General features: G+C 37.7%; 1 protein-coding gene across 1 annotated transcript; it reads left to right on the plus strand.

Annotated features, from left to right (window-relative positions):
• The first annotated feature begins 13376 nt into the window (after nucleotides 1-13376).
• Ammecr1 (AMMECR nuclear protein 1) lies at nucleotides 13377-121266 on the plus strand. The gene is made up of 6 exons (XM_021153402.3): nucleotides 13377-13890; nucleotides 66214-66324; nucleotides 100529-100643; nucleotides 113437-113527; nucleotides 114837-114933; nucleotides 116774-121266. Exons 1-6 carry the CDS (start codon nucleotides 13391-13393, stop codon nucleotides 116886-116888), a joined length of 1029 nt encoding a protein of 342 aa, XP_021009061.1. The 5' UTR covers nucleotides 13377-13390; the 3' UTR covers nucleotides 116889-121266.
• The last annotated feature ends 630 nt before the right edge of the window (nucleotides 121267-121896 follow it).

The raw sequence follows: 121896 nt of genomic DNA on the forward strand, positions 1-121896 counted from the left end.
CAGTAAACACGAATAAATTTTAAAAAGTGAGAAAAGAGAGGATGGGCTTTATCTCTAATAAAGGGTCAGTATATTAAGATTTGCAATCTGTTGTACATTTGTACTTTTGTAAAATACAATACAAATCAATTACTAGGAATTATGCCCTGCAAAAGCAAAGATATTCAGACTATCAGCTCTTATTTTTCACTACAAGATCCAGTAAAAACAAAGTTATCAGATTACTGTAAATGTCTCTAAATTGTTGCACTCAGTTTCAGGGCTTATGCTGATGTGGATCCATATATAACAGGATGAGTATGGGAAGGGATCTGATGTCCCACACTGAGGAGTGCTATTTTAGAACCCTTAGTAGAGGGCTCTGGAAAGCAGAAAGATAGAATACTCTAAGAAATGGAGCAAGCCAGGGTAAAGAGGAAGAACCTTGTGATAGAATGACAGAGAGTTGAGGGGATTCTAAAATGGGAGGCACTGTTAGTACTGAAGTAGGGAGCTTTCTTGTTTGAACTGAATAAGGAGGAAGGAGCTGCAGCAGGAGCATGGGAGGAGTAGTTACTGGCGACAACAGCTGTTGTCGGAAATGAGCTGTGGGGCAGAGGCAAGGGAAATCAAAGAGTTGTAAAACAAGTCATCCTGTAGAAGGTGCAGCTTAGACTGCAAATAGTAAACTTGTTATGGAGGTAATTGTTTCAACGTTGTGACTCTGCAGTCACTGGGCAGGAGTGGAGAAAACAGATAGTGATGTTCCAGTGACACAGTGTGTGGACTTACACTCCCACAGAAAACAACCAAAGATGCTAGATGAAGGGAAACAAGCATCTTCTTCAACATGTCCAAAAGCCAGAAAGATAGCAAATAATTCTAAACCCAGGCCTAGGGGAAGCCATAGGCAGTACATTCCTTCACAGCACGTTCACTGATGCTAATTTCTAGCTTTAGGGACTGAACTAGAACTCATTCCCTAATTATATGACTTGAAAACAAAGATGAAGCATATTCAAGGTGAGAAATGTAATACGATTCCTTTCCAGATAAAACTGAACAGGAATTGAAATGTCCAGAATATTGGTGACCTAGAAGACACTCATACATACATGGGGACTTTGGAGAAGGAAGTGGTATTAAGTGGAAGAGAGGAGTTATCTACTTCAGAGTTTATATAATCTCATCTAATAAAGACATACAACACACATTTATATTTCTTATGTACTCCCAAGTCCCTCAAGTCCTGAATTAAGGTTAAAAACTAGCTCAGACTATGGTATCATCAGGCATCTGCCAGAATGCAAATTTTCTAACTTAACTTTTATCCTAGAATTCTAAATATCCTCACAAGTCAGTGCCCAAAGAAATGAGATCTTATTTATTTAAAACTCACTAAGCATACAATGGAAAATGATATTCTAACTAAGACAAATAGTTGCTTCAAAATCCTATTCATTTGAATAAATATCTTTGAATACAAGTAAGAGATGATGTTTAAATACAAGTAGACAAATGCTCCTGTTAAAAGGTTGCCATCTAAGCACCAATGCTCATCGCAGTACCATTCACAGTCATGAAGAAACTGGAAGAATTTACTGATCTGTGTTACTTCGTAGTTGATGTTCTGGTGGCATTCTCTCTGCATGAGAGAATGACTACTACAGATATTTGCACGTGTGTGTATGTATGTATACATATACATACATATGTATAAGCATATACATAAATAGATAGATACCATGAGCTAAAATGATTGTGACTATTTTTCAATGAAAATGATAATTTTGAGATAGATCTATGTTACCTGATTCTGCAGCATATATAAGTATTAAAAAAGATCACATGATAGTCCATTAATTAGTACAATTTTATGGGCTGTTTATTTGAGATTGAGTTTCACTGTGTTGTCTGGACTAGCCTTAAATTCACTATGCCGCTCACCTTACTGTTGATATTAAAGGTACATATCATTACATTCAACTTATTTTTTGTGCTTTTAGTGCACCAATTAAAAATAATTTTGATTTCTTTTTTTTAAAAAAACGAGATTATTACACTAACTTTTAAGAATCCAACCATATAAGTAGAGCATAGTAGTACCCATCTGTAATCCCAGCAGTCAGGAATTTGAGGTAGGAAGATTGAATATTGAAGTCCCACTTGCTTTGCATATAAAATACCCTGTCTCCCCAGAAATCTGAATATAAGCTATTTATAATAAAGACATCATAATATAGATAGATTTGACAGGTAGAAGTTGACAAAAAAGGCATCACATAAATACTAACCATAACAAAGATGGTACTGTTATTAGAATTCAGATGAAATAGATTTTGAATTAAAAAGTCATTTTTAAAGATAAAGAAATTCATTTCATTTCTGTTTTCAAAACAAAAATCCAATCAAATAGGAAGATATAATGTTGTTAAATTTGCATTAGTATAATATTTACTTCAAAATAAAATGAGATTAACAAAACTAGAAGGAGAAATAGACAAGTTCATAATCATGAGAGATTTTAACATCCTGCTCAGTAATTTCCAGAAGAAATAGACCAAAAAAAAAAAAAAAACCAATACGTGTATAGAAGATTTTAATAACACCATTATTGACATTGATCTAACATCATATGAAACTCTTCAAATACACAGACAATTTTCACCCAAATTAGCCACACACTGGTTCATAAAACAAAGGACTCAATTAGGAAAAAATGACACTATATGATCACAGTGTAATGAAGCCAGAAGTCAACACAAAATTATAAATAGAAAAGACATATCTGACAGTTTAAAAACATACTTTTAAATAAACCACAGTTTAAGGAAGAAATCACATTAGAGTCTAACTTGCTCACAACTGTATAGAGCCGGTTTTGCCTGTTCTGCCAAAGATGTTCCAATTATTTTCAATAGTATCCTCATAGAATCAGTTTCTCTTTTAATGAGTCTGCTTCTCTTATGACCTTCCTAAACCAGAAGATACTTGCAAGTATCTTAGAGTGAGGAGCTGTAAGTGGTTCCATCCTCCTAACAAATCTAGATGATGCCCACAGCTTTCCCTTTGGAGAGCTCTAGATGGTGTACTATGAAGTTATGCCACATTGCATGCTCGGTTCCCCCTCCCCCAACTGTGACTGAACACTGGAGAGAAATGATTCAAAGAAGGATATACTTTGACTCACAGCTTCAGAGGTTTCCATCCATATTCCCTAGATCCGATGATTCTACACCCATCGAAAAGCAGAATAGCATGGGGGCAAGAAACATGCAGAAGGAGCTACTCAATTCATTGAAGGCAAAAAGTAAAGGAGGAGAATACAGGAAGAGTCCATGGAGAAATGCACTTCCAGAAAACATGACCCCAGCAATCTATTTCCTGCAACAAAAGTCCACTCTCAACTTTGAATTATCTTTCAATAAAGTCACCTCATTGTGAATGTACCAGGAGATTAGTCCATTGATTCAGCCAGATCTATAAGGATCCAATCATTTCCTACAAGACCATCAGTTAGCAACCAAGCTCTCAATATAGTCTTGAGTGAGTTAGATTATTTAAGCCTTGGTTTTTCTTATCTGTAGAACTATAATGATGACAACAACCCCAATATCAAAGAATTCTCATGAAGCCTAAATGATAGACTCTCCAAAAGTCCAGCACGGTACTTTCTGACATGTAGCAAACCCTCAAATAATAGTTAGATTTTCATTTTAAATGCTACATCATTAAGGTTCCATTTTGAGGGGGAGTTTGTCCAGATCTAAAGGTATCATTATTAATGATGAGAACAAACAGTTTGAACGCCTACTTTGTGTCAGATGTGATAAAGAGGTTCTAACTATGACTTAATTTAGTCCTTAAAACAACTCTAGAGGAAGCTAGGAGTGGAGGCTCACTCTTGTAACCACAGAACTTCAGAAGTAGAAGCAGGAGGGTCAGGAACTCAAGTTCATCCTGAACTCTGTACAGCAAATTTGAAACCAGCCTGGGCTACATGAGACCTTGTGTAAAATCAGTCAATCAATCAATCAACCAGATGCAACAACAAAAGATAACCAGGGAAAAGACACAGCAGTAGCATACATTGATATGTGACCTTTCCAACTCCCAATATGCCCTTTTTGTTCTTCTTTTCTTTGACTAGGCCGGCACTCGATTGCATTTCGTAGTCTCCTTTAAATCTATATATGGCCATATGACTACATTTTAGACAATAGAAGTGAGGTAACCCAATCACAAAAGAACTCACACAATATGTACTCACTGATAAGTGGATATTAGCCCAGAAACTTAGTATACCCAAGATATAAGATACAATTTGCGAAACACATGAAACTCAAGAAGAACGAAGACCAAAGTGTGGACACTTCGCCCCTTAGAATTGGGAACAAAACACCCATGGAAGGAGTTACAGAGACAACGTTTGGAGCTGAGACGAAAGGATGGACCATCTAGAGACTACCATATCTGGAGATCCATCCCATAATCAGCTTCCAAATGCTGACACCATTGCATACACTAGCAAGATTTTGCTGAAAGGACCCTGATTTAGCTGTCTCTTGTGAGACTATGCCCGGGTCTTGCAAACACAGAAGTGGATGCTCACAGTCAGCTATTGGATGGATCACAGGGCCCCCAATGGAGGAGCTAGAGAAAGTACCCAAGGAGCTGGGGGGATCTGCAACCCTATAGGTGGAACAACAATATGAACTCCCCTGGAGCTCGTGTCTGTAGCTGCATATGTATCAGAAGATGGCCTAGTCGGCCATCAGTGGAAAGAGAGGCCCATTGGTCGTGCAAACTTTATATGCCTCAGTACAGGGGAACGCCAGGGCCAAGAAGTGGGAGTGGGTGGGTGGGGGAGTGGGTGGTGGAGCGTGTGGGGGACTTTTGGGATAGCATTGGAAATGTAAATGAAATAAATACCTAATAAAAAAAAGAGAAGTGAATGTGTGTGTGTGTGTGTGTGTGGACTGTTTTAGCTACAGTTTTAAAATATCTCTACATTTTTGAATTCACATCTACCAGTTAGACAAGGCTCATAGGATAATAACACTACAAAATGGAATTAGATTGGGTCTTTGAATGACCCAATGTAATTGGCTTTAAGAGAGCCACTTTAAAGAGTGGAAGACTTAACAACTCTTAGGTAAGAAACTGAAGCTTACAGAGCTATTACATCTTTGAATCTACTTGTTAGAGCAAGTAGTCTAAATCAATACAAATACCATGCTGAGTTATTTAGACATTCTCTCTGTTTCTCTGTCTCTCCCTCTCTCTGTCTCTCAGTCTCCCTCCTCTTCTCTCCAGAAAAGACCGATTTATTTATATTTCATGTGTGTGAATGAATATTTGTTTTCATGCTCAAATATGTATGCAGCACATGTATGACATTCTTTTGTTTAAATCCTAACAACTGTTTTATAAGCCATATACTGGTGTCCAACTGAAGATTAAACGAGGGTGAGGTTAAATGACATGTTTGAAGTTGTGCAGTAGATGAACAAATGTTGTGGGAAAGGCCTAAGAATAGATGCTTCCTGTAACCTCAGCCAAGCTATGTGCCAAGGAACCACTAGGCTCTGTTGGGATTCTGGAGAGCAAACGTTTGCTGAACCAGTAGGAACACAATGCTATCAGATATATTTTCTTTGCCTTCAATTAGGAACTTTTCAGACTCCAGTTAGAGCATCTACATCAGCCCTCCTTATTCTTTTTACTGATTGTTCTGTCTTACTGATGTCCCTATTTAATGAGACTAGAAAAGAGTAATTGATATTTTTAGATATAAGTATTTGTGATTTTCAGGATAGAAGTGGTTCTGTCCAACAACTGCTTGTAGATTAACTTCACAGAAGACTTTAATGATGGCCATCAAAGGCATAATTCCAATAAAGATAATCATAACTAGCAATAAGAGCTCTAAAAAGTACCCTTAATTAAATAACAGCCCTTCTTTGATCCATCATTCCTCTCTAAGTACTGTTTCATGTCTCTGTTTCCCTTCAGAACCAAATATTTTTGACAGAATTGTCAATGTGTTCCTCAGCATCCCTTTTCAACCCACTCTGATGGAGTTCATGGCCCCAGGACGTAAAGAAACTATTCACATCATTGCAGCAAGCAACTCTATCTTGCCCAATCTAATGGATACTTCCCTATTTCGTTTTATTTGAATTCCTTGTGACATTTTACATTATTAACCATTCTATGCTTCTTGAAACATTGGCCTAGGGGAAGTGGGGGTAACAATATGATATACTAACTTTCCTCCTATGTCACTGGTGAAACTTATTTTCTTCATAAAATTATTAACTAAAGGTTTTATCGACTCTGGGTTTGGTGTGTGTGTGTGTCTGTGTGTGTGTCTGTGTTACATGTTTGCATGCATGTGAAAGCAGGTGGCTGGTGTCTTCATTGCTCACTCTCCATCTTGTATGTTGAGGCAAGTCCTTTCACTAAAGCAGAGTTCACACATTTGGCTAGCCTGGTTGACAAGCTTGCTCCTCCAGGCATTCACGCCCTGTCTCTGCCTCCTGCACACTGGCATTATATGCTAAAACTGTACAAATCTTAAGAAGCTGATATGAGTGTAAATCTTCGTTATCTTCTATTTGGCTATAGTTTATTAGATAAGATATCAAGAGTATAACCAATATAAGTAAATATTGGTGAACGGGAATAATAATAATAATAATTAATAACGATGTGGAAATAAACGATGTGGACATACTTTCAAATAGGTTTGTAAAAAATGCTGTATCCAGTTTGGAAAAATTGTCTCACAATTCCTGTAAAGGTTAAGTGTGATTAAACATATAACCCAGACATTTCACTACTAAATGTTTAATCAAGAAAAATAGGGACATATATTTACACAAAATGTCTGTCACTAATTTGCTAAATGGACATGGTATCAAACTGCATTCTAAATATTTATCTCTGTACCCGTAGATTAGTGCAGCTTTCAGCCCTCCTAAGAGAAGCTTCTCTTTTGCAGTGGATGGTGGTTAATCCAGAGACTCACAACTGGTCAGAATGCAGGACAGTAAGGGACTGTGGAATGTTCAGCCCTAAACGGGATTATCTTTATCACTATACCCCCAAGGCCTAGGAAACGTCATAGAAGGAGAGAGAAAGATTATGAGAGCTAAAGGCTAGGGTAGTAGCTCTGCAAAACATCAGCTTCTTGACATGACAGGACTGATAAGCTCAGGAACTCACAGCGACTGTGGCTACCTGCACAAGATCAAGTCAGTCAGCATTCCGTTGACAGTTAGGGAGAGGGTCACAAAGCCCCGCCCCCAGCTGAGAGCTATAGGCAGTTGATTATGCAGCAGGAGCTGGACTTGGGGAGGAGAGGCAGGAAGGAGGGAGGAGGGAGAGTCAGTTTCTTTCAGGGGTGTGGCCTCTGGTCTGTTGCTTCTGCTTTAGTGGATGGTTCCACACCCATGTACACACTGGCAGCACTTGTTGGATTCAGTTGGTCATTTAAATAATTCAAGAGAAGATAAGAGGACATGAAGGTGGGAGGGAGATATGAGGAACAAGGGTGCAGGAGGAGTTGAAGGGTCATATGATAAAAAGATTCGTTACATTTTATAAATATATAGATGCTGTCACATGGAGGAATTTTGAAAATATTGTGCTAATGAAATAAGCTGTACATAAGACATAAGGGGGCAAACACTGTGTGGTTCCATTTGTGAGACTGAGAAGGTAAATCCACTTAGAAATATGAAGTAGTTTAGTGATAGTTTGAGGCAGGAGGCAGTGAGTAGGGCAATGAAAGGGAATTGGCATAGGGCTTTCTTTTGGGTGAATTTGTCTCAAGATCGATAGATGGGCAACTACATGAATATTCTAAAACACAGTGAATTCTAAAACTTACATGAGTAGTTTGTATGCCTTTTGGGTTGCATCTCGATAAAGAAAGGAAATAACAAAAGATGAGTGAGAGAAATCCAGAGTGGGGTAAGAGCATGGATTTTGAGTGCTTTTGAAAATCCACATGGTCTTATGAGGCATTTGTAGTAGAAATTGCAGCTTGGGTTCTAGTTAGAGAAGCCCAGGAAAGAAAGCCAGAACTCCTAGTGGAGAATTCCTTGTGGATGAAGGAGACAGCTGGGGATTAAGCAGCAGCTGACTTGTCAAGCTTTGTGTGTGTGTGTGTGTGTGTGTGTGTGTGTGTGTGTGTGTGTGTGTGTGATGGGGTGAACTGTTCAAAAGAAGAGTCTATGGCATGAGCAGTCAAAGCTGGCTGGACAGAAACTGGCTTAATGGCATCACTAGGAATTGGGGATGGGAATCCAGGAGAGTAAGCACCCAGAGACGGAAGCCTTCCCAAACAAATACCATCATCATGGTATATTGCCTGTGTTGACAGAATGAGACATAAATTGTGGACCTTTAAACAAGGGATATAGGGAAACAAAATGGATTACATTTCAATCCCAATTGTGTAGAAACTATGGGGCTCAGATTTACACTCCTCAGCTTCATCAGTGAGTTTGAAGCTCAAATTGTGTTTTTGCACAAAAGAGAGTTAACTCAAAATAGACTTTCCTCACTTTGCCCAACCTGTGCCTTCAATAAACTGGAATAGGCTTTCCATAATGTGATGGGATTAGCTATAGAAAGCAACTATATTTTAACAATTAACTTGGAGGCTGGTTATTGTAGCATATAAACTTCTATACCCTAATGGATTTATATATAAATGCCTTAAAAGAAAAAGAAACAATCAAATTAAGATTGTCCAAACTACATTTGATAGCTTCATGTTTTGCTTGCTATCACTGGCTCCATATAATAAATATTCTTACATCATCTCTTCCCTGCAAAGTTCACCTTTTGTAATGTACAATGAGCCAGCTCTATCATTTGTTCAACACTCATATTAGCATATCTTAGTCTCATTGAAGAGTTTAAGTAACTCTGTCTCAAGGAAATAGGTAGCAAAATATCACTCAATAAGCGTGTATTCCAGTAGACTATAGAAAATGTGAATAGGGTAACTGGAACACAGAAAATCCAGAAATACTTTCACCTATAAACATGTTCTTTAGAAAAAGCACTGACTAAAGGGCAAGAATGCATTTCATTACCAGGAAAACGAAAACAGATTAATCAATTTGAATTTAAAAAATCAGGTAAAGAATTTTACTATTGTCACATATTCATTAAACATAATAAAGGAAGTGGTCTTCACTCTAACCACCACAACCATTGGTTACATGTGTTCAAGGTTAGATCAAAGTGGTAGCTAAGAATATTCCATTCTCCAATTGTTCAAGGGTGACAGTTGAGAAAGCTGGCTAGCAGAGGAGGAAAAATAACACTTGTTTGCTCCTAAATGATGTTTTGTTTTCAATTCAACAATGTAAATGCTTCTCATCTCACCACAAACTCCAGAATTGCAAGAAAATAATTTCGCAACATTATGAAATCTACTATCACATCAAATTACAATTATTCTTGTATTCTGAAAAGAAAAAAAAAGCCTTATAAATATGAGAATAAATTGAAGCAATGATAAAATAATCAGTGGCTCTTGGATTTAATTCTGGTTTTAGTTTACCATGTAATAAACGACGCACATATTCTCTGTTTGAGTAGTTTTCCCACTGTTGTAAACAAAATGCTTGACAAGTTTGTTAACAGCAGTTTCTAGGCAGATGCAGAAGCAGAGATGGTTTCAATTTGAATGTCCAATTTGAATGGTGATAAAGAGCCAGAGACTTATTTACTTTCTTTTTTATTGCTTAAGAGAAATGTGAAATCTTTAGCTTCCAGCTTAATAGTCAGTTACAAAGAGCAAAAGGTGCTTTACAGGTTCCCCTGGAGTGTATGATCACTGCACTCCCAGATCAACAGAAGGTGGAAACAGCACACTATCTCACTTTGACATTTGTACTTTGAGTCAAGAGAATCCTGATCATGGTCAGTTTCCTCTCCCCTATGCAATTTATATATATAGAGAAAGAATTTTTGTAAAATTCCTATGTTTCAATGTTATCTGTGTATATTATCTGTGTGTGTCTATGTGTGTTGGTTTCTGTGCTCGTGACTTTGCAAGGTTAGTATGGGACAGGAGCTAAGCTAGAAGTTAACACACAAGACATCTTTACTCCTTCTTTCCCCTCCTTCCCGACAACCCACACAAGGAAAGCCTGGAGATGAGTAAGCTCCGGGAGTCAGGTGATGGTGTCTTTTCTGCATTGATCACATTTAGGTTTATTTTCCTTGTGATAGTGAAGCTTGGAGCTGGGATTAAAAATCCTTGGGGGAAAAGCTATTTTTGTCATTCAGCGGGAGTGTCCTTGTTGTTGGGTTTCCCGTTGCATCAGTCAGTTCCTAAGCCTGGTAAGGCAGCTGCAATAGTTTGTTATCTTTTAGGTGAAATGTAGAACTAAGGACATGACTACTGGTGCTTATTAAAGATCCCTTGCTATTTTCACGAGAGTAGGGGCGTTAGACTCTTGTCTACTGGCCAAATTCTAAATCAGGAGATTCCATTCTGCTTTCTTACATTCCCTCAGCAGAAGCAGTACCCATGGTATCCTACTTTGTAGCGTCATAAATGGTTCAGGTTTTATACTCCACAAGTGCTCTCATTTGGGGGAGTGTGAGAGGTAAATTGACACCTATTGTATAACACTCTATTTGATCCACTTGCGGGGACCTCTCTATTTTATTGGGGTACAGTTGATAAGCAAGGTCTATTTGTTTCAGGTTTGAAATTTGATGTCTTGTAACATATATATACATATATATTACTATATATATATGTTACTATATATATATATATATATATGATCCTCATAACTGAACTAGATAACATAGTCATTATGTCATACCAGCATGATTTTCTTTTTCTTTCTTTTCAAACTAATTTCTTTAATTGAAGTATAATAGTTGTACTTATGTGCAGTATTATTTAATTCAGTACATGTATCCTAAGTATAATGCTGATTCCGTTCCAAAACGTAGGCTCATATGTAGAATAAGGACAAAGCAAAAACAAAATCCACAGTGTATCAGTTTGGTACTTTTAATTTTTACAAGTACTTTGTTTTCTCTTTTTCCACATGACAAAAGAATTGGCCCACTTTTACTCCAATAGTAGCTTATAACAGTTATTTGCCTCCTTTATCCCAAACCAGTTAAATCTTCCTTCTCCTCCTCCTTCTCTAATTCTGCTTTCTCTCACTGTCTGATTTTTTTTTTTTTTTTGACACAAGGTCTTTGCTACGTAGCTTGTGTTAACCTTAACGTTGAAGTTGTGACTTTTTGCTTTAGTCTTCTAAGTACTGGGATTACAGGTATGTGCCACTCTGCCCAACTGTGTGTGTGTGTGTGTGTGTGTGTGTGTGTGTGTGTGTATAGATAGTATTTAGCTATCCTCATTGATCTCTCCATTTCATACAGGGTTTTTTTTTTTGGGGGGGGGCGATGCATTTCTTTCTTGATAACATATCCCAGTATTTTTCAAGCTTTCAATCCATAGAAACAAAGTTTTTACTTCTTGGTACTACTTGACTAGAGTATAATGTCACTTTTTTTTTCTTACTAATTTTGTATTATATACTGTGACTGAGCACTAGTGTAGCACTTTTCAGACAAGCACTCTAACATTGACCATCTAAACCTCCAGCTCTGTGACATAGGTTTAAGAATGGGATATGCTTGCATTTAAATCCTGATTCGGTCCCTTTCTACATGTGTAACGTTGGGACATGCTACTTACTGTTTTAACTGAGGGATTTCAGATTCTTCCTGGGAAGATCAAGTGAGAGGTTACATTATTTTCTAGAATGATTGTGCAAGATAGGAATAATACTGCCACCTAAAAAGTGCTTAATAAATAGTTGCAATTTTTTTGACCAGATACCCAGGTCTGACTTAATTTATAAATATAAGAGTGGGACATGTCTCTGATTTTACCAGAAGAGCACTAGGGTGTGAGCAGAGGCTCAATGGTTAGTTAGTATGTGAACAAGCCTCTCTTTTCTACACCTTGAGTTTAATAAAAATGCTCTCAACTGTTTGTAAGGTCCCACACATTTAGATCAAAGGTGCCAAAATCAATCTTCTACTGTTTGCAGACAAATAGACTCCTGACTTGGGGGGGGGGGTATTTTGACACCATGTAGACACAATGGAGATCAGTTATTTTCTACCTGGTTTATTTTTAAATGGATTTTTACAGCTGGCTATTGTCATTTTACACCCCCTTCTTAAGTGCCCAAAACAGGACTGACTCAATCATACACCTCCCCATTCATTCAAAGAGTTTTGAGACAATTTCTTAAAACTGAGAATTAAGAATTATCTCATTATACATCTGAACAAAATCTTCTAACTTGCAACTAAAGTGACACTATCTGACTTCTATATTAATCTCCAAGGTCTGGACATTACACTTATATTTCGAATCTCTTTGTTTTCGAATCTCTTTGTTTTCGAGTTCCAAACCTGAAAAGCCCATGGCTGTAAGTCTGAAAACACAAGGAACATCTTTGATTCTGTGGGGTGTTTGTGAGGCACGTATTTATATATTTATTCTTGCTTTTTAATGGTCTCTCTGGACTATGAGGAGAAGATGGAGGGATATACAAGATATACACATTGAATTGGACTTTAATATTTGTCAATTAGAAAGATTAAAGTTTTGCATTTTTTAACAAAATCTCAGAAAAACTGTGGTATCTGGCTAGGTTAGCATTAAAGATACTGTCGTGTGGTCATTTCCCGGATGGCTTTTACAGTGGCTGTCTCAGGTGTGGAGCTCCAAGGAGCACCTGCTTGCTCACACTCTTAACAGTTCAGAACCAGTGTATTTGAGGCCGGGTGGCTCAGGTTCCACCTAACTGGGCTCGAGTGTCACTAACACTACATGCAATGGGGTATCACCAAGGTGCGCTTTGGAACTTGGATGCTTATTTCAGACTTTCTCCTTTCTTTCCCACTTTCACTAGTTTCTGTCCCCCTGCTTCTTCTTGGAGTTCGCCCACCTCCTCTTCTTCCTCCCACTCCTCCAAGTCTTGTTCTCTCTCTCTCTCTCTCTCTCTCTTTTTTTTTTTTTTTTTTTTTTTGCCTTTCCCTTTGCTTTTCCGCCTTCCATCCTCGGCTAGGAGCCCGGCTCCCAGGAGGCGCGAGTCGGGCGGGACCCACCGTAGGCGCCAAGCCACCAAAGCTCGTGGCGCGCGCCGCAGGCGGGGGCGCGAGCACGCCCGAGAGAGCCGTGGCGGGGCTGGGCAGCCCGGGCCGCCGAGCCGCGTGTGCGCGCAGACCGCGAGCCCCCGGCGCGCCCCCGGCGGCCGGGGCCGCAGCGTGCTCGCCCCCGCCGCCAGCTCGCCTCACTTATGGGTCGGAAGCGCTGCGTGGGGGAGACTGTTCCAAGATGGCGGCGGGTTGCTGTGGGGTGAAGAAGCAGAAACTGTCCAGTTCGCCCCCCTCCGGCTCGGGTGGCGGTGGTGGCGCCTCCTCCTCCTCTCACTGCAGCGGGGAGAGCCAGTGCCGAGCCGGGGAGCTGGGACTAGGAGGCGCCGGGACGCGGCTCAACGGACTGGGCGGGCTGAGCGGCGGCGGCGGCGGCGGCGGCGGTGGCTGTCCCCTCTCTCCCCCTCAGGGCTGCGGCGGCGGCGGCGGCGGCGGCGGCAGCGGCAGCGGCGGCGGCGGCGGGGGCATCTCGCTGTCTCCACCTCTGAGCTGCGGAGTGGGAACCCTACTTTCTACTCCGGCCGCCGCCACCGCCTCCTCGCCGTCCTCCTTGTCCTCATCCCCCGGCTCCCGGAAGATGGTGGTGTCAGCGGAGATGTGCTGCTTCTGCTTCGATGTGCTCTACTGTCACCTGTACGGATACCAGCAGCCCCGGACCCCCCGCTTCACCAACGAGCCCTAGTGAGTACCGCGCTCCCCGTCGCCCTCTTCCCCCGGGCTCGGGATGGGGCTCAGAGTTGAGGCAAAGTGTAAGTCCTCCGCCTCCTGTTCGCGGGTGCCCCTCTGTCCCTCCTCCCTCTAGGGTCCCCAGAGCCGCCCGACCCGTGGGGGGCACTCGGCGCTCCTCTGCTCCACGAGGGGAGCACCCTTCCCTCAGAGCAGGGGGCTGCTTTGCCAGCCATGGCCCCCCTGGCTTCCAGACTGCTCCCGCTTCCTCTTTGCGCTAACTTCCAGGAGTTTTGCCCCTTCCCTTCGATCCTTTCTACCCCTCACCCTCCACCCCACCAGCGTCCGGGGCGATCTGGATCACTGTCGGTACCGACCTCTCCTCACTTTACTCGCCATTGCCCCACGTGAAAGCCCCGCCAGCATTCCCGCCCCGCGTACCTAGCACATGGAGAGTTACTATCCCATTGCAGGGTGAAAAATAGAAGTCATCTAACTTCTATTCTGCTAGTGATGGAACTTAGCTCTCGATCTCCAGGGAGGTTGCCCATCTTTTCCTCCGGGTTTCCCTATTCCTCGGGGAGGGGAGAGGTTTCTTAAAACACCTTTTGCCTTACTACCTATTTTTATCTGAACGTACCCATTAAAATGTATTTCTAGTGAAGCTAGCGCACCACCTCACAGTTGATAGTGAGACCTTTTTTTCCCCCTCTTCCTTCTTCATTCCAGTGTCTTGGTATAGCACATTCAAAGAATGTTGTCCCCAAAGAGGCACTGTCAATTTGTACCAAGCGTGCATTCGCTTTTGTGTAGATTTCACATTTAAGCAACCTATGTTAAACTCAATGATTTGAGGAATAGTTAACCCAGTACATGTGTAGGCATTTTTACGATTTCCTTTGGCTTGTGTAACTTTACATTATTTTATCCTTCAAGTATATGGTTGAAATTGTTTAAAACAGCACTGTTACAAGCTAAAAAGCCAGGTTACTTCTAATCTCTGTCCATTTGGATGTGTGGGAGATGGGGCATATGGTTTTTCTTTTAAAATGTGTAAACTGAGTGTAAACTGACTTTCTGAGTTAAATGCTAGACAGAATGTAAAGTCCAAAGGAAGGCAGAATGTGAAAAGGGACGATTGTTTTTATTATGACTACTGGCATCCACAAGAAAAATACAGAAAAAAAATGAAGCACACTCATACTGAAAACCATGAACCCCATCCCTTCTGCCCAAGAGCTCCTTGTTTCCCACAGCGTAAAGACATGAATTGATGTTCATTTTAACTTGCTGCTTCTCATTTTGTGAGATTAGAAGAACGAACTACTACTGCTGGATAATTATAGTAGTCTGACGCTACTAAAATATTAAATTAATATGTAAAGTGGAAATTGCAATAAAGTGTCCTGGAAATTGTGCGTTTGTATTGTTTGTTTTCTTTGCTTTCATTCTTTAAATGTCTTTAATTTTGTCGGACTCCGCTGTGCTCCGGACATTTCTTTAGGTTTCATGAGGAATGGACGAGAAGGTGCCCAGGTGGACACTGTGGAGTGAATGAGGGGCTTTTGGAAAGTTCCTAATGTGAATTCTAGGAGCTTAAATCCTAAATCTCCACCTTTAATTGGCCTATTTATTTTTCATTAAGAGGTAAAATTCATGTTAAAAGGAAATCTGTGAGATACTTAGGTCAAGTCACTTACTAGTGGCCTTCTCTTGGGTGGCTGGGATGACTTTTAGGCTGGCTCTGGAAAGTCATGGGATTGTCAAAATGTACTCCTGTTCAGTTCTTGAGCTGTTACATGAGTTCTGCAGAGGCTTTTTAACATTCATGCCCCATTGCTCTAAAGCATATGAAAACACACTTTCAGTAGGTGCAATTTTCTCACTTTTTAGAGTGAGTGTGGGTTAACTGAATAACTATCACAGTAGTTAAGAGGAAAATGAGCTTGACCAGTTCATAAGGGGAATGTTTTAAAAACATTATTATTATTATTATTATTATTATTTTTAGCAGTGGCCACATTCCACATGGACTCAGGTTGTTTCCCTTTTGATACCCGAGTTGCTGAATTTCTGTCTCTCAGGTCCTTAAGCAGCTAAGACATGCATCTGACCACTGTGAATACATTGAGACGGTGGTGGAAGAATTGTGGTTATGAGGGGTTAGGAGGCTTTCAGTGTGTCCCATTTCTACAGACCAGCTAGTTTATAGAAGGCACTGAACCTCAGCAACCAGAGAATGAAGAACGTCTCTCCTTTCCATTTAAACTGATTTTTAAAGTGTACGATGTCAAATTCAAGAACATCTTCCTGATGATGGGAGTGCAATAACTCAATATTTCACAGTGCCTTGGAAAGCACCACACGTTTCTCCATTTTTATGAGTTTGATATTGTGTGCTTATTCTTGTGGCACTGTATAGGCTTAAATTGTTTTTCTTTTTACTCCACTGGCTTACAGGAATAATGTCATGGGCATTATGTTTAAAGTCTTTTTTTTTTTTCTTGTCTAGCAGAAGATGTGCTTCTGACAATATCAAATTATCATATGTAAAAGCATAGAGTAGTATTGTCATCTCCTCCCTAGGACCTTTCTGTCAAATGCTTGTAACTGGTGCGATCTGACTTTTAGAGATTTAGAAGTCACCGCTACATCTGTTAACCCTGCCACAGTAAAAGGTCATTAGAGAATTTAATTATTTATATGTTTCAGGGTTGGGGAAGAGGTCGTCTGTGAAAGGTCACGTAGATGCAAATACTCCATGGTTGCCCCCGTCTTTTGAGTGCCCAACCCTTGCAGAGAGCACAGTTGTTTTTTTCCTCCAGAAATAAGGTTCAAGATGCAAGGAAACCATAATGCTAGGTACATTTTCGTATTTAACAGTCAAAGCAGTTCTGTGTGAGGAAGCTCTTAAAAGCTACTTTAGAAGAACCTGTTGGCTACTCTAAAGGTTCCCCTGCGGCAGGTGTGGAGCCAGTTAGATTCCAGAACATTCCTTCTCAATCATGGCTACACATTGGAATCATTGGATACCTGTACTCTCACCAAAGATTCTGATTTACTCCCTCATGGATGGGACCTGGGGATCAGAATTATTTAATCCCCCCAGGTAATTTTAGTGTGTAGCATGGAGAACTGCTGACTGTTTTCTAGGTTTTTATTTTGAGATTTGGATTAATTTGATCGGGGTAGTGCCACAGACTCCATATTTTATGAGCATCTTGGGTAATTTTGGCAGACAATCAGGTTGGGAAATACTTGCAATGTGGTCCATAAAAGACATCACCTGGGAACTTATTAGAAATGTAGGTTCCCAAGCCCCACCTCAACCCCCCTGAATTAGAATCTGCATTTTAACAAGCTCCCTAGGTGATTCTCATCCACATTAAAGTTTATGGTGGACTTGTTCTCTGACTTTAGCATACATTGTAGTTTTCTGTTGTGCTTGTTAAAATTGCAAGTTGCTGGGCACTTTCCCAGAGTTTGATCCAGTTGCTCTGGGGTGAAGCTGTACATTTGCATTTCTAACAAGCTCCCTGGTGATGCTGATGCTACAGTTCCCAGGGTCACACACTGAGTAACTGTGGTTAGGGAGAAATGAGGGCCTGCATGGGTGCGTGAGTGACTGTTTGTGGCAGGTTGGACTGGCATGGGTCTCTTTCTGTTTTCCTGTCCTTTATCACTCTCAAACATCACTACGGGAATTGAATGCTACCAAGAGCAGAAATCAGATTCTGGGGATGGTGTGGGGCAGGGGTTTCTCTAGGAAACTTGTTATGTGATTTTAGGTTTTTCAAGGAAAGTGACCATGTGAAGGGCATATTTCAGGAGTTAAAAATCAGCATAAATAGACTATCTTAGCATGAGTTACTGTTAAGTAAAGACCCCTCTTGTCTCCATGAAAAGTACTTTTTTACAGTTGATAAGATTTTTTTCAAAGCCCTTATGTATACTTCTGTTTGCTGGAACTTATTTAGAGAATTTCCCTCATTAGTAAAGAAATATGAAAAGGGTCCCAGTTAAAGCACTGAGATTATATAGTCTTAGGTTTTTAATGCTGTGGTATGGGTTATATCTCATGAACCTTTTAAATTATTGTGCCATCTGGGAAGTTAATGTAACACTAGATTTTTTTGTAGACATTTACACATGGATGTTTTGCTTTTAAATATTAGTAAGTGTGATTTTCTGTTGCAAGGAACATAACCTTTTTTTTTAAATCCCACTCTTGGACATGCAGATCTCACAACACTCAAGTCAGAGGATGGAGCATTAACTCTTGCCTTACTATGAGAATAAAATGACCATTTCAACACGCTTGGGAGGTGGAGGGTTGCCTTAGAGATGTAAGCATTATGCTCCACCGGAGTAGTAGCAACCCTGCTTATTGAGGATCATCAAGATCAAAAAGATGATTTGATAATGCAATTCAGGTCAAGTGATAGTAAATTGGCATTGTAAACATACACAATTACATTTCTGTTGTCTTTTTTGGAAGAAGAGGGACTTAAATAAGTAGAAAGTATGTCTCTACTGCAGATGATACAACTGGACCATGACAGATTTTCTTATCCATACTAGCATAATGGGACTAACTTCCTTTCTCTGACCATATGGTATAGTTTTTTTTTTTTTTTTATAAAAGAAAAACATTTTTTTCCTGATACTTACTGAGACTTTTGAAGGTATAATATGGTTCTTAGCACCAATGTTGATTTACATTGGAGAACTTAGTGTCTCTTCTTACTGATAGAGAAAAGACAGACATGTTCTGTTATTACTTGTGCCACAAAATCATCAGTGACTGGCACAGACGTGTAAAAACATGAATTACAAAATTATTTTTAATCTGTACATCTAGGTGTATATACAGTTGAGTGTATTTAATGTAAAAAGTAGAGCTCTTTATTTTCCAGTCTTCCCCATATGGCTGAGAGGACTGATAATCTAACCCATAAATTTTCCTTGCTTATAAATTGTGCTTGAGTTTAGATTCCAGTTAGTGTAGCAGGCTAGGAGGAGCCTCTGCTGGGTTCTTTAAGTTCTATGGGAAGAAAGATCATAAACAAAAATGTAAAAGTTACTTTGCCAACACATGTATGAGCTGCTTTTCTAAGTATGTTTTTCTCTTTTAAAAACTACACTTTCTGAAACTGAAGCTGTGTCATAGACACAAAACCTTTTTGGCCACAATGGATTGTATTTTTAAGTCAGTTGTGTTTCCCCTTTCTATGGATAAATTCGCTTTTTGAGAATGTATATGTATGGAACACTAAACTTGTGTAATGAGATTAGTCAGAGTTCCCAGGTTTCCTGGATTTCAATAGGCATTATTCTGTGCTTTCCATGTCACACATGCTTGCCTGTTTTAGAGCAGCACAATGCCCAGAGCTTTTACATTTTGTAAGTAGTCTCTTTTTCAAACTTGTGTAATAATGTCTCTTTTTATACTGTTCTGAATCAATTAAGCTAAGTGAGGACTAGCAGTAAAAACCAGTGGCTGCCAAGAATGGACCTTCAATGTGTAAGCTGTCCTTCCACATTCAGTAATTGGGCGGTTGCTCACAAGACACTGGAGACTGTGGGAAGGCAGTGGTTGTGTAGGTGGGAAGACTAGATTCCCAACAGTAAACTTATTTAGAGTTGAGCTTCTGTAGTTATTGTTGCTAAGAGCAAAAACGAACCACAAGCTTATGTAGTATAAAGAAAAAAAAATCCAAAGCAAGATGTATGGTGTAATAGTATATTGTTGGTTGGGTGGAGGAAAATTATATTTGGTCCAACTATAAGTGGCATTTTTTGTATCAAGTGTGGGTGTATTTTCTACATTTCTTAATATATCACACTTTAAAACTTGCTCAACCTTAAAAATATGTTAGTGTTGAATATCTGACTGGAAATTATGTGTCACCACAATCTCTCTCTCTCTCTCTCTCTCTCTCTCTCTCTCTCTCTCTCTCTCTCTCTCTCTCTCTCTCTGTGTGTGTGTGTGTGTGTGTGTGTGTGTGTGTATGTGTCTGTGTGTGTTTTAAGCATATGGAGAAAAATGGTCCTATCCCCTTAAAGTTTCCTATCTTCTTCAAGCAATGATAGAAATAAGGAAGTTGCCTAGAATTATTTCAACACAATGCCGGCCTGCTCAGTTAATAAGATACAGGTAAAAATAAAAAGGCATGGCATAAAAGAGGGACCAGGAAAAGATATGTGGGAGGGGATGACTTAAGTCTCTCTCTCTTTTTTTTTTTTTAATGGGAAAAGCACAGGTGTTGAAGAGCTTTCATGGCCAACAGAGATTGTACTCTAGGTGGTTCTCAAACCGGTTGCTGTTACTGCCACACCCTTTCCACAGTGCACGGGAATTCCCAGCAGCTGTCTTCAGTCACCAGCTTGCTCTCTCAGCATTCTGCTTTGCTGTGGTCTCTTTAATTCATAAAAACTTCAAAGAAATTCTACTTTGTGCTGGGAGTTCCCAGGGGAGTGTGGATGAGAGGTTTTTGAATTAGATGATCATTTCTTGAATTAGAGATCAGGAACGTAAGAGAGGCTTCTGCAGTGTAAGAGGAATTGGAAGATGAGTCTTCAGATAGGAGAGAGTGGCTAAGATGGCGTGGTAGTCGGAGAGTGGCGTTGGAAAGTGGGGAAGTTGACACTGAGTGGAGATTGTGATTATGAGAGTGTTGCGAAATGAAGAGCTGGAAGAAGGGATCAGCGTTTTCAGGCATTTCTTCCTGGAGGGCCAGGTTTTGTGTAGGAGTGAGAAGATTGCAGCTCACCTGCTTTTTGGCTTCCATCATTGCCTAGCTATTCTGATGCGCAGAAAAGATTGTTAAGCCACTGTATTGGAATGGCTGTGTAATCTGCTCATGAGTACATCTTCCTTAGGAGAAAGAAGACTGGTTTATAGAATTAGGATCAAGTGTAAAGACGAGATAGTTTTTGGAAGGGGTTCTTAAGTGAGGTGGTTGCACGTGAGTAAACAAAGCAAAACTGAGGAACAGCGCACACTTCAGCATTCCAGTTGCTGGGATAGGGGAATTCAAAGAAGAGAGGATTTGAACATGAGTCAGAACTTATAAGACTGAAGTCCATGGCAGGATGCACCAGAGAAAACAGAAAGAAACAAATGGTCCAACAGGTGACATCATGTTTCTTGGTATGTATCGTTCGATATGTTAGCAGTTAGCATTTTTTTAAGGATTTTTAAAAATTAATTTATTTTTTTACACTCCCCCACTCCCATCCACCCACCCTGCATTTTTTTTTTTTTTTTTTTTTGGTGGAGTTGCTTCTCCTTCTCGACCTTTACAAGGGCTCAGGGGATTGAACTCTGCTCACCAGACTTTCATGGCAAACACCCTTGAGCCATTTCTCTTTAAATTATCAGAAGCACAGAGCAGCCACAGCTTTTGTGATATTTTAGTTAGTCTCTGGGGATCACTTCTGCTTCGTGAGCCACACAGTGACCGTGAACTGCTCAGATGGGCAGAGATCAATGAGAGTTTTCAGCTTTGAACTGCTAGTAAAAACTAACTGGCAGAAAGTTGCATTTCCCTAATGTATGTTTTTACAGTCAGTCTTCAAGCTGGCCAATTGGTGAAGCAGTCAGTGATTTCTTAACTTTCCTTAGTTCTGTATCATAATACAGCCTTCAGCAAACTTGTCTCATGGAGGATTACCAAAGGAAGCTAATTGTTTCAGAACCTCAATTAAAGGGAAAAAAATGAGGGACTAGGAGTGTTGGTACTAGATGCTAGGTCGTGTGTCCTCAAGCTTAGAACGGAAAATAGATTGAAACAAGGACAATCTTTTGCAGCTTTGCTCAACAGGGGAGGAAGGATGTTATCAATTGACAGGATTAGCCATATTGCTTTATGATCTTTGCTATGGGACATTGTAAATGTCCTGCTCCAGGCCAGGCCTACTAATTAGTTAAAGAATAAGGTCTGTGATAATCTTGGTGATTCTTGCCTTCCCCTTGTCCATTTCATTTTTCAGATAATCTACAGTGTGACCCAAAGCCACATGCAATGCTGGCAAAGCAAAGTTGAGTCTGTTAGGCAATATCCTGCCAGAAGATGCTGACAAGCTCTCTAGTAATGGAAACTGGCAAGACTGACTTCAACCTCTCTAGTTTGCCTTGCCATTCCATATATTTCAATGAGGTCTGTAGGCATATGCTGTACAATTCTAGAACCATATTTGCCCTCCATCGGGGTTTGGATATTGCGAGGTTAGGTAACAACAGAAACTGTTTTACTTTAGGTGTTAGTGGATCTTTGTGTCATTCTTACAGAATGGAAGCTGAGACAAAAACAAACCTTTGGTACTGTTGGCTTAAGGTTTCCACAGGATTGTGTTTGCCTCATATGTTCATGTGATTGTCACATTAGTGTGTTTCTTCTCTGTAACATCATTTTTGCTTATAGTAGCCTAATAACTACAAAGTTAATTATAGATGCTTTGGATACAAATTAACCTTCATAAATGGTAAAGCTGGACCTCGATACATAGATCCATATAGTAAGGCCATACCACTTGTGTGCTGAATTTGCATAGTTAGGAGGTAAGTATTTATATACGATGAGTGCTCATACATCTTTTTTTCATGTTGGTAAGTAGAGAATGGTATAGATTTATTCACTAAAGATGAATTTTGTGACGTCATTTGACCTTTTTCTTTGTTACAGTAGTGCTTTCAACACATTTTAAGAGTTCCCACATTACAAAAACAAAACAAAACAATGTTTGTTGAAGTTAGCAGTAGGGTCTGGGGCAGTCAGTAGTTAACCATCTACTTCTGCAGCCCTGCATGCCTCAGTTCAAAACCCCCTCTCAGGAACAAATGGGAGTGAGAGCCCTCTCCTTCTGACATTAACGAGGCAATGTTTGGTTTGTGGTCTATTTTACTCCACAAACTCCCCCAGCTTGCTTGCTTTCTCATCTGTAGAAAGTCACCTAGAGCTAGAGGCAGGAATAGAGGGCTCATGAGAATCAAGGAGTGTGAAAATGACTTGGGAGTGACATGGCCAGGATTTAGGACTGAACTCTTTTGACTCAGCTCTGAGTCTGAGCACATGGTCCAGAGAGGCGAGCTCCAGGAAGCATGGTTTATAGCATATGCACTGAGATAGTTCTCCTTCAGCACCAGTGGGCGCGGCACTCCTGTTAAAAAATAATTATTTTAATCAGAAACAGATATGAGTGCCAACTGTAGTAGGGCCTCTGAGTAATTTCAGCAGACTGCATTGAAAACCATTAACACATGGTTTCGTCACAATGAGGCCTTTGCAAATATTTGAAAGCTGTAAGACAAATAACTTTACCATGGTTATAAATGCCTCTGATTATTACCCTTATTTTTCTTATACTGCTGTGAATATAGTTATAGATTCTTGAATATTCAGCTATACCTTATTTTTCTGCCTCTCTCTCTCTCTCTCTCTCTCTCTCTCTCTCTCTCTCTCTCTCTCTCTCTCTCTCCCTCCCTCCCTCCCACTTGCTATTTATAACAGATTATGGGACATGTAATATTAAAGGACAGACACAACTATAATTTTTATCCCTCCCTCCTTTTCATAGTACTTAGTATTGAATGCAGAGCATCCTTACCCCTGTACTATAATTTCTGTTTGCACGTTGCATAACATAGTTGTATGAAGACTCATCCTTCTATCTTATACACCTTTTGTCTCCTGTGACCCTTAACAACCTAATTTGTACATAATATTCCCACAGCTTCAGCCATATACATGCTTCTGATTTTTCTGTATTTTACATATATGAGACTCTTCCTACTGTGGCAAGGAGTTACCTGTTTCTGGTTTTTAAAAATTATTCATTTTAAACTTGTATATATGTACATGTCTTTCTGTCTCTGTCTCTGTCTGTCTGTCTCTGTCTCTCTCTCTCTCTCTGTATGTGTATATATGTATGAGTGTCTCAGTGCTGTTAGTAGACTTTTCTTGGTTCTCCACCTTATTCATTGAGGCAAAAACTCTCCATTGAACCTGTAGTTCCCTAATTATGGCTAGTTTAGCTGGCCAGCTTGCTCCAAGGATCCTCTACCTCTGCTTTCCAAAGAGCTGGAAATTACAGGTGGGCCACCACAGACATCTACATGGTTTGGGGGAGGGTGTCCAAGCACCAGTCCCTATACTTGCTGGGCTGTCCATCTGGACTAGTTTTTGTTTTCTTTTGGACCCCGAGTCTTACTCTAGCCTAAGCTGACCTGGAACTTACTCTGTAGGCCAGGCTCAGCTTCAGATTGGTGGTGGTCCTCCTACCTCAGGCTCTCAATATAAAATGATGGACATGAACATGAACTGCCATGCCTGGCTACCTTAATTTTTTTATTGTAGTAAAATCATAACAAGATTGATCTTTCCTCTTAGCAAATATTAAAGAGTACTTATTTTCTAATAATACAGGATAGTGGCTCCACCTAAAGCAACTCATCTTTTTCATAGGAATTTTGGGAATACTTTAAAAATGAAGCTTACCAACATATAGCAGAGAGTGCAGAGCAGTTTACAATATAGTTCAATTTAGGGCTTGATATATTTTTCTAAACTTGCTGATAATTATGACTAAACCAGGTTACAAATAATCATAACTGTAAATCTATGTTTGAAATATTTTAAATTGCTAGAATTTCCAAATTGGCTTCATAGTTATCAGTTATTGCTTTGCTTGATTCTGAATGCTTGTATTTGAGAAGAAGTCAACTTTCTAGATTTCTTTTAGCTTATTTTTCTCCTCTCTGTCCGTTAGGGTTTTATGATGAATCTGCTAATAATAATTCACAGAAATGCCTTTGACAGGTAGAAGCTTCGCCTTTGTTCACCTACTTTCAAAGGTACAAGGACTAAGGCATTAAAGGAGAAAATTATTTTTGACAGTTTCTCAGAAATCTGTCTGGGAGAATGTGCTTTCTAGAGAGATGGAAAATTGGAAAATAAATTGCATAATGGGAATTATAAGTAGGGCCTTTAAGTCCATATGTGTATTGTAAGCCACTTTAAGTTAAGGCACTTCATGAGATTGCTTTTTATACTGTACACACTTGTTTGTAATGAAAAAATGTCACTTAAAGGTGGAAGCAGCACCTGTGAAATAATAGCTACAGTCAAGCCATAGATCTTGAAAATTTGATTTTTTCCCCCTGTTGTTGCTACCCAGTCAGTGTGAGATTCTTTACCATTAGTGGGGGGGGGGGTATACAGAGATTTAAAAATACTACTATTGAATTAGAAAGCATCAGTTTGAATTTGGAAGCATTTTCCCCTCCCACTTAATGATAGTTTTTCAGTTCTAAATAAGAAAATAAAATTTCCATCATGAATATCATTTTAAAATAGACCTTTAAAAATGAATATTCTTCAAACCTTAAGATGTATTGAGCAGTGTTAGATTACGGTAGAATATGCTTTATGTTACACTGAGTTGTAATACTGCATTCAGCGCAAACAGTATGCTTGTTGTGGGCAGAAAACTGTGCTAGTGTGGTTTCCGAGTGGATGTGAGAGGTCTATAAAAAGGCATTCTTGTCCTTAAAAAACTTGTAGTCATATTGAGGAGTTGAGGTTCATAAAATGCATAATCAAGTTTGCATATCCTTTAGTGGCTGAATAGATAGTAAAAGACAATCAGTTTCATAGGAATTTGCACTGATCTATGTGGGCTAGGATATAGAAGGGCTTTACAGACAAAGTGGAATCCAATCTGGGTAGAATTTCATAGACAGGAAGAACAGTCTAGGTGGGGAAACAAACAAACAGGTCAGAATGAGCATTAGACAGTGGTCATTGGATACCAATCAAAGGTAGATTGAACTTATGGAGAACCTAGCAAGAAACGGACCAGTTAGCTGATAGTTGAAATTCAGGCACTGGGAAATGATGCTCTACCAATTGACAACTTAAAGCTAGTAATGGTCCTGTGAATTCCCTCTTTCTTGCTAAAGCTTCCTTTTGTTCAGTTCATTATGCTTCAGCAGCTCTTTTAATGCATGAATGTCATGAAGCCTGGACAAGAGACAGAAACAACACAAGCAGGAGTCTGCTGCGTAGACAAAGTGACAAAGTGCTTTCATTCATCAATACATATTCAGCATATGTCTCTTAGAACATGGTTATGTCATACTCTGAGTGCTTTCTGTGTCTTGTATCTTTTTCTTTTAGACACCCAGGTCTTAAATGTAAAGTTGAAAAAACTGACTTGCTGTAAAGAGTATGTAATTTAAAAAACAAACCACCCCAGTTATTATAGAACTAAACAGTTCAAACCACTTTTTTCTCCCACAATTAATAGTTTGCTTTGATATTCAAAACTTATTTAATATAATGAAGCTACTGAGAATTATATCGATTATAGGAGGATTGTATATTAATTATTGAAAATATTTTTAAAATTGGTCTAAACATCTATTAGTCTAATGAATGTTCTCATTGTAGTTCTTAACATACCCTGTTTAAGATGTTTCAATTTTGACAGAAACCATAATAAGCAAACTTTATTAAAGCTCTATACTACTATTTTGGAACAAAATTTTAGAATCCTTTCCTAAATTACCATAGAACAGCCCTTTATTTCCTAGTGAATTCTGCTTACTCTTAGAAAAAAAGCAAATCTTTCCATCTATTACCTGATGGTTTATCTTTAGTTATAGTAAGACATAAATTTAAGACACAAATTGACCACTGTTAAAGGAGAGCTTTCTTCCCTTTGAGGTGTTTTGAGATAGACGCATGATTTAGACTGTCTTCTAGCTGGAGTGGAGGATAACTTTCAATTGCTGATTTTTCTGCCTATACTTCCTAATTATTGGTTTTCAGGCATATGTCACGATGACCAGTTTAATGTGGCACTGGAGATCAAATCCAGGACTTGGTGCATTCTAGGCAAACACTCTATAAACTGAACTACATCCCCAGCCCAGGAGAGTGGGAGGTAATACTATATATTGTCCATGTTTACAAGCTAACTTTATTTTCCCAGGTTTCAATGAATGTGCATTTTTATTTGTCAGTGGCCTCTATAAGGTAGAGATAATAGTTAAGAAAGAGTCATTTTGGCTATCGCAGTAAAACAAGTAAATTCTATATTAAAGTGGAAATCTGGGCTTGGGTCCCATGTATCTCCATTCCAGTGTTGACTAGGCAGCTCCTAAAACCCTGACTCATGTTTATTGCAGTTCAGTATAGCATGTCAGTTTTTGCTTGATCTTCATGCTTCTTTTCACAACCATGAAGAGTTGTGGCCATCTGCTAGGTTAAATAATGTTTCATCAACCCAGGATGGCCTCTACTGTTTTCATATATCAGAATTGCTATGTTAATTTTAATACTTTCCTCTCCTAGACTGTCTCCCCTTAAATTTAATATATAAATTTAGGGAGAACCTTTTACTCTTCCACTGCATAATTCCTTTTTGTTGTTTCACCAATTTCAAGAATGAGTGTCCAATTTCTTGACTGTCTAAAGGCCTGGGAGCACTGGAATTTTATAGTTTCTATGGCTTTAATTCTAGCAATGCATATCCTCTTAAATCATATGGAATGTTATTTCCTGGTCTTAACTGTTTCTTCCATTTGTGGGACCTAGTGGAGTAATGTGTGGAGGGACTCTAAAACTTTTTGTTGTTGTTGTTTCGTTTTTTTCAAGACAGGGTTTCTCAGTGTAGCCCTGGCTGTCCTGGAACTCACTCTGTAGACCAGGCTGGCCTCAAACTCAGAAATCCACCTGCCTCTGCCTCCCAAGTGCTGCGATTAAAGGGGTATGCCACCACTGCCCGGCTGGGACTATAAACTTAATCACTGTCAAATTGTTTCAGACAGTGGATTTGAATATATACAGAAGTGTAGATACACCATTTAATGGGATCAATTTTGAATTTATGATAATATAATTCTAAAAAGTTTGCAGAATCTTTTTCTTGACAGTATTTAAAGCAAAGAATGAGTGAAATGTTCTGTAATGCATAAACTTTAACTGTGTTTACCAAACCGCTGAAATCTACTCTTAGATGCTAAGTTTACCTGAATATAGACATATTAGAAAACAATAAAGAATTTTTCTAAACATAAGTACCTATACTCTATGTTTGGATTCTAGATTACAATTTCCTCTGGAGTATAAAAACCTTAAGACACAATCATTATTAACCTGAATATATTGATACATATACTAGATACCTAGTAGAAAATAACACATGCTAGAAACATAAATGGAGATAGAGCTTTCTAGACTAAAAATTTAGAACACAAATTTGATGTTAAAATAAATAGGTGTAAGATAGATTATAAATTCACAAAAATAAAGCATGAGAAGACAAAGAAAATTAAAATTACCATTTACGAAGAGCTACTGTTATTGTTAGGACATGGCAAGTTTCTCAAAGGCAGTTTATCCCTAATCTTGGTGATATGGAGATGTGGTGGGACATTTACGGCATAGACCCTTAGAGAAGGAAGTTAGGTCATTTGGGACTTGCCCTTAAAAAGAGATATTGGGTCTATGGTCCCTTTATTTCTTTTCTCTGCTTCTGGTTGACATGGGGTTCACTCAACTTTTGTTTATCATCACAGTACAGTGCTGCCCCAGGCCTAAAGCAACAGAAAGAAATGACTGTTGACTAAAGTCTTTAAAACTGTGAGCCAAAAGTTAAGTTGGTTATCCCAGCTATTTGTCACCTAACAGAAGATTGACCCACTGCTACTCACAGCACCTCTCATCAAATCCGACCATTTATACTTTTGCATCCGTTGTCTACATCATGATACTTAAATGTAATAGTTTTAAAAGATTCATGGTATGTTGGCCCGGTGACTGGACCAGTATTACTCCTTTGTAAGAAAAAAAAAAAAATAAGGCACTGTGGTAGAAAGCTGATTTCTACCGTATACCCACTTTATCCTTATATTATTGTCACATTGGGGATAGCCTACATTTTGTGGGAAAAGCCAATTCTTTTCAGCCTGAATAGACATATGTCCTAATTAGATACACAGCCACTAAGTAAATGAAATATGCTCAATATCTCTTAACAATCAAGGAAATGCAAATCATAACTATTCATTCCTACTAAGATGGCAATTATAAGAAAGAGAAAACATTAGCAGGGATGTCGACCAAAGGAACTCTTACATACTTTTGGAGTTAATGTAAGTCAATTCTTACAATCAGGAAAAGTAGTATATAGACATTCTTAAATATAGAGAACTTCCATATGATCCAGTTACAGCACTTCCAGAGAACAAAAGGAGTTGGTTGAAGATAAATCTGTATGTTCATGTTGTTACATTATTGACACTAATGACCAAAGTGTGTACTGATAAAATGGATAAGGAAATTGATACACACATAGTCACAAACATATTTTGGAATGCTGTCTAGCCATAAACACATAGTCACAAACATACTTTGGAATGCTGTCTAGCCATAAAAGAAGGAAATCCTGCCACTTTAACAGCATAGACAAACCTGGAAAAGATAATGCTATGTGAAATAAACTAGACACAAAAAATATACCACATTGCATCCTTTTTCTGTTGATTCAAATTCATAGTAAAATATATGGATGTAGAGTAGATTAGCAGGGTCTGAGGTCAGGATGAAAGGAATCTTGATTGAAGTATATAAACTTAGTTATAAGCGGAATCAAGTTTTAGGGATCTGATGTACAGCATGGATGGTGATGGCTATGTCCATTTGATTGTCATTATAGTATAAATGTATACACAAGTAATCACTATATACCATGACTGTATACCATATATTTTCAGCAGGATCTTTTTCTGTAGCCTTTGCTGTCTTGGAATTTGCTATATAGAGCAGTCTGACCTTGAACTCAGAAATCCACCTGCCTCTGCCTCCTGAGTAGTGGGATTAAAGACATGTACTGCTACATCAGGCTTATACCATATTTTTAACTGAATGTCTGGAGAACATCTTTGTTTTTGTAGAAATTCCTCTCTCTCTCTCTCTCTCTCTCTCTCTCTCTCTCTCTCTCTCTCTCTCTGTGTGTGTGTGTGTGTGTGTATGCGCGCGCGCGTGTGTGTAGAGGGGGTGTGTACATGTATCTATGTGGCTGTGGACAGTCTTGGGTCTTGGGTGTCATTTCTCTGTTGCATTTCACCTTTTGTTTTGGGTAAAGGTCTATTGTTGACTTGAACTTCTGCCAGCTCTGCCAAGCTCACTGGGCCAGCAAGCTTCCAAGGATCTTGTTTCTGCCTTCCATCTTCCCATCGCTGGGTTTACAGGCATGTACCACTATTTCTGGTTTTCTTCTTTTAAAGACATGGGTTCTGGGGACCAGCACTTTACCTCCTAAAACCCACCTAGCCTTGTTTACATAAAAGTCCTGATGTCTTTGTTCTCATTTTAATGTACAAAAAGTGATTTGACTAAGCCTTCTCCAAGGGATTATAAGGTGTCTTTGAAAGCAAAAATATTATTTTTGTATGTAATCTCCCTCAAAAATGTTTAACGACTGACCTGTTTATTTTGTGGGTCTGAGTCGAAACTGTATTCAATGCATTAGACTTTAACCTGTATAAAATTAATCTTTTGGCTGAGAAGAAACAACACTAATTTACAACTCTTAAACCACTCTATGTTAATCTCCAGCACAAGGTATTTGGGAAAAACATCTTCAGAAAGAAAATTTCATCACATCTTAAATTATTATATAATTTATGATGCAAAGAAAATATTCAGGCCTGGTCACATGATATGACAGACTCACAAAGCAAGTTATTCTCACATATTAGCCTTAAAACATATCAGATTTATATTCTTAAAATTACTCTCCCTGTTAAGTGAAAAATTATTTAATGAAAGACCTTAATGGCTATCCATAAAAGTTTTTGCTCATAAAATTTTGCAATTGCATATTTTAGTCCCACAGATTTTCAACTCTTAGCAGTGGAAATATATATTGTCCATTGTATATCCATGCTGTTTTTTTAAATAAAATTCATATTTACAAAATGGAATTCAGCAACCAAGCACTGCAAATGTGACAACATCATGAACAACGGGACTGCTATTGCTGGTTTTATGAGTGATTTCTTATATTCAGTAACTGTTCTTTTAAATTGGCTTCCCAGAAAAGGGCTTGGATCTTGCAATCATTTACAAATTGCCACTGATTTTCAACGTTTTATTCCTGCAGCAGAAATCTGTACACTGCCACATGAGTCCCCAAACTAGTCTCACATATAATTCTAGGTACTATTTTAATAGGGACAAAAGAATATTACATATTTGTCTGTTTTCTTCTTGCCCCATCATTTCTTCCTTTCCCTTCCTGCCTCTGACTGTGCCCTCCTCTCTCACCTTCTCCATCTCTCCTTCTCTATACATATGAATGTGCACACAACTGCATACAGACATTATTGTATTTATGCTGTTATTAATTATACCCTGAAAGCTCACTAAGTAGAGAGTCACTTTTATATTTTATATCTCCTCTCCTAATCTAGTATCAGGATAATGTTACTGTTGTCAAACTTTCATAGCATACTTACGTTTTGGCAATATCATGATGAGTAGTTGTAGTGGATAAAAGAGTATCTTCTGTATTGAAATGAATTTTTAAAGATTTTTGATTGTTTATGAAAGTCAAGACTTAGAGCTCATAATTACTGTGTTCTTCATTTCATCAAAGAAATGCACTGATTCCTCTTTTTTGAAACCTTTCATCTGTTGAGTTACAGTGTTAGACATTGAACAGTATTGTATAATTAGTCTGACTGGCTAGCATCAGTTATTTTTTTCTCATCTTCTTTTATATAAAATTGGCATATGTGAATCTTTAAAACCTAAGCAGAATATTGATAATAACAAATACATTTTTACTGTATCTTTCAGTGAAAATCACAATTATTTGTTTGTAGTCACCAAAGTTAAAAAAGGAACAGGTTTCAAGGCCGATCATATCTTTTCCTCTGCTGATTTATAGACTTTCATAGAGTACCTTAAAATAGCAGTCTAGGTGGTGATATCACCAGAGATCCTACATATTTTTCTGTGGATTTTTAAGAGCTGAAGTTAATTTTTAAAAAGACTCCATTACCAGTATGATTTTCACGCTCAAGGAGGGGATTACAGGAATAAAGACATTAAAATTTTTACCCTTCTATTGAAAGGAAATTAATGTGACTATTGACAACAGTTGTCAAAATAGCTTTTTGGGCCATCAGGAAGATGACTTATAAGGTTTATGATGTAAAGTCTGATGGTCTGAGTTTGATTCTTGGGACTTATGTGGTGGAAGGGAAGTACCAAATTCCACAAATTGTCCTCTGGCCTCCACTCATACTCCATGGCACATATGCATGAGTGTGTGTGCACACACATACACAAACACACACAGTGTAAGTAAAATATTTTGTGGTTCTAAAAAACCATGAAAGAAATGAAATTTGAACATGAAATTCTATATCGAATAAGAATATATCTTTTATAAGAATAAGAGACTAAAGACATTTTTAGCTAACTAAAAATTAAGAATTTGTTGCAGTCTGTCCTTTAAGAAATTATTAAAGTTGGGAGGAATTCTTCAGACTGAAATGAAAGGAAACTCCATGTATTGTATTCCGCAGTTTACAGTAGTTCAACTTAAGTTTTGCCTTTTGTTTTTTGTTTTTATCAAAGTGATATTTACTCACTAGATTGCAAAATTTGAGTTCTGAATTTGTAACACTTACCAGGCTAAGGATATGAGGTATTATGCTGTCTCAAGATACCAAATGGTAATAGTCCCAGCTCCCACTGAGCCATGTGGTCCTGATGGTAAACAACTGAGACTCTACAATGTTCTCTGTTGCTAAGATGTGATGTTTGCGGAGGCTAGTTTTGTTAAATATATTTTTGACTTATGATATTTTTTAATTTATGATGAGTTTATTGGAATGTAGCCCCCACATAAGTATCTATAGATATAAACTTAAATACACACAAAGAAAGAGCAGTAGTAAAATTAACTCTAAATGTAAAACTAAGAGAGAAAAGTATTTTGATTACAACTGCTCTCTCTGATTTAAAAGACAGCAGCTGCATAAAACAATGATCATAAAACCCTTAGTGGGTTTGTCATTTACAAATATGTTATTTGAAGTCAGGCATGGTGGTATACACCTGTGACCCCACCGTTTAGGAGGCTTAGGCAAGAGAATGATATTTCCAGAACAGTCTGGGTTACATAGTGAGTTCTAAGCCATCCCGGGCTACATAGAGACTCTGCCTTGGTGGTGGTGGGGGGACCTGAATGGCAGGATGGCGCGAATAAAGGAGGTTTTAATGAACAGATAGACATGAAGAGTTTTTGTGCATTGCTGCTGTTGTTTGTATTCTAAAGTAGATGAATTTAAGACAGTACTATTCCCAAGGTAACCCTTAATTATGAGACTTAAAAGTTGGTATTTAGGATTAGGATCTCAATGCTTTGACATATACTCAGATTTTCAATTTTGAGAGTAAAAATAAATGATATTTCCAAAAATAAGCTGTATTTGACAGTTTCTTTCATTTAGTATAACTAGGTACAAATATTTTGCCTAGGTAGGGTATTTTAATTTTTTTCGGGATGAACCTTAATAAAATACTTAAAAATTCACAACAAACAAAATCTGAGAACATTACAGTGAACTATGAGTTCTTGTAATTTGAAGTTGATAAAGCTCTATTGAAGAGAATTTAATTTTTGCTTGCTTAGAATGTACACAAACTTATATAATGTGATTAATGGCATAATATAATAAATTCTCGATCATAAGTAATATTGTAGTTTATATAACAGTCTTGTTGATTTGTTCCTATGGGAAGACAGTACAATCTCCTTTGGTTTGTTTGCTTTTTTGTTTGTTTTGTTTACTTACGGGGAAAATGTGACAGACAAAATGAATAAAAGCTGAATAATTTTGATTGTTATCTTGAATTGGTCATAAGTAGCACCACACAAGGGGCCTTCAGGATCCAGGACTGGAGCAGACAAAGCAAGATGTCTTGCTGGTAGGATGCTATTGAACTTGAGCTCTCAGAAGGGACTACTAGCTTCCATCTGCCTCCAGGGATCCTAGTCTCCTTATTTAGCATTTGTTTACCAAGTTTAAAGAGAGTAGTTTAGCAATTTTGTCTTAATGTTTCAGCTTAGAAGCAAGCTCTGCCTGGTGAATGGCAAGAGAAAGGAAACAGTTTTCTTTAATGCACAAAATGCCAGTCTCCCACCCACGAAGTCAAAATAACATCCTCAAGGGATAAAGCCTTGTTAGTTAGGAATGCCTAATTTCTTTCTATAATACATGTATACAGTCTTTTTCATTGCCTTCATAATAGTAACAGTGTTCTATTTTAAGCCAATTAGTTTAAGTTCTGTTTTTATAGTTACTTAATTTTTAAAATTTGAAGTGTTAATTAAATGAACTGGTCTCCAAGAGGAATGCTGTGACAGTTGTAAAGGATTCCTTGCCCTTAAGAAGGTTACTCTCTAGAAAAAGAACTAATTTATAAGCTCATAAACCTACTAAGTGCCTTATAGACATCTAAATAAAGCTTAGAGAATTTTGGCTAAGGTGACACATGGTCACAGACATAGAATATTAACATAACAAATGTATAAGAAACTCATTTCCACAAGAAAATCTAACTTCACTATATAAGCTTACATCCTTTTCAGTATTGATAGTTAAGGTTAGACAGTTGTTGATTAGAGAATGACTTATGCTTGTGAGAACTTAAGTTTTTAACAGTGTCATCTCAGGCACAGAACCATTGGTAAGGAATTTTTCTGGGCCTAGGGTTCTAAGAGTAGGTCAGTTGGAAAGGTCAGGCTAATAGGTTGAAGGTGTCTGTTACTGTGACAGTCATTGTGGCAGGAATAGCTCATACAATAGTACGTTACACTTGAATAGCTCATAGTGTAGCTCCGAATGTTGGATCAATGGAAAAACCTATCCCTAAATCCTATCCCATGATCTCCAGATGTTCTCAGTTGGGTGAAAGGCAATATGCCAGATGGAGGGACACCTTAAAAGTTTGTAACAGGAAATAATGGGCCCATGGAAAGGGCAAATAGTATATGCTCATGTTATAAACATAGTACATTCCAATATTATATGAAGGAAATGCAGTGTAACCCCACCCCATCTCTCATATACCTCGCTTCTCCAGAGGTAAGGATCACTGCTGCCAATTGCTCGTGGTTTTACAGAGAGTTTCTGTGTGTAGACTGGTATTTATAGTACATACTTTTTTTGTTTTGTTTTGTTTTACACAAAAGTAGCATATTCTATGTGTAATTTTTCTACACATTCTCTTCAGCAGTTAAGGATTGATTTGAGGGTTACTTTATTTTGGGAGCAGTTTTATTTCACAGCAAAAAGAGAGGAGGGGGAGACATGTTGAGAGACACCACATAATCCTATTCACTGTTTCAGTATATATAGTCCATTATCAAGAGTACATTTTTAAAAACTGAAGACTATACATTGGTAAATCATCTTTTCAAATTCACTTACCAAGGGGCTCTCTCTTGTGGTATACATTTTACAGAATTGAACATATATAAACATCTTCCATCATAGGCTCATGTAGAATAGTTTTCCCGCAACAAGTTTACTATTCTTAAAACTTCTGTGCTTTACCTATCCCTCCACCTCTGGAAACCATTAATTTTTTTTTAAATGTTTCAGTATTTTGTTCTTTTCCCAAAATGACACATAGTTGGAATCATACACTACATAGTCTTTCAGATTGGCTTCTTTCACTTGCTAATTTGTATTTAATTCTCATTATGTCTTTCTGTGGCTTGATAGCTCGTTTTTTTTTTTTTTATTAAGCGCTGAATGTTAGTTTATTATCTGATGTAACATACTGTTTTTATCCATTTGTCTATTGAAAGACATCTTAGCCGTTTCCAGGTTTTGGCAATTAGGCATAAAACCACTTTTAGACATCAGTGTGTGGGTTTTTATGTAGACATAAAATTTCAAGTCATTCTTATAAATACCAAGAAGAATAATTACTGGATCCCACAATACGAATAACAGCCAAACTCTTCCAAAGTTGACTGGACCATTCTCCTTCCTCCCTTCCTCTCACCTCAGCCAGTAATGACTATGTCTTGGGACATACTTCTGCCGTCTGTATATTTACTAATATCCAGTTTGTCTCTGTTTACTTTTACTTTTATTTTGGAATAATTATAGACTCATAAGATACTGTAAAAATTATAGATAGATCCTATGCACTCATTACAGCTTCACTTCTGGTGTAAATCTTACATAAATATAATGTATTATCAATACCAAGATGTTAATTTTTTGGAATTTAATTTAACTATTGTACTGTGTCTTTTATCTTAATGCCTTCAAAGTATCCATCTATATGATATAACATAGTTAATTTAACCAGCTCTCTATTGAAGGGCATTTAGACTGTGGTGATGCTGGCACAAGAAAGGGCAAGAAACAGGATACATCTATGTATACACTGCTAGAATGTTATCTGTGTCAATTAGGAAAAAATGCCCTCTTAGTTTATGTAGCCCTATAAGCACATATATTGGAAGACAGAGTGTTATGTTACAAGACCAATAGTGTTTAGCAACTCTACATGCATACCTCTGTGGATCTATGTAGGAGCCTATGTCTAATAGTGGAATGTACTTTGAAATTCTTTAGCATATTAGTGTTCTAGTTTGAATGAAGCTGTCCATTTCAGACTGAGCACAACTGTTTTCCTCACTGCTACTTCAGGTGTTGGATGTTTTCTGTTGTGTATATATGTATTGATTACAATGGATTGTGAGCTTCTTGGATACCAGAGACCTTATGTCTTCATCTTTGGTTTCCTTCCCTTGGAGAATATTATTTTCAAATAAAAGTGCTGAAAGAATTTTTGTTGACATTTTTAAAGTAAGTCATGAGCAGTGAATTTTAAATCTGCTTCTCAATACTTCAAGAAAGTATCTTGAAATTTGAAATCAAATTATCTGAATTAAAATACCCACACATACCACTCTTACAAGAGAGCAAAAGAATATGCTATAAAATCAACCAGCTAATAATGGGGAACTACAGTCTAAAAGCATGAAGGATTATACCGTTAGGAAAAAAAATCCAGAGTAAGAGCACTCCTTGTGAGGAAGCAGATGGTTGCATTTTGGATCCACTGAATATTATAGTATTGGAAGAAGAATAATTTTTCACCAGAGTGTCTTAAGAACTTGATGTATATGAAAGACTTTTAGATTTTTATAGGTCAAAGAAAGCATATTAAACTCTATTTGTAACAAGCCTAAAGTCTATTATGTACATTGTATGCTTTTGCTAATAAGTAAGTGTAGTTCTGAGATAGCCCATACATTTTATGCCACAAAGCTCCCAATTTTACCAGCTCTTAATTTGTCATTGATTAGGAGGGAAAAATGCATTTTTTAAGACCGAGTTTATCATTACTGTTGAGCTCTAGAAATACTTTATGACTTTATTTTAAATATTTCATTAAAACTTATCTTACTGGAATCACATGTGATATATACATATATGTAAATATATGTATGTATATGACTGCTATAATTAAAAGACAAAGGAAACTACTGTTTTGTTAAATATGTCTGCATACACTTTTTATTAGTAAATAAAATTAGTAGATTGCCCATTCAGCATGATCAAGACATCTTATACAAGTGACAACTGAAAATAGGTAGCCATAGTTGTAAAAGTGGCATGATTCTAAACTGAGGGAGTGAAATGCTTGAGACCCATAATGTGTAACATTTGAGATAGTAGTAGAGGTCACTTCAAAGAGACTGTTGAGACAGAACTTGCTCTTTGTCTATAATGTTCACAGTGAATTATCCAGTGTGCTTTGCTACTAGCACATAAATAGTTTAATAAAGGAGGATTATTACTTAAATCGGAAAAAAATTTGTTTTTCTTGATTATTTGCTGTAAACAGTTTTCTTGGAACCAAAGCAAAAAAGGATTGTGGGTTCAGTGTGAGACTATGCAGTTTAGTGAAGCTCTGTTAACTTGCTGTTAATTATAACAGGCTTTTACCTGTTTTCTAAGAAATACAGCTAATTGGGTTCATTTCAGTAGGTTTATTTTTCAACATTAGTACTAAAATCAGATTGTGTGCAACTCTGAATCATGATTCTATAAATTCTTGGCTATACTTAGTAAATTACAGTATTACTTCCAGTATAATTATAAGAATGCTTTAACATGCTGGATGTTGATTTTAAGAATTTTTATCGTTAAATATTAATTTTCCCTTGAATTTGAATTATATTTGTCAACTATCATTCGAATCCCATGTATTCATTTGACAGCCTATTGCTGAAAAGTAGAAGTTTAAAGAATAGAACAGTATCTTATGTTTCACAAGTTTTCATAGTAGTGACTTCCATAGGCACATTTATATTGTGATTATGTATGCTTATATACACATTTCTTATAGTGATCTTGGTCTCTCTGCACTTGGTATATCCATCAAATTAATCTACTTAATCTTACAGTATATGTAAACATGCTATCTTTTCCATGGAACTGAATGGCAATTTTTATGGCTGTGAGGTATGTGTAAATTTCTAATAAAATTTGATATCACATATCTCTATCTATCTATCTATCTATAATTGTAAACCTAGGTATACACAATTAAATTATGAGTTCAGTTTTAAATATGTATGGATATGACTGTCACTTCCCATTCTGGCTTTTGTGAATGACAGCCATCTATAATCTTGCCTCCTTTTCTTGATCTGTCCCCTTGTTTGTGTGCCTTTTTGATCTTGCTCCATTGCTTTCAGTGAAGTGGGTTGTTTTACAAGTAGGAAACACAAAGAATACATGGTGAGCTGAGTAAATTTGATAGACCGTGGGAGCAGCAGTGTACACAGTAGTCATTTTATAGTTAGTGAACGATTTGTTGAGGAAGGATTCAGGAAGGGGTTTGAATTATGATTCAAGTCATAGTGATTAGAATTTGGTTGTGTTGAAGATAACTAGACATTCCAGGCATCGAGGATCATAGTCAGGGCTGAATGATTAGTTTTGTTCAGAGGACTATAGGGTAATGATATTTGAGAATTTATGAATTAAATGTGCTCCAGAATATTGCAATGACTTGAAATTAAAGCATTTATTCATTCATGTTTACTTTGTTTTCTGACCTACTGGGGAATGCTGTAAGAGTTATGTGGATGAATAAGAGTAAGGGGAAGTCACATAGAAAACCACTGCATTGTTAAAGAGATCACTGTTGTAGTTAAAGAGAGGACTCTGGACTACATAAGAATCAGTTGTGAAATTGGATTTGGGAAGAACAAATGGGTGCAAATAATAGACCAGGAAAGGAAGGGCGTCCTTTTGAATTTAATTAACTACTGTGGGTGATAGTTCAGAGGCTCCTGTTAGGTTAGATCTAGTCTTCAAAAGAGAAGGGCTGTGCTTGCGTGGTTAAAAGAAAAAGGCCAATCCTCTCAAGTCATCTGTCTTCTAAAAAGTTAAATACTATGGCCTTTCTTTTTCCCTTTTCCCTATTGATTTATGGTTTCTGATTGCTTTAAGACATACCTAGAGATATAATATACTCCATAATAACCATCTTTTTCTTTAGTTTCCTGAAATTGAAAAGTGGATAATTGGCCTCCTCACATTTCTCATTCATAGTTATATTCTTACCATATATTACTTTCATCCCAAACTTCTGTTTAGTTTTTCATCTCATGTTTTACTAGCTCCTGAAGCTAGGGATGATAAAACACCTTTTAACTTTTGATTCCTAGCGTGTGACACTTAATAGAGAAGATGATTTGTAATGATTTATTTTTAAGATTAATTTTTACTTTTAGTTATGCATGTATGTCTCTGTGTATTTATGTACACATGAATGCAGTGCCTGTGGAGGCTAGAAGCAGGGTATCAGATCTCCTGGAACTGGAGTTAGAGGTGGTTGTAAATCACCTGGCATGGGACCTGAGAACTAAACCTAGATCCTGAGCAAGAACAGTACCTGTTCTTAAGTGCCGAGCCATCTCTAACCCATAATGCTTTCTTATATTAAATTGACCTGATCAACTGCAGACTGGATTCTCATCTTGTGTGTGTTAAGGAGTTGAGTACTCTATCCAATTTTGTCTACAGAGGAAAACTCAAAGGCTTCTTTGGAGTCTCTCTTAATCTAGATAACCTATATCTACTCTGACTTGCCTCCAAATAACACAGTAATTCTCCATAGGCATAATGTCCACATTCTCCATGTACAAGATGATGCATATAGATTGATGTGTACGTAGTAACTGAGGCAAGGAATTTAGAGCAGCAGTATACACACTCATGTGTATGGATGAAAACTCAGGAGAACAAGGAGCCAGCCCCCTGGTTACCCAACATGGAGTCAACTGCTGCAGGTAGAAATCAGAATAAGCCATACTAGTTTTTTGTCACTAGAGTGACTGGAATCCTGATATCCAGGTGTCCTTTCTCCTACAGCAACAAGGCAGCCTTTCTTTACCAAGATTGGAGAAGAAACTAGAACTGCTTGAAACTTCTTAGTGAGCTAGGTCTGGAGGAGAAAGAGCCATTGCTTTAGTGACTCCTTGTAACTCCCAGTCATATTAGATGACTGAAATGTATTCTCTTAGTAAGGGGAAAAGTATAATACATTGTTATAGACTAGGTGGACACCCTACTGGACAGTAGATCACAGAATCTATTTCTACTATCTATATATAACTTTGTATTCTTTGACCAAGAAATGGAAATTCCATCCTTTCTTCAGCCCCTAGTAGCCATCATTGTTACACTTTTTTTCTTGTATGAGTATTAAATTTCATATATGAGATATGCTATTTATAGTTCTGTGAAAAACTAATCATCCATAGCATGTCCTACAGATTTATCCATGTTGTAGCAAAAGACAAGATTCCTTACCACCTTTTAAAGGTTGAATGGTATCCCAACGTGTGTTATCACATTTTCTCCATCCATCCATCCATCCATCCATCCACCCATCCACCCATCCATCCATCCACCTATCCATCCATCCATCCATCCATCCATCCACTCATCCATCCATCCATCAATCCATCTGTTGGTGAGTACTTAGGCTATTTCTGTTTTCTTGGCTGTTATAAGGTTTTGTAAGGAACACGAAAATGTAGATATTAGTTCCTTTAGTTACAGAACCAGACATGGGAATATGGTAAGACATGGAGCTTGGGGCTCATGTACTCCACTTATTACTAGCTTAATTTTGTATAGGTCTTGTATAGATAACCTCAGCTGCTATAAGTTCATGACTGTGGTAGCCATACCATGTCTAGAAGGCAGCATTTCATGGCAATCTCCCAATCCTCCGGCTTTTATATTCTTTTTGCCCCCTTTTTGTTTGATGTTCCCTAAGCCTTGGTCAAGAGAATTTTTATATGTGGCATGTGGTAAAGAACTAATTTTATTCTTTTCCACATGAATATCCAGTTTTCTTTAAACTGTTTTTGAAGGCCACTATTCATTCCTCACTGTGTACTCTTAGGCTCTTTGTAAAAAAATAATAAACAATCAGTTGACCATAAATGTGTGAGTTTGTTCTTCGTGTTATATTCTCTTCTGTTAGTAATGTGTTTATATTTATGATCACAGCATGCTACTTTCATTGTGGTTGCTTTATAACATGTTTTGATTTCAGAGAGCACAGTGGTGCTAGTCTTGTTCTTCTTGTTCACCATTGCTTTGGCTATTAGTTTGTTTTTCTTCCATACACATCTAAGAATTGTTTTTTCTATTTCTATGAAAAATGACATTACAGTTTTGATAGAGATTACATTGAATCTGCAGCTACCTTAGAATAGTATGGGCATTTTCTCAACCTGAGTTCTCCCAGTTTTTGAACTGAAGATAGCTTTCCATTTATTTCACCTTTGTCTATCTGTATCTCATATGCCCAGGAGAGGTATTGTGGGATCCTCCGGTAGTACCATGTCCAATTTTTTGAGGAACCACCAGACTGATTTCCAGAGTGGTTGTACAAGCTTTCAATCCCACCAACAATGGAGGAGTGTTCGTCTTTCTCCACCTCCTCACCAGCAGCCTCAGCTGTCAACTGAATTTTTGATCTTAGCCATTCTGACTGGTGTGAGATGGAATCTCAGGGTTGTTTTGATTTGCATTTCCCTGATGATTAAGGATGCCAAACATTTTTTCAGATGCTTCTCAGCGATTCTGTATTCCTCAGGTGAGAATTCTTTGTTTAGCTCTGTACCCATATCTTCAAGGCTTTTCCCTACTTTCTCCTCTATAAGTTTCAGTGTATCTGGTTTTATGTGGAGTTCCTTAATTCACTTAGATTTGAAGTTAGTACAAGGAGATAGGAATGAATCAATTCGCATTCTTCTACATGATAACCGCCAGTTGTGCCAGCACCATTTGTTGAAAATGCTATCTTTTTTCCACTGGATAGTTTTAGCTCCCTTGTCAAAGATCAAGTGACAATAGGTGTGTGGGTTCATTTCTGGGTCTTCAATTCTATTCCATTGGTCTACTTGTCTGTCACTATACCAGTACCATGCAGTTTTTACCACAATTGCTCTGTAGTAAAGCTTTAGGTCAGGCATGGTGATTCCACCAGAGGTACTTTTATCCTTGAGAAATGTTTTTGCTATCCTAGGTTTTTTGTTATTCCAGATGAATTTGGAGATTGCCCTTTCTAATTCGTGGAAGAATTTAGTTGGAATTTTGATGGGGATTACATTGAATCTGTAGATTGCTTTTGGCAAGATAGCCATTTTTACTATATTGATCCTGCCAGTCCATGAACATGGGAGATCTTTCCATCTTCTGAGATCTTCTTTAATTTCTTTCTTTAGAGACTTGAAGTTCTTATCATACAGATCTTTCACTTCCTTAGTTAGAGTCACACCAAGGTATTTTATATTATTTGTGACTATTGAGAAGGGTGTTGTTTCCCTAATTTCTTTCTCAGCCTGTTTATCCTTTGTGTAGAGAAAGGCCATTAACTTGAGTTAATTTTATATCCAGATACTTCACTGAACCTGTTTATCAGGTTTAGGAGTTCTCTGGTGGAATTTTTAGGGTCACTTATATATACTATCATATCATCTGCAAAAAGTGATATTTTGACTTCTTCCTTTCCAATTTGTATTCCCTTGATCTCCTTTTGTTGTCTAATTGCTCTGGCTAGGACTTCGAGTACAATGTTGAATAGGTAGGGAGAGAGTGGACAGCCTTGTCTAGTCCCTGATTTTAGTGGGATTGCTTCAAGCTTCGATGTTGGCTACTGGTTTGCTGTAGATTGCTTTTATCATGTTTAGGTATGGGCCTTGAATTCCTGATCTTTCCAAGACTTTTATCATGAATGAGTGTTGGATTTTGTCAAATGCTTTCTCAGCATCTAGCGAGATGATGATGTGGTTTTTGTCTTTGAGTTTGTTTATATAATGGATTACGTTGATGGATTTCCATATATTAAACCATCCCTGCATCCCTGGAATGAAACCTGCTTGGTTAGGATAGATGATTGTTTTGATGTGTTCTTGGATTTGGTTAGCGAGAATTTTATTGAGTATTTTTGCATCGATTCATAAGGGAAATTGGTCTGAAGTTCTCTATCTTTGTTGGGTCTTTCTGTGGTTTAGGTATCAGAGTAATTGTGACTTCATAAAATGAGTTGGGTAGAGTATGTTCTGCTTCTATTTTGTGGAATAGTTTGTGAAGAACTGGAATTAGATCTTCTTTGAAGGTCTGATAGAACTCTGCACTAAACACATCTGGTCCTGGGCTTTTTTTAGTTGGGAGACTATTAATGACTGCTTCTATTTCTTTAGGTGATATAGGACTGTTTAGATCATTAACCTGATCCTGATTTAACTTTGGTACCTGGTATCTGTCTAGAAATTTGTTCATTTCATCCAGGTTCTCCAGTTTTGTTGAGTATAGCCTTTTGTAGAAGGATCTGATGGTGTTTTGGATTTCTTCAGGATGTGTTGTTATGTCTCCCTTTTCATTTCTTATTTTGTTAGTTAGAATGCTGTCCCTGTGCCCTTTAGTGAGTTTGGCTAAGGGTTTATCTATCTTGTTGATTTTCTCAAAGAACCAGCTCCTTGATTGGTTGATTCTTTGAATAGTTCTTCTTGTTTTCACTTGGTTGATTTTGCCCCTGAGTTTGATTATTTCCTGCCGTTTACACCTCTTGGGTAAATTTGCTTCCTTTTGTTGCAGAGCTTTTAGGTGTGTTGTCAAGCTGCTAGTGTGTGCTCTCTCTAGTTTCTTTTTGGAGGCATTCAGAGCTATGAGTTGTCCTCTTAGAAATGCTTTCATTGTGTCCCATAAGTTTGGGTATGTGGTGGCTTCATTTTCATTAAACTCTAAAAAGTCTTTAATTTCTTTCTTTATTCCTTCCTTGACCAAGGTATCATTGAAAAGAGTGTTGTTCAGTTTCCACGTGAATGTTGGTTTTCTATTATTTATGTTGTAATTGAAGATCAGCCTTAGTCCATGGTAATATGATAGGATGCATGGGACAATTTCAATATTTTTGTATCTGTTGAGGCCTGTTTTGTGACCAATTACATGGTCAGTTTTGGAGAAGGTACCATGAGGTGCTGAGAAGAAGGTATATCCTTTTGTTTTAGGATAAAATGTTCTATAGATACCTGTTGTATCCATTTGTTTCATAACTTCTGTTAGTTTCACTGTGTCCCTGTTTAGTTTCTGTTTCCATGATCTGTCCATTGATGAAAGTGGTGTGTTGAAGTCTCCCACTATTATTGTGTGAGGTGCAATGTGTGCTTTGAGCTTTACTAAAGTTTCTTTAATGAATGTGGCTGCCCTTGTATTTGGAGGCTAGATATTCAGAATTGAGAGTTCCTCTTGGAAGATTTTACCACTGATGAGTATGAATTACCCCTCCTTGTCTTTTTTGATGACTTTGGGTTGGAAGTCGATTTTATTAGATATTAGAATGGCTACTCCAGCTTGTTTCTTCAGAACATTTGCTTGAAAAATTGTTTTCCAGCCTTTCATTCTGAAGTAGTGTCTGTCCGTTTCCCTGAGATAGGTTTCCTGTAAGCAGCAGAATGTTGGGTCCTGTTTGTATAGCCAGTCTGTTAGTCTATGTCTTTATATTGGGGAGTCGAGTCCATTGATATTAAGAGATATTAAGGAAAAGTAATTGTTGCTTCCTATTATTTTTGTTGTTAAAGTTGGTATTCTGTTCTTGTGGCTGTCTTTTTTTGGGTTTGTTGAAGGATTCCTTTCTTGCTTTTTCTAGGATGTGGTTTCTGTCCTTGTATTGTTTTTTTCTGTTATCCTTTGAAGGGCTGGATTCGTGGAAAGGTAATGTGTGAATTTGGTTTTGTCATGGAATACTTTGATTTCCCTATCTATGGTAATTGAGAGTTTGGCTGGGTATAGTAGCCTTGGCTGGAATTTGTGTTCTCTTAGTGTCTGTATAACATCTGTCCAGGATCTTCTGGCTTTCATAGTCTCTGGTGAAAAATCTGGTGTAATTCTGATAGGCCTGCCTTTATGTGTTACTTGACCTTTTTCCCTTACTGCTTTTAATATTCTATCTTTATTTAGTGCATTTGTTTTCTGATTATTATTTGTCAGGAGGAATTTCTTTTCTGGTCCAGTCTATTTGGAGTTCTGTAGGCTTCTTGTATGTTCATGGGCATCTCTTTCTTTAGGTTTGGTAAGTTTTCTTCTATAATTTTGTTGAAGATATTTGCTGGCCCTTTAAGTTGAAAATCTTCATTCTCATCTACTCCTATTATCTGTAGGTTTGGTCTTCTCATTGTGTCCTGGATTTCCTGGATGTTTTGAGTTAGGATCTTTTTGCATTTTCCATTTTCTTTGATTGTTGTGCTGATGTTCTCTATGGAATCTTCTGCACCTGAGATTCTCTCTTCCATCTCTTTTTATTCTTTTGCTGATGCTTGTATCTATGGTTCCAGATTTCTTTCCTAGGGTTTCTATCTCCAGCGTTGCCTCACTTTGGGTTTTCTTTATTGTGTCTACTTCCCTTTTTAGGTCTAGTATGGTTTTGTTCATTTCCATCACCTGTTTGGTTGTGTTTTCCTGTTTTTCTTTAAGTACTTGTAACTCTTTAGCAGTGTTCTCCTGTATTTCTTTAAGTGAGTTATTAAAGACCTTCTTGATGTCCTCTACCATCATCATGAGATATGCCTTTAAATCCGGGTCCACGTTTTCAGGTGTGTTGGGGTACCCAGGACTGGCTGAGGTGGGAGTGCTGGTTTCTGATGATGGTGAATGGTCTTGGTTTCTGTTAGTAAGATTCTTACGTCTGCCTTTTGCCATCTGGTAACCTTTGTTATAGTTGTTATAGTTGTCTCTGGTTAGAGCTTGTACCTGTTGTGATTCTGTTAGCCTCTACCAGCAGACCTGGGAGACTAGCTCTCTCCTGAGTTTCAGTGGTTAGAGCACTCTCTGCAGGCAAGGTCTCCTCTTGCAGAAAAGGTGCACAGATATCTGTTGTTCAGATTTGCCTCCTGGCAGAAGATGAAGGCCTGAAACAGGGCCTGTTCCAGAAGCTGTTAGCTTCTGTAGTCCACAATCTCACCTGTGCAGACTAGTCTTGGCAGGATCCAGGAACGAAGATGGCTCCTGCATATGCTCCAGCAAAGCCTCCCGGGTGGGGTGGACACCTCTCCTCTGGCAAGGAAGGTACCCGGATGTCTGGAGCCCGAAAAGGGGTCTGCCACAGAAGCTCTGTGGCTACTGCTGTCCCAGAAGCTGTTAGCTTCTGTAGTTAACACTCTCACCTGTGCAGACTAGTCTTGGCAGGATCCGGGAATGAAGATGGCTCCTGCTGATGCTCTGGCAAAGCCCTCCTGGGCGGGGTGGACACCTCTCCTCTGGCAGGGAAGGTGCCCGGATGTCTGGAGCCTGAAATGGGGCCTGCCTTAGAAGCTCTGTTGCTCCCTCCTGTCCCAGAAGTTGTTAGCTTCTGTAGTCCACACTCTCACCTGTCCAGACTAGTCTTGTAGGGATCCGTGAACGAAGATGGCTCCTGCAGATGCTCTGGCCTTGCCAATAGTTTTTTGAAGACTTTTACACTTATATTTAATAGAAATAATGCCTTATGATTTTCTTGTGGTTTCTTGGACTATGGTGATATACACCCATCTTTTACTAATTTTTCAGTTGAGAATTTTCATTATTGTGCTTAATCTTTTTACGTAATACTTTTTACTTATGTTCAGATTTTCTATTCCTTCACAGTTTGTTCTTGGTTTGGTTTATGTCTTTAAGGATTAATTTTCTTCTAAGCTATCACTTTTGTTAAAAGAGTATTATCCATGGATAGCTCTTCTGATCCTTTGTGTTTTGGTGATATCAGTTGTGTAATGTTTTTAATTTCTGATCTTATTTAATAGCCTTTCTATTCATTAGTTGAGGTAGTGGTTTGTCTATTTTTTTCTCTTCAAAAACCAAATCTTTTCATTGCCTTTTCTCTATTTTATTTTTTTATAACATTCCATTCGTTTATGATCTGTTCTTTATTCTTCTACTATGTTGCTTATATGCACTTTTGTTCTTTTTGATATGTTGATATACTGCTAATAAATTACTGATGGTGTTGGATTTTTGGAATGGTTGATTTCCCATTTTTTGTCCCTGTAGTTTTTCCTCTGGAGAGTCTAGTCTAGAGAGTTTTTCTCTCTTAGAGAGTCTAGGCTGTCCTTGAATTCATGTTGGTCCTCCAGCCTCAGCCTTCTAGGTGCTGGAATTGTAGGTGTGTATGGCACCATGCCTGGCTCCCATTTTCTTCTGACTACAGCATTTTTATTTCTTTTTAAATTTCTTCTGTGGTCCATTTGCTGTTTAATAATATTTGTTTAATGTCCCACTATTTGTGTGTGTTTCCAAGATTCTGTTAATAATTTTTAGTTTCATCACATTATCTAATTTAAGAATACTTTCTACCCACCTGCTCTTATCTTTTGATGTTAGATTTTTTTAGCCTGAAGTTTGATAACTTATTCTTTTTTCCCCTGCTCTGGACCTTCCGTTCTTTGATTTAACTGGCTTTTGTTTAGAACATTCTGTCTCTGAAACTATTTTCTTGCTGTCCAGTTTTATTTTGTTTTGATTAAAGTTTCTTTGGTATTCTGATCCTATGCAGGAAAAGGACCTCTTAACAAGCACTATGATATAAATATTTATTTCCTCCAAACTTCATATGCCAAACCGTAATTCTACAGTTGACAAACTTAAGCAGTAGGTTCCTGGGAGGTAACTGGAACTTTATCATGTGCACTTCATGAGTAGGACTTAGAACCCTTATAGAAAGAAGGTCTAGGGAGAAGTTGCTGTCTATGAGCAACTGACACTTACCAGACAAACTTATCTGCTGGTACCTTTATCTGAAAATTCACAGTCAACAGAATTATGAGAAATCAATTTGTCTTGCTATTATGTGTATTGTTATCTTGTTTATTATTGCTTATTATTACCTACTTTATGATATCTTATAGTAAGGAATCCAAATGAACTAAGATAGTAGGCATTTCTTTGGTATTTCTGGGAAGAACTCTTACTTAGAATCACCTATCTATATGCTCCTAAGCCAGAAAATATTTGTCAGATGGACAATACTGGAATGGACATTTCTAGTTGACAAAGATATTTCAGGTTTGAGAAATGGTTTGAAAAGTCATTCCAGGCATAGTTAATAGACTTTCCTATTCACCTGTACTAAGGGGCTGGACTTCACTACTGTCCCCAAATTGAGATGTGAGTTTTACTATGAATTCAGAGTTTTCTCCTTAAAATCTGAATCCTGGTGGCACAGATTGTACCCATGTATTTGAACCCATGTATTAACCACATTTTTGAGTGAAATAACAGAAGAGGAAATGATATACAAGCTTTCTTCTATCTGGACATGAGAACCCTTTTCTGTGTCTTTGAAGGCAAACAGCCTTGGTTGGTCATATTCCATCTGCTCTATATAGTGTCATTGGCAAGTAAACTTGTCTCTTTAAATTCAGAACTAAACTTACTTTACTTTTTATGTAAAAATTCAATAGTTGTGCATAGGTAAAACAATCTTGCTGTGAAAGTAACCAATAGTACTTAACACCTAGTGTGCTCTCACTAGATGCTTATCTTATTTTCCTTCTTGATGTTCTTAACTCTGAACCATTTGACTGATCAAGGTACAGTCTCTTATGATATACCCATATCAGCTCCAGAAGTTTACAGTTTCTAGATATGGAATCATTTCATGAACTACCTGCTAAATGGTTGTCATTGTAATTAATAACAGTACTTAGAAATGTCTATATCCTCTCAGGTATCTAAGGAAGGAAATTGAGAGACTGCCTACTTAGTAGATGTCACATTGACTGAAAATGATGAGAACATTTAGAGTCATACCTTTATTCATAGGGACACACTACATGGGCAGTTTGCAAAATTCCTTTTATCAGCAATGTCCTTGGGTTATGTATTAGTTATTTTTTGCACTCTTGTGACAAAAATACCAACTTAAGGGAAAGAGGAAGGGCTTCTTTTCAATCATGGTTTCAAGTGATGTAAGTTACGACAATGGAGCCAGCCCAGCTGTGGAGGTAGGATAGAACCAGCTCATCTGTAGAGGTAGGAACTTGAGTTTTTTGTTTGTTTTCCCACATCTCTGAGGACCAGGAAGCAGTGAGAAAAGGAAGTAGGATTTGACTATAAATATCAAAGCCTGTCCCAGTGACCTATTTCCTATATGTAGGCTTTAAGAGGCAGAGGTTTTACAGCCTCATAAAACAGTGCCACTAGCTAGGACTCAAGTGTTGAGATTACATGAGTTTACAGGACACATTTTATATCCAAACAATTCTAGATCTCTAAAACAACTCATCAAATGTGTGGCCTTCATCTTGAGTAACCATGTCTGAAGATGAAGAGACTTGGATGTTTCCCTATCCTTTTGTATTAAATTTTGTGCCTGAGGCGCATATCTTCTGAAAACCCTCTCCTTCCTATCCTGTTCCATTGCCTTTGTCTTACTAAGCCCCAGTGATTTGAACTCCGAGGTTCTGGTACCTGATATATGTAGTTACTGGATTTCTAAGAATAAAGCATTTCTTTGCTTTCTCCCATTTTTATCTCTGGGATGTTTCTTTCCCTACGATAGTCAAAAGTGTGTGACTTAGAATCTCAAGAAACACGAGCTATGTCTTTGGTATACATTCTGTGCACTGTACATCCAAGAACAGTATTCATTGGTCTTAGATTTTGGAGAGAAATAATTTTTAATATGATAGATTCTTGTTAGAACTATTCGATTAAATTATTCCATTTATTTTTCTTCAACAAACATATTTCATCTTTGTTATGTTCTTGGGCTATGCTTATGTCCATTTGAAGTTTGACTCTCTGTCCTCTTAGGATTCATAATCTAGTGAGATAGATGATAAAAAAGATAGTTATTGTAAAGAAAAATGAAGTACTTCAAAATTTGCCTATGTTAGGATATAACTTTTACAAAGTTAGTACTGGGAAGTTGGCCTTAGGAAAGGAGCTCTTTGCACCTTCATTTCCATTATTTGTGCTATTTCTTGTGTGGCTGTGGCAGCCTTGATCGAACTGGAGCTTAAGGGAGTGGCCGAGTGGGAGTGAAAGGAAGTTAGAAATGAAACCATTGTGGAGAGTCAGCCTCATCTGATTTCAGAGTGATTTTTCCTTTTATTCGTTCAAATGGTGCAACGTGTAGTGTCTTAATACTAAGAGCAATGAGGATTGACATATTAAAAACATATATTAACTCTGCTATGTTGATGAAAATGGTATGAAAAGCATTCTTCTTGGATGCTTTTAGTTCTGTGGCATTAGGACCATAGAATACATTCTTTTTGACATCAGTTTTGAAGAAGAAGGAGCTCATAAGTTGGAAGGAAGCAGTTTTTACAATGGAGTAAATATACTTGAGTTTGAATTTTAAACTATAACTGTGGTTTGACCATAAATTAAGACAGCCTCTTTAACAACAAGAAAAACATTTAAAGCAGCTCCCATCGATTCAACTGATTCATAAGTGCTGGCCATAAATAAATATTCTTGGAGGTCTAACTTGTTGAAGCCAGTTTCTTTAGCCAGTGTCTTCCTGGAAAGCATTTTAATAAAATGCATAGAGTGATAAAATATTTTCAGACTTTGATCTGGTAATCCCATTTCTTTAGCAGTCTGTACTGAGTAAATAAATCTAAAATCTTGATATATCATAATGCACCGCCACTTTGTCCAACAGTTTAACAAGAAGGAAATGATTAGCTAAGGTTTGGAATACTTGTGTAATGAAATATCATGGAGCCTTTCAAACATTGTTAAAGAATATTAACCATGCAGGAATATGTTTCTACAGTTCAACTAAAAAGGAATAACAAACAAACAAACAAACAAACACCCCAAGCTGTGCTGGGAATGAGCCCAAGCCAGTGCTGGGAATGTCTTCACATGTGCTCAGCAAGCAATTTCCCACCCTGGCCTAGACCTCCAGCCTGCTTCTGTAGACAGCATCTCCATTATAAGTCTTTCTGTTCTTTGTGTTGGAAGATTTATATTTTCTTCTCTCTAGTTTTCTGTATGACAGAATATATGTAGCCAACATGAATTAAATTCATACTGAATAAACATGTTCTATAAGCATTTCAGCCTTTGCCTCAGTGAGACAATTTTGACTACTATCCAATCCATTTCCATTAGTCTGATATATACCTTTTTCAGATTTTTATCTTTAAAACATTTTTTCTTTGTAGTGAGTTTTTAATCTTCTAATATTTATTTTGATTTTTTGGCAAGATTTTATCTTTGTTGGTTCTAGTTTCAAGGAATTCTCCTTAAAATACCAACAGTTTTATTCCCCATTGCAAGACTATTTTTTCAGGGGTAAAGTGCTTGCCTAGCACATTTCAAGGCCTTAGATTCAGTGCCTAGTACCACCTCCTCCATACAGAGTTCATGGTCTCATTACCAGCTATGCTAATCTATTATTTGCCGTATGCATGAAAATTCTATGTTAGTGGGAAAAGTGAGTAAGGTGTCAGTAGATCCCAAAATTAAGATCTATATTTGTGTCTTAGTCAGGGTTTCTATTCCTGCACAAACATCATGACCAAGAAGCAAGTTGAGGAGGAAAGGGTTTATTCGGCTTACACTTCTATGCTGCTGTTCATCACCAAAGGAAGTCAGGACTGGAACTCAGACAGGTCAGGGAGCAGGAGCTGATGCAGAGGCCATGGAGGGATGTTCTTTACTGGCTTGCCTCCCCTGGCTTGCTCAGCCTACTCTCTTATAGAACCCAAGACTACCAGCCCAGGGATGGTCCCACCCACAAGGGGCCTTTCCCCCTTGATCACTAATTGAGAAAATGCCTTACAGTTGGATCTCATGGAGGCATTTCCTCAACTGAAGCTCCTTTCTCTGTGATAACTCCAGCTGTGTCAAGTTGACACAAAAATAGCCAGTACAATTTGTTTCTTTGAAAACTTTACAATCTTTATTTAACTGAATCTTATCTTCCCAAACATATTCATGATGAGAAGAGAGCTAACTTTCACTGAATTTGTCTTTGAGCCAGATACTTTTATGTATTGTACAGTTTTGCAGTCTATTACAAAAACTCTTTTAAATAAAACCATCATTTGGAAATTGTACTCTTACATTAGAAAATTACAAATGTGTTCAACAGAAAGCAATTTGAATTTAACTTAATTCTAATGGCTTATTTCTAATGAAATAGTTTTTTATAGCTAACTAATTTTGCCATTGCTCCCATTCCTTCCATCCAAGAAAAGATACTTTTGTGGTCTCTAGTCCCTCCTTCCTTTCTTGCTTGCCTCCTGCTTTGATAGTGGATGCCAGAACTCTGCTACAAAGTTGTATTCTCAGCTCGCTTTCTTACTTTATGTTTTCTGAAGGTTTTCACTAAGTTAGCCAAGCTGTTCTTGAACTTACTATAGCCCAGGCAGGCCTCGAGCTTGCAGTCCTTCTTCCTTAGCCTTCTGAGTAGCTGAAATCATAATGCTTGTGACACCAGAACTGACAAATCATGCTTTTCTCTGTAATGCCTATGATTAAGTAGGCTCCTCTCATTCCTTACTATATACTAGGCTCTAGTCTACCATGGGCCTAGCAGTTTAGTTGCAGACTTTAAAAAAAAAATTATTAGGTATTTTCTTCATTTACATTTCCAATGCTATCCCAAAAGTCCCCCATACCCTCCGCCCCCACTCCCTTACCCACCCACTCCCACTTCTTGGCACTGGTATTCCCCTGTACTGGGGCATATAAAGTTTGCAAGACCAATGGGCCTCTCTTTCCACTGATGGCCGACTAGGCCATCTTTTGATACATATGCAGCTAGAGACACAAGCTCCGGGGGGTACTGGTTAGTTCATATTGTTGTTCCACCTATAGCGTTGCAGATCCCTTTAGCTCCTTAGGTACTTTCTCTAGTTCCTCCATTAGGGGCCCTGTGATCCATCCAATAGCTGACTGTGAGCATCCACTTCTGTATGTGCTAGGCCTGGGCATAGCCTCACAAGAGACAGCTATATCAGGGTCCTTTTGAGCAAAATCTTGCTAGTGTATGCAATGGTGTCAGACTTTTTAAACCCAAGCATTTAAATACATGTAGGAAGTTGTTTTAGAGATTGTTGGTACAGCTGTGTGTGTGTGTGTTTTCCTCCTCCTTTCTCTTATCTTCGTGGGGTCCCTTTGTTTGGCTTCTATTTGATTTGTTTACAGAGATGTAGGCTTTGAAGTAACAGCTATATAGGACTATTAAAGAGAAGGGTAGAGCAAGTGGGCTGCTTTATAGGTAAGCATGTATCCTGAGTTGCAGCCACTGTCATTCATAGATTGTACTTTACTCTCACATGTCTGCATTGACTTTCTTGTTGCTGTCCTAATTTCCTGTAGAAATTTACTTTGTTCTTTGTCTCCTAAATTAGAAAGTAGTTCACATTACTCTATAAATATTGAACTATCATAGTGTTGCCTGATGTGTTAGTGAGTACTTCTAAAATACATTTTTGGATATAATCATTTAATGGTATTATCTTATTCTTTTGTTTTTTTCTGTTTTGTGATAAAGGGCTTTGTGTATCTGTTTTCCTTCATATGGAGTTTCTGTCCTTAGGTAAATGCTCCTTTATAGATATGGCATTGCCATTGCAAGGTTTGTAGTCGTAAAACTGATATATTTTGTGTTGTTGTGATCACAGTGAGATAAGTAGCTGTGAGGTAAAACTGTATAAATAGTCACAACTAAAATATCCCCTTTAAAAATAGAAATAAAAACATATATTTTGTATACAGTTCATGATTACTGAGAACATCCTCAAGTATGTCAGGCCTTGTAAATATGGTTTTTCAGATTGTTTTTATTTTTTAACTCATGGAGGGGGAATAAGAGTGATCTATTTTTGGCAGGGACTCAAGGGAATATCAGTGTGACTGTTACCTGCCACTTTTGTCATGTTCAATTTCTACCCGAGTTCTTTGGGTTTTTTTCTCTTTCTTTCTTTCTTTCATTATTTTGGACAGTGACATCTCTAACCTTTTGGTCTGAGCGATGTGTTGCCCCTGAAATTGGTTGAGTCACTTAATATTTTCCCCACCTGTCAAAGCTGAAGAGATCTGTACCTTTTGCCTTCTGCTTCCTGAGCCATTTTCCTGCTAGTAGTAATCTTCTATTGTGTCTGGCAAGTTTTCCCAGATGTTTGATATGAAACCTACCAGAGTTTGATCCTTAAAGTTACTCAAGGTTAAGAGGCTTCCAGACTTCTGTTCATGAAAGAGTCACTGGTACATGATTGGTTACTTTCAAGTTAAGAACTGGGAACCACACAAAATATGTGAAGAAAAAAATGTATTCTGACCTTGGGCACCAGGCATACAGGCTGCAATCTCTGAAACGGAACAAATGAACAACATGAGTGTTACAGACATCCTGACTTTTTGTCTGCAATCAGTTTCAAGATCTGTGAGCCTGTGATCTTGCTGAACTTAAAGAGATAAAGAGGTGCAGATAACAGGAATTGGTGGAAGATGTTATTAGAGATGGGGAGCTATGGACAGAAGTAACTCCAAAACTCTGCATAGATGTAATTCTGTGTAGGTATCATCATAAACATCTGAGTTTCTACACCAGGATCCAGGAAACACTGCCTAATTACCATGTGCAAACAGTAGAGCCTCACAAATCTTCAACTATAGTAGTAGAGTTAAATTAACCCTAGAGTAAAAGGCTACTTTGATCGAAAGTGAACAAAACAAAACCACACCTTGAAAAATGACTAACAATAGTTTTACTGCATGCAGAACTTGAATACTCTCTAAGGGAATAGAGCAAAACCCAGATACTCAACAGTGTAATTGTTAAAAAAGATCTTGTCCACCTCCCCCCCCCCACCCCCTGCCATTAGATCTTCCAAGAAGCAGTAAAATGTGAGCTGTAACTAGGAGAAAGTTAGTTAACAGAAACAGAACCAAAGATTAATAGAGGGAGACTTAAACGACTCTGAAAATACATTGAAGGATTAAATGGAAAGCATAAATATTACAAATAAAGAAATAGAAGAGTATAGAGAACCAAAAGGAACTTCTGGAAGGGAAAAGTGTACCATGTGAAATCAACATTTATTGGATGAGATAAATAGCAAGGTAAACATTACAGAAAAAAGTACTGATGAATTTGAATATGTAAGAGTAGAAATTGTCCAATCTCAGACACAATGAGAATAGCCAAGTTGGGGAAGAGTCACTGAAGTCTAAGGAACTATTAAGCAGATTTATATGCTATGTAACTAGAGTCAAGGAAAGAGAATAGGTAGAAAATAGTTGAAGTAATGAGTATAAAATTTCCAAATATGTTGAACACTTTGGATCATAGATCCAAAGATCTAAGATCCATAGATCTTAGATCCATAGATCTAAGAAACTTAATAACAGAAAATTTAGAAGCAAAAAAACTACAAGTAAGAGTAATTGTAATCAACCTGTTAAAACCAGTGATTGCATTTCAAATGCTGATGGAGAAGAAAACATTAAGTGCAGAGAGGGTCATTTCCTTCTCATCAGCAACACTGACAGTCAAAGGACAATGCACTGGCAACTTTCAAGTACTTCAAGTGAGAAAAGGTACTTTGGATTTTAAAGTCTGTAGGTAATAAAAGCATCTTTAAAAATGAAGAAGAAATAGAAATGAGGGTGAAATTCATGGTTTGAGATGAAAATAGAAATAATAGGCTCCATCACACCCCAGCTGTAAGAAATATTCCTGGCATTTTTGAGACAGAAGGCAAGGAGTGCCTGATGGGAGCAGGACCTTGGGCTGGCTGGCCAGTCAGTCAGTCTAAGCAAAACAGTGAGCTCCAGATTTAGGGACACGGAGTTTCAATCTGTAGCCAACAGATAAGCAGGCACTCATACTTCTCACACATACATGAAAACAATGTATACATGCACACACAAATATAGATATTGTAGATGTAAATGTAACCATACAATAGTTAGTTAGAAGTAATGCAATCACTGCTATTAAAAGTTGCAAAAAATGTAAGACCTAAAAGTATACTATAGATAAGAGCTAACTTTAAAAATAAACACTGCTTAAAAGCATGAATGTGGAAAAAGATATGTGAACAATAAACCACGAGGAAGCCAGAATGCTCATATTAGTATAAAATGTAGTCTTTAGGAAGAGTGGTGTTACCAGGAATAAGGCTAGCCATTTCATAAAGATAAAGTGATCAATTCACTAAGAGATCAATGACTGGAAATATGTCCCTAACAGAACTTGGAAAGTAAATGGAAACATGCATATTCTGATAAGATAAATAGACAAAACTATCATCAGAATTGAGTATTTTAACTATATTAACTTGGTGCTTGATAGAACCAGAACTAGTAGGGAAAACTTCATTGAGGAGATAGAAGGCAAATAGCACAACCAACTGAATCTAATTGACATTTATAAAGTATTGGAAACAACACTACCAGAATACATTTTCTTCTTCAATTTATGTTACATTCACTGTGAGCCATAAAACATACTTTCAGCATATTTAACAAGGAACTCAGATAATGTATATTCTTTGAGGAAAATGAAATTAAAAGCAACAAAAGGATATCTGGAAATTCCCCAAATATTGGGCTATTATATAGTATATTTGTTTGTTGTGATTATTGTTATTTTGAGGTAGTCTCATAGGATAATACAGGCCAGCCTAGAATTTACTTTGTAACTGTAACCAAAGCTGGCCTCAAACTTACAATGATTCTCCTGCCTTACTGTCTCATATGCTGGGATTACAATCATGAGCTGTCATGCCTGGCTTTTAGTATACAATTCATGTAACATGAATTGGAGAAGAAAATGTGAATAGTGAGCCAAAATCATAAGAGACATTAGGAGATATTTTAGATATAATAATGAAAATACAGCATATGCAAATTTATGGGATACAAGTACCACAGTGCTTGAACAGAAATAACTTTAAAATAAACTAAATTCAACACACTTCTACTGTAAGCAACTAGGGAACAAGTGTAGATCCTTTCAGGTAAATGAGAGAAATGAAGAAAAGCAAAGATTAGCAAATGGAAAATAAGTAATACAGGAAAAATACAAGGCAGATGTCAGCTCCTAGTAAGAGCAATAAACTTGCTGAGCCGATAGCTAGACTTACAAAGATTAAAAGGAAAAAACATGCTTGCAAATACTCAATGTTGGAGACAATATAATAGATCCCTTTACAACTTTTGGAGTCACAGGAAGAATAAGAGACTATTGTGAATATTATGCTAGAGATTTTTTACAACGTAGATAAATGAAAGATTCCTTGAAAGGCACAGTTGGTCAAAATGAACTCAGAAGGAGCTAAGAAATCTGAAGAGCTTAACATCTGTCAAAGAAATTAATTAAGAATCATCCCTCAGTTAAAAATCTAGCTACTGACATATTTGATGGTAAATCCTATAAGATGTTTAAAGAACAAATAAGGTAAATTCAGAATAGAGAGGACAGTAGAACACTTCTGAATTCATGCCACAAGGCAGATGAGATTGGGACCTGTTGGAGAGAATGTACAGGAGCCATGGAGAACAGCGTAGAAATTGCTGAGAAATATTAATTCAGGACTGCCACAGTGTTCCAACAGTTCACATTTGAGTACATATTCAAAAGAATTGAAAACAGCTTAGGGGTTTCGCAGGTCTAATATGCACTGTGTCATTATCCACAATAGCCAAGGTATGGAAGTAACTCATAATAATCAACAAATAAATAAATAAATAAATTGTTATACTGCCTTCTAAATGGAAAATATTCCTGGTATTTGCAACAATGTGGATTCATGTAGAGACTATTTTGCTAAGTGAGATAAAAACAGCCACAGGAGAACAAACACTGCATGATTACAAATGCTGTGGTGATACTTCTGTGAGAACTCTGTAGAAGTGATTACTAGAAGCTTAAGACAGAGCTGGAGTATTGTTCATTGTTAGGTTACAGTTACACTTGATTTAAGCTGTAAAAATCTCCTATGTGACATAGTCCTATAGTTAATATAGTATGCTTATATCAAAATCCATGAAGGTGCTTTCATGTTAAGTATCCCTAAACAAGAGGATGCAACTTTGGGTAAGCTGACAGATAGGTCTTTTACCTTGCTTGTGATGATAATGTCATAGTTGTTTGTAACCATACAAACTCATTAAATTGTGTATAATATATTTAGCTAACTAAAGCTGTTAAAACTTGAAGAAAAATATCAGTGTCCTCATTTGTAATAGTCTCAAACAAGAAGCCACCTGCAGATCTTTCACCAAACTTGAAGGAACCTATACATCTATCACTAAACTAGAGGCAACCTATATAGCTATCACAGTTTTCTGGATAACTCTTTGTTGTATTCATTCAATGGAATGCTAAACAATAGTAATGATCATTCAAGATGTTTCAATATCCAGAGCACTGTTGCTAGGTACAAGAATACTGACACGGTAGAAGCTAGATAGAATGATCCTATTTATATGGAATTCTAGAAAAGGTGAAACTTTAGTGATAGAAAGTAGATTGGTATTTACCAAGATCCAGGATTGCAAGGAAAGAGAAGCTATTACTAAAGGGCATGAAGGAACTCTTTGGGATAATATTAAGAGTTCCAGACCTTGATTGCGGTTTAATTTACATGCATGTGTACATTTGCTACAGTTTTTGGAATTTTACATTTGATTCTGGTGCTTTTTTGTATAAAAATTATGTTTAGGTAAAGGGATGTTTAAGAAGCAGTTAGGAAGAAAAACCACTGCAGGCTAAACCAATTGTAGCTGAGTGGTAGAATGCTTGCCTAACTTGTATGAGGGTATTGGTTCAGTCCTCAACACCACACACGCACACAACTCTCATACACACAGAGACACACAATCTTAAATAGTTCATGGTAGAGGTCCTTGGAAGTTTCAGGTGTTTTCTGAAAGGGAAAAGAAGGAATGAGGGAGAGGAAAACTAGATCATCAGTTGTCTGTGTAGTCCCTGGAGTCTGATTTTTTTTCCTCCTAAAATGAGAAAGTCTTGCTGATTTTTCTGTTCAAAGTGATGTCTTCCCAGCTCCTTTCTTCCATAGGAGCTTGCAGCCAAAGAAGGACCTTAAAAATCAAAAGAGTCAGCCTTGTTAACTAAATGCAGAAAGCATGTGAAAAACAAATCCATCAATTTTATTATGGGTCTTACTTATTAGGCTGACACATTCCATCAGATCTTCATGGAATGAGAAAGGAGATAAAATCTAGAACAAAGAAGCTAAAATGATTTTCCAGTTCATTTTACATTAGTGCTTAAATTAATCAGCGTGTTTATTTCCTATCTACTCCATTCCTCCTGAGTGGGCTCCACAGCAAAGGCAAGAAGGTAAAGAATAGATCATTAACTGAGAAGATAGAACATAGGTACAAAATCTAACTACTTGCTTGTTTCTGTTGTTTTCTTTAAAATATTGTGATTTCCCTGGTTGTGCTATATATTCAGTCACAGGAAAATACTAAAGCAAAGCCCCTTAAAATTCTTTAATGGTAGAAAAAACTAAGAGGAGACTGTACCCACTAATTTTGTCCATTGCTATTCATTCTAAAACTTCTGGACCTGATTTTGTTTTCTTAATTTTGTTCATGCTGAGGAATCTTCAGATGTCAACAATAAAGCCTCTTTTTGCTCGGTCTGTTTCATATTAAAATAACCCTTTTCATAGGAAAAGCTGAGTTGCAAGGTTTAAAGCTCTTTGAGAAAAACAATTTTGGAATAGGAAATTCAAATGGAAATTATTTCATTTTTGAAATTTGTAGTAAATTGTCATCTAAAATTAGTGAGTTAGATACTCAAGGAATAAAAATTTGTGGTGTGTTTCTCTTATCAGGGAAGAAACCATAGCTAGTCCATTTTCAGAATGTTGCAATGTATTAAATCCAATGCCTACTGCAGTATAAATTAGGAAAAGAAAATGTGTACAGATACGTTATTTTTTTCCCGGCCAGGTAATCATGCTTATCTAAATTGGACTGTAATAAAAAATAAGACAGCCTGTCGACCTGAAACTGGATTTTAAAGAAGTTTGCTGAAAATGGTTGATTTAGTCTTTCTAAGGGTAAGCAATGGTTCCTTTAGTTGGAAAATGGACAGAATCATGGTAATTGCCTGAAAGTCCACTTCTGATTGGGGTGACTGCGTGTCGGTGGGGATTAGTCTTGATTTATAAAGAGAATTCAGCTTTCTTAGACTTTACTCCTCTCCTTCCTCTGCCATTTACCAACTAAATTAGAAATATAAAACTAGGAGAAAAGCATATAAGTGCTGCCATTCTTTTATTTCTGTTACTACCAAACCAAAAAAAAACCTATTAGAATATGGTAATTCTTGATTCTCAAAATGTAGATATTTATGATCTTCTATACTAGTCATGCTGGCTGACCTCAGTGCCTTAGTTTCCCAGGAGCCATGAGGTACAGGCTACATGGTTGAAGGGAGGGGTATAGTATAAAGCTATGTTTTTTTGTGTGTTTTTATTAGGATATTTTCATCTATAATAAACAATGGTGTGGATGAAAAAGTGTCCAATGCATTTAGCCACCCCTTCGCTCTCTTGACCCCTCCAGTTTAGCCTATTTTCTCATTTCCAGTTGATGTGAGATACAGATTATCCAGAGCTTAAACATTATATATTCCATAACATAAATTGTATAATTAATGATCAGATTCCATACAGAGATAAATAATCACTAAACAAAGGCAGTGGGATTTTTTTTATTTGGAGGACAGTTTGTAGAGACTAAGACAGAAGACTTGCACTTCCCAACTGCTGTCAAATAACAGGACAGCGTGCAATGAGAAAGCAGGGAGGAGGCTCTAAAGGGTGTTGGTAATAGAGGATGAAATGGTAGGCTTTGATGTGGGTTTCTAATAGGAACTGTGTAAGAATTGGTAAATTGGTGCTGGTCTTTCTAGATCAGTAGTTCTCAACCCGTGGGGGTCAAATGACCCTTTTTATAGGGATCCCTTAAGACCATCAGAAAGCATAGATATTTAAGTTATGATTCCTAACTAGCAAAATTACTTATTCAGTAGCAATGAAAATAATTTTATGCTTGGGGTCACCACAACCTGATGAACTGTATTAAAGGGCTACAGCATTAGAGAAGTACTGTCTCAACCTCTGATGCACTTCTGGTGCATCCTATCATCTTTTCAGCTAGGCCTTCCACTCTAGCGTGGAGGAGGAGGAGGAAGACAGGGAGGAAGAGGAGGGGGAAGAGGAATGGGAGAAGACTGGTCCTTCTGCTTATCTATAGAGTTAAGTGTTTGGTATCCATAGAAATGTTCCTATTCTGTGGTAATTACTCCCCTGAAGATACCATCTCACCATGCTCACAGGAAATGGCATGTGAGAGGACCAAGTAGCTTTCTATAAGCCTGGAAAAGGGCTCTCTCCAAGACCTGAACTCTACTCTATCCTGGATCATGGGATTTGTAGCTCCTAAAGTATAAGAAAAGTTTCTTTAAGCAATTATTGATAATTACTGATATGATAGTTTCTGTTGCAGTCCTGCTGACAAATTCAGGATGTAATGATATTGGCATATTTTATATTCATGAGACCTGCAATTTATATGGCTTGGAAAGGAAATATACAACTTCTTTTCATTGAAGTAGGAAGAGAAATGTTTTCACTTGGTGGTGGAAGGAAGGCACCATCATTTTTGGTTTTTATTTAAGCTTCCTAGATCCCAGTGTGTAATTACATGGTATGAGAAATATAATTGGATTTTTGAGCTAAGAAACAAACTAAGATACAAGACTTCTCTCTTTTCTCTTTTATCTACCTTTAAAATAAATAATCTTGCCTGAGTGCCCACAGCAAAATATAGGTATGATTTATATTATTTGTGTTAATATTGTTATCTGAAAACTTCATTCAAAATGAGAAGTGAGACCTCACCGTGGACTGTGTTCTTTTTTTTTTTTTTTTAACTTCTCACTTTATGATGTTGTTGTGGAAGGAGAGGTAGTCCTTGAGCTACACTATTGTTAAGTAAATACATCTGTTTCATTGTCTCATGTAATTGTACTCCAGGCCGACAAACACATTTCTAATGCACTGTCGCTTAAATCAATAGACTGTCTCAGAAGAGGACATTGGAAATGGCATGAAATTTGTACTGGGACAATCCTGTACAGATTTATATTGTTCTTTGTGTCATTATTGTTCTATAACAGCTATGTTTTGGAGAGCTACTTTTGATCTGACAAGAACTGGCTGCCAGTTGGCAGAGAGGATTCACCTAGATTAGGTAGTTGCTTCCTGTTTCTATGTATGGGCTTGGGAAAATGGCTTTTACCTCCAAAGATTTCTCAGAACATACTGGCACAGAATGTTCACACGTAGGATAATTCCTTTAAAAGCTACATCTGGTTACCCTCAGAAAAATAATTCCATTAATATTTCAACTCATTTTGATCCTTTTGTAGTTTGTAGTATTTTTTTTCAATGTATGTAGGTGGCCTTAAACCATATGGCAAAAGCATTTCCCCAAAACATTCAATCCTTGTCTTACTATGAACTATTTTCCATATTTCCTTGTTATTTGAATAGCTCCTCTCAGCAGGCTCCAACCCCCCTTTTTCCCTTTGATCCAGTTCTGCTTATGCTGATGGCTAAGCTTACATACACTGGCAAACTTATACGTGTTTTCATAACGTATTTAAGAATGAAATCACCTATTCCTTTCCTGTGTTTGGAGTGAAAATATGTTGTTACTATTTTTAGATAACACGTAGTGAATGTTTGTGCAGTCATTGCCCTGTACAGAGTCATTATTATTCATATGATGCTGTATTCTGGGCTCAGTGATTTGTTTTCTATCAGTCTACTTTAAAATACTCAACTGCCTAGATTCTTTTTTTCATTAAATGGTGCTTTTAGATGCTTTACTTTTAAGCCTGTGAATACTTTTTTTTTTCAAGATAAAAGGTACTGGATGTGCATTTATACATGAAAAATCAGAGACTCAGACATTTAAGGAAAAAACTTTTTCTGTCTACTAAAAGTCTGAATTCTTACATCTTCAAACATCTGTCTTAAACTTAGTAGGGTGTCATTCCCTCCCCTTCTTGACAGCTGCTTTACTTCAGTCTTAACTCCCAAAGTGGAAGTTGCCTAGGGCATGTAAGAAATAGGAAATAACATAGATAATTTACCTGCTATGAGGACTCTTAACAACACATATTCAATAATGTCAAAAATTCAAAGAATGTTAAATCTGGCTCCCAGACCTCTGCAGTTTTACATCCCCATGCCCTGAGTTATTATGAAGTGCCTTTGCTTCCTAGGCTGCTTTGCAAAAATATAATCCTGGAGCACCCTTAGCCATATATTAACAATTCCTCAAAGAATGACCATAGCATTATAAGAAATCACATGTAATTCTCTCGACTATGTGGTCAAATTCCTTTTAACATATTTCATAGTTCAGTATAGTGTTAGTATGTGTAGTTCTATTTATCCTTTATATTTTAAGTATTTACTGGAGAAGATGTAGTAGTTATATTATTAGAAGAATGACATGTATGTATTCTAGTGGGGTAAATAATTGAAGGTGTAGCACTTTTAAGTGGCTTCCATTTCAAGTGTTTTGGTAAGAAATGAATTCACTCCCACGTTTATGTTTCTTAATTCACTGGTGATGAAAGTATACAATGTAGGTCTGTATTATTGACAAACCCTCAAGGTACTTTGAAAGCATGGATTTATACAGATCATAGGATGACTTTCTTCATTCTGTAGCTGTCAACGCTGTCAAAGGACCTGTCTTGTGTAGGGATGTTGTCTAGTCAATGTAACAAGAGAGTATTGATGATCTTGCTGTCCATAGGAGTGGTTGCAGAGGTGGACTACACCAAGATGGAAAATGGAAAAAATAAAGAGGTGAAATGTATCTATATTTAGCACATAGAAGCTAGAAAACAGAAAAGTTGGACTTTCCCTTTGGATTTTCTTTTAATACCTTTGGTATAGGTCACACCCAGTGCCTGAATGTCACCTTTGCCTTGATAGTGCTGTCATAGATTTCAGTACTATTGAGCATTGAGTTCATGGAGGAAGGGACCTTTTCATAGTGCACCCTGGTTTGTCTGCAGTGCTTGTTTGGGACCCAGTCTGCCATTGTGCCTGTCAGAACTTGCCATAATTTAAATGTTTAAGGCGGGTGATTAACCTGTTTAGCAGACTGTCTTACTGCCCAAGAACTTTTTGTTTTTACCTTTTTATTGACTCTTTGTGAATTTCACACTGTGCACCTCAGTCCTGCTTGTCTCCCCATCCCTTCATATCAGCCCTCTGCCCTTGCAAGTCCCACAAAAGAAAACAAAAAGAAAACCAAGCAAACAAGCAAAAACCTAGTCATGGAAGCTGCAGTGTGTCAGTGTGCCCCACTACATATCCTTTTGTCCACACATCTTTACTTGCAAATGTTCATTGCAATGAGTCATTGGTGTGGTTTGAGGCCTCGGGCTTCTGCTGCACTGGATCCTCACCAGGACTCCTTAGTTATCCTATTGTTGCCCTGGGTCATGGAGATACTGCAGGTTTTCTTGTTCTTTTTCTAGATTTGGTTTTTATTTTTTCAAGACAGGGTTTCTCTATGTACCCTTGGCTGTCCTTGAACTTAACTCTGTAGACAAGACTGGTCTTGAACTCACAGCGATCTGTGTGCCTCGCCGTTCCAGTGCTAAGATTAAAGGCATGTCACTAGGGACTAATGAGAAATACATAAAATATGGTATATCATCCTAAATTTAAATATTTTAGAAAGCAGAAGTAAGTTATACCACTATTATTATGAATATTCATAGTAATGCAGACCATGCTACTTATGATATATTTCTATTTTTGCAAAATGTCCTAAAGCATAATTGGAACATAATTGTTCAAGTGAGTCATGAATCAAAGCTGTTACTGGCTTGCTGCAGAACCCAAGTGTCTACCATATTCAGCTCCATTTTGTGTAACACATAGTGTATAAAACCTTTTGTATAAAAGTAAAAACTTCTGCTGTAAGGGTATTCGCTGGTTAATGTTTGCAGCCACTTCTTCACCTATCTGAATCATCCTGATTTTATTCCGGCAAACTAAAGACCCATCGGATCTGATGAAATGTCTTTGTATCCCTTTAGCTTAATTGATGGTATTTTGGGCTTGGTTTATAGTGCATGTTTTCACCTGCCTTGTGAGTAAGCTGTGACTGTTTGCCTCTGTGCTGGCTTCCTATGAACCAATGGCTGCCTTTTTAATCTTTCATAAGGAGAGGTGTTTGTTGAAGTTGTTGATTATCTGTTCGCAGTTTTTTAGATGAGACTTACAAATGAACCAGTGATCCCAGGTTTAAACAGAATCCTGCAGACACCTGTGCTGATTTAAGGCTCTAGACTCAACATTACCAGGTTTGAGTGTTCATTTTACTATGTTTGATCTGCAAACAGGAAATTAATATCAGTCTGCAAGAATTGTTGATGGAAAAAAAAAGAATTGTTGATGAAGATTAGCATATAGACTTTGTTAAAACATTAATTTTGGTGTCTAATGTGCAGAAGAGTCTCAACCCAATGCACTAACCTTGAGCTCCTTCAGGGCTTGTCTTTTGGTCTTTATGTCTTAGGCACTGAACCTAACATATGGGAAAGACTCAGTAGATGCTGTCTTGATTGAATTGACTGGTTTACCCTATTTTATCTTCTGTTACAGCCCACTGTTTGTAACATGGAAGATTGGTCGAGACAAAAGACTGCGTGGATGCATAGGTACCTTTTCTGCCATGAATTTGCATTCAGGACTCAGGGAGTACACACTTACCAGGTGAAGACCCATTTCTGTTTCATGTACTTCTACTTACAAAAAACTCTTCCGCTACTTGAAAGTGATACTTTGACTCCTTTTCATTTGTTAAATGGTTGACATTACTCTCTCATTTCTTGTTAGCTTTTTTCTTTTTGGTGTCCAGGTACCTTCTCTTATAAAGTATTATTGCTATGTATCATTCTATAAAATGCTATGGTGACATTTATCTTGCCACTGATTTTTAAAGTGACTTTTTTTTTCTTCCATTGGGCAGCTTATTATGTATAACTTGAAAATGAGTGACTAAATGTCCATGAGTTACCAAAAGTCTGATTTCTACCTTAACAGCCTCGATTTGATCACCTTTAAGACCTTTTAAAAATAGTTGTTGGTTTTTTCTCCTTCATTTTATACATTTTGCCCAACTTTTATGTGCTTTAAAACTTGAAAAGAAGTCCTAGGAAGAAAGTGCTGTCACAGCCTGGCAGCATACCCATTCTCATTCCCATTTTGCCCTCAACTGTAGCTTGCTTAAGTGCTTTCCTCTAACACAATGTGAAAGTCACAAGTGCCTCCTTACACTTCGTAAGGCTCAGCCTTCAACTTCTCCACTAACAGAAAGCTATCTACCATGCCATCTGATTTTGATAAATACAACTTGTAGCAAGTTATGTTCCACAATTATTTCAGAGAAGAAGAAAATGTCTTAAATAATGACCTATTACTAAAGGCATTTCCTGGTTTTGTTCATGTTTTAGCGTGGCTACGGACACATAGTTGTAATCCATACAGTATTGGTATAATAAGAGATTGGTCTTTGCTAACTATTGTTACTTGGGGCAAGTTGCATGACTTCCATAGGTAAAGTGATAGTTCTAATATTTTCTTCTATATACTCAATATCAGTGTTAGGAGGATGTTAGGAGAATGAAATAATTAATCAATTACTACTTTGCTACAGGATTGGTGTGTCAATCTATCTTACTGTAGAGTTGTGTAAATCCAGACTTATAACACCAATATTTAAAAAGCTGTACCTTTAATGTTGTCATGTTCTAAATCTAGAAAACTCTATAAAGCAGCATTTTAGACTCCAGTTTATCTGACTGCAGACCCTTTTGTCCCTCTAGTCTGGTGTCTTGTGTCACGAGGATTCCAAGGAATATAACTTTGTAAACTCAAGCCTGTTAAGAACTTTTACAAGTGTAAAACTTTATGTTTACGTATACACTATTTCTAGTGTAGAGTTTCTTGGTGCTTTCAAGTGAAATTGTGGGAAACATTCCATTATGAAGTATTCCATACTTTATAAATCTTTGGTAGCAGTGGTAACTGGTAACAACTTGCTTTTGTTTAGAGAAATTCTTTTGCCTAGGAAGTGAGAATATCCAACTTTTTTTTTGAGCTTGTGTTTTTTTTCCTGAGAATAATGTGAACTGAGTAAATTTTTCACACAATTGAAAATTGCCTGTATTTGTGTACTTTTAACTCTGATTGCATTGTGGTCTGTGCCTGGGAACTTCCTGGTTACTTTTCAACCCTTTCCTTGTATTTCTATACAGCTTCCTTAAATTGTATATAGTACATTCAAAGGAATGCATATATATATATATATATATACATATATATATATATATACACACATACATATACACATACACATATTTTGTGTTTTATGTGCTCACATATATGCATCCTGTTTGCCTCTCAGGTTTGTGTCAATAAAATTTACATATAAATCTTGATATTTAGAAGAGATAAACAAAAGAAATCTTAAAAATTTAATTAGTATTTTAATTCATTTTGGAATCATAAGCTGTATAGAGTCATTCTTATTAGAAGTTTTAATGTAATAATGCTTTTCAGTCCCAAAAATGTGCTTATGTTCCTCTACCTGTGTGTTTCTATGTGTGTTTCTATGTGTCTTGAGAAATGTATTTTGAATTAAGAGTTTTTAAAGACAAGTAATTTTGGATTAGTTACAATTATTATTTGACAGCCTCATAAAATGCATTCTTCTTATCCTTATCCCACCTTCTTTTCTCATCACTGTCATGCTCATTGTCCTTAGAAGACCCTTTCTCACAGCCTTGCCTCTGTTTGGTTTATGACAGTGAGTTTAGCATGGGTTGCTTGTATGACTAGAAGGTTGGAAATATGTACTGAAGCTTGGTGGTCTCACCAGTGGGCAAACAAGGGAATACAGTGACTCCCCTTTCCCTAGTATTTATCTTCCAGCAGCAGTAGTTCAGCAGTGAGGTGCTGGGGCCCATGAACCCTTCTCTCCTCCTTGTCTGACTCTGTGTACTTATTTCCTACACGTGATGCTGTTGGGAGGAGCTTTGTGCATTCTTTGTACTAACTTGTAGATATTAGTAACTACGTCTTTACAGTGAGGAAACAGAGACTAAAGAATTTAAGTAATTTACTTAGTCTTGCATCTAGTTAGTAAGTGGTAGGAACTCAAATGCATGTTCAGGCCAGGGACTGCAAGAACATACTTTGCACTGTGACATAAACACAGAATTCTATGTCATGTCTATGTTCTCTTAATGGGAAGTTTGATTAAGTTAGTTAAAATAAGATGTCATAAACAGAAATAAAATTGTTATTCTTATTTTATTTTGTAGCTTCACCATGAAAATAACGAACTCAAAAGATTACTTTAAATTTAACAAGTCAATGATCAGTAATTCTTCAAAAGTTCTAATGAAGAGTTATGATTAAAGTTTACTTGAATTATTGTAATGAAGAAAATGCTTATATCAAAATCCTACTTTCAGATAGGAAACTATAATTTTTCAGATATAATTTTCAGATAGGAAACTATAATTTTTGGTTGTATAGCCTAGACTTCAAGAGGAACTCAGAATTTCTAAACATAGCAAGTTAGTGGTTGTTTTTGAAGTCTAGTCTTCCTATCATAAAGTTTATAACTCACAAATGAACAAACACAGAGAGATGAACTTCGGGGCCTGGCTTTAGCCGGGGAGTAAGGAGAGCAAGAGAAGCAAACAGTTCTCAGTGATGGCGTAATAATAAGGACATCTAGTTATTGGTGGGCTTCATCAGCGATTAGGTAGACATTCCATTTTCCAGAATGCTATTCACACCCATTCTTATTTTGGTAAAATACTAGTAAAATTATGTTTTATCATTTTACAATGTACACTTCTGTGATCTTAACTACATTCATGTTGTTGCATGACCATCCCCACTGCTTTATCTCAAGAACTTTTTAATCCTCCCTGATTGGAACTTTCTACCCTTTAAATGTTCATTCCATTCATTCCTCATAAGCCCTGACAACTACTTTTCTACCTTCTGTCTCTATGAATTGACCCCTCCAGGTCCCCACTTGCTATCACATGGCTGACTTACTTCACTAAGCATAATGTCTTCAAAATTTCTTCATGTGCTAAGATATGCCATTTTCTTTCCCTTTTAAGACTGAATAATAATCTTGTGTCAATTATTTATGATGATTTGTGTATCTATTTGTTCATCTGTGGACCTTTGGTCAGTGTCTACCTTTGGGCTACTGTGAATAATGCTACAATGAAGATGGGTCTCCAAATACCTGAATAGTCTCTCTATAAAATAGTTTTCTCAGATGACAATCATGCAGCTTGTTTATATTATAGTTCATTAATCTTTTAAAATAGTTCTTCAAATTTACCAGGTATTTTTTAAATGAAATATCCACCCTGGTTTAAGTTTTGATTCATAAATGAAGTTTTTAATTGAAATTTTGTCATAGTCAAAGTTTACTTAATTGAAATTTTGACTTATTTTGGATTGAAAGAAGACTTTATAAGTTGCCTGAAGATGTTCTCCCAACCAATTATAAAAATACATAATTAGAAGGTATGAAAACTTTGTGATAATTACAGAATGAAACTCTACAGAAGTGATTGCCCCTCTCTTCAGCTTAAAGACAAAAGCAAGGAAGTTTATAATGAACACGAAGCTGGATGCATAGCTGAGGGTCACAGAGACATACTCAAAACACAGGTTGGCAGTGAAGTACATGGATTACTGTCCTTTTCATTGCCTAGACATTGAAGTAGAAATAGTCTTTTGTCTCATTGAATAAGAAGTTTCTAGTATTTATCATTTGGTTTTACCCATAACTTATAGTATTTATGTGGCTTTATAGCTTTTCTAAGCTGGACAATAGAAAGGCTTATCTTTTTTAGGTCTTTAAAAGCAACTTGTAAGTAGGAGATGAGGATTAAGAGAGGAGTGTAGTCATCGCTGTCAATGAAGGGCTCTTTAAAAGGTCTTAGAAATTGATCTTGAAAGCCCAGCTCTAACTCTCTTTGTGAATTCATGGCAATAACATGTTATTCTAGAATACAGGAGTGACTGATACTTAGTAAAGACAGGGATGTGGCCAGTCACCACACTTACAAAATGATTATCTTTTTTCTCATCTGTTTCTTGTACATAGATGTCTGCTGAGCAGTGGAGTAATTATGTAGGTTACAGCAGGACCTGGAGCTCCAGTCTTCACTATGCTGCCTTTGTTGTGCTCTCCATTCTGAGAAATTTGCAGTGGGGGTTTAGTTCTTTCTAAGAAATGGAGTAACCATATAAAAAGAAGAGATTGTTTTGATTTTGAGTTTTCTTTTATTCGGTGTGCACAAGTGGTGGGTATATGTATGTGTGTATGTGCTGAAATGGAATACCCAGAAAAGCAAGCAAAGGATTGTTTGCACATTACAAATGTTGGCTTGCTGTTAGATTGTTTGAGATACTGAAAATTACAAACAAGCTTTGCTTTTTTTTTTTTCTTTGAAAGGGCTTATTCAGATTGAGTATGTCTGGGTGACTACTTACATTGTAAACTGATTTTTTGTGTGTGTTTGATAACATCATCTTTCATTTTTGGTAGAGTGGTATGAGTTTACAACCATTGTATACAGCATAATTATGTTTTCCCACTCAGAACAGGCTATTCTGTGCTAATTCTTGTGATTGATTATTTTAGTACTACACATGGCTCATTGTGAATAATTAAATTAAACTAGTTCTTCCCTTTTTGTGTAATATTGGTTCTTACATTAGCATCTGCCAGATTGATTGTTCTTATGAAAACTCACTGAGTCACTTCTGACTGTACATTATTGTCATGGCAGCTTATTCTGAGATGCTAAGGACAGACTGTTTTTGGTAAGCATCTATGGCAAGTGTATGCTTTGGGGGAAATAGATTTATCAAAAAATATAATGCAAAACTAATAACTTAAGTCTATGCTTTACTGTTTGAAAAGGGGGGAATGGCCGATTTCTAAAATGTATACCTACTGTGGTTATTTCAATTCAATTACCAAGTGAAAACTTACTAGATTTTGTAAACTATTTAACTTAAGATACATTTTGGAACCTAGATTGTCATACGTTTTATTCAATATTACCCTTATGTAAGCATGATGAAGATACTTATCTGTAGAAATCTGGGATCTTCGTTTTAGCTGCTGGGTTAATGCATTCTTTTCATTATCCCAAGATTGTGCTAATGTGCAGAGATGTGGCCAAAAAAATTGGCCAGCTGAATGTAGAAAGAGAAGCGAAAGAGCGTGGACCATTCCCAGTATGGCTAATGGGTCCCGAATCATGGAGAATTGTCTGAACCCATCTTGCACCTCTTGCCATAGAAATTAAATGCACTGAGTGTATCAGATTCTAATTTCCTATCCCATCTTTCAGATCTCCAGTCTGTACTTGGAATTCCCCTGCTGCTTTGATTAAGTGCCACAGGCACAATGCCTTGGGGCAGAAAAGCAGAAAGAGCCATCTGCAAAAAGCTGTGAGAGAAGCTGCAAATGGAGTGTCTTCAGTGTCAGGCCTCCTGATTCTTGAGTTTGACAGGCAGAGAGTAAACCACAAAAACCTGACTGCATTCTTACATACATTTATGACCTTAACCTCCTTGCTCCCATGATGTTGCTATTCCACCTTTCTAATTGTGGACACTTTTACCACATTTTGAGAATGGGGGTGGTGGGGGTGGGGGTGGTAGGGCTAGTGATCTGAATAGTTTAAAATAATGAATGTTGAGGTTTGGGTGTGGCAATTTCATATTAAATTTTTAGCTATGGTATTTTTGAGCATAAGAAAATGCTTTTGAAAAGATTTCCTTAAAAGGCAAAAAGAAAGCCTTTCTCTGTGATCTGTGCCCTGCTCTTAGACATGTGTATATTCAAAGTAGCAGTCACTAGAAGAAAATTATTTGTTTTTATTACTGATAACCATTTGTTGTCCTTCTAAGGCCAAACACTGTGTTACCCTTTAATGTTGCACCAAGAATATATTTTTCTTAGAAACAACTTCCAGATGTTTTTACATAATTTTTTCGCTTTTTAAACAAATCACAAATATTGACTATAAAATGAGGTTTGAAAGGACTACATTGTTTGAACTGCTGCTAGTTAACAAAATTAATTATATACACACATATATCATATGTGGAAAGAGATTATGTAGCATGTTTTTCAGTATATTTAAATTTTTTAAGATGAAGAATGTAAAAATGCAGCCTAATAATTGGTGCCATGATCAGAAAATATTTGTATTACTTTTTAAGATTTTTAAATTTTATTTTATGTGAGTATTTTGTGTGCATATATCAATATGCGCTGTGTGTGTTCCTGGTGCCGCATTGGATCTTCTGGAATTTGAGTTACAGTCAGTTGTATGGGGATTCTGGGAGCTGAACCAGGTGTGTTGCAAGAGCAGCAAGTACTCTTAACCACTAAGCCAGCTCTCCAGACTTATGGTTTTATTGATTTTATAACCTTACTTTAGCTCACAAAATTAATCGGTATATGCATATTTAAACTGCAGGGACATCATTTAAATGAGATTAGCATATTGGCGTCCCCATTTCCTCCCAACCCCCTTTTAACATTTTCACATTGAAATACGAACTTGGTGTCCTACCTTATGGTAAAAGGGAAAATAAGAAAAAGCCATATAGAAAATTCTAGGAAGCTTTAATTACAGGGATTGCTGAGAGCGCAACTTCCTCTTGTTATACCCAGCTACCCTAGGCCTGCTTTATATGTTCTACAAAGTCAGTTTGAAAGGTTCCAACTGTGGCCACTTCATTGGCAGTGGCAGGCAAGAGAATTTCTTTTTGTTTGTTTTTCAGGTTGCTTTTAACCTAAGTCATTCTAGTAAGAATTTGTTGCTTCCTAAATAGGGGGAGTTGCTAGCTAGATATCTAGCACTATTCTAAGGTTTTGAAATAGGGATCAAGGTCGTATATGAAAAGTAGTGAATTCTTCACTGATGGTTAGTCTTATACTACTAAAAGGGTCATTGCTTTAAGCCCCAATTTAAACTATTTGCTTTGTTGTGTTCCACATCCTGTACCCCAGGCTCCAGTTGATTGACATAGAGAAACTCAGGCAGAGTATATGCATGATCAATTATGAAACTCAAACATGGTATCAGTATCAGGCAGGTTACATTAAGACTTCTAACAGTGAGCTGTCATAAGAAGAGTTAATAATTGCTTTGACTCTAAGAAAAAGTGAAGATATTAAAAACTGCTGATTTATTTTCAAAAGCTCTCTTAAGAGAGCCAATATGGCTTTGGGGGAAAGGTTTTTAGCTCTTTGGAATGGAAGGAAAACTGAGAACATAGGTTGGCCTTCAACAAGCCTGAAAGTACTATGGAAAAAAGAAAATCTGGACTCAAAACATCCTGGAGAACTCGTTTATTACTTCCTCTTTCCTGCATTTCCACCTCTAACGCAGGACTAGAAATAGGGAGAGTCATTGCAGATAATACTAGATTTAAGCTGCTGCTACTGTTAAATATTTCAGTGGGAAAGGCTGACTAGATTAAATTTAACAGTGTGAGAAATCCATCAGGTACAATTGCTTCTCATTCAAAACTACATCTTAAAAGGCTACATTTTAAAGTACTCATCTGTTGTGGGTGGAGATGTTCCCATGCCTCAGGTAGCAGCTCACTAAAGTGAGTATCTGTGGTCTCAAACTGTGTGCCCTCCTGTGCAATTGCCTCTTCCACTCCATAGATTTTATTATCGCTTAGAGCAGCACACTTACCCCATTAGCCCATGTGGCCACAGACACTCATTGGCACAGCTGAACTCTACCTACCCACCCCCTTCCTTTGCCTAGAGTAAAAGCCAGCATCATTACAAAATCTCCATTTTACTCGGAATAAAATTATTACAAGGCTCTGCTTACTTCCACTTTCTTTCTAATCTTCTGCTTCGGTCTCCATGTTCCTCAGCCACAGCCTGGCTAGCTGCTTTGTTTTCCTTTGAACATGTTGAGCAAGGTTCCTCCTCAGGGCTTTTGTGCATGCCATCTTCTCAACCTGGACTAATCTTCATCCAGAAACCTATACACTTGGCTCATTTCTTCCCTTTATGTCTCAGTACAAATGCCTTTGAATATTATGTCTGTCTTTTTGATAACAACAACATTTGCCTCTTAATTTACCTTGCATCTTTTTGATACTTAGTTTTTAAGAATAGAGGCTCTGTTGAGACTGTTTCAAGAGCCCAAGCCTTAGAGCCAGCAGTGGCCACCTTCCTGTGCCAGTTACCTCAGCCCTTTGTGAAATCAGAGAAGCTAAAGAATTTCTATGCACTTTGGTGTCTTTGGTTGTAAGAGAGATGATACCAATGTGATATGTTTCTTGTGAAAGCTAAGAGGCATATTTATGTAAAATATCAGCACATTCTGGTTATGTCATATTTCTGCTTTTGAAGTTAAGTAGTAAACATAGTAAACAAGTAAACTTTAAATATGCTTGTAGGAATTTGAATTTTCCTTTATCTCTTGCACATGTCAATTAACAGGCGTTCTTATAGTATGAAAAGACACAACCCATCGTTAAAAATAAATCAGTGACAATGTGCTCTGTCACCACACACACACACACAGTGTGACCCTTGAACAAAGTGCCACTAGTCGATATTGTCTGTTGATTGTACACTACCAAGTAAGTATGGTAAGTAAGTACCCAGTTCATCTCTTCAGTTTAAGCCGTAATGCCACTCCTTTATTCAAGGCTCTGATTTTGACTCACAGGGTACACATGATTCCCATCCAAACCATTTCAGACCAGGCTCCAGTGTTGTTTTAACAAAATTCATATCATTGCTTAAATGAGCTACTCTTTTCTGTTTGCACAGAGGGAGGCCCATCCTCCTAAGCCGCTTCCCCTACCAAGCCCCAACCTCACAATCCAACATGTGTGCTTAGGTACCATTTTCTGTGTATATTCTTTCATGCCTTTCTGGCTTTGAACATGTTTTTCCTCTGCCAGCTTTGCCTCACCCCATTTCCACCCAGTCAACTCCTACTCATTATTCAAGACTCAGCTTGCTTGTTACTTCCTCTATGAAATTTCTTTGACACTCCCCAGCAAAGCTGGTTAGTCTTTTGTGTTCCCACAGCACTTCGTTCAGGCCTCTGTTGTAAATATTTAACCCACTGGATTATCATTATTGACTTTATATGTTTGTCTCTCCAGTATGAAATTGCCCTTACTGTTAGTTTACCAAGCCACGTCAAAGCAAATAAACACAAGCCAGTCTCATTGCTTGGTAGCAGCTTTACTTGATCCTGATAGCCATGTCTACATTCTTCCTTTCCATTTGCCTCTGTTGGCTTTTGTGACCTTTCATTGATGCAATGTATTTGAGCTTATAAGAGAGGCTGAAGCTGATTGATAGTGATGAGTTACTTTAAGGCCAGTTGCAGTTTTATTGAATTGTAGGACAGAACTGGGTACAGAACACTTTACAGAGCAGATTCACACAAGATTAATCCCTTGTTTAAATAGTCATAAGAGATTGATGAAGCTCCACGTGAACTGATGCTTGCTGTAGAGCTGGAAGAGACCCTTAGAAGTCTTCTAGGCAACCTGCCTTTAAATCTTCCAGGAAATGAGCTTCTGTCTCAGTTAGTTCCATTGACCTGGAATGCACTACCAGCTAAGGAGACCCTTTCATTTTCAGATACCTCTAACCTCAGTACCTTGACCCCAGTTACTCTTTTACTAGGCGCCAGTGAGTTTGAATGCCTGAAGCCACAGACTGCCTGTATTTAGCACATTATTCTTCATGAAAGCCACATTAACCAGCAGTGGTGAAAAATTACTCTCTGAGTAATTCTTTGTCTTCAGATGTTTAAGTGGTAAGATGCAGAGTTGTACAGTTGACTTCCATCCACCCAGCCATAAGATTTTTAACTGACTCTTATTTTTGAAAGCTTTGAAGCTACTGCCATCACTGTCTATGTTAAACTGTGGCCCTGGGGGCCATAGAATCGAGAGATTTCAAGCTAGAACTAGAATTAGATCTTTCAGTTGTCTCAATACTTTATGACATAGAATTGGAGCTAGAGTTAGAACATAGACACTGTCTTGGGCTATCACTCAATTTATGTGATAGAAGGTATACAAGTATGCAGATTTCTATATTTTTGTTTTATATTAATATATACATCATTTTAATGAATCCTACAATAAAAGAATCATTTTATAATGTAAAGACTAACTTTTAAACTATATGCCTGACATCATATTTTTATATTAATTCCATCAAATATAGAATACTATTAGAGCTTTTCAATCTAAAGAAGAAGACTGGGCCAGGAGGATGGTTCAGTGAGTAAAAGCATTTGCTTCCAAGCCAGGTGACCTGGATTTGATTCCTGGGACCCAATTGGTATAAGAAGAGAACTGACTGCCACAAATTATCCTCTGACCTCTACACCCATGTATATTCACACACTCAATAAATGTGATAGTCATTTAAACCTGTAGTAGTAGTGGAAGCTGTTTTAAGATTGTGAAGGAAAACCTTTAGTCTATTGTGTTAGGTCTCTCTCTCTCTCTCTCTCTCTCTCTCTCTCTCTCTCTCTCTCTCTCTCTCTCTCTTTTTTTTTTTATGAAAAATGTCTTCAGTGTGAAAACAAACCTCTACTCGTGACTGAGGAGCTCTTGACAGTTGCTGGCTTCTGGGCGAGGATAGTCAGTGTCTGCTAAGGCTGTTGCTCCTGCTGGGTCAGCTTCACTCTAGCAGGTGGCCCCACACCACACTCACAGATAGATGGGGGTAGGATTGGGAGCATGGCTAAGATCAGTGTTCATTGAAGTTCTTAAATAGTTAAAAATACATAATAAAAGTAACAATGTCTCAAACATAGTAGTAGTTATGTTTTCTGATAATAATTATCATATCAATAATTATAAACTTTATTTTCTGTGTACTGGACCTGTACTGATTGTTTTATATGTTGCCTCATTTAATCTCTTCAGCACCTACATCAAGTTGAAGTCATTTCATTTATTTTCTACTTAGTTAGGGAAATCCAAGGCTTAGGAAAATTCAGTTTTACTGAATGACAATTATAATAGCACCTGGATTTGACTCTGATCCAAACTCTAAAACTTGTATTCCAAAGCACAGTATCACACTTTTCTGCCCTCACGAGCTTTATTCCCTCTTCTTTATAGAGATACTTGCTTCGTTCAATCAGCTAATCTTCTAGTGTTATCTTCAATTGAAAAAAATTTTTTGAGTGAGCATCCTTATCCTTCAGGCATTCAGTTTCTCCACTCTTTGTTTTCCACAACTTCCCAGTACATCAGAGTTTGTTTGTTCCAGGTTCCAGTTCTATTTATCTCCCCCCCCCCCAGTTCTCTTCTCTGTTAAAATCCCAAGGCACTATCTTCCTTAACAATAACTGACTCTCACTGCCTGAGAAGCCAACAACTGTCAGTAGCTCCTCAGTTAGGAGTGGAGGTTTGGTCCCACCATTGAAAAATATTTTTCAAAACAAAAGGAAACCTAATACAATAAACTAAAGGTTTTCTTCACAGCAGTCTTCTTACTCCAGTTCAGCCTTATGTACTCCCATATTCCAACATGAGCTTCTCATTCAGGGGACATAGAGTCTGAAAGCTTTGATTTCCCTTTCTGTGAAATGTGGGTACCCAGCCTCTAATACATTTACATGGAATACTAATTCAATTCTCAGGTTCTAGGAAGGAACAACTGTCTGAAATCTATGACTCTGGGGGCTTGGGTAAAGATTTACCAGAAGGGACAGGAGAATTATCCTGACTCTGCTCATCTCTACCACTGGTCAGATGGAAGGCATCATTTTAGCAGTAAGAAGTTGGTCCACTCCTTAGAATTATATTGAAGTAAGTACCCAGATTTCTAGGTCATTTAGGTCAAGCATTGCTTTCATTTTCTTTTCTTCTTCCTTTTTTTCCTTTGTAATTTAAGACTCTTAAAAGTAGCATAAAAGAAGAAAGTTATATAAGCAGAACATAAATGTACCTATGACTGAATTTTCCTCATAGAAGAAAAACAGATTTTAGAATGGAAATGTGTATGTGTGGTAACAGGCTATGCCTCTTCTACCAGTTTTAGATTTACAAGAATCAGGCTTTTGAAAAAAAAATAAAATCATCCAGAATATGTCATTTTTTTACTGTAGTGGAGATTTGAGGAATAATGGAAAAAAGGAAATACTTTTAAATTTATAGTAATATTTTTATAGATATTATCATTACATTTTTGAGTTAAAGACTAATGAAAACTTTAGAAATATAGGCATTATTGAATGTCTTATGGGTTTTTTTCCCGATCCAAGTAAGAGCTTTCCTTTGTCTGAACCAGATAAAACATCATCAAGAATCCTGGTATCAAGATAGGTATTTTTAAATTTGACAGTGAAAACAACTTTCTATTTTTATTCACATATTGCCTGTTAATTATAATGAAATGAATAGCAGTATTTGGGACATTATCCATGTTACATGTCTCTTAGAATTTCAGAGAATTTTACTAATGTAAGATATTGTCATATCACATATTTAGGGCCTACATATTTGCTCTTAGCAACACTGCAAATTAATGCTGGCATGGATAAGAAACCAGCAAGCGGCTAGAAGTGCTAGCCCAGAAATTGGTAGCATTTTGTTCCTTTAGGATGTCAGTGAGACTAAGCAGTATTCATGTCACTTTTTTATAAAGAGAAATGGAAAACTGAATTTATTTACAATGTTAGCCAGAACCAGAGTGAAAGAAATTCTTAATTTGTCTGTACCTTGCCTGTAGCAAAGTTACAATTTATAGAAAAGATGAAGCAAAAAGCAAGACTTTTCATCTGTGGATATAGTTTTGAGAACAACGTGTAGAACTGAGAGATGAGTCTTTCTCTGTGAGGAAATCCTCCCTCTGGCACCAAGGTTCCCTTGAGTGACCTATACTTATGACCATTATGAAATTTCCTGGAATAGAGATAATCTTTGGACTCTCTTTGCTTTGCTCATTTTTTTAGTGTTGAGGGATTAGGGGTGCTGTAGCATCTACTGCTGGATTACTGTGTAAATACCATTGGTGGCTTCTGAAATATAGAGGTATAAAAGAGCCATGTACCTGCCACCTGAAGGACCCCCCACCCCAGCAGAATCCAAGTAGTAGCCTAGGTTAGAAGGCAGCCAACTAGGTATCAGTGGCAGGCAGTTACATCTAAAACCTTTTTCTCCATTGCCTGCTATCTGGTTACATTAGGAAGGTCTAGCACAAGTGATTCACGTTTCTGTGGTCAGCTTTTGAGATAGGGTCTCACTGTGTAGTGTAGGCGGGTCTCTGATACGTGACCCTTCTGCTTCAACCTCCTGAGTCAAATGCTGGGGTTACAGACAATGCACCAGTACAGTCAGTGCGACTTCATTTTATGTTTTGATAGCTTTCCCTCTTGTCTCTGAGTCATTTTTGTTTTCAGAAGCCATCACTGATTAATCATGCTGTGGCTTGTTCTCAGTTGTCCTTTCTTGCCAGAATGAGATGTGTTCCTGTTATCTGATTGGGAGTCTACTCTTAATTTTAATTTAGTTTTCATGTAGGCCCTATCCTACCTAGCATTTCAGGGTATTTTGCTAGAAGATGTATTTCTCAATAGGCAGTAAAAGTATCTTTAAGTTACTAGAAGGATGAGTGTCTGAATGAAGATCAGACTTCTTATTGGGCTTTTCTGTAGGAGCAATTCCTAGGAGGCACACCTCAACCATCCCGCCGTCTTCCAGCAACAAATACATACATCTGACCTATATCTACACACAGAGCCTCAAGAAGAGTTAGCTCACCAGAGGAATGTCAATATTAAACATGCTTGCATCTGAACCCTTCAGAAAACTGAACCTGTAGGTTCATTCTATGGATTTTGAGGCCGATGTGGCTGAATGAGAGCAAATGTCAGCATCTGGTGTCAAGGGTCATCAAACCCAGCGTTGCAGGAGTTTTTGTTCAAAGCCGTAGATCAGTGTATGACTGATGAATCCCAGGTCACTCAGTCATGACTAAGAGCAAAGTCTTCAGACGTATGAATTTAGGGTTCCGGTTAAAAAGTCTCCGGAACCTAGGAAGAATCTGGTCCTGTCTGAGTTACAGCACCATCACTGCAGTACTGCCCAGTGAATCTGTTACCTAGTGTATGGATTCAGTAGGAGTCTTAATTCTCTATCCCAGAATACCTTGCTTATTTCATTGTCCACAGCTCCCTACAGCCTCTCGTTGCTGCACTGGAAGTGCTAGCCCAGTGCAGACACATAACCTCCTCCCACCACTGAACTGGTATGTGCTCCAGACCACAACTTAAGTGTCATTTGTAGCCTGAAGTCATACTTGCTAAAGAAGTAGGAGGAAAGGGTGATGGGTCTTGGTACAGTGGTAATTTTGCCAAATAGTTGAGTGTCAGAGTTGGTTTTTGCTATTCTGTTCTAGAGTAAGGCATATGCTATTTTCAGTTCACGATTCCCAGAAAGAAACTTAAACTTTTTCAAAGCACATAAATGGGTACATACTTGTGGCTTTATCCTTTTAAAACTGTAGATTTTCTTTTCTGTTTCCCAAAGGAGTCATTTAGAAATTTCCCCCAAGTTCCCAGAGTTCCTGTTCCTTCCTCTGTGTGCTCACATCACACTGCATATGGCTGTGTGGCAGTGCTTGCTTCTTTTCTTGTACACTTGTGTGCCCTACTTAGGTTGATTATCCCTCCCCAACCTAGTTCAGATATTTCACCTTTGCTTTCCCTTGGTAACTGCTAGAAGTTAGGTATAGACCAAAATAAGAGTTTGAATAAGAGCCAGGTCTCTCGGTATACAGAATATACAGAAGTATCTGTTTATAAGATAATTAAGGTAATTAAAGCACTGGGAACTGTAATCCTATATGTGAGATGCAAGGAAACTTCTGAAAATTGGGTTAAGATAAGTCATAAGAAGATGAATCACTTTGTAATCGTGGACTCTTTTCATTTGTAGCAATTTACTTTGGAATTGAGGACCTGTATTTTTTTGTTTTCTGCTTACAATTTTAAATCACAGACCTTCTACCTCATTGTGTTATAACAGTATCAGTCATCCTTTAATAAAGGATGGGGTACTCAGTTCCTACATTTAGATATTCTAATTGTAGTGATGGAGTTGTGGTAGTCTAAAGATGTGGCAATTAAAATACAAGTGTGGAATTTGTTCCCAAAGTGGGAGTGGGCGACCCTATATACAGTCTAAATATGAAGTGAAGGAGAAAGAGCAGGAGCCGGAAGAAAAGTGGTAAGTACATTATGCGTGTGTGCATGTGTACATTATGGCACAAAGTTATAGCTCACAAACATTTGTAAGACAAGGTACAGTGAAGCCTTTGTAATTGTTTTTGCAGAAAACGTTTTATTCACAGAAGCACTACTACGTGTGTAAATTTGAATCCTCATGAAAGAGAGATGGCCATTTCTGTGAAGTGTTGTTTATAGTTCCTTGTTTTGCAAAGGCTGAGTGGGTAGGCAAGGGTGGCTTCACAGAATGGTCTTTCTCTGGTAGCGGAACAATTTGGAAGCACCAAAGTAATAGGTAAGCAACCGGAGGTCATGGGTTCATATTGTGCCATTTATTAGTAGCTAACTAGTTATGCTTAATTTTACTAATGGATAAAGGCATTTAGGTTCTGTTGGTACAGAAATAAAACTGGAATTCAGTGAATCGACAGAAGCTATTACTTAAGGACTTTTTCCCAAGGAAGAAGAGTTGAGCTAGCAACTTAGTCATTTTCATCATTAAATGTAGCCAGTAAAAAGAAGTGCTTTGGAAATCCAGCCTCTAAGAGCTGCTGTTTACAGTCATTAATTGTGGTACTATCCATTCCCAAAAGGATGTCACCCCTTTCTGAACTTGACTTTCTTCTCCCATTCCCTGTGGAATATCGCACAGTAAATATCTCTGTAAGGAATAAACAGTTTAGAGGTTAAATGGAGGACTCAGTGTAATAAAGCTGACATGCTCTAAGGAAAATGTCCTTTTGATATGCATTTGGTAGGGATGTATTAATTTCAACAAAGCATCTGATACAAAAAGTTGTGAATGTAGGCCATTGAATGTGTGGGTGGGGGTGAGGAGCAGTTCTAGAAAGAGAAGGGATTTACTGTGTTTAACAGTTGCCAACAGTCAGGTACTTGGAAGTTGTGATTTTTGCCAGACTTGGAAATCAAGTTGGATCAGCTCTACTGAGCCCTTTGGTGGGAGAAGATCCAAACCAAGCTACAAGATGAACCAGTGTATGAGTTAGAAATATGCTTAAAACATGTCTCCCCATTAGTTTTCATTAGTGTGCTTACTGTTGCCCTTTCTGTATTCTGGGCTCTTAAAAAAAAGAGCTCTTTGTGACTTATAGGTTGCCAGTGTACAGCTGGATTTACTGTAAAGGTCTTTAGTTTGCAGCGGGGGTCATGTTACTAGAGTGCAGTGTGTTTGCTCTCTTGCTTCGTTCCTTTCTACTTATTTCCTTACTGTGGTCATTCCAACTCAGAATAGTTACCATAGTTCCAAAGCTTGATTGAAAGATTCATTCAGTTTTCTCCAAATATGTAACAATTATAACAACACAGCTGTAGTTAAAGATAGAATTTTTCATAAATCCCCATGGTTTTGCTTCTTAATCACATCAGGCTGGATTAAGGCTTTATTTATTTCAGTACGGTTAGTGAATACTTAATTCTGGGAAAAGTCACAGTACTAAGTACTATACAGCACTATTGATGACCATCAGGCTACATCCACCTTCAAGGCGCTTACAGTTTTGTAAGAAATACTTGTGTGTACACAAAAGATCTATGATTAAGAATGTAAAAAACAGCCAGGTTAGGTGGAGATACAATGTCACCGGAGTGGAAAGAATTAGTTGAGGCTCAATAGATTGGCAGTTTGAAGGAATGGACTTTAAAGCTGAATCTCTATAGACATTTTAAAATTCAATTTCAACATTCAAGGGTGGAGATATGGAAAGGATAGATATGCATTCTCTATCTAAAACACACCTTGCACTAAATTTAAGAAGGTATGTGTTATTTAGAGAAGAAGTGTTAAGTATAGTACAGCTTGGCCTCTAGAGACCAGGTGATACAGTGATAGATTGTAAAGGCATCGAGCTGCCATTGGAAGATGTCAACAGAAGAACAGGATTATCTGGGATGACTCTGGTTACCTACATTTAAGAAGATTTGGAAGGGACAGATATTAGTAACAAAGATGGGCACAGTGACAAGAATCTGCAATACCTTCTAATGACAAAGCAATTTTGAATTTGTCTTAACCTGTCTTTTCCCCCTCAACTTTAAGCATGGATGATTTGTTTTTTATTTGTGTGTACATGTGTGTTCATGCATATGTGCAGGTGCCCATAAGACCAAGCTGTTGGACCCTCTGGAGTTGCCATTATAGACAGTTGTGAGCCTCCTGGTGTCAGTGCTGGGACTGAACTCAAGTCATCTACATGAGTAGAAAGAACTCAAAATTGCTGAGCCATCTCTCTGAGTCCTCAACATTTAATTTTTTTCTGTGTGTGGGATTTATTTTAAAAAATCAAGTATTAGTCTATTAATATCAATTAATTATCCAGTACCAAATGAAAAAATACAACCCTGAAAAATGCATATGAGCATCATTATACAGACTGAACAGGTTGTGTACATGTATTTAGTAATATATACATACATGTTTGTAGCAATAATTAATGAAAGGAGAAGCTGGGAATTTGGAAGAGAGCAAGGAGGAATATATGAGCAGGTTTGGAAAGAAAGGGAAAGGGAAATGATGTATTATAATCTAAAAATGGAATTAGTTTCTCAGTTATAGACAAAATTATTTTTGTAAATGCGGTGGGGCTGATGAGATGGCCCCTTGGGTAAAATCATTTGCCATGCAAACCTGACAAGTCAAGGTTGATGTCCAGAACCAATGTCAAGGTGGAAGGAGAGAAAGGGTTCCACAAAGTTGTTCTCTGACCTCCTCTGTTAGAACATTTGTTAAAATACAGCAGAACCCTGAAAAAAATCATTTCTAACCAAAAATACATCTGTGGATGACAAGTATGCAAGGAAATAAATGTTTGTAAACACTGCATGGTTGTTAGGTAATTTAATATCTGTACTTATTACTTAAGTATGTCTGAGTTTTGAGGCGGTATTAAAATAGATCCTAGGTTTTCTTAAAGGTAAAGAGTACATCCTTTGAGTAGTAACAATGGGAACTAAAGTCTGAGTGTTACAAAAGGCTGTGTCTTCTACTGCACTCATGTAGCAATACTTTTGAGTAATCTGTTCTCTCTTAGGGAGTTTTCTAGATTTTTTTTTTGTAAATATGGTTCCAATTTATAAGATGCAGCTTTAGTTTGTAGCTGAGTGATGCCCTAACTAGGAAACTTTTAGATGGAGTAAAATTCTATCCAAAGACCTGGGCATGCATGGTGGCCTTGACTTTGACTTTCAGATCTTCTTGGGGAGGAAGCTGAGGAGAGTTTCCTGTTCATTGCAGTAATACACGGTAACAAAGAAAACATTTCCAGCAGTTAGCTAGGGTCAATAAGTTTTGAATAATGTTCATATAATACAAATGAATAGCTGGTTCTACAAAAAAATTTTTAGATGGCTCATTGGGTGCAAATATTGACACACATTCTAAAGGGCAATTCCTGAAATAAAGCAAAAAGAGAGGATGGGTGTACTATACACAGTGTTGAAGCAGAAGCATTTCCAGGTAACAGATTGCATTATTTAATGCTGATGTATTGGAGTAGATTAGCACTGAAGAGTAAAACAACTTCAGACAAGTGCCCAAATTATTTTATAGCTATTTTTGTTTTTAATATTTATGTGTAGTCTCTATTTAGTTTTGCTGATTTTGATAGGGCTCCATAGAAAAGCAATCCTCATGTGGAATAACTCAGTAGCTGGTTTCTGCCCCGTGCGTGTTGGCTATCTTAGAGATATTGTCCTGAGAAAATTCTCATTTCTAAGGTCCCAAGCATATGATGTCCTGTGGTAGATGATTTTTGGACAATACAGAGCTGACCTGAACGATTAACTCAAAACATAAGCATTCATCCTTCCATTTAAAACAGAGACTCTTTATGGCTCTCCTTCCCAAAACCATTTTGACGTTTCCCCTGTATAAAATGTACTGGTTAGCATTTCACTTTTGTTGGAACATTGACCTGTGATTATTTTATCCAGTATTCCTATGTAGGCCTTTGAAAGGATACCTATCAATTTTAGTGTCCCAAGTTTTCTTAAGCAAACACATTTGGTGGTTCTGGTGTTTTCAAGGTTTCCATAGAAACAGGACAGCTTGTTGCCTTTTTGTTTTCTTCCTAATCATTGTGGTTTACAATTCTATTTATGAAAAGGAGGCATCTTATCCTGGCCAACCAAAGCAAAACTAGGAGAAAATCCATGGTGTGCTACTTTAACATGTCTTGTGCTTTAGGGAAACCTGTATAAATCCAGGAGTTAGCAATAGAGTTAGAGTGGCCAGATGTAGATTTCTGACAGGATAACAGAGCTTCCTAGGCAGTGAGCCATGCTTGCAGAGGAAATGGTTGTAGGGAGCTGGCAAGACTTGCCTGTGCTCGTGAAGTGAGAGCCAATGTAGATAGATGCACGAGGAGTAAGGACTTCCAGGAATGCTTCCTCGGGACAGTAATGATACTTTGTTGGGTTTTTACCTGTTATTTATTTCACAATGACTAGATGTTTAGTACTTAACATACAGTGGTCCAAAAGATTTTATTAGTTGTTGTAGCTTTATATTTTTGTTGGGTTAGGTGTGTAAATCTCTAACTTCAAGAATATAAGCATTTCTTAACCTCCTTTCTCCCTCTTTTATGGATAGAGCTATCTCACATAGTAAACTTAATTGGGTCAGATGGTGAGCAAGCAATTGAGCTCGGTGCAGATGTTTCCGTTTTATTTTCTGTTTTAGTTATTAGTGGCCATTGTCACAGTAAGCAAGTGGCTAGTAATACCACCATGTGAGTAAAAGCTCCCAAATTCAAAACAGTTGCAGGAAGACCAGAATCAGCAATAAAAATGAATGAAATATTTATTTTAAAATTAATTGTACTTGGTTTAGTGACACAGATGTATCAAAATAGGTTGTGTTATAGTGACAGTTCACTGGAAACCTGCATTTTACCTGACACAGTAGATTTGTAGTTAGGATGTTATACTGCCTGTAGATGAGTAAAGTCAGGAAAATAATTTGTTCTTTTTGAGCAAGCTCTTTATTTCCCTTACAATCTTAATTACAAACTTGATTTGCTTAGCAGATCCTTATTTTCCAGACTCGCTAAAGGAAACCTTCAGCCAAGGTCTGTTGGAATTAGGCCAATTTTTTTTGAAATAGTAGAGTTTAAATTAATGAACCTTTATTCTGTTTGGAGAGTTTGTTTTCCATCATTGATAATTATTTCCAGGAAAGTTAAGTCCACAGAAAATATTCACTCAGTTTCTTTAATGTTGTTTACCAAAGTCTTAAGAAGTAGCTTTTCCTTTCACAGGGCTACAGAGAGGACAAGGCAGTGGCTGAGGAAAATGAGGTGCTGTAACCTGGTCACATCCCCTGGAGCAGGCTCTGAGAAGCCTTCTAAGCTAATATTATTCCATGTAAAAAGCAAAGCAGACCTTGGAATTTGAAAGTCTAATGTGATTGATAGAGTGCATGCTAGTACTTCAACCCCCATGAGCCTCATGAGACTAGGACCTTCCAAGTTGACAGACATTGGACGCCCTGCCCAGTGTGCACTGTTCCCACATGTCTTCCAGAGACGCTACCTTTTCCTATGAGATAAGTAAGCCTCCTGGTTTCCCTTTGTGTCTGTTTGTCTGTCTGTTTGTCTGCTTATTTATTTTAAATTCTTCTCTCATATATTACAGCCCATCCACAGTTTCCCCTCCCTCCCAGGGTCTTTCTCTTTACCTCTCCTTTCCCCCAGATCCACCTCCCCACACACACTCCACCTCGCCTCACAAAAGAGGAGAGCAGAGGATTGATTTTCATCAAGGCCCTTTCTCCCTTTCGACATTGGACACTTACTAACCTAAAATCTAACAGAACAGGAAATGGCCAGAGGGTTTTTTTTTATTCTGTGTGTGTGTGTGTGTGTGTGTGTGTGTGTAAGTGAGAGAGAGAGAGAGAGAGAGAGAGAGAGAGAGAGAGAGAGAGAGAGACTTGGTAGCTGATTCCCCAGGTACATGTTCACTTAAGGAGACTATTATGCTGCCTTTTTCATCTATGCCTACCTTTGATGTCTTGTGATTCATCCAGTTTATAATATGTCTTTTTATAAGATGATGTGAAAGCATAAAATAGGTTAGCAATATGGGCCGCTATATGTTTCATGCTACAACAAAATGGTAATAATAACAGCATAAACATTAAGATGCTGTTAAACTCATCAGGATGTGAGCATTCATGTTTTCCTCAGGGGGAAAAGGCTTGTGAGATCAAAGCTACTCTATGATTCTATCATGGAATATTATTATCTATTTATAGCACTATGTGAGTTTCAGATAAAAATATTGCCAACACTTGCACAGTAATCTAAATAAAAACTAGAAAGACCAGTTACCACTTACTAAATGAATATCATTTAATGGCTATAAAGAAAGGAAGATACATTTTAATGGCATAGTTTTTAAGCTGAGCAATAAAAGATATGCATAAAATATAAGGATAAAAGAATTTAAGGGAGCATTTACCATTTAATAAAGTATATGTAGCAGAATTATTTTAATGCTTATTATATTACCAATAAATGTGTATTAAATGAGACTTTCTATATTTTTTACTTCATTCATTACAGCCCTACTTACCAGCTACTCAGTATTATATAGTAGATGTACAGAACTGTAAAAAAAAATAATAGCCATTCACCTTGGGTGTAATTAAATTATAATATATACATGTATACAGATAGTCAGAATTCCTTTTAAATTTGGGTTCCTATAGAGTTTTGCCTAGCCTAATAGATATCTCCGTAGACAGATTAGTATACATAAAAGTTATGATGTCGTAAGACCTTGAGTTTAAGTATCATTCTGTTTCTTTTTTATTATTTTATTCTCACAGAAGCAACTTAGTTTATAAGATTTGTACTTGGTATTACGTGTTATGGGTAGCACATATGAAGTCTAGTCATGTTACTGAAGTGTAGTAAAACTTCCATGAAGCAAAGTGTTCCACAAAGCAGAGTAGAACATTGAATGGCCTTAGATATGTTCTTGTTCTTTCCCTGTAGCAGGCACTGATAAGTATCTGCTAAAATACATCATGTTCATTGATACTCCCTGATGCCCAGAGTCATTACAGGTGCTACCTTGTCATGGCAAGTTCTGCTCCCATGGGTGATAGTACTACTATCATATGACTATGATTTAACTTGCATGGCTTTTATCTATTGCATTTCCCATCCTCATATGATGCTGTCAGCCCTTTCAGTATCACTTGTGGGTTTTTACTATTGTACATCATAGGCTGGAATTAGCAACTGCTATTTCAGCTGCATATTATGAAGCTTCTCCAGTGTGTTTTATCACCCCATGTTCTTTTCTCATGGAGGCCCCTTTCATTGAGCTATTCCATTTTTGATGGTTAAAAAAATGGAAAACTATACTGGTGAAAATGTTGTTTGACTTTGAAAATTAGGTTTCTTTAAATAAGAAACAAAGTTAAATTATGTCCTTTCCTATTTATCAAGGTCAGTTTAAACATATTGAGGGAAGTAAAGTAAAATCTGGTCTAGTTTAGGAGACTGGGGTGGATTCAAGTTCGAGAGAGCCTTAGTACACCAAGCACCACACATTTCTCCATGTACCAAGTCTGCATGTGGCATTGTGCTATTTACCTGGAAATGAGCACTGAGGTTATCTTGCCCTGACCAGCTTATAGTCTGACATATTTGTACATACACCATCAGAACATACAGTGGCTTTTTACCATGGGGACAAGACTCTCCAGTTGTGAGACTTTAATAAAAGGGAATTAAATGTCTTATTTTTAAAAAATATGTAACTTTTGCTGTTGAATGATCCTTTATGTAACCAAGTAACTACGGAGAAAGGATGCATGTGAATAGATGGAAAGCAGAATAAGGAAAGCAGGAGAGGGAGAGAACCTCACTGTAGAAGACAGTATAAGTACTGTATATGAGCAGGGAAGACTGTGTATGAACTATTTAAGATCAGGAGAGCAAGCAGGAGATGATAAGAACCGCAGGAGGGCTGCTCTCATGCCCTTATCTATTCAGTTTCTTAGTTGCCCTTGGCCTTAATAGGCTGACAATTGCCAGGCACCCAACATTGTTAAATTATGCTGAGCAGTAGCTCACTGTTTCCTCCTCGCTTCTTAAACATCTGCTTTCAAATGTTATTGGATCAGGATGGAGCTGATCAAGTAGTAGGTGGCAGAATGATGGAATGTTCAGTGGAAACAGGAAGAAGTCAGAAGATGTGGTAGCATCTCGGTCCTGCTGCCTGGTAGCTGAGTAACTCTGGCTACATGGAGTCCGCTGTCCTGTGAAGAGTACATGTTCTCTAAGGATTTTCAGCAGTGCCACTTGGTTGAACCCATGACTACAGGGGACTTGCTCTTGGAGGACTTCTATTATAGTTTCTAAGACTAAGAGATTATTTGCTTTGTCTATTTCATGAGGTTGCTTTGAGGTTCAGCTATGATGAAAAGAGGTAAATGTACTTTGGAAACAGTGAAATACCATGGGAAATGGAAATATTCTTCCCAAAGATACCATGTAGCGGTCATCATGAAAATAGTTCAATGTAAATGAATGGATGACAAATTACAATGGTCTTAGGAAGTCACCAGTATATACATACATACACACACACACACACACACACACACACACACACATATATATATATATATATATATATATATATATATATATATATAGAGAGAGAGAGAGAGAGAGTAGAGAAATAGGTATGTAAAAAGTACAGACGAACTGTGTAGTAGACACAACCTAACACTGGATGGTTAAGCAGGGAGGCTGTAGAGATGAGGTATGCTACTTTCTTTCCCAATCCCCTCTCTGTTCATTCCTGGTTTCTCTAAAATCCCTAGGGAGAAGTAGACAGTGGATCACTCACTTTTCTCTGTCACCATCACCTATCTCCAGAAAGAATGAACTGGAACATGGAAACCTGTTCAGCAGGAGAAAGGTCATCTTGACCCAGTGGGAAAATGTAGGACCACAAACCCGCCTCACAGGTGCCTCTTTCACCTGTATTCACTGGCATGTGTAATGTTGTAGGTGGCCACTGTGTACCTTTGTCTGATAGTCACCTCATCTCCCATCGCTAATATTTTCTTTCATATCTTCCCTCTAGCATATTACTGTCCTTTCTTCCTTATCTTACTAAGGTAAACAGCAAGAGAGGAAACCATCTACAAAGGCACAAAGGAAGAGGACTGAAGGGAAACTATGAAGTAGGAAGAGTTCACTTCCTTCTATTGCTTTCTTTCTTAGTTATAGAGAACACAAGCTCACTTTGTATCTGATATTTCTGGTTAGCTTTACTTCTTCCCTTAGTTACCTTTAGCCCCCTGCCAGTGATAAGTAGAAAAATTATCAACAAATCACACAATATTAACCATTATATCATCTGTCACCTGTCCTAGCCTCAAGGACTGATGATAATGTTAGAAAGGACAGTGAATCAGTAGGTAAGACTGGATGGCTCTAACAGGGCACACAAGTTAGAGTAATAACACATGTCTTACAGTTTATGAAATTCAAATTATAGATTTGATTGTCATGGAAAAGGGGGAAGAAAAATAATATGACATTTGTGGTAGACATGACAACTTATTCAGGTCCAAAAAGCAGATAAAAATCAGAAACAGGCCCACCAGTCTAGATGTGTCCAAATCCTAGTACTTTGGTAACTTTATTATGACTCCCAACAGATTAAATTTCAAGCTGTGGAAAGGCTTCAGAATAAGGGAATGCTTAAAATCCCACTAATAAGACTTATTAAGTTTAGACAAAACAGATGTTTTCAATGGCAACAGCTCTGAATCACTAAGATCAAAATGGGAGAGAAGGAGGGAAAGGAGCAAGTGCTTTCACTGCAGCAGTCTGGAGCCTGCTCATCCTTGTATGTCAAGCTTCTAGTTAAACTCCCCCAAAGGAAGCGCCATTAAGAGGGAATTCTTGACACTGACTGAATGTATGTGTAGTTGTGGTTATTGGCTACGTTCTGGGATATGACAAAGGCAATAGACACCAGGTTTTGAAGTGGGCATTGTCAACTTCAAGTTTTCTCACCTATTTTGTGACCACAGACAAGTTGCTTAAATCTCAACTTCATTTTCTTCACATACATCATAGTATTTATGTACTTTGAGGACTGAACAGAAGAGTCCATGCGTAACACCTGGATCACAGTAAGTGCTCACTAAATTCTGATTCTTTAGTGGCTAAAACTGCTTTTGCTCGAAGTATTGTGTCTAAGTAGATTAAGATCAGTCTTCTAGAACTTGGTAGGAAGAGTTGGTTAGCAGCTCCAAAGAGGGCTGTGTCCAAGTGGGAAGAAATATTAGAAATTCTTTCCAGGATTATTTTATCTAGACAAGGTGAAGATATTTAAGCCCTACTAATATATGGCATTTGGGTTGCCTTTTGTACCTTTCTGGTTTACACATTGGCGGGTTTCCCTAACATTCACTATTTGTTTGGTGTGCTGTGGTCATGGAGCCTGCTGTTTCATTCACACTTAGCACACTCCAATGTATTTCAGTTTACACATGGCTGGTTAAGTAGATTCTTTCGACTTGCAGTTTCTTTGTAGCAATCTTCTTAAGCTGTTCAACCAGTTTACCCAAAGCTAGATAAAGCAACCTAAGCAAAATTGACATAGCTTAAGGTTTCAATAACAGAATGAGGGCGAGGACTGGCGTGTCACCGCTTTTCTTTCCAACAGAAGGGTTCAACCCAAGGAGTTTGGAAAGGAAGGAAGGAAGCTACTGCCTTTGGGGGTCTCTGAGTCCTCCTCCACCCGTCCATGCTTCTCTCTCTGCCTCTTTTGGTCTCTGCCTTTGTGCCTCACGCCCTCACCCCGCCACCAGGCCACTCTGCTACCCAGTCTCCCCTAGCTCTTTAGGGAGTTGTCTTTTTCCTTCTGATCATTTTGTTAGAATGTAACCAGTAGGATAGAAAATAATACACAGTGATTATAATTTCATGAGCAGTTTTTTAGTGTATGTTAATTGTACAAAATGGGTTTCATTGTACAAACTAAATTGCTTGATAACATCTCTTGGACAGAAGTAAAATTTGCCCTAGAGAGTTAGGAAAAATCTAGTTCAGGAAATCCAAGAAAATATTACATAACATATTACTGCACTCTTCTGTGTTGATCTAATTATTGAAGAAGCCCACAGCTTACTTGGCGAAACAGGTTCCTTTCTGTAAAGTTACCTACAATCCTAGGTCATTTGGCACCTAACAAACCAGTAGTTAGATCTTCCCCAAAAGGGAATTAACCTAATCTGATCATTCCTCTTGGCGTTTTATAATTTATTATTTTAACAGGCGGTTTACACTTGTCCATGTGTTATTTAGTAATCGACTTACTGCAAGCTGAACATCCTTTATCTGAACTGCTTAGGATCAGAATGTGCTTCAGATGTCAGATGATGTTCCAGTGTTGGGGTATTTGCCATACCTAATCTGATTCTGGAATCTGAAATGCTCTAAAATCTAAAACATTTTGAGTCTTCTGTTGATACTCGAAAAGTTTTGGATTTTGGAGCATTTTGGCTCTTAGGTTTTCCCAGTAGGATGTTCAGCCATTCCTATTAGTAGTCTCTGTTTTCCCTCTCATAAATAACAGACCTTAAGTGCTTCAAATGAAAGAAAATGAAACAAAGGTTTTTCCAAGATGCTTGTTAAAATCTTCCTGTGGTGGGACGGAAAGGCTAAGCTTAGTCCTGTAGCTCCCTTCCTTTTATCAAACCAGTCCCTGGGTGTAAACTTAGTAAATATACCCACTATCAGAGTTCTTCAACAGGCACCACTTATTAAGTATCTAGTGTATGCAAGTCACTTCTGCAGTGGTGATTCATTATTTTATTATTTATTCTGGAGTTATTATTTATTTACTTTTATTACCGTAGTAGCACTGTGAGACCAGGGACTGTTCTGGTGAAAGGAAGGGAGCTAGAGCTTGACTTTGTAGTCGCACTATGGGAAGATTTTAACAAGCATCTTTGAAGGGCCTCTGTTTCATTTTCAAAACACTTACCAAGCACTTGCTACCTGTCATTTGTGAGAAGGAGTGCAGAGGTACTATTATTTTCTTCATTTTATAAATGAAACTTCCACAGATTAAGACATCACAGGGCCAGTATGCGGTGAAGCCAATATCCACATGCAAGGATTTCTCATTCCAGAATACATTTGATTCTATACAACTATAAAATGTTTCTTATGTGTTAACTACAACTTCAGGTTTGCATTTGAGGTGCTCTGTCTAGTGGCTCCACCATTAAGACATGCTTTCAGTGATTGCAAAGAGATATTCAGCCTGGAATGTAAACTAAGTTTTAAAATTGTAAGTATTTTAAGAAGTAATTCATTGAGAGACAAGTGTGAAGGTGCTTGCCTGTAATCCCAGCATTTGGACGGCTCAAGCAGGAATATTGTGAATTGGTAGTCCGTCTGAGCTGCAGAGTAATACCTTGTCTTAAGAAATTTAACAAATTGGGTGTGGTGATGCATGCCTTCAATCCCAGCACACCTTTAATCCTAGGCAGAGGCACATGGACCTTTAAAATTCAAAGCCAGCATTATCTACATAGGCCTAGCTACATAGCCCTATCTACATAGTTCCAGGCTAGCTGGGGCTACATAGTGAGACCCCATTTCAAAACCCAAACCAAACAACAACCAAAACAACAACAGCAACGGAGAGCTCACAACTAAAGTGAAGCCATAGTGCCCTCATTTAAATGAGGGAGAGCTCCGTGGAAGATTCTAGTCTGCATCAGCTCATTATTAGATTGCAGCCACTTGAAATCAGAAATAATCTCGTTTTCAGTTTTGCCAAAATGGAAATTGTTCGTGGCCATATCATAGTCTGTTCTCCAAACCCACACGGTCTTTGCTTCCCACTGTGATGAGAGTACTGCTCTTACTGTGGGTAGTAATGGAGGACTCAAACTCATACTGACTCTTAAAGATGAGCCTGACTCATGCACTGAAAAACAAATTATCATTTGCTCTGCTAGGGTGTAGTTTAAAGACTTTCATCAGAAAAAAAAAGTAAAATTCAAAACATGATTTCATGTTGTTTGTTTCCAAAACCAGAGTAGAGTAATCCAGCAACTCTACAGAGAACGTGTTATGTGGACATTGCACAGGAAGAAATGAGGTATATTTGCCACATGCACATTTAGCCATCTGCTTCTTCAGGTATCATACATTTGGCAATCTTCATCTCGCTCGACTAAATCAAATTTGCAGCCAGTTCCTCTAGTTTGCAGCATACAGAGACAGATTCTGATGATACTCTTGCCCCAGGAGGAGATTTCTGATGGGTGGCCTATGGCTGTCTCAAAGAACACAGGCTTTTACAACAGTATTTCCTCTTTTATTTTTGGAGATTATAATATAAATATATGTGGGTATTTTAAGAATCCAAGAACCCCAATAAAAGACCAATTGGGTGATAGCACTCTTGAAAGCCAAACAATACCTAGCAACTGGTACAGAAGGTCCTAGAAGGTCCCTCACCCATCTAATTTCCCTTCCTTGTTTGTACCTTTGCATGTAGATCTCTACTGGAGACTTTTCTCGGCATCCTCCGTGCGTACTCTCCCACCCATGTCCTTTTCCTCATTTCTTTTCTTTTCCCTCCTTTCAGCCCTCTTTGGATCCCAGACCTGTGTTCTTTTCTCCATTCTTCATGAATTGCCCATTATCATATAACACTAAAATGGGCATCAGAGTTCACCAATAGAAATGTTTGTTAAACAGCCAGTAAGTTATCTGTAAAACTGTTAAGGAAAGAAAGAACTGTGACCAGGCAACATAGACATACGACATAGAGTTGGAAATGTCCCTTCCCTGTATAGGCAGCCCTCAGCAAAGTCAAGGTCACTTTCATCTCTTGTTGGCAGTGTGCTTAGGTTTGCATTTTGGTTTGTGGCCCATTGTTTCTTGGATTTGAAAAACTAAAACACACTACTCAATGAGGAAGAGAAGCTATGTGTAAATTTTCCGATGGGGGTTTAGGATTCTAGTTTTCTAAGTTTCTGAGGTGCAAAGGTGTTGCATATTGCATTCTGTTCTCAGGGTCCTAGTGCTGCCTGGGAATGGCAAAACAAGGAATACCCTAATGGTCTAAACCTCTCAGAAAGAAATGGAAAAGGCTAGTTCATGCACACTTCACTTGCTTCTCTTTTACCCAATAGCAGTGCTTAGTTGTGGGTTTAATAACTTGTGCTGAAATATGACTGTCAGTAATAGGAAGCCCCTGTCACTTTGGTAACTTCCGACTTCTTAACTTATTAGCCAACTGACTCTGTTTCAGGAAGCGAATGGCTGGCTTGCCAGGTGTGTCCCAGTCATTCCTGTTGCAAGTAAGAATGTTATTTAGGATGAGCCTTGTAATATCTAATGATGTGCCTCTTTTCAGCTGTGCTTTATTTAGTTTTTAGCAAACACCCTCACAAACCTCTTGATTCCTTGATAGCTAAAGTCCCATTTTCCTAACATTTTCGTTGAAGTGCTGCTTAACATTAGCTTCTAACTGACAGACATTAATGCTGCTTCTCACTTAGGTGAAATGTGACCATGGGAAGGTGCCAGGTCCAACTGAATACATTCAAATTTGGTGTTTGAACTAAATTGTGCTTTAAATTCATCACCATCATATGGTTGATGGGGCAACCAGCTGATTTTGTTCATAAACATTTGGTTATTTTCCCTAGGACTATTTAAACATTAGAGAATGGCTTCCTATCATTTCAAAGAGAATTTCATTATCAGTTTACTAGGAAATCCTCCTGTCGAATTCTTAAGCGCCCTCCAATTTAAATTGGCAGATACTTGTTGGGTATAAAATGTTTTCAGTGAGCCGGGCGTGGTTACACATGCCTTTAATCCCAGCACTCGGGAGGCAGAAGCAGGAGGATTTCTGAGTTCAAGGCCAGCCTGGTCTACAAAGTGAGTTCCAGCACAGCCAGGGCTATACAGAGAAACCCTGCCTCGAAAAACCAAAAAAAAAAAAAAAAAAAAAAAAAAAAATGATTTCAGTGGACACTATTCATCATTTATTTTTGTGGAATTCCAGTGGCCAAGAAGTCTAGGAATATTTGCCATTTGGCTACTAATAAATGCAACTGAATTGATTGTTTATCTTTTTTTAGGCAGAGACAGTACAGGTTTCAGATCAGAATTGCCAAGTAAGACAATTGTTTTGTGTTCCAGTTAAAATGTATAATCTATTCAAAGGTGAAAACTAACGTGTGGTTAGTAAAAGGAATTTTTGGACTTGAGCCTAAAAATCTGGGTTAGAGACTTACCTCCATCTTTGGCTTAGCTGGATCATCTCAGCTAGGTCATTGCCCAACTTTAGAATGCAGCATCTTCTCCAAAGCCCTAGGTTTAACAGGATGTACAGAGTATTCTAAAAGGAGCCTGGCTGAGGGAAGCTGAATTCTCTTGTGTGTAAGCTATCCACACCAGCTTGGCAGCTTGGCAGCTCGGAGACACATCTCCAGCTGAGTGTTGATCTCTTTGGGATCCCTTAGAGCCCTGCTCGGCTTTCACTGCCAGTGTATTTCTCCAGGAATTTGCATTGAGAGCCATTGATGTTTCTTTGCTCTCAAGTGTAATGAAAAGTTACTTGGAGATGGGTGGAAACAATGTGACTACTAACATTTCCGTTTGGATTTTTAATATAATCAGATGGTTCCCACCATGCCTAACATCCCTTTACTTCTCGTGTCAGAGCTTTGCAGCACTGTGCTTGAGCGCTAGGACAGTGACATACCATGTCATCTTCTATCCGTCCTCACTTCACTCTTGTTCTAGAGCTTTTCTCTTCAGCTCTAGAATGACTGAGCAGCAAGCGCCCACAGCATGAGAACAACTTGTTCCAGTTTAGGTAGTTGAAAATACTAATCCATTTGAAATAGGTTGAATTTTACTGGCCTTGAATTACTCTTTTGTTGGTCAGTTTAGGAAATAATGCACACTACAAAGTATTAAGAAAATAACTATGTAGTGACTTCGTTCCATTTATTCTTTTAGTGAAAAAAAAATCTGGATGCAAAAAATTTATCTTCTTAAAGCAGACCCAGAGTTATTATACAAAATGGTGATTCCCGTGGTGGGAACCATCTGATTATATTAAAAATCCAAACAGAAATGTTAGTAGTCACTTTTTTCCACCCATCTCCAAGTAACTTTTCATTACACTTGAGAGCAAAGAAACATCAATGGCTCTCAATGCAAATTCCTGGAGAAATACACTGGCAATGAAAGCCGAGCAGGGCTCTAAGGGATCCCAAAGAGATCAACAAACAAGCAAAGCAGGCCTGGAGTTCTTAGAGAAAACAACAAACAAAGCAGTAGATGAGCACAGTCTTGGTGAGGATGTTAAAAACAGGGACTTCCATATGTCGGAGATGGGAATACACAGTTATGCAGGTCTTTGTGGGAACTCTTAGTCCCTCACAAAGTTAAAGACAGCATTACCTTTTTTATTTTAAAGGTTTGCTTATTTGATATAGGTGTTTTGCTTGTCCTCTAGGCTACTGAGCCATCTTTCCAGCTCAACAGAATTACCTTAATGACTAGTCTTTACTAGTATTTACCTTAAGTGCTAGTAGGTATGTACCCAAGAGAAGTGAAAACCTCATGTCTTGATTAAAGCTCATGTAGATATTCAAGCAGCATATTTCATTTCTCTTTATTTGCCTCTGTTGTAAGTCTAATTCTACACACATATGTGGCCAGGAACTGGAGGGGCGAGGGGGCTGGGAAGTTGTGGTTAATGGGGATAGTTTTTCAGGTGAGGAATCTGTGCATTTCTGCAGCTAGGTGGTAGTGAATGCTACAAGAAACCGTGACGATACTTAATTCTACAGAGACAGATATGTACAAATGGTGAAAACATTAAGTTTCGTGCATACTTTACCACAATAAAACTCCCTCCCTAATTCCCCAAAATACATTTTATGATGCTAAGTATAGAGGGTTTGTTCCTTTCCTTATGTTCTTTTTAATGAGAAAACTGAAAAATGTGATTGGCCTTTTAATTAGCTGGGGATACTTCTACACAATGTGTTAGCATTTTATTCCAGCATTTGTGTGTAAAAGGTGGTTAAAAATGTGTGTCTTCAACTTGCCTTTGGATGAGAACTTGAGAACATTTTTAAGATTTTTATTGTCAGTAGGAAAATAAAGGGAGCCAAACCATAGGACATTTATGTTGTTAAACTGTAAAACAGTGAAATGTTGCTTTCAGAGTAAGACTTTGTAATTTCCTGGTTTTCTTGGTTGATTTTGGCTTCTTGGATGACATGGCCATTTCTACTGTATAAATATGTAACATCTCTGCATCTTCCTAAGAGAATCTTCTTTTGTATAGTTAGATGGGAGGAGCTCCAGAGTGCATTGAAAATACAAATGCAGTGAGCTTCAGAATGCCAAGAAGGGGTAGAAAGTGGGGGAAAGGTGCACAGCGAGAGCCTGTTTTAAAATACAAACTGTACAAGGAGTCTGCATTTTGGCAGAGTCAGTTAAAAGGGAATGGAGTTCTTTCTGAAGGCTGTGGGAAACTCCTTCTGTTTCTGAGTTTGTAATCTATGAGAAGGAAACAATGAAAAGGTTTTCTAAGATACTGGGTCAATAGTTTGATCCATATGTTAGAGAATCAGAGGTGTGTTTTGCTTGACCAGGAAGTGGTTTCGTATAAAAAGCACAGGGCATATGGTGTGTGTGACAGGCAGGGAGACAGTAAGAGGGGGTAGGGAGGGCACTGTTGATTTAGCTCTTGTACTCTTGGAAGAAAACCATTTTCATCCTTTACAAGGGTCTCTCTGGAGTTTGGCACAGTGGCACTTGATTAAATGGTCTAATCAGAGTTGATGCACTCAGAAACTCCACCGATGAGGCTAATGGCCTCACTAGCTCCTCCTAATCAGACCTCCGTCGCACACGGCCCCTTTTTCCTTGTCCTTCCACAGCTTTTGAGTCCTGTCTTCCGTTGCCCTTTGTAGGGCACATGAGATCCTTGTGTTTTGAAGAGCCTCTGATTTGAATGATTATTTTCTTTTACTTTGATTTTTTTCGTGATAAAAAATCATCTTTTTTGAGTTATTTAATGCTCTGTGGTAGCCGTTGCAAGTTGTATTAATGTTTTTCTGTTTTACAATGTGATTTCCTCTATGAAAGAAAATCATGTGTGATGATGTATACATCTCCCCCAGTCACTGACTCGGAGGTCTTCCAGCATGTTCCCACTACTCTAGTTTTTATTTTCCTCTAATGGAAAAGAAAGCATGTTCTGCATTTACAGATGATCCAGAGAAGCCAAGAAAGTGCTCTTGAGGAGGTTGACTTGAACATTCCCTCTTTACAGCTGAAGTGGCCACGGGATTGGCCAGTAACAGACTCTAGTAAATGAAGAATACTGACTTCTAAAATGGTCCCTGATGACCACTTGTGCACCTTTGATACAGTTCTGCTGCTTCTTACTTATTTACCTGATTCAAATGATTGCCAGTATTTGAACTGAACGTAGGAACTGTCATATCCAGTGATGGCTTTAATCTCTGCTGTCTTCAACAGTGCCCTTAAAGACAGCCGTTTTCCACCAATGACGAGGGATGAGCTGCCAAGGCTTTTCTGCTCGGTGTCTCTGCTCACTAACTTTGAAGATGTTTGCGACTATTTGGACTGGGAGGTAAGATTATAGACACGTTACATGAAGGTGACTCCTGAGGAGATGTTAACAACTTGGACCATAAAGTGAAGCTTTCCATCCATTCTTACACAGAAATAAAGCTCCCCGCAGAACAATGAGATATGATTGGCTTTTTTCTTTTTTAAGGCAACTATACCCTGTGCTGTTAGAATCTCCAAACTGAATTTGGTCTTCACTTTTATGCTAGCTCACCTAAGCACCCAATAAAGGCTGTTAATAAGTAGTGAGAAGGAGTGCCTGGAATCTGTTTCTCCCTGCATTTCCATTCCATTCTACTGCACTGTGCTGTATGTAACGGCTACTGAGCATTTAGACAGTCCGAGTATACATGTTAGAAAGGAGCAGCAAAAGTTAGCAGAATTATCATTTGGGGGAAAGAAGTTTGTGACAATGGCAGAGTATTAGTAAACTAGAATGAAATAATGTGAGTTTATTCCTGGCTATATTAATATAGACATTTGAAATTACAGCCACAACACTGTTCTATCCAGGGTATGTCTGTGCATTGCTATTATCAGAGAAACCTACCTTAATCATATCTTTATTTGACTTTACTGTGTGGGAACTTTACTAAGTTCTCATGGCGATTTACTTTGGAGGTTAAAATTGCTAAGTGGAGGTCTTGCCTGTATTCCTGAATACCAGCTGTGTTCTCGGCTTTGTTGTACATGTACAGAGGGGTGAGATAGGCTCTCTACCTTGATTCAGAGAGAAATTTATATATAAGGTATGAAGAAACGTGTGGGAGAAGATTGAAACAAGGGAAAGATGCTGATAAATAGCATCCTCTCACACACCACTTATAAACCGAACTACTGTACCCTTCCAAGAGCCTTTCAGTCTACTGCTGTTTTCAAAGAATCATTCCTATTGTTACTGAGACAGCCTTGTAACCAGATCATTGTCTTCATAGTTAATTGGACTTGAACTTTATTTTTGTTTTTTTTTTTTATGACTTCTTGGACTACAGATAGTTGACTTCACCATAGTTTACTTCTTCTGGGTACAGAATAATATTCTGGAGATCTGTCTCAGAAGATCTCTGATCTGAATTATTTTTGTGACACCAGAGCTATTTTATAGCTTTTTATATCGGAAGATGATGAAAGCATCCCCTCTGGGTTTTCTGATTGGCTTTTTGTGTCCTTATCAGAAAATGAAACCATCCTAGGATCTTTATAAAGGAAGAAATAAAATAATTTAATAACAGTTATACTAGACAATTTGAAAAGTGTCAACCCCTTTATAGAACGGAAATTCCCTACTTTATTTTTGTTAAGTCTGACATTCCTATTTGATCCCCCTTTCCTCCTTTCCCCCTTTCCTCCTTCTCTTCTTTCCCCTTATCTGTCAACCTTTTTGTTTGTTTGCTTGAGATAGGATCTCACCATGTTGTCCAGGCTGTCCTTGAACTCAAGATCCTCTTACCCTCTGCCTTGCTAGCAGCAGGACCACAAGTGTGCTTCACACCATGAGGGTTATTGTTTTGTTTTGACTTAATGGTTCCAATTGACGTCCCTATTTATGAACATTTACTATGCTCTGTATGGCTATAGTTTTACTGGTTTGGGACCGTTGCTTTTTTTTTTTTTCTCTAGCCAGAGTTTAATTTTTGCTCTGTTAAGTAGAAAATGCAGTGTATATAGTGGTGGTGTGGGGGGCGAGAAGCAGGGAAGGCCTCAGATGGAGGGGATGACCAAGCTACAGAAGCACTTCTACCCTCATTGCAGCCACCGAGTTGAAAATACAGGGTGAACACATTCAGATGTCTTATTCACATGGGCTTGTTTGGTAGTGTGTGTATGTTTCATGGGAAAGAAAAAAATTGCGACTGCTGATAAGCAACAACTGATAAGTAGGTAGGTAAGAATAAGCACAGAATTAGGGACAGCACCTTGACAGCACATCACAGGTTCTCATCAGCAAAAGCTCACCTCGCTATGTGGCTTTGATGTTCATAAAATGTATCTGTTTTCTACTGGGTGGATGGGAAGTACAGCAATTGAAATATTAGCACTATGTATTTTGTCAAGTGTTATTTATTTTTTGTGGTCACTATCTGTCAGCTTGAATTTCTACAAGAGTCAATATTCTTTCCACTTTGTGTTTGGGAACATACATTTTTTAACATTTTTTTTTTAAAAAACTGTATTTATATGAGCACACTGTAGCTGTCTTCAGACACACCAGGAGAGGGCATCAGATCTCATTACAGGTGGTTGCTGGGAATTGAACTCAGAACCTCTGGAAAAGCAGGCCATCTTAACCGCAGAACCATCTCCAGCCCTCAATATTTGTCTTATTATGTAACCTTCTCTTGTTAATTTAAAACAATACACATGGCTTTGTACTTTTAGTATATCAGCATTTGAAAGTGAATTACACACTGCTAGAATGGTTGTACTAGGAGGAACAGACTGTCTCTTTCTGTGATTTCATCAGTGTTTCAAAGAAGACACTGGAAACTCACAAAAGGTATATTCTCAAAGAGTAACAATTGCATTTGTAATTATAAGAATGTGAGTTAGTTTTAGGTGTACTGTTGTAGTTGAAAATGGAATACTGTTCTTCTAGGCAGGATAGTCTAAAGGTTGCCTTTGGTAATTAATGAAAACCATTGCTATTTAAACAGTGTCAAAATGGAAGTAAACATTTTTTTATTTATAAACTGATACAGTTCCACCCTTAGATATCTGCCCAAATTAATTCAAGGCAGATATGGAAACAAAAACCTGAACAAGAATGCTCATAGCAGTACTTTTCACAGTAATCACAAACTGAAAACCCAAGCGTTTATTAATACCTATATCCATATCAGCCATAACCCACGCTTTAGCATGGATAAACCTAGGAAACATCATGTTAAATGAAAGAAGCCAGACATGAAATCTCACATACTGTATGATGCCACTTATATGAACTATCCAGAATAGACAAATCTCTACAAAGATTGAGGGATGGGAAAAGCATGAAAGGGAAGTGACTGCTTAGTGGGTACAGCATTTCCATTTGCAGTGATGAAGTGCTCCAGTTAGTGGGTGTTAAATTTTACAAATGCACACACACACATACATACACATACATTCTCTCTCTCCCCCCATCTCTCTCTCTCTCTCTCTCTCTCTCTCTCTCTCTCTCTCTCTCTCTCTCTCTCTCTCACACACACACACACACACACAAACACACACACAGAGTTCTTTCTTAGTAATTTTGACTTATTTAAGAGAACTTAACTTTAAAGTATAAAAAGGAAACATAAGTCCCTCATAATCTTCACCATTTTGCTTCTGAGAACAGTCAGGTCCTTGGTACCATCTATGGCCTCTACAGGCACATATTTAAGCAGATGCAGACTGAAAAAGGTTGGAAAACATTATTTCTATAGCAAAAATATGCACTTCTGTTATTGCATTTAGATGCTCTAAACTGTTTCTTTACATTCTTTGTCTATCAATACATTTGCATGCTTAGTTACATGTGATTATTAGGTAAAAGATGGCTTATCTTTGTATATTATTTAATTATATATTTTTGATCTTTCATTGTGAAAAATCTATTATGAAAGTTATAACCTTCTCTTTGAAAAATTTCACACTGTCAAATAATTAGATCTCTTTCCCCTGAATAAAATACCCTATTTTCTGTATTTAGTTTTAACATAAAACACAGAGTCCTGAATATGCTTATGCCATAAGGAAAAACAAAATTATTTTTAAATTTTTAAAGAAAAAATAAGATAGTACACTTGTTATAAGCAGAAGTTGGGATAACTGATGACATGTGTTACTTCAGCAGAATTCCTAATTAGAGGGATCGTTTAAAGGTATGAAAAGTGAGTAATTTAGGGAAAAGAGTCATTAACTGATATGTTGTCATATCCACCTGCAAAGCTAAAATGATTGTTCAGTGAGGAAAATTACTCCCCCAGGGAAAATTCCAACACAATCTCCTTTGTGTTTGAACATCAAAACTTATCACCACCACTGTTCTGTGTTCTTCCACTGACAGCGTTATGCTAATTCTAAATGACAGGATGATTGACAGACATGGCACTTTACAAAGAAAGCAAACCTCATGTAGCATGTTGGAACCTTCCAAAATGACACAGAGCCTGCAAGTTCCACTGTTTGGGAGTCGTGTTTCTCCTTAAACCACTATGAAAGGATGTAAGACAAATGACAATCAGCAGAGCTTGGTGGCTTGATTCTAGGTATAGTCACCTCAGCTGCTCATTTTCAGGATATTATCAAGGAATAGGATTTGTGTTTGTAGCACTTCTGTGACATGGATGCTACCAATGATTTTGCTAGGATCCAATGTACCACATCGCTGACAGGAGTCAAAATATTTTCTAACTTATAATCAAGCATCTTTTACTTGTGAGCTTTAGAGGGAAGATCATTTCAAGGCATGAAGAACAGATGTTTTCTAATGTATCCTAAAGTAAAAGCTTAGATCATATCTAGATAAGTTAATGACAGTTGCATGAACTGGAAGACTTTTTCTTCTTTATCTGACTTTGAAGACAACTTTGTGTGTGTATGTGTGTGTGTGTGGGGGGGTCACTTTTAGTATACCACACTTACATAGATAGAATCATCCCATGCTTAATGGAGCTGGCCAGCATGATACTTGCATGGTTCTAAAATCTGTCCCTGGACTATTAAAGCTAGACCTTGTGTCTCTAGTCTCTCACTGTCCCCACCTAATGTAACAAAGCATCTGTCATTGTATGTGAGCCTTGAGGACTCCTGCTACTCAGCGAGCTGTACTTCATTTTCAAAAGAACCTCTAATGCACACCTCTCCAGCGATCACAGATCCATTTCTGATGTATCTGGTTGCAGTTAATAATAGGGCACTTTTGTAATAGCCTTCGTGAGAATAAACAGATGAGATGAACAAATTGGCTACTGTCATTATCCCCCCCCCCATATTTTAGATGCTAATATTTTCCTTTTCACTCTCCTTCCCCCCATAAAGGTTTCCTTTTTTTTTTTAGATCCTATTAATGTACAACTGAAAACAGAGTCCCCATTCATACACAGATGGCTAGCATGACTCACAGAGTCACCAAGCAAAATGACTTCTAGTTGCATATATACAGTCTGTTTCCCCCTTGCTTATTTTTCTGCAACTATGATGTACATTATGTTGTTTTATTTCTGCCTTAAAATTCCTGCCTTTGTGAACACGAGACAAACAACAACAAATAAAACAGTCTACCTAGATGAGGAAATTTCTCCTCATTGATATTTAGAAGGACCTTGAGATGGAGTGGGAGATGCCACTGTGGTTATGGAAATGCAGTCCTGTCCTGAAGCTCTGCTCTGAGTGCTCTGTGGAGTGCTGGGGACCAGTGGGGAGCGAATGCTTTGCACTCCCTGGCCATCTGCAGAGGATTTCTTAGGTGTCATCAAGGCCTTGCAGGGAACAAGAAGCCTAACAGGGAAGCAAGCAGTAAAGCAACTTCTTAGAGGTGGATCTGCCCCGTAAATACATGCACTATCCATTTGGATCCTTAGTGAATGAACAACAGAGTCTCTTCTCACGTTTCCTGCCTTCCTGTCTCTATTGTTTGGTGGAGGAAGTGTTTCTGTTTTTTTTTTTTTTTTCTCTTAGAATCTAGACTGTCTTCCTTCTCCTTCCCTGGAGGTTCAGTTACAGTTTTTTCATATGCACTTTGCATGTGTCCCAGCATTTAAGTTTTTTTCAAAGTGCTGCATTCTGAGGAAAAGGAGACTTGGGTTCTGTGACCTTTCTGGTTCTCAGTTTCTATACTAGGAAGTTGAAAGGGGTGGACTAAAGTCTCTTGACAGAGTGTGGTTCTGTGCCAGAGTCCCTTTTTTTTTTTTTAAATGGCTTCTGTTTTATTTTATATGCAGAGAATGAATCAGCCATTTAGAAATCATAAAAAGAGTTCCCTAACTTTTGAAATGGCCATTGTCAATGTAAATGTTGGCCAAAATCTGTCAAAAGAATCCAGTTTTTTAAAATTATGCATTCTCCATTTCATTTTCACAAAGAATTCTCTTTGGTAACAATGAAATAGAGCTATCAAAGCCTCTATTTCATTACTGCACCATTTCTTCCCTTAAGTCAGTATTTTACATCTAAATGTAAGTGTAACAATTGCGGTAGGGAGATATTATTCCTTTTATAAATGCTATTTTGCTTTACAGAAGGACACCGTATACTTTCTTTATTGTCTTCCTCATAATTTCAAGATTAATCTATTTTCATAAGTTCAAGCCCCTTGTAACTGTTCAGAAACAAATCTCTTTTGTAAACTAAGGCAACTCGTATTGAGTCACATACTCAGTGTACATTTAGAGCTTGGATACGATTTTTCTTAGCTTTTTATCAGGCAGACATTTCCTACAGAAACTTCTTTAACCAGAGGTGCCCTCCCCACCCAGCATTTGAAGAGTAAACTCATAGCTCTAAGCTCAAAAATATAAATTACTTCACTTCCCTCCTATTTAAATTCATCTCCTTTGTCATTTCTTTTTTAAAAATGGTAGGAACGCATTTATATAACATTTGATGAAAAGCAGGCTTTTTATTAAATGTCACCTATGTTGTCTGAACTTTGCATGGTAAGCTTCAGTGCGTTCAATTTTTCTGAATGCGTATTATAATTAGTCTATATGAAGTGTTTTTCCCATAATTACACTCTGAGCTGTCATTTGCTCACTGCAAACTTTGAGTAAGAACATTTTCTATCATTGCAAATGATACATTAATATATTTGGCTTCAGAGCTTTTTAATATACTACTTCATTAATACTGCTTCATTTCAAATCTTAACCGATTCTTTACAAGTTCATGGGGGTTATTGTTAGTTCAGGTTCTTTAATGGCAAGCTACTAGGTAAAAATAAATGTTATATCTGATTTTTGTTAGTGAACTTTTATGACTAAATTGACACGCTCATATTCCTTATAGATAAGAGGTCTAAGTTTCCTGCATGAATCAAAACTACTACAAAAGCTAAGAACTGGTTCTAAGAGACTGAACTAATTTATTGCTAAGCTAAAGTGACTAATTTACAGAGATTTGAAACCAGAGCAGCATATATATATATATATATATATATATATATATATATATATTTTATTCAAGGGAACACTTGCAGTTATTGTTACATAACAAGAAAAAGTAATCCATTAACTGAGGTAGATGATGAAGGCAGGTTTTTATATTCAGCTACATTAAAATATTACTAATGCCCAAGTGATGAATATGTAATCAGCTATCTCTTTTGATTTATATTCTTCTACAAAACTCCTCAAGAGGTATTCAGAGTGCTCAAAGACCCGGGTACGTGATAGATAAAGGCAGCCTAATATGCACACATTATTGGCTCAGTTCAGGAGAAAAATATTTTTATAACTAAATTACTAAGTCACTAAGTTACATGATAATCATACTAGGGATTACAGGACAGTCACACTACCTTTTCCTTCTTTATATTCTTCTAAAGAGAGGTTCCATATGTGCAGCTCTTCTTATATTCATGGTTACAGTTAGTTGTTAAAATTTACAACTTAAAAGTTACTAATGGGGGGGGGATCCAAATTTCTGAAAGACTTTAGAAATTTGTAAATTAGCCAGTTTGTTAACCAGATAGATAGCTGCAGAAGTTCAGAACTTCTACTTAAACTGGTGGGCAAAGAAATGCAGCCAACCATATGACCGAGAATGTAAATGGAGGATCTAGAGCATATGTAGTCTAAACAATGCTTTTAGGAGTACTGAATTTGGGGCTAAGAACACAAAATCTTACAACAGAATTAATCTAGATTACAAACTTGAAATAGGCAGAGCCAGGTTTGAGATATTGTCATCTCTTACGTTGAATTTGCTTTTACTAGGAAAGTCACCATTGTGAAGGGGAGCTGGAGTCAGGTAGAGTCTCCTGTGATGGGAGGAGTTGGAGAGGGCAATATAGAGCACTGTGGGTTTGTAGTATTTTTAGAGAAAAGAAGCATTGAGTTTTTCCACCTAGAAATCTGAGAGATGCAGACTCTGGGTCACATCTGTGGACTGTCCTGTGCAGCATTTATTTCTGGTCACACAGTCCTAGGCTTCTTTCTGGGTGCATGTGTATGTCATCAGTGGTGCAAGCCTTGAAAGAGTTGGTAGTGTGCCAAACATCGCTTCTCTCATTAGGAACTGAGCCCTTTCATTTACTTCAATGGTACTGGTATATTAATCCTGGCAGGTCAGTCTTTTGTGAATGGCCAGTAACTGGCTGTGCTGTTAATTACAAAGCATATTTTGCCAAATGATTTCATCCAAAAAAGCATGCCAAACAACTTTTAATTCTCTGACCTCCTGCTATATATTTATGTATGTTATTCAAGATGAACTCACTGGAAAGGAGTGTGGTGAACCATGGCCATACCGTTAAAAAAAAAAAAAAAAAAAAAGCATGAGGCTCCAAAATGGGAATTAATGGAACTGGCCCTGCCAACAGGCTGAGCCTAAGGAAACTGATTGATATTCTTGGCCCAAATATTATCAGGTGCAGATTTAATTTCAAAATCAGGACTTTGGACATAATTTTAGACCCTAATGGTCAAAGGTTTCATGGAGCCCATTCAACTTAGCTAGCACACATTTTATAGACAATTATACTCTTGCCTAGATGACTTTCTTTTTCTTCCATCATGTTTTAACCTATTCAGGTTGTCTGCTCACTGATGAAGCTCACCAGTAAAAGCAGGATCCCTTTGTAATGCTGCTAACTTATTATAGGACTAGCACTTGCCTTACAGATAGACGAGGGCTTATTAAGCTTTGACTATGCAGCTGTAGAGTGCATAACATGGACTATGTATTATAATAGAGTGGGAGAGGGCACTTTTTTAATGCTCTTAGGTTGAGGGCCACTGCATTAGAGACTAATAATTTTAAGTGAAGCCACATTTCTAACAAGGGGCCAGATAATGAGGATAAATGAAATCTGTAGTCAGTCTCAGGGTTCATTTCAGCCATTAGTTATAATCTCTTCCACCAAACCTTTTACTATGAAGCAAAATTGATTAATTTGCATGTATCTCTTTTCCCTGCACCCACATGCTTGCTGATAGAATGAACAAATAGAGAAATGGATGAGAGACCAAAGATGATGGGGGCTGAGACCCAGTAGACTCGGGGATATATAATCCCTAAACTGGAGAATCATGATAATACATCTGAGGGGTCAACATTAATCTTGGCATGTGACCATTCAGAACAATGTTAAAAACAAGATTGTAGAGTATCATTAGTAAAAATTACTTGCAATGGAATGGCTCAGAATAAACAAGACTTTCTCTTTAGCATGAAATAGAAATTTGTTGAACTGGTCTTAATGTTCTCTCAGCACACACAGATAGAGGTCCCTTTAATTCCATATCCTCTTATCTATAAGTCTTGCATTTAATTTACTACAACTCTAGTTGATTTATAGCTCTACATGGCAAAAGTAAATTCTTGATTAAAACAATATTATAGTAGCTGATAGACCTTGAAAGCATTTTTTTTCGCAGACATTCTAATTATTTTAAAACTGACCTGCAGAGCTTCTAGTTGAAGCTAGATTTGTAAGCCTCCAGTTTTTGCCCACTTGGCTATATTTCTGAAGACTGGTACAGTCTGTTAGGGATATATTGCCATTCTTTTCCTAGATGCGTTCTCTTTTTCCATCCTAAGTAGTTACTAAGGTAATTATAGAGCAGACTTAACTTCAGGGAATACCAATTCTCTTTGTAACTGGTCAATATCTCATTGATAAATACAACAATAGCTGTGATAACACAGGCCAGCAAAGCATAAGGGAGAACACATATATTTTCGCTTACAATTCCATGGGGCATATAGTCCATTGTAGTGAGGAAGGTAAAATTGCAAGAGGATGAGGTTAGCACCTCACATTGCATCAATGGTTGGGAAGCAGGGCAGAAAAATGATCAAGAACTGTGGGACGAAGCTATAAAACCTCACCCTGCCTGTAAGGCTCTACCTTCTAAAGGTCCCCGGCTGGAGACCAAGTGTCCATACACAGGAGCGGGGGATGCTTTCCACATTCATATCACAACAGTGATGTTTTTCGGTCGAGAAGACTTAGTTTGCAAAGCTGGTGACTTCCATAAGCGGATCAGAATTGGTTGCGTTCCACAGAGTACCAATTTCTCCCATTCTCCGGATTCTGCTAGTTGAAAAATGAGTCATCCTAGTTGGGCTTCCTAGCTTTGTGGCATATCTTTCTGACTTATGAAACTGTTGCTTCACACAAAGCCTTTACTTTGAAATCACTGTATTTATAGGAGCTTTCCATTGTTCAAATCATAGGAACGCAGAAAAGTGTCTTTCTTTTAAATCAAAGTTGTTTCCTGGGCCTTTTCACAATACAAAAGTAAATCAACAGTCTTGGTCATTTTTATTTTGCTCAACATGTCCTTCATTTTGATCTCATGTAAACAGGTTTCTCGAGAAACAATTTATTTTTTATTTTTTTTAAGAAACGATTTATATGCCATACAATTAGTCTTAGATTATTTTAATTACTAAATTACTAGGATTTAAAATCTCAGAGATTTCTATAGAAGAGAATTGTGTTATTTTTTTAAAAAGGATTTATATATCTAATCTCCTCCATCTGATTAATTATTTTTCTTCAATATGTAGGCGTGTGGTTTGTTATACTTGCATGGTTGGTTAGTAGAGATTATCTGGCTTAACTAGGGTAGTAGTCACCGTCAGGAGTTGATCCTTTTCCAAACCATACTTGCTGCAACGTGATCTACCCTGTAATTCTAATCAAGTTTTCACCCCCTTCCTCACCCAAAGACAGTTAACTATTGCTCAACGTGCAGATAAGAAACCTGTCTCAGAGTTTTGACTAGACATCTTAATAACACCAAAATTATCTTCAACTTTAACATGACAGATTTTTGATAAATAGAGTTAAAGATTCAAAATTGACTCCTGTGAATGATAGAGCATAAATTACATGTGCTGTATATTTTGAAGAAGCAAATTATGAAGCATCTGATATTGTCACTGATCAGGAAGTTGGTATAGAGAAAGAATCAAATTTGTCAGGTATTGGGGTGATTGGTAAATGCCCTTCCTCCTAGAAATATCTGCGAACTAGACATACTTCCTCTCAGCAGTCCACAGTCACAGCCCATGGGGTCTGAGAGGCCTTCCTGGGGTGCTTTTTAAACAGCTGTCCTGGTTGCATTTTTAGCAAGAGGAGATTTGTAAGAATATTGATATCAAATAGATAGAATAGCCACAGGGATACACTTTAATAAAAAAAAATGCTGTAATCGCTCAAAAGGTCTGACAGGCTCAAGGGGTATTTGTATGAAGACGGGATGAAATCCATTTATCAGGGGACATTTCCTTCCCTGAAAACCTAGAAAACTCGTGCCTAAGGGTAGAAATAGCAAAAGCGGTTCTCACTGACATGTTTCTCCTCTAAACCTTAACATGTTTACACCCAGAGAACGCATAAAAGACTGTCTCCATTCATCTACTCTAGAAGAAGCCTCTGTCCTGGGAATAGTGTGCACTTGCCTTTGCACTCACCCTCCAGTATGTTAGATAACCTTACACTCCTCTTGGGAAGTCCTGATCCAAGGCAACTAGAGATATGGGAGAATGGAATAGGATCTCTGTCCATTTCATTTTTTACTTTTATTATCAGTGTTTTCAAAGAAGTTAAGAGTTTAGACTCTTTTGTTCTTCAGCTTTGTACACTAGTCTATGAGGGGAATGGTCAGCCTCCTTTGATTGTATGCTAATTGAAGGGAAAGCACATTGGTTTTGCTTACAATACACTTCCCTTTTGGGTATCAACAAAAAGTTTCATACTTTAAAATGCCACAGTGGTACCTGAGCTAGGATAATAAACTATAAAATTGCCTTGTCCGAGGCTAATTTGAAGTCCTTATTGCTGTTTCATTGAAAGATACTATGCAACATACAGTCTGATCGTTTTCATTCCTTTTTAGGCTTTCCTTCTAAGCAGGGTCTCACTATGTAGTCCAGGCTATGGAACTCACTGTGTAACATGGATACAACACTCCATATTTTTTTAGACTTATCAGTGTTGGTTTGCCTGCGTGTGAGTTACGGGTTTTTTTCTTTTATTGGATATTTTCTTTATTTACATTTCAAATGTTATCCCCTTTCCTGGTTTCCTCTCCAGAAACCTCCTATCCCATCCCAGGTTTTAAAGGCACTAGAGCTTGCAAAAGTCAGCGTAGGAAGTTTCAGGGTACAATCTTAAGTTGTGAGTGCAGCTACTTGGGTTTTTGCTCTCGTTTCCTTTTCCAGGCTGGGAGTTGTGGCCATCAACTATCCTACTGTATGCTACTGTGTGTATGTTTGTTGCAGATTTCTAAACAAATAGCGTGGCATATATTGGAAACACACAAATCAGTGTTTTTGCAGGCTCTATGGATAGCATACTAGCCTTCTAATCCAAAATCAAAGCCTTGGAAAACAGAAAATGAATATATACTCCTAAAGACAAGGGGAACGGTTTGGGGACTTAGCCCAGTGGTAGAGTTCTTATCTTAGCAAGCACATTGGGGACTTAGCCCAGTGGTAGAGTGCTTATCTTAGCAAGCACAAGTCCCTGGGTTTGGTCCTGAGCTCTAGAAAAAGTAAAAATGAAAGGAGGGGGGAATTGCATTGAAAGTTAAATGATAACCTTTTCTTTCTGTTTCTATGAAGAAGTTTGTACTAATAAAACTGCCAATTTCTTTCAGGTGGGTGTGCATGGCATTAGAATAGAATTCATCAATGAAAAAGGATCAAAACGCACCGCTACCTACCTACCGGAGGTTGCAAAGGAGCAAGGTCATTGTTGTCCTTTATTTCATATGATCTAGTGAATAGTTTAAACACACTGCAGTGTAGTCACTGACCTTGCAGTTATGTCTGATAATTGATCAACATCAAATTATAAGAACTGACTTTTCCATCACTGCCACTGCAATGTCTGCCTCAAATTGGTTAATTACTCACATGGAATCTGCACCTTTCACTGATGTCTGACAGCATACTCATAAGTGCATACTTTTAAAATGGCACAGATTTGTAGAAGTTAGGGGTTTATTTTAGGCAACTGTTTGTTACTGCTTTGTAACACAGTTTTCTAGGCACCAGTGCGCAGTAATTTTGATGGCGTTAAGAGGCCTTAGGTTTAGAAACTACATCAAATGTAGTTTGATGTCATTCATTGTCAGTATCTAACAATTCTTATGTGACTGCCATAACTCATTCAGCTAATAGTGAAACTGTAAGCTTTCCATTAAGATTGGGAGTGTTGTGAAAACATGAAGTATTTTATGTTTAGTCTACACTTCATAATCAAAAATAATTTTATTTCACAGATATGCCACACATCTTTATGAACCAATATGGTGACACCAAACAACTTCACTATAGTAGTTTGTCCTTCCTAGCTACTACTGAATTCTAACTTTATATTAGTTTAAATGCTTTTTAAAAATTCTATAGCACTTACCTTTTCAGAAGGCACTTAAATGTGCTTTTCTCATGTATGCTCATATAAATATGAGAGCTATAACAATAGATTTTAATGTTAAACCTCAAATAAAAATGTTAATCTTTAAGGCAGTTATGTGAAGATTTATTTGGATTGCTTTAGAAAATGTGTTAATACTGCAGGATTACCAACTTCATAAAGATACTAGAATAGCATTCATATTAGAAACAATGGTAGTCATTGAATATTTCACACAAATATAGATTATCAAGCATAGAGGATACCATTAAGACCAGTAATCACCATGAAATAGGGATTGGAGCCCCAACTAGTGAGTTGACACAAGTCATGTTTTATTTATTTAGGCTTTCCCTCCCTTTTGAAGGTAGGACCATTAGAGAAGAGTACACTGGTTGTGATTTGTGACAGAGACATGACTGAGTAGTTTCTTAGACAATTTAAGGCATGTTGTGATGGACCTGATTCTATACAAGGATAAAATGTTAGCTCTTCTATATGACTGTTTTTTAGGACCAAAGGAATTGATGGCATTTGGTGACAGGGATAGCTGACCTCTACCAAGTCATTTCTGTATTTAAGCAAAGGTGCCTTTGTGACACTGTTTAACTGATATCTTATCTGGCTTCTTCTGCACAGGATGGGACCATATTCAGACCATAGACTCGTTACTGAGAAAAGGAGGATACAAAGCTCCGATTACTAATGAATTCAGAAAAACCATAAAGCTGACCAGGTACTGGCATGGCTGGGATGGCAGTTTGTAACTAACCAGTGGACTTTGAAGGATATGCCTATACCTGATTTTCTTTTTTAAGACTCTCGAACTATACTTGCTTCTCTTGTCTAAAATAGTGGAAACAAATGGCAGGGCGTCCTGAGAGTGGCTACACTGGAAGTCTGCTGTGCAGTAAAGCCTGCATGATACCCGAACTCATCCTCTTCATCTCTAGCTCCATATGATTACTTGGGCTTTGTACAGCAAGCCCTGTGAGACTTGAAACTACCTTGCTGGAGAAAGTACTAGAATTAGCTATTCACAAGATTTTGACGTCACCTAGCAGAACCCCAGGATTCCGAAAATAAGCAGTCCGAAAATTTAAATTTAACCTTAGAATTTTGGCAGTGATAGGAGTCTACTATGAAAGCTTATTGAAAAACAAAATAGAGCTGAATGTGAATGCTAAATAAATGTCAACATGGAATAATAGCGATTCTTACTTAAGGAAAGTATTGAACATTTTAGAAGAATGGGGTACTGTTTCCATTTATTTCAGTTCCAGAAAATTGTATTACATGCCCGTAGTTAAAAAAATGGATTGTTCTCAGCTCTGCACAGTTACAAATTTGAGAATGTCCCCTTTTCTGTTCTCAAGCTTATAGTTGGAGGAGAATGGAAGGGCATGAATAAAAAGAATTACTACTACAAGGCAGAATATTACAGATGTGTAGGATTATAATGCTAGGGACGAGGAACTCCAGGAAGTCAGTGGGTAACAGACAACTTCAAAGTGGAGGTGGATTTAGGGCTGGCTTTAAAGAATGAGTAGACTATTTGGCAGGTAGAGAGCAAGGGAGGAAAGGGATTCCCTGAAGATGTGCTGTGAATCAAAGCATGTAAGTGGTGCAGTACAAAGCCAGTTCTAAGAAATATAAAGCACTATGATTTGGCTGGTCTTTCAGTGCACATAGGAAATGTCACTAAAGGAAAATATAGTCTAGAAGGTTCATGATAGAGCTGATAGCCTGGAATAATCTGTGAGCAGGTCAAAGTCAAAGCTGTGGGGATCCCAGTGCATGGAGGAGGGCAGAGTGTAAAGTTTAAACTGCAAATGGTGGAACCTAGGAAAATCCTGCAAGGTAGGAGTATAAGCAGCTGTCAAAGAGATGAGAAGCCATCTGAGAAGCAGGGACAGCATCAGGGAAAGGTGGAGGTGTAAAATCCATGAGCCTACAGAGCAAGTGGTTTGTGGGAGTATCATGGAAAGTTCCAAAGAGAATCCTAAGGAGCCTCTGACAGCCATGAAAGGACAGTGGCAGAACCAAGGGACACTGAGCACCTGCTAGGAAAAGAAAGAGCCTGAAGGGAGAAACTGTGCTTACTCTCTTGAAAAGTTGGATAATGGACAAATAACTAGATAGAGACAAAATGAGAGGGCTTCAGTACTGATGTGTAGCATAGAGCAAACCCAAGATGTGTGAACAAAGGAAGAGTAAAGGAGGAAGTGATGGAAGGTCTCTGCTATAAAAGGAGCCCAATGAATGAGATGTATCTACGATGGAGATAGAGACATGATGGTAAAAGATAGCCTCTTCCTTGTTCCTTCCTGATAGCAAAGTGGGTAAAGGGGACAATGTCATCCCTGGAGTAGAAGGGCAGAAAGAGCACTAAGATTAGTGTTCTGATCTCAGCTTTGCTGCTTACCAATTCTGTGACTTTGGGCTACTAATTGCTTCTCTCATGGCTTCTGGTTTCCCACTATATAAAATGATCTCATAGAGTCCCTCTGGCTCTGATAATAGTATACCATGTGTTTCTCAATGTTAACTTTTCTCTTCCCCTCCTTCCCCTTCAGGTACCGTAGTGAAAAGATGACCTTGAGTTATGCTGAATACCTTGCTCATCGCCAGCATCATCATTTCCAAAATGGCATCGGGCATCCCCTTCCACCATACAACCATTATTCCTGACACTGAGCCGCACAACCAGTCACTGGGCCTCTCTGCAGACCTCTTCCCAGGAGACCCTACACCTTCTTGGTCTAGCTATCTCTTTTACTGTACCATTTTATGATGATAGTTTCCGTTGCCATGGTGAAGCTTCGACATTGTTAGTTAAGACCATCATGGTAACGGGTAGGACAATGGCATTTGTTAAGAAGATCCTGTTTTATTATTTTAGATCACTGAATTTTTTTTTTCAGCACATACAGCTTTTGAGGTTTTCTTTCCTTACAATATTAGGTATCTTTTTTGCTTTGCTATCTCAGACAGGTTTCTGCCTTTCTTTGTTCCTTTTTTTCTTCCTCCTCCCTTCTTTTGACTGTGGATGGAAGAAAGTATGCCGTTTCTGAGGGTTTATAGGTTTGTCTTTAGTATTCTTCGGTAAGATTGTCATTTTTTGATAGCTGAGTTGGGGATTAATTCTTAACAAATTCAGGTATTTGTATATTACTTATGAATTTGCCTAAAATTCTATTTGCTATGACAGCTTAGTATTTGGGTCAAGTACACATTTTTCCCCATGGTTGAAATGAGTGAGCTTTAGATTAAGTAATGAACATTCAGAGGTCCATGATCGGACTTGTCACAGAGAGCAAGGAACTGTATACGCCTTCTGTGCTTCTGTGTTACTGTAGAAGAGACTGCCTCATGTTAGAGACCAATTTACAACCTACAACACTGTTTTAGAAAAGCATAAGCTACCTTTCAAATGGGCCGCAGAAATCATTGTGAAAGGCAGCATATATTGGGAAGAGATCAGATGCAGAATTTAGTGCCTTTGAGAAGACTATAATTAAGTCGAATTAAGAGGGGTTTAAAAAGGCAATTTAGAGAATATTCTTATAAAATGTTATTGTTTCTATATGAGAAACAACAGATTACACAAATTCCTTACTCCAAAGTATTTTTTTAGCTGAAAAAAATTATTTTGAGCAAATAACCAAAAAGACATTTGTCTATTTTGTATTCATTTAAATTTGTTAGCTTTAGGTTTCAATGAGTCATAATTGGCCAGAGACAGCTTTAGCTACTAAGACATGATAAAGATAATCTAGTGAAACAAAAGTTCATACATACTATGATTTCAAATTTATCTATCACAGAAACAATGCTGAGTTTCAGAGATACTACAAAGAGTTTGAATCTCTTTCTGCACTACAGCCTTTTGATAGAAACACATTTCTGTGTTGACATATAATATGGTAGACCTGTAAAGATGGCATTCAGATATGTTAATTAGAGCCTAGCTCATTTGCAGGGCTATTCTTCCCATGGCACAAAGAAAACCTACTGATGTCAGTGGGAAACCCTTTTGTTTATCCCCAGGAAAACCCATGATGATTCTGGCAAAAGATGACCTTTGTTTTATGGTAGTATCTATATAGGTATATAGAGATATATATATTTGGGAAATATATAATTTTTTTCAAACAGGAAGTCATTAGAACAAGTGGTGAGTGAAATGCTGCAGAATGTATATTCTACAACTATGACATACCGCTAATTATTGAAATAGTCAAGCTTATACATTTAATTGCTGTGACAAGTGACAGACTGGTAGTTCAGAAAATCCTTGTCTAGTTTGTAATTGGCTGAATTCATTCTCCTTGCCATCAGGGCAAAGTAGACAGCTTCAGTTTTTGAATGAGAGTTCTTTGAAGTTTGGTATTTCTTCATCCACAGAATCCATTGTTGACGTATCCATTTTCAGTTATGATGCCTTAACTAAGAAGCTACTTGCTAGCCTGAAAGACAGTCTCAGTAGCCAGCTCCATTGAATACAGAGAAAACATAAGCTGCTGAGCTTTAGAATGGGCTTCTAAGTCCTGTTGTTTCTACTTGGACACACTTTGTGGGTGGATTAGTCTTTCAGTATAGAAGCAAGCTGCTACCTGACATTTTCTTGCCCTTATAGGGAAAGTGAGCACAAGCTGAATGATATTGTCTGCTAGGAAATAAGAGAGAAAGAGAGAGAGACAGAGAGAGAGAGAGAGAGAGTCAGAAAGAGAGAGAGAGAGAGAGAGAGAGAGAAGAAAAGAAAGGGGAGAAAGAAAAGAAAGAGAAACGGAAAAAAGAAAAGAAAACATAGAAACTGAAGAGAGACAGACTAGACCAATTTTGTTGTGAAATCCATCTACTCCATCATCTCATCATTTCAGAGCTCCTCAGCCCGGGTGAGCTTACGGCTAGTTTTTTGTTGTTGTTGTTGTTTTTAAAGAAAAGATCTATCACATACATATATGCGTGTATGTCTCCATATACTTACACATGCATACATGCATATGTGTGTGTTTATGTATTTAACGGTGCTAATCAATCTTGAGCAGGTCACGTGACTGGTCATGCGGACTCTAAAATCATATCAGATTTTTTTAAAAATCCTTGATATATGCAGATATTATACAGATTTTCTTACCGGTGTAATAATGTTCTACTGAAGAATAACCATCCTGCAGGCTTCAAAGGACGAGGTCAGCAATATTTCCCACCATGGCTTGGGGGGAAAGGATAGTTTTGTCTCCTTTTGTATTCAAGTTGATGCACAGTGCATTTTTGTGTCTAAGTAGCTGTTGACTAAAAGACTTTGTAGTGTAAAGGGTGTTATACAAACTATAATGGTGTGCTTCAAACAAACCAATGCTAGGCCCTTTCACTCTTGTTGTATATGACAAAGTTGTTAAATATGTGGTTTGAAATAACTTTGAACATGTGGAAATATGTAGCATGTGTCTTTAACTCAGACAAAGATTCTAATTGCACAAGTTGTGTTCTAGCCAGTTGTGGTTTATTTGTTCAGAAACACAAATGTGAATTGTACTCTTTATCACCAGAATATTGTATGAGTTCCGTGATCTTTAAACAGCTCAGAAGTAATACTTGAACTTCATTTGAATAGCACAAAGTTTACAGAGCCCCCTTTTAAATGTTAATTAGTTCCAGTTAAGTTTTCCTTTTTTTTTTTTTTTTTTTTTTCCTTTTTTCAAATGCAACTGGGTATTTTCTTGGAAAATGATGTGTAGTTTATTTTTGGTATGTAGCAAAAGGCTTCCAATTCTGGAAGGTTTTATTGTTCTTAAACAAGGTCAGCCAGGTACCAGATTCTAAAAAGAACAATTGCCCCCCCCCTCAAGTGGCCTTCTGATTGCACAAATGTGCTACTCCCCTCTCCAATGTCCCCTACCCTGAGGAGGTCAGTGAAAGTGATGGAGGAAGTGCAAGGCTTGCTCTCCCCTCCCCCTCCACCCCACACCTCACCTAGGATGTCCACTCCAATGCAAATGGTTCCATTGCACACACAGCACACCGGGAAGTTTGTATACTGGCCTCTTTTCCTGTCGTCAAATGTGCAAGAATTTGAAACTGTCATCTGGAATAGGTTCCATCTCTTATGTGTGTTAGATCAAACCAAAGAAGCCCCCAGCCATGCCCAAATGCTGCTCCAAAAGCCTGCCTTCCAGTCCTTACAAAAACCTTGCAGGATTAAATGTGTTAACTTTTTTATTTTTGTACAGTTTCTAAGTGATTTTTTGCTAGTGATGTTAAACTGAATTAAGTTTATTTGAGGAGTGTGAGCACCTCCTCCATTTAAATAAACTGGTGACTTTCCTTTTCTTTTTTACAAGTGGAAACCCATTGTGTGCCTCTCGATTTAAGGGTTTCTGATTACATTTATTCTTAAGACCAGCATTGATCCTTTATATACAAAGATATGTTTTCCTTGTTTTTTATTACTGTTTCAGAAGAAAATGAACCTTTTATTTTGCTCCAGACCCAGTAACTGCGCTGGTACTTAGACGCACTGAGGAAAAAAAAACAAAACAAAAAAAAAACAAAATAAAACAAACACAAACTACTTTTGTAAGCACCTCTGAGCGCTTTTGTATATCAAAGTTGATTACTTTTGAGATATTTGGATCTAGTTTCTAAGTTATTTTAGTGTTTTATATGTTTCCCAAAATTCCTTTGAATCGGTCACCAGCATAAAGAGTTTTTGGTGATGCAATGGTGAGACTTGTAACAAGCAAAAAGCTACCTGGAGTAGCTCTCCCCTTCCTTCTTAGTAACCTGGTGTTTTGATTACAGTGAGACATCACAGATTATCTAAAACCCCTTCGTTATAACCAGGTCCTCCCTCCTTCCACACTGAATTGCTTACTAGTTTGAAGAAGTTATTGGAAGTGGGCATTTTATATGACATGTATGGCTTTAAAATATTAAAAATGAACAAAAAAGACAAAAATATGAAAAGGTTTATGTGGGTCTGTAAGGTATGGCTGTGGAAAGACATTGTAGTAGTTTTGACACTATTGTTATTACCTTTAAAATCATTTACCCAATAAAATGTTAAAACTGAATGTTTGTTTTAGATTTCTTTGTGTAACCTGCCTCATGATAGGATGCTCAATGGCATGTCTATGTTTAAAAGACAGAGTCTTCTGGGCCTCAGACTGCTCTTTGTAGTCAAGGGTGATCATTCATAGCTGGTGAAGGACATTGATAAACTATAGAGAAGACACGTGATTAAGTGCAAACCCTTTCTTTTAACATCAAGCCTTGCCTTCTCTCAGAGTACAGGTTGGAACCTGAAAATGTTATTAAGATGGTGGTTACCCAAGGGCTGTATATACCGGGCATGCTACACACTGAGGCTGAAAAGCGAGGGGCTTTGCCAGTTCCAGAGTGGTACTTGTGACCTTTCTGGTGACTTCCAGCTTGGGGAAAATGTTTGCGCTTAGGGTTAGGGCAACTGGCGCTGTGACTTTGAAGAACCAGATAAACTCTTGCATCCAAAAAGGAAGCACTTGCAGCGTGGGGCTCTGGCAGCTTCTTCTTGTGTCTATTCTGTATGGGAAAGCTACCAACCAGATTGTGGGCATACATACCTCTGGCTCTTTATCAGTCATTTGCGGTCATACTTCAGCCTTAGTTGTTACTTGAATATAAACAGTACAACTGCCCCAAAGCCCTAGCACCA

The sequence above is a fragment of the Mus caroli genome, unplaced genomic scaffold (assembly GCF_978045245.1).
Source record: "Mus caroli unplaced genomic scaffold, Mus_caroli_1 scaffold_5, whole genome shotgun sequence".
NCBI classification, from domain to species: domain Eukaryota; kingdom Metazoa; phylum Chordata; class Mammalia; order Rodentia; family Muridae; genus Mus; species Mus caroli.

What these genes read in the sequence shown, in the direction of transcription:
- Ammecr1 (XM_021153402.3), top strand. Translation starts at nt 13,391, where the DNA reads ATGGCGGCGGGTTGCTGTGGGGTGAAGAAGCAGAAACTGTCCAGTTCG. An exon ending in CGCTTCACCAACGAGCCCTA is followed by an intron (nt 13,891 to 66,213) that starts GTGAGTACCGCG and finishes CTTCTGTTACAG; the next exon opens with CCCACTGTTTGTAACATGGA. An exon ending in AGGGAGTACACACTTACCAG is followed by an intron (nt 66,325 to 100,528) that starts GTGAAGACCCAT and finishes TGTCTTCAACAG; the next exon opens with TGCCCTTAAAGACAGCCGTT.